The 144,179-nt window shown below is 39.6% G+C and overlaps 2 protein-coding genes across 7 annotated transcripts in view; one reads left to right on the top strand and one right to left on the bottom strand.

Moving 5' to 3' along the window:
- The window catches only part of KIF20B (kinesin family member 20B), a 99,175-nt gene extending 82,610 nt beyond the window's left edge, over nt 1-16,565 (bottom strand). For 2 of the 4 annotated variants that reach the window (XM_027839875.1, XM_027839877.1), the window contains exons 1-5: nt 16,439-16,564; nt 5,409-5,556; nt 2,583-2,669; nt 2,383-2,499; nt 365-503 (exon numbers count right to left, since the gene is read on the bottom strand). In XM_027839875.1, coding sequence (XP_027695676.1) covers nt 365-503; nt 2,383-2,499; nt 2,583-2,669; nt 5,409-5,555 — 490 coding nt within the window. In that variant the 5' untranslated portion in view covers nt 5,556; nt 16,439-16,564. Of the gene's footprint in view, nt 1-364; nt 504-2,382; nt 2,500-2,582; nt 2,670-5,408; nt 5,557-16,434 lie in introns of all 4 variants that reach the window. The other 2 variants (XM_027839876.1, XM_027839878.1) reach the window with 2 other exon arrangements.
- Nucleotides 16,566-60,509: 43,944 nt separating this feature from the next.
- On the top strand, nt 60,510-131,175 carry PANK1 (pantothenate kinase 1). Of its 3 annotated transcripts, none has more exons than XM_027839755.1 (7): nt 60,510-60,957; nt 97,416-97,768; nt 113,216-113,469; nt 117,648-117,824; nt 118,587-118,710; nt 124,656-124,781; nt 129,085-131,175. In XM_027839755.1, exons 1-7 carry the CDS (start codon nt 60,627-60,629, stop codon nt 129,142-129,144), a joined length of 1,425 nt encoding a protein of 474 aa, XP_027695556.1. In that variant the 5' UTR covers nt 60,510-60,626; the 3' UTR covers nt 129,145-131,175. The 3 variants fall into 3 exon arrangements, with proteins under 3 accessions (XP_027695556.1, XP_027695557.1, XP_027695558.1); XM_027839756.1 differs by lacking the exon at nt 60,510-60,957 and adding an exon at nt 61,563-61,744; XM_027839757.1 differs by lacking the exon at nt 60,510-60,957 and adding an exon at nt 69,485-69,534.
- Nucleotides 131,176-144,179: the final 13,004 nt, after the last annotated feature.

Raw genomic sequence — 144,179 nt, 5'->3', positions numbered from 1 at the left:
GATACTAAAAAATAATCTTGGACATAACCTCAGTAAGTTCCTATATTCAAAGTTAATCCTTAGTAGCTGAGACAATCGAAAGGCCACCTAACAACCCCTCTGAGCATCAATTTCCTCATCTGTAAAATGGGGTTAATATCTGTAATACCTAACCTCATAGTATTATCAAATTTAAGGGAAATAAATAGTAAGAAAAAGACTATGTGAATGTTATTTCTCAGTGTAAAATAATTTTTATGTGATAAAATGAGAAACATTTCTATTAGTTAATTGGGACATAGCTAATGAGTATGCTATGAAAACTTAAGGATTATATTGCTACTTTTACCACATGAGGAAAAAATTTTAAGAGTTTCATCTTTACCTTGAAATGTATATGTTTTGCCAGAGTTGGTTACACCGTAAGTAAAAATCAGACGATTTTCTCCCCTCAAGAAGTCTTTCACTAGTTGCATAATACTCCCTTCAAAGAACTCTTTCTGTGTAGTTTCAGGACCAAATACCTAAAGGATCATTTCCAAGATAACTTTATATAAGTCAGTTAGAAATCACAAAGTTGTATCACTAACTTGGCAGTCACAGAACATATCCTCAATTCTGTTATTTCACAAATGAAAGACTGTGTCCAAGTATTTTTCTAAAACCACTCTGCTTTCGCCTTGCTATACCTTTGCTCAAACATTTCTTTTTCTTGAAATGACTTTCTTTTCCTCTTGTCCTCTGCCCCTCTCCCAACTGCTGAAATCCTACCTATCTCAACTGAATGCCACATGCATGAAGCTGTCTGACACCTACCAGGTATCATTGTTCCATCCCTTGAACTCCTTTGACTCCGTTTGCCCCCCTTCTGAGGCATTTATAACACTCCGCTCTGCATAATTGTTTTATTATGGTATTACAAAAAGACTGCCTCCAACCAAAGTCCTGATCTCATGGCTCATCATGGCATGGGGGAACCCTAGATCAGATCCTTAGAACAAGTCCCCTTCATAAAAAGATTTGTTCTGTAAAACTTGGACTCAGTCAAAAGGCCACACCCAAGGACCTAGGCCACATGTAGCCTCGAGGCCGAAGGTTCCCCACCCCTGCCCTAGGTTCTCAAAGGCTATTCTAGCAGAGCATAAGCTCTACCAGGTCATATCAAGCCAGAAGGGGACCAAGTACAGACCCCAAGTTTGCTCTCCAATGATCACCAATGTTCATCCAATGTTCAGAGAGGCTCTTTACCATGGTGGCTGCAGAGTAATGAATTACTTGGCCATAAATTTTTCAAAGACCATCTGCTAACTTAGAGAGGTTGCACTTTGTATTAGAAGAGTACTCATACCAAATAAGTAACAGACCTTTCAAGTGTTGAAATATGTAGCAGAAAGAGACTTAAATCATAAAGCCTGGATTCCAGTTCTGGGAATAAACACATATGGGTAAAACTAAAAGCCATTATCAGGTATGTAAGTAGTCAAAGGATCTGAATAAACAATTCTCAAAAGACAAACTGCAAGTCATCAACGACCATACGACAAACTGCAAGTCATCAACGACCATACGAAAAACTGCTCCAAATCACTAATAATAAGAGGAATGAAAATCCCCTCACACCCAGTAAATTGACAATTCTTGTCTTTGCCAGTATTGGAGGGGTTGTGAAGAGTCAGGCAAACTAATGCCCTACAGGTGGAGCTCTGAATTGGTCCAACTATTCTGAAAAGCAATTTGGAATTATTCTAAGAAAGTGACTAAAATATCTATACCCTTTGTTAGACATAAACTACAAGGAAATCAAAGATAAAAAGAAAGGCTCCACGAATCCCCAAATGTTTATAGCAGCACTTTCAGTAGTAGCAAAGAAACAAAAACAAAATAGATGGCCATCGACTGGGAAATGGTTAAACAAATTGTAGTATATAAATGGAATGTAACACTAATGTGTCAAGAAATTATGAATGTGAATAAAATTAGATGAATTCAGGGTTGGTTAAATAGCTCTACTCAAAGAACTAGTAACCATTGGTAATGGTTCAGTATAAATTTGGAGGCAGGTCTAAAGTAGTGCCCCAGAGATTTGGGTACTTGGTCCAGTGCTATTTAACATTTTTAGCAATGACTTGGATAAAGGGATGGATAGCATGCTCATCACTTCTGCAGACACAAAAGTGGGAATGATAGCTAACAATGAATGAGAGTCAGGATCCAAAAAGGTTAGTAGGCTAGGGCATCGAGTTGAATCTAATAAAATGAAATTCAGCAGGGATAAATGTATTCAGTCTGTTTCTAATTAGTCATTACTTTCAGCAAAGCTCTGTCTATTGTTATTCAGACAAAGCTCATCATCTCAGTATATACCCTATGAGAATTATTGTTCTTTACTACAACTGTACTTACCTTGGAAAAACTGAATTTCTGTGCCATCTGCCCGCAGCACTTTTCACTCAACCGACCAGCTAGACTCTGGGGATCTTTTAGTAGAATAGTATTTGAATCTTGAACATATACGCAGCCCTAGCACAGCAAAAACAAAAAAAAGTTAGTGATATTTTCTGCCCTTCTATTGAAGTTTAAAAGTGTCAAAAACATTTACAAACCTGGGAGTCATTTTCTTTTTCTGATGGTGTGAAAGGCCTTATCCTAAGGCAAACTTGTACATGGTCCTTGGACTGTAATGCACTTTCCTTAAAAGGGAAACAAAGTAGATTAAATAAGGAATTTTTAAAAATAATTACATTACCCTCACCTTCAATATTTGAAGGTGTATGATTTTGTCAGGTGAATGCTCCTTCTACTGACATTGATTCCAATGCCTGCCTGTGTAACTTGGTAAAGTCTTCATGAATTGTGTAGCCAAAACATTCAGGACCCTATAGACAATGATTATCTCTAAAGTTGGCTAGGTTGTTCCTTAGGCAATATCGTCCATCATGGGCCCAGTCTCCAAATAATTAGAGACCTTGAGCTGAAACATTAGCGCTTAAATTTTTTTTTCAATAGATCCACTTAAATTAGTAAATTAATACAATTATAAGATTTTTTTTAATATATTAGGAAATGGTTCTTTTAACACATCTTGGTTTATAGTTCTATTGTTAGAAACCATCTATCTGTTACCACCTCACTAGTATAATAGGTGTCTGATAAATACTTGTTGATGTTAGACTAAAAAATACATTTAAGGCTTTGCAAGGAATTTCTTAGAGCATTTATTGTATCCTGAGGCCAGAAGAGAAACTTAGAGAGATACCAAAGAAAAAAGCATTTTGATGACTGGTGGTATAACAAAATAAATCTAAAACTGTGACAAGTGAATTTCTGGCTCAGACTTCTTGTTACTACTATGATAAAAGGACATTGCCCTAGTCTCTATTTTAAGTTTGCAGACATTGTTCCTGCAAGCTCAAAGGTCATACCTACAAAATCAAGGCTGGAAAAAAAAGCCACAGCTCCTGTTTTATCAACTGGCAGGTATTCTTATCTTCCCCATTCTGTCACTTGTTTCCAGACATATATGCCCTTATCTTTCCCTCCTGCTTTCTGTAAAATTCCATTTTTATGCTGCTTATGCATTCACATTTTATATAAGGCTGTGGAAGCTGATACTGTGGGCACTCTGACTTTTCATACAGAGGAGCCTGTGCTCTGAGCATAAAAAAAAAATCTGCAGATACTTATCTCCGCATCTTGATTCGATGATTGGCAATAGTATCTAATTAATGGACCCCTTGGATAATTTTTATCTCACCTCTTCCCTCCATGAAAGTCTTACACTTATGCCTCACTACAGCATGGACATGACCCTGGGACCCTAAAAGCTATGCCAGGGAAACGCAAGCTCTGGCAGATCCTACCAAAGAGAAAGGACTCAGAATTGCAACAGCAATGGACCAAATATCTGTCAGCAGTGGACCTGCCTAGCTAAGTTTAGAGAAGCGTATTATCACCCAGGTGGCCACAGTATGATGTATTTGGAGACACAGCAACTCTTTTTTTTTAATATATTTTCCCCCAATTACATGTTAAAACAATTTGTTAACATTTGTTTTTTTTTCCTAAAGTTCTGAGTTCCAAATTCTATCCTGCTTTCCCTCCCTACCCTCCCCCCTCCTTGGGATGGTAAGCAATCAGATATAGGTTATACACACATAGCAACTCTTTTAAAACACAGTCTATTAATCCACAGTAGATACTGTAATCTGCTTTGCTGGAGGGAGCATCCACACCGATAAAATCACAAATTCTATCACACAATATTGGTATAATTGCATATTTAAGCTTTCTTACAAACTAAATAAAATTTTATGTTGAGTTAGCAAGATATACAGAATAAGACTCTGTGCTATACAAGACAAGAAATGAAGTGTTAGATATGGTTTGCCCATTTGCCTAGCCTTTGCTGGTTTTGAATTGTTCTCATCCTTTACTCTTCATATGTTACTAACTTGGCAACAACATATTAATAAGTAGGCTAAAAACCTGAACAGAGAGACTAGAAGATATTTAGTACTGGGCTTCAAGAGATCCTTTGTGTCCCACCATAAATAACAAGGGGAACTTTCCCAAACAGGATCTGTGACGTTCAAATATTTACTGCGTCCAGGTAAGGAAAGGTGTATACATCCAGGTTTGGGGGTCAACCTAATAGGCAAAGAGTATGCAGTTTCATGTGTTTTGTCACCTTCATTTCTGAGAAGTTAAAGCGTGCTTTACCAACAAGCCTCAAGTTTTTTGATTCTTACAACTCCAAAGGCTCTTGTAGCCTACCTCTACCTACAGAGAGAAATCAGCCCTGCATCTGTACCTTAAAGAAGCATTATCACCAGCCACTGTTTAAAGATCCTGTTCCCCTTAAGATGATGAAAGATATAAAATGAGGAATCCAAAATCACCAGCTTAGGATCAACTACAAAAATCCTAACTGATCACAGGCCTCCTCTTCATTCAACTGGAATCTGAAACAGGAATGGAAAGCTAAGGAGGTATTAGTGTGACCACCCCAGCCAAGGGACTGTACTGTCAATAGTAAAATCTCCCCAGGGAAATAAAAGGTTTTCTAACAAAAAAACATTGGAAATCCTATCAAACATCATAGATAGCCCAGGAAGTAGAAATGAACCTGTTTATATGACCAAAAGAGCTTTTTCAAATACTATATAGTTTTAATCTTTAAATCTCTCTTCAAATTCCTCCAAAGAAGTTTAGAATAATATTTGAGTAACAAACTTAGAATGAATTTGAATGAGGGAATCTCCTTAATATCATCTAACTATGTATAAATACAAATAGAAATAGAATAGAACCAGCTCACTAGTTATAGAATAGCTATCTAGTATCAACAAGTGGCTTACGTATTAATAAATAAAAACTTTCCAGCTGAATCAGCATATTGATCAACATGCTGATGTTTCTACCAGACTTACCTCAGAGCTAGATGCAACCAAGGAAAATTCATGGGACAGGTCAAGCTTAATGTCATCAACATCTATTCCTGTAGGCCTTTCAACTGGTTCAGCACTAACAAGATAGGATGGTCTTTGAACCAATGCTCCATCTGAAATAGATTCCATTCTGCAAGAATAAACCCAACTACATTAGAACAAAGAGATTTTTTTGGTAACCTAACCCACACTTGAAAATCATATTCTCCCATACATTTCTCCCTACTCATTCCCCATCGAAAAAGAAAAGAAAAATCAATTCAGGATTTTGACAGCACCTACTATGTGCCAGGTACCATGATAGACACTGGGCATAAAAAAGATAACTGATTCTCTTTCCTTAAGGAATTTTCATTTTTCCAGAATGGCAAGATGTACACAAATCCAAAGATAAGATCCAGACAAAGTGCTCTAGGAAAATTTCAGAAAAGAGAGAATAGCTGGTGGGAGTAGAGACTATGCAAAGTGGATTTAAGGCAGGCTTCAGGCTTCACAGAGGATGTAATACCTAAGCTGAGCTTCACGGGAAGGTTTATGAAAAGAAATCCAAAGTAACATTCTAAAGGAGGGGACAGAAGGGACCGACAAAAGAACAAAAGCAAGATAGCAACATGTTAAGTTCACAAAACATTTAGTATTACTTCAATCTGGTTGGAATGGAGCCTTGATGAAGAGGAATAACGCAAAACCAGGTAATAAAAGGTCTTTAATGCCAGGCTGGGTTTGCATTTTTATCAGGTGAACAATAGGGCTAAGGGTTTTTGAGCATGTGAATGACATGACCAGACCTGTGATTGAAGAAAATGATTTTGCCATCTATGTGAAGACGGACTGAAAAAGGAAGGAAGTGAAGGCAGACAGATCACGAGTTGTATTACAGCAGCCCAAGTGTGAGGAGATAAGGGTCAAAACTAGTATAGGAGCAGTGTATATGTTAGCAGGATTTAGCAAGTGATAGGATGTGAAAGATGAGGGAAAAGAAGTCAATGACAGTTCCAAGAATTCAAACCAGGATGACCAGATGGTACCAATCAAATTCAAATAAGCATTTATTAATCACTGCTATGTGCAAAATATGATGCTGAATACAAGAGAGACAAAGAAAAATTAAACAGCTCCTGCCCTCAAGGAGCTTACATCAACTAGGTATGCATATAAGACAAATACCAAATAATTTCATGAGGGAGAAAGAAATAACAACTGAGGGTGGGAGTCGGGTGAAGGAGTAAAATATCAGAAAAAAGACTGGCCCAGGAGCTAGCACCAGAGCTGAGGTACATAATGAGATACCTGTCAAGACCTAATTTCTGCCAGGCTGCTTTCCAGTTTTCACAGCAAATTCTGCTCAATAGTGAGCATTTACTTCTGGGATTTGGGATCTCTAAATCTACTGAATACAATGCTAATGTTTGTTTGCTTCTCAATGCTGTATACCTATTCTATTCAACTTGTTTTCTAGTTTTTACCCAGTAACAAAAAGTTTAATAACTATTGCTCCACAGTATAATTTGAGACCAGGTACTGCCTTTCCCCCCCAACTTTTTCATTATTTCCCTTGAGATTCTTGACGTTTTGTTCCCCCAGATGAATTCTGTAATTTTTTCTAGCTCTATAATCTTTTGGTAGTTTGAATGGCATGGCACTGGAAGATGTAAATTAATTTAGGGAGTACAGTAATTTTTATTATATTGGTACAGGCCTAATCATAAGCAATTACTATTTCTCCAGTTATTTAGGTCTGCATTTCTGTAAATTTCTTTAGTGGTTGTATTCATGCAGCTCTTGTGTGTGTGACTTAGCAGGCAGACTCCCAGATATTTGACTATGTTCTATAATTATTTTGAATGGAACTTCTGTTTCTATCTCTTCCTGCTGGTTTGTTTTTTTTTTTTTTACAGTATACCAAAAAGCTGATGATTTATGTGGGTTTATTTTATTGAAGTTACTAAAATTGTTGCAATTAGTATTTTAGAAGACTGAGGTTCTCAAAATAAACCATCAAATCATTTACAAAGAGCAATAGTTTTGTTCCTCTTTGCCTGTGCATATTCCTTCCATTTCTTTTTCCTGACTTCTTCCTTTAGCATTATTAGCACTGCAAGAAATCAGAGTGGTGGTAAAAGACATCTTTGCTGTATCCTATATTCTTATAGGGAAGGCCTCTAGCATTTTGTCATATATGTTGGTGTCCCTTAATATGCTGTTTACATTAAGGAAAGGTTCACTTATTCTTATGCTTTTTTGTTTTGGTTTTTTTATAGAAAAGAGTGTTGTATTTTGTCAAGCTCTTTCAGTATGTATGGATATAATTATGTGATGTTTGTTATCTATTAATATGTTTCATTATGTTAGTTTTCCTTATAGTGGATCAACAATGTATTCTTCGTATCTATCTACCAGGACATATGTATAACTTTTTAATTTTATATATATCTTTGTGCTAATATTCAAATTTTTTGCATAAATATTCATTAGGGATATTTATCTTAGTTTTATTTCTCAGCTTTGTTTCTCTCTAGTCGAGGTACCAAAACCATATGTGAATCACAGATATTTGATAAGATCCCTTCTTTTGCTAAATTTATAAACAGCTTATATAATACTGGAATTAACTATTTTTGCAAAGTTTAATAGAATTCATTTATAAAACCATCTAAAGGTCCTATGACTTTTTTTTATTAGTTCACCTATGGCTTATTCAATTTATTTTTGTGAAACTATTTCTCATTCTGTTACTCTAGGTATTTTATATTTTTAAGTATTCATAAATTTCATCTAATTATTTATGGCAATAATTGGGCAAAATAATTTCTGATAATCAGACTAGCTAACTTTATCAGTTGTTGTGTTGGTGTGTATGTGTTCAACCTTTCTCTAAATTTTATAATATCTTTGTGTTTATTTGGGGTTTTTTGATGTGTTGCTTTTCTAGTTTTGTGGTTTTTTTTAGCTACGAACCCAATTCAACAACCTGTTCACTCTCTTTTGTTGATGAAGGTGTTGGGCAATACATATTTTAACATTAGGGATTGCTATGGCTCCATCCCAAGAGTTTTGGTATGTCATCACATCATTGTCATTTTTTTTGATGAAATCAGCTGTTTCTATGATTTGTCCTTGACTCCGTTCTTTGTTGTTTGTTAAGTCATGTCTGACTTTTCATGACACCATGGACCCTCTGTGCATGAGATTTTCTTGGGAAGGATACTGGAACAGTTTGCCATTTCTTGCTCCAGTTTTATGCAGGAAGGGGTTAAGTAGCTTATCCAAGGTCACATAGCTAATAATAAGCGTGTGAGATCAGATTTGAACTATTTTTCTGGTCTGAGTCCAGGCCCAGTGTTCTTATTCACTGCACCATCTAGATACCCTGTTCTTGAGCTGCGTCAATTCTTTGGGATTAAATAATTAAATTTCCAATTAAGCTTTAATCCTTTCTTCAAAGGCCTTTTATTGAACATGATATTTAGTGCATTCTTGTTAGTAAAGGATGTTATTTAATAGTTCTGCCTTTATGCTTCTGAGGTTTTTTATATTCAAATATATAATCAATTTTTGTAAAGATATCATGCACAACTGAGAAATATGTATACTCCTTTCTATTCCTAGTCAGCAGTAACCATAGATCTATTATATTTAACTTTTTGAAAATTTTATTATATTCTTTAACTTTCTTCTTGTTTACCTTTTTGTTAGATTTGTCTAAATCTGAAAGATGTTATTATTATATCATTATATATTACAATTTTACTGTCGACTTCTCCCCATGCATAAATTAACTTTTTCTTTAAGTATTTGGATGTTATGCCATTCAGTGTTTATACTAATTCATAGTATTTATCCTTGTATTGATATTATTAATCCTTTGTCCATAATGCATTTAAGTTTAAGATAATTTTCTTGTTTATCTCACTTAGAGACCTAGGTAGTACATTGAACTTGGAATCAGGAAAATCTCAGTTCCAATACTGCCTTAGTCACTTGAGAACTGCTGTGTGACAATGGCCGAGTCACTTAACCACTCTCAGCTTCATTTTCCTAATCTGTAAAATGGGGATAATAACTCCACTTACTTCACAAAGTTGTTGTAAAGATCAAGTAAGTTGGGGCTGCTAGGTAACACAGTGGATAGAGCACCAGCCCTGAAGTCAGGAGGACCCCAGTTCAAATCCATCCTCAAAACACTTGACACTTGCTAGCTGTTTGACCCTGGGCAAGTCACTTAACTCTGACTGCCTCAGCCAAAAAAAAAAAAATGAGCAACATGTAAAGCACTTTGGTTGTGAGGATCAAATGACATAAAAATTGTAAAGCACTTTAACAGAGTGACTGGCACATAGTAAGTACTATGTAAATATTAGCTATTATCATATATAAATGATAAATATTATTATTTTAATCATGTCTGGTTGTTGCTTTGTCTGAGACCATAACTGCTACCCTACTTTTTTGAGTTCACTAAAAGAATAATAGAAATTATTTCTGCCCCTTATAATTTATTGTTGGATCCTGCTTTCTAAGACATTCTGCTATTCTTTTCTATTTCATACATGAGTTCATCCCATTCATATTCAGTTATGATTAACAGTGTATTTCCCTCCATTTTCTTATACTTTACTTTTTCCTCCTTATCCCCTACTTCCCTCTTTACAAAGAAGGTAGTAGTGAGAAAGGGTGCTCAACACTAAGAAGACATCTGCTTCTGCTCTACTGCCCCTGTCCTCTCTATGTTGCCTGGACCCCTAAGCACAGATTTTTATTCTTTATCTCTTTCCCTTTAATTCTCCATTGATGATTCACCCTCCAAAACTGGAGTTTGATTTAAAACTAATCCCCACCCCCATCACCTCACCCTGTTTGCTCTGACTTCTCATCATGGCTTGAAAATAACCCTGGATTCTCTAAGGTTATAGGTCAATTATTACAAGTTTTGGTAAGTCAATCTCGGGAGGCCTTCAGTACAGGCCTACCAACAGACTGTTTCACTGACAAGCCAGCATATTCAAAAGATGAGTACATACATCAGAAGGTTGGTCATTAAGTAATTAATTTCTTGTCTAGGTAATTATGTAATGCTTTGAATTTGTTTTGCCTAGGCACGCGTTTGTAACAATTTTTTTTCTTGCTTTCTCAAAGAGGGGGGAGAGGTAGGAGGCAGAGAATTCAAAGCTGAAAATAAAATAAAATTTATTTTTAAAATAAAATTTAAATAAAATGCAATTAAGAGTACCCCTCCCAAAAAAACTTCTTGGACAGGGCAACTCATACGACAAATAAAACAGAGGGTACACTTATACTGCAGGATCCCCTTAAAAAGAAATTTAACCCCCCTTCCTGATAAGGAAATGTAATTATCCTAAAACTTTCAAAGATATCACATAAAAAAATTCCAATTAGTTTCTGTTTCAATGCAGTGAAATACTTCAAAGCCACCCTTTGACCCAGCAATAGCACTTCTAGGGCTATATCCCAAAGAGATCATACAAATGGGAAATGGACCCACATGTACAAAAATATTTATAGCAGCTCTTTTTGTGGTGGCAAAGAAATGGAAATTGAGAGGATGCCCTTCAATTGGGGAATGGCTGAACAAGTTGTGGTACATGAATGTAATGGAATACTATTGTGCTATAAGAAATGATGAGCAGGCAGACTTCAGAAAAACCTGGAAAGGCTTGTGTGGTCTGATGCTGAGTGAAGTGAGCAGAACCAAGAGAATGTTGTACACAGTAACAGCCATGTTGTGCAATGACTAATACTGATAGACTAACCCTTCTCAGCAATACAAGGATCTAAGACATCTCCAAAGGCCTCATGATGGAAAATGCTATCCACGTCCAAAGAAAGAACTATGGAGTTTGAATGCAGATTGAAGAACACTATTTGCTATCTTTTTTTTCTTCTGTTGTGTTTTGTTTCCTCTTTCTGGTGGTTCCTCCTATTAGTTCTAATTCTTACTTACAACATCACTAATGTGAAAATATGTTTAATAGGAATATATATGTATAGCCTATATCAGATTTCATGCCGTCTTGGGGAGAGAAGTGGGAAGAGAGGGGGAGAAAAATGTTAAACTCAAAAGCTTATGAAAGTGATTGTTGATAATTCAAAATAAATTAATTTAAAAAAAAAGAAATACTTCAAAACCAGAGGCTCATCCTCATATAGCAAATTTATAGCACTGCGAGAAAACTGCAGTAATCTTTGGGGATGGGAAGCAAGGTCAAAATTGGGCCACACTTTTAACATCTTCCTGCTTGCCAATATAACTTATAAAGCTCTTCCCAAAAAATATACCATCACAAATTCTTGAAAATGATGACATACTGCTTCTCATTCAACTAATAATCGTAGTGCAAGTGAGATATGAGTGGACTGAATATAACAATGATGCACCTATGACAAATTGACTGTGATCTATAACAATGTTTTAAATACTGACATTCAAAGAATACTGAAAAGGGGTGGTAAAGAAAGTAATTTTCCAGAGAGTTAAAAAAATTTTAGATTGCCTCAGCTCTTAATTACCAATGTAGAAAAAGAAAGCAAGAAGAAAAACACGTTACTCAACTCATAGGAACACAGTAGAAGAGATGGGATCCTGTGATCTGGAGGCAACACAGTGCAATGGAAAGGGCCTCTAGTGTCAAAAATCCTGCCTCTGGTGCTTAGCCCCTAGGTGGCCTCTGCAAGTCATTTCAGCTCTCAGAGCCTCAATTTCCTCATTTGTGATGTGAAGGTCTAGAAACCAGTTCTAGACCTCTGAGTCTTTCTTCCAAAGTCAGTCCTTCACCCACTACTCCATGCTGTCTCCTCCAATGGAACATAAGCTCTGAATGGGAAGAGATCCTTTTTGTCTCTGTCTTTGTATCCCCTGGCTTACACAGTGCTTGGCACAAAGTGATTGCACCCCACCTTCATAAGAGGGCAATAAGAATTCAAAGAGCAAACTAATACAAGTATTCTTTTTCAAGAAAAAGGTTCAGGGCAACTCCTGGCGTCAATTACACATTCAACCTTATCCACCATCCATTGTACATTTCACATAGAACATTAACCTATTTCCCATCAAAAATAGTACAAATAAATACTTAAGGTTAACAAGCTTCACTTACCTGAAAAATTTATGTTGGCCAGTGCATTCCACAATTTAAACTATGAAATGAGATACCTCTGTCCCCGAGGCCTGGAACCAGCCAAGCTGCTTTACTTTACCCTAAGACAGGCCTGCACAACCTGTGGCCCTCATGTTGCCATGCCAAAGGATTTCAGGCAGCCCTCTCTACATTTTTCATGGGCTGAAGGAAATCCTTTGGTGTGCCACAAGTGGTGGGGGCCGTAAGCGGCCTGTGGGCTGCAGGTTGTGCAGGCCTGCTCTAAGACCAGCTCCCCTCCAGCAATTCAATAGCCAGGGCCTATTAGAAAAGAGGTATTGGGGTATCTAGGTAGCGCAGTGGATAAAGCACCCGACCTGGAGTCTGGAACACCTGAGTTCAAATCCAGCCTCAGACACATAATATTTACTAGCTGTGTGACCCTGGGCAAGTCACTTAATCCCATTGCCTAACAAAAAAAAAAAAAAAAAGTGTGTCAACCTCCTTCCCTAGCACTTGGATCATCATCCTATAACTTTCCAAATCCAAATAGCCCTCCCTGGCCATGACTCCCCTATATATGTATTCTTGTCCAATTAAAACATAAGCACCTTGAATATACACACTATTTTCTGCTTTTGCATACAAAGAGCTTGACGCATAATAAGTTCATTTTAGGAGACTTGCTTGGAACTGGTTTGATTTAACACTTGCTGTTTGTGCTTCATTATCAAAGAGGGCCATGACATCAGGGAGGTGATACCACAACAAGCAAATGAATTGGATTTAAGTGAAGGAGGGCTGTGCAAAGTCACCAGCCTCACTTTCTCCTTCGGAGCCATCTGGGTCCAGTGGCCAGTTATGGATCAGGACAACTGAAGATGGCCCAGGAAGCAGTGGAGGACCTTGGCCTTTTCAAGCTAAGGTCTTTAACAAGTCTCAGTTTGACTGAAGCAGTGCCCATTTGGTAATTAAGGCTTAATTTTTAAAATGAGGCAAAGAATGGCCTCTTAAAAAAAAAAGATCTGGGAGGGGAAGACCCTCTGGGTTTCTGGACAAAACAGAAACAATCATTATTTACATTCATCCTGAGCCAATCAGGGTCCAATGACCAAGTAGTGCTTGGTCTGGGACCACAGTGATTTGGGGTTAAGGCTGGTCTTTAAGAGAAAAAAAAAAAGTTTTAGAGATTAAAATTTATATTCCCTTTGGGGAGAGCACTGGCAAGTAATAGAGTGATACCCTATGTGGAGAGAGAAGAAAGAAAAGAGAGAGATAAAAAGGAAGGAAGGAAGGAAGGGAGGAAGGGAGGGAGGGAGGGAGGAAGGGAAAAGAAAGAAAGCCATGTTGCCCACCTGGAAGTTTGGTCCCTAGTGGGCAGCTTCTTCTCTACTCACAGGGGATGCTGTTTGTCCTTCTTTCTCAAAGAGGACCACGACATCAGGGAAGTGATACCATGACAAGCAAGTGAAGATTTGACACTTTAATAAATTATGAGAAGGGAAGACATGAGGAAGTTTACAGAAAACCCAATTTATCTTGGTGCTTTGGTTAACAATTTAACATATCTTACCAAGTTAATAGGCAGAAAAACCCATAGGCTTGTTAAGTAAAATAACCAAAGAATTACATGTCCTCATGTAGTTAGAAAAATGAATCACTGCTTTTAAAAAGCTGTGTTTGTGCCTCCAGAAAATGAAACATATTATACATCTTGGTTACATAGATGATGCATCAGGGCTTACCATGAATGCACTTCTCTGTGTCTTTCACTTGGCAATTTATCAGAAGAACAGAAGCATTACAAGGTATTACTGGAACTTATTCTCTTATATCTTTACATTGTTCTTTTTTTTTCTTTCCCAAATGTAAACTCCCAGAGGGCAGGAACAATGTCTTTTTACTTCTGTGTATCCCCTACAACAACTTGAACAGGAACCTGCACTGTGTACAGATGTCCTGGCAGATTCTTTTCTCAAAGGGATGATTGAGGATGGAAGGAATCCAGATCTGAGTCCTAAATAGTGACCAATGATCAGCACTGTCTTTCTAGCTAATGACTTAACTTGTCACTTAAATTAAATACATCTCTGCTACCCAAAGGGCAAACTACTCATGTTCTGCCAGTTGAGGGCTGAAACTACTATTTTTCTCCTTGGAAATAGTTCTCATTTTAGGGAAAAACTCTATTTTCCTGTTCCTATATTTCCAAAGAATAAGTGGTTTCTGCATTTCACATATATTATGCATATATATTCTGTATATTCATATATATTATGAATATAACTTTCACAAATGCTTCTTAACCTCTCAGGGGTTTCTTATAACTTAGAATTTTTCTTGCAAATTTACAACTTAAAGATCTTCCAAAATGTGATGTTTCATAGTAAGTCTAGCTGTGTTTGATCAACTCTCATGCTTCCTCAAGGTGTGGTGGCGTAAAGGCAAGCTCTAGCTGGTATCAGGAAGCTGGAAAGGCTTCAAGAATAACATTAAGACTATTCAGGCTGTTTTCCAAGAAGCAACTTAGCTAAGTTTGGAGAGTTTTATTATTACTAGGTTGGTCTGCAAGGATAATGCTACCATAGCAACTCTTAAAAAAAAAGATTTAACTAGATAAACATCAACAAACATGACTATATTTCTCTGTACCTGCAATTCTTAACTTTGGAGCTATGAATTTGGTTTTTTAAAAAAATCTTTACAAGTGTGTTTCAACATAGTTGGTTTCCTTTATAATCCTATGTATTATATTTTTTGCATTTTAAAACATTATTCTGAGGAATCTATAAATTTTCACCAAACTGCCAGGTGTCCATCACACAAAAAAAGGTTAAGTAAGAATTCCTGCCATACACAAAGAATAGAAAAAGAGGATTATATATGAAACTGTGAATTTATAATATATATTTTTTTTCTTTTTAGGTACATGTTAAATTTAACATGGTAGCACCAACCCTATCCTCCTTGTGTTAACAGCTTTTGAAGACCCTCTATCAAGACACAGAGGGTTTGCTCAGTGGAAGTATTGCTCACAAAATGAAAATCATAGATCCTTGAAGTACAGAAGCCACTAAAGCATTAATTTGAGCCAACTATGATTATATCTAAACCTGGAAGAAAAATAAAATTCATAGAAGAATTATATACCGCCAACAGTTCCTGTTCACTGAACCAAGGAAAGAGAGAGGAGGAGGGAGGAAGGGAGGAGGCGGAAAAGGAAGGAAGTAGCATTTACATAGCACTTGACAGTTTGCAAAATGCTTAACAAATAATATCTCATTTTACCCTGACAGCAACCCTGGGAGGTAAATGCAATTATTATCCTCATTTTACAGATGAGGAAACTGAGAAGAAGGATGTTAAGTGACTTGCCCGGGGTCACACATGCATCTAATAAGCATCTGAGGCTGCTTTTGAACTCATCTGTCAGATGTAGGGGTTGGAGCTAAGGAAGGAAGGGGGAAGGAAGGAGGGAGGGAGAGAGAAAAGAAGGAAGGAAGGAAGGAAAGGGGAAACTGAGGTCTCGCAGGTGAAAGGGGTTGCCCAAGGTCCGCTCAGGAAGCAGGAGTCCCTTCCCCAGCAGCCAAAGGTAAACAGACCCTCCCTCCGATCCCCCGCCAGCCCCGCCCCGCCTCCCGCGGCGTCCTCCCCACCCCAAGCTCTCCGACCGGCCCCATCCTCCGGAAGCAAAGCAACGCCGCCCTCAGGCCGCTTATCACACAGTCCTGGGCACACAATAAGATCTTAATAAATGCTCCGTTCCTTTATCCAACCTTACTCACCGCCCTCCGGCCGCCGAGCACAGTGCTTGGCACATAGCGCTTAATAAATGCTTCATTCACTCATTCATGCAACCATCCAACCCAACACCTTCCTCGCCGTCCCCAGCGGCTCCCCGCGGAGTCACCCACCTACCTCGGCCTTCCTTCGCCGCGGAAGCCGAGGCCTCGCTCCTGCTACGCTCCCCGGGATCAGCAAGGTCCTGCCAGATGGGCGCTCCGTGTTTTCAAATTCAAATGATGGCGGCTGGTGAGCCGCGGGGAATCAAGGGATGCGAAGAGGCAACCCGGACGTGACGTAACGGAGCGGACCCCGCCCCCTGGCGAAGCTGAGAAACCTTGTCAGTGTGGGAGACCAATGAGAGGAGGTGTGACGTCAAGAAGCGGACACTTGCCCCTGGTGTAGCGGAGAAACCTTGTCAATGTGGGAGACCAATGAGAGGAGGCAGGGAAGAGGAGGCGGGGAGGGGGCGGGACCCGGGTCTCCTCGTGCGAGCGGCCGCGATGCCCCGCCCACGGAGGTCTGTCTCCAGGCCGCCGGCGGGCGAGGCGTTTCCGTTAGTGCGGCGGATCCTCCTCAGGCCCTAGGGCCGGCTCCCCTTGTTTATTCTCGGCTGCGGAGAGAGTAGGAAGCCGGCACTCCGGAACACGGCGCTTCCTGGTCTGTCAGGCCGAGTTCCCCTGGGGCTGCGGCTTCTCCGAAATGCCTGGCAGGACAGCTCCGTGGCCGTGGGCGCGTGTGCCCGGGCTTGTGTCGGTGTCTGCGAGCATCCGTGACTCTGGCCGTGGCCCTGACCTCGGCCTTGGCCCGCTGTGGTCCGGAGCCCTGAATGTAGCAGTCGGGGGGCCAAGTTCGAGGCATTTCTGACTTGCATGACCTTGGACGAGTCGCTTCCCTTCAATTACTTCATCTGTAAAATGGATGGAGTTGAGTTAGATATTCCGGTGGAGCATTTATTAAGCGCTTACGATGTGCTGGGGGGATATAAATACTAGCCCCTGCCCTCAAGAGTCTTACATTCTAATGGGACAAGACGTAGTCCATTAGGCCCTAAATCTTTGATCTAATTTCCTTTTCTCTGTGACAGTGCAGCTGTGTCCCAGTGTCTGTCATTCAGTGTGTGTTTCTGTGTTACCATTTATATTATATCAATGATACACAGTACAATACCATAAACATTTATTAAATACCTACTATGTGCCAGGCAGGGCAGCCAGGTGGCCCAGCTCATAGAGTGCCAGCCCTGGATTCAAGAAGACTCCTCTTGAGTTCAAAAATGGCCTCAGACACTTATTAGCTGTATGACCCTGGGCAAGTCATTTAACCCTGTCTGCCCCAATTTTCTCATCTGTAAAATGAGCTGGAAAAGGAAATGGCAAACTGCTCCAGTATTTCTGCCAAGAAAACCCATGTGGGGTCACAAAGAGTCAGACGTGACTGAACAGCAGCAATAGATGCTGTGCTGTATAAATTTAAGTTATGGCCATTATGGGTGGTTTCACAGTAGTACTAAAGCCATTTTATTCCTGAACCGTCACCAGACCCACACTTCACTAGATGTACTACCAGATCAATTTCAACATGTTCAAAACCAAGCTTTTTGTAATACCCTGCACAGAGAGCTTAAAAGTTCACAAAATGCCTCAAACCAGTACAGGTATTGTAGCCCCATTTCTATAAGGGAACTGAGACACCATAGGGTAAAAATTGCTTGTCCATTGTCATAACTGATGTAATTAATTTCCGGTGTTGATTCAGCCTCCTGGAGGGATACACTGTATACCAAGCCCCCCACACCCTTTTCTCCACTTTTCAACCTTGCCCATAGCAGGCTATCATTACCTCCCAATTTGAACTGTTGCAGCAGCTTCCTAATTTGTCTCTCCTGAAGTTTTGGTATGAAGATAAAAAGAAAGGACAGACAAATTATCTTTTTTTAAATTTATTTTCAATTAGCAAGAATTTATTTTCTATCCCTCGACCTCCCTCTCCCCTAACTGAACAACAAAAAGAAAAAGAAATCCCTCACATCGAATATACAGTAAAATAAATTCTTGCATTAGCCATGCCCCAAAAATGTGTCTTGATTCTGCATATTGAGTCCATTACCTCTCTCTCATCAGAGTATCAGGATAGCATGCTTCAACTTGGGTGATTAGTATATTACCAATCTTTATTGTTCTAAAGGATTGTACAGATCTAATTGATCACTGCTTCCCACTCATGATGAGGGACAGAGTGAAGGATAATATGGTAAGAACGTTTCAATTCATCGAATATTTCTTAAGCACAAACCATTTGCCTAGCGTTGTACTAATCACAGTGGAAGACACACACATACACAAACACACAGAATTAAAATAAAAGCAATCAATCCCCCAAACTGAAGTATCTCCAAAGTTACATAACTTGTGTTTTTTGAGTCCTAGAGTAGTATGTTGTTTTGACACAAGGTGGTGCTGTTTCTAGACTTCCTGAAAATATTTGTGCATGAAAATTAAATTTTAGTGAATAGGTTTTTATTTCTGATGGGTCATTTAAGGAAGGATTCATTGTCTTCATGAAGAAAAATAAAAAATACTATTGATACTTATATATCAAACACTTCGCAAATAGCACTTATTTGATCTCTCCCATATCCAATCATTTGCTAAATATTGATTTTATTTCCAAAATGTATTATGACTGTCCTTTCTCTCCACTCATACATCTACCACCTTAGCTCATCACCTCTTATCTGGGCAACCTGCAGTATCTGCCCTCCCTAATCCATCTTTCTCACAGCTATCAAAATGATATTAGTGTAAGTGGGAGTGGCCAATGAAGCCAGTCCTGAAAACACGTGCAAGGGACCCACATGGAGGTTGTTTCTGCTTATGTGTAATGCAGGGACCCAGGAGTCCACTTCAAAGCATGTACAAAGATTCCGTGACTATTTCTGGTCCTCTTACTGAAGGGTGAAGAGGGGGTCTTTAAGAGGGCTGCTGAAATGGAACTGAGAGTGCACACAAAAGATGCCACTGTAAAAACTGTTACCTTCATGCAGACAAGGTATTAAAAAATAAAAATAAAAACCTTCTGAACATTGGAGGATCAATGAGTAGATATCCTTTCTCCCACTTGGAAGGGCTAGTGAGAGTATGGCCTTCCTAGACAAGCCTGGACCCAGGATTGAGCATGTCTTGTTTGTATATTTTCTACTTCAGCATAGAGCCTGGTGAACTTCCAAAGGTCAAAGGAACCAAAGTTCAGTGACAGAATTCCATACCAGAGCTTGCCCACAGCTGAGCCCGGCATACCAGTGCAGCCCAGAGGAATGACTTACTTGACTTAGCCCAACAGGGGATCAACCCAATGGTCTAGACTCCTGGTCCTTCTCAAAGGGAGTGAATAATACAGAAACTATGCCATGTCCAGAAGTAAACTTTGTGAGAGAGATATTTTGTAGCAGCCACTTTATCTCTGAGCCATTCTTTTCAGAAACAAAGATAACGGAGGGGAGATTCAATTCTGGGGGAGGGGGAGGATGCTTTTGTACATTGGTTCTTCCTATATCTTTTTTAAAGTAAATATCCCTTTATAAAAGCTATTTTATGTAAATTGGGGGTCCTTATCACAGGTTTTATGATATGGGGAAGTTATAAATTGTAACTAGTGATTGATATAGTAGAAAATGGGTGCTCAAGCCAATAGCATTAGAAAGTTAACTTAATGCCTCAGGGATACCCTATAGAACTATGAAGGGGAGATGCTGGCTAGTTGGGTGGTACAGTAAAGAGTGTGGGGTCAAAAAGATGTGAATTCACATCTGACCTCACATACTGTGTGACCTTAGGCAAGTCACCTATCCTCTGTTTGCCTCAGTTTCTTCAACTGTAAAATGAGTATAATAATAACACCCACTTCTCAGGTTTGTTGTGTGGATCAAATGAGATATTAGTTGTAAAGCATATAACACAATGCCTGGCACAAAGTAGGCACTATCTAAATGCTTATTCCATTCAATTCCGTGTAGATAGTTGCTCTCTGGTAACATGACTTGCCAGTACAAGTGTGACTTGGGATAAAGAGGACCATAATGTATAAGGACTACATTAATAAAGCATAGATCTGACCTTTTCTGGCAGGTCACTGGCCTGTTTAGAAACTACAAGGGTCCCCTCTTGCCTCCAGGTTAAAATATAAGCTCTTATGTTTGCCTTTTAAAGTCCACAAGCCGGCTTCAGCCTACCTTTCCAGGCTTACTGCACGACTGTATTTTACTCGCTCTTCAATGCAGTCAAACTGGTCTGCTCTCTGTTTCACCATGCACAACAGTCTTTCTCACCACTGTGGTCCTGTACAGCTTGTCCCTCTTGCTTGACATGCACTCCCTCATCACTTCTGCTTGGTAGAACCCCTAGCTTCCTTCACAGTTTAGCTCAAATGCCACCTCCTACAGGAAGCCTACAATGATTCCCCCATTTGCTAGTGTTCTCCTCCAGAAATTACTTTGTTTATATAGTGCATGTAATTTTCTTTTTACATGTTGGCTTCCTACCCCCATACCCAACTGAATATAAGCTCCTTGATGTCAGATATTGTTCAATTTTGATCTTAGTAAAGGCTCTTGCATTGAATAAATGCTTATTGAATGAATGGATGAAGCAAGGGCTCCAGACTTTGTTCTTTCTTGGCTATACTACTGTCCTTTGACCAAATCCCTCTTCTAAGGCAAAATTTTGTCTCTGTGTTGTGCTCAGTCATTACCACCATAATGGAGAAGCCCTCAAGAGTTTTTCTTGTGTGGCCTTGGGTAGCTTACCATCCTGGCCCAGTATTCAAGGCTCTCTAGGGAACACATAAAGCACTGATGGAACGTAGAGACACGCAGAGAAAGACAGCCCGGAAAAGCTGGTTCTTTTGTCCACATTGCTTTGATGCAACAAAGTCCTACCTTTCATCATCTCTTCCTTGGCAAACACTGCATATACTTTATAAACAGCATTAAGAAGGCTGTTCTCAAATAGCAGCCAGGAAAGTTCTGCTGTAATTTGTTACTAGCATATACCTCCAATATGGGAGGGAGGTTGGTGCACTCCTTAGGGCTATTGCCTACAACTACTGCCTACATCCTAACAGCTCAGCAGAGCTGAGAAAGGAGCGGAGCTACCTTTCTTGTAGTGCTAACTGTATACATTGTCATGGTCCACTCAACAATCATATTCTTATAAGTAAACTTTTATAAGTCTGTCCTTTAAAACATCTGTTTTCTCTTTAAAAGTTTGCTTAACACTGTTATTTCTTGCTTTTGTTTTTCATATCACCTTCTCAAAGGAAACTGATTATATTTTAATGGTCATAAAACAATTTTTAGGAGTCATTTCTAAATTAGCTAGGTGTGTAGAAACATGAATTTAGTACAAAGCTAGAAGAGAGAAAAGAGAAAAATACATGGTGTATAATTAAAACAACTCCATTCTAACAGATTTAAATAATTGATTAATGACAAGAAATATAACATGGAAAAAAGAAAGGATGTAGACACCAATTACAAGAATTTCATGAAGACATTTCACTTGTATAGATCAACTGTCATAATGAAAATATCAAAGAGCCTAAAAGCATTATAGTCAACAAATATTTTATTTCTTTGACAAATAGAGAGCAATGGTAGCCAAAGGCAATACTGGTTTAGAATATAAATTCATTTTGTAAAACCTTATAAAATATAATGATGAATGATTATGAGCAGTCTTGCCTCAAAAACACAGAGAAACAATACAGGGTAAGACTAGCTTAAAGAAGGTTTCATAAAAGACCCAACTAAACAAAGTAATACTAAGGGTATTTAAAGGTGAGAATGGAAGGAGGGCAAAACACACACACACACACACACACACAAGAAAAATGGAAAAGATCTGCAAAGATTTTTACAACATTATTTTCATTATCAAGGAATTATGAGAATAATAAAGACACAAATCAAGGGCATTAGCTTGTGCCCCAGGTAAGGCCTTCCCTGTTTATGCCCCTGTCTATGCATGTTTCTATGTATGTCTCCTTTTCCCATTGTTGTGTTGTATTTGTGGCAGAGTGCCTTAGGTTTATAGAAAAATATTTCATTGCCACTTTTTTCTTCTTTTCTTTTTCAACAGATGCCTTTGAGTTTAAATAATTTTGTTGTCCAACTGACTAGTAAAGATAAAGTCATTGATGGGGGCTGATGAGCTATGGTTTTTTAGTGGATACAGATACATATAATACCTGAAACCTGGGGTAACCTTGTGTAGAAGACATATTGTATAAGTTGGGGTGTCCCCAGGTACCACATATGTTTTCTGAGTCAATAGCTACTAATAGAACAATGAGTATCATAAGGTGAGCCATGAAATATGGAAGTCATACTCATAAAAGTTGAAAAGCACTGGACAGGATGACCTGTAAAGTTCTTTCCAGTTCTAACATTCTAGAATAACACAATTATGGGTATCAAGTCTCTTTCTGTTCCCCATAATAGTGCTACACCAAGGAATATAGCTGTGTAGCAATAGAACAAATGGGTTAAGAGGAACCAAGATGAGCATCTGACTAGGCAAGAAGGATCTATTTGATCATTATCACCAACCAAACAGGCAGCAGATTGAAACCATTGAGTCAGTCAGGGTTGGAAAGATCAGGAAGACAACAAATAAGTGACTGGTTGAATTCAAGGAGTCAGCAAAACAAGGAAGGAAGGGCTAGAGTCTGGAGGGGAGGGGAGTGGGTAGTGAGGAATCCTGAGATGGTGACTTAACCCTTGCATCAGAGACTGTCTCATGACATAATAGACCTGGGTATACTGCAGGGGACTTAATCTTTTGGCCTGGCTTCTCTCTAGAAAACCTGAAAATATCTACGTCCCAGTCTATTGAGATCCACTCCCTCTGGGAAAGGATGTAGTTCACAACATTACAGAGAAAAGTTTTGTTTTAAAAAGACAAAAACAGGGGCAGTTAGGTGGTGCAGTAGATAGAACTCTGGCCTTGGAGTCAGGAGGACCTGATTTCAAATCCAACCTCAGATACATGACACTCACTAGCTGTGTGACACTGGATAAGTCACTTAACCTCCATTGCCTCACAAAAAAAAAAAGGCAAAACAAATTTTAAAGATACTTAACTCCATTAGTTAAGGACTTTAGGATCATTAGTCCTAAAGACATATGTATGCCTTAAAGTTGGAGGTGGCAGCATGATACAGTGGAAAGAACAGTGAGTGGAGTCAGAGGAATTGATGCCATATTCTACCTTTGATGCTTACGATGTGACTTCAGTCTTCTAAGCTTGTTTCTCCATCTGTAATATGGGGGAGTTGTCAGTTGAAGGATATGAACAGGAAATTTTCTCAGAAAAAAAAATCCAAGCCATTTGAAAAAGGCTCCAATTATTCCAACTAATAATTAGAGAAATAAAAAAGCAACCCCAAGATTCAACCTGATACCCATCAGATTGGCAAACTTAAAAAAAGCACACAAAGGAAAATGACACATGTCAAAGAAGCTGCAGGAAAATAGACACATTAATACACTGTTGGGGGACCTACAAATTGGTCTAACCATTCTGGGAAACAATTTGGAACTATTCCCCCAGTTACTAAACTGTCCATATCCTTTGGCCTAGCAATACCAATACAGGATTTTACCCAAAAAATATTCAAGAAAAAGGAAAAGAACCCATATAAACCTATAAAAATATTTATTGCCATTCTTTCTGTGGTAACAAAGAATTGGAAACTAAGATGTTGCCCATCAATTGGGAAATGGTTGAACAAATTATCGTATATAAATGTAATAAAATACTTTTGTGCTGTAAGAATTATTAGAATGATGGTTTCAGAGACATCTGGGAAGATTTGTGTGAATGGATTCAGAGTGAAGTTATCAGAACCAATAGAACAATTTATACAATACAAAAATAACAACATTATAAAGACAAACAACTTTAAAACGCTCAAGAACTCTGATTGACAAAATAACCATTTACATGATGAAACATACTTCCCATCTCCAGAGAGAGAGATGATGGACTCATGGATTGAGACATACTTTTTTTTTTTAATATGGCCAATGCAGAAATTTGTTTTACTTGGGTGTGAATATTTTTAAACTCTGAAAATGAGGTTAGAAAGTTGATTAGATAAGATTTAGAAGAGAGTAAGAAGAGAGGGAGTAGAGACACAAAGTGCTTTGCACATACTTTGTAATTAGTAAGTGTTTGTTGAATTTGATTCCTCCTGACCTGTTATACATAATTGTATTTACTGGCTACCTAATCCAGACTTTTCTGCTGTAACTTACTGCCATTTTGGGATTCTCTCTCTCTATTAGAAGACTAAAGCTGTATTGGGGCACACTGGGCAGTGGCCTAACTGATAGGCCCAGCTTCTTATCCTTCTCCATCCCCACCTCCACCCCTCACCATAAAAACCCTTCTTTGTAACCAATAAATACAGTCAAGCAAAACAAACCCACAGACTGGCCATGTCTGAACACGTAAGTCTAATTCTGCTATTACCTTTGTGGTAAGAAGAGAGACATGTGCTTCAACTATTGTGAACTCCATTCACACTTTACTTCAGCTACTCAACAAGGTCTCACCATCATCCTAAACTGCTCTCCTCTCAGGATTCTAAACTCTGAAATTCCTCCCTGGCCACAATCTCCTATCTTTCCACTTTTCCCACTCCCCTACTTCTCCTTTACTTGTTATTTACTCTCACCAAAATTTTCAGTCCCTTTATTTCTCTCTATTCTGGTAGTCTATTCATTCTGTTCTGTCCTCAATTCCCTCTTGATTCAATATTGATACTAATTGATTCTAATAATTCAGCCTCCTCCACCCTTTACTCACTTCCCATCTTTCTCACTCAACTAATTCTCAATCCTGGGTAACTCCTACCTTCTGCCTCCTCCCTTATTCCAAGATAACTTAATGGATTATGGAGGAAACCAAAAATTCTCACTGACTAGTAGAGGTGTGTCTAGTGCAGGTGAATAGGACTTTGTCCCAGGTTCCCAAAGGCATACATCTTTAGGTTTATACCTCTTCCTTAGTAGGATATACTTTATTCCCTTGGAGATTCTCAGCTACCACCCTCAGGATCTTCTTGCTATGGTGCCCCTTTCCTAATGCCCAGTTCCTCCTCCCCCCCTTTTACTTTCTGGGGAAACAACTGCTTCCTTCTAGCAGGATTATACCTCTGGGCAGATCCCCAGGGCACTCACACCTGTAAATTGACTCCCCCAGAGTGCTGCTGATACCCCTGGGTATATTGAAGTTCTCCACTCATAAAATTATAGTTCACAAGCTTCCACTGATGTTCTTACTCTTTAATTTTCAACCAGGAGACATAATTTCAAAGCAAAGGCATTTATTAAAATGCAATAAGAGCAGTAGCTACAAAATATTTTCCCCCATAAAACTGGGATGCACTCTCCCACAAATCCACAAAGGTCCATGACACTAGTGGACTTTACAATGATAATGAAGTCATGTAGGGTAATTCACAACTGATATTGTGGAGCTCAATGTCTTTTCTTACAGAGTCATCACACAACTGTTCTCTGGGCAGAGTTTGCTAGGTGGGTCACTCAGCTGGACTCACCAGGTTTGTTCTTATCTGCAGTTAAACTCAGTTGCCTGGGATGGTTCTTGGTTGAATGCACAGATGGCTTTATTCTTAATTGTAAGAAGTCCAATTCATCAAAGCTACCACAAAGCTGCCTCAATGTATCTGTGTCTCTCTGGAGAGTATGTGTGTCTGCTCCCTGATGGATATTGTATCTCTTACTGGTTAAATAGATCTACTTCAAAGTCCTGTGGTCAGGGGACGGAGGAGAGCTAAGAGAGGAGAAACAAATTTCCTCCTAACTTCCACAACGTTTCCCTCTAGAGGGCCAGATTCTCTCTCAACTTTTGGGTCCTACCTGAAATGACTCCAGAGCTTTACGGCAATCAGGAGGATGGACAATTTTTACCTAGCCAGTGATGCCACACCTTTCAGTTCTTACTTATGTGAACATCATCCATGATTACACCCTGGGGAGAGTGGGATCATTTGATCAGGGTTCATCTACCCCTCTTACATGGTGAAATTCCTCTCTGCATTTCCACATATCACTCCCTTCCCCACCTCAAATAAAATTTCCCAGACAGTTATAGTTAGCTACAACTCTGTTGACTGGACTAACTACAAAATTATTTGATCAAATTACATCTAGGAATCCATTTACTCATCTCATACTGACTTTGTTGTATTCCTAACAATGGCTGTTCCAAAATTTCTCCTCTCTCAATTTGATTCAAATCAATAAGCATTTAGTAAAATATCTAACATGTGCAAGCTTGGATACGTGGAGCACATAACTTTAGGGTGTGTACCCTTATTATTTAGTCATTTTTAAAGGTGATTCTTATTAAATAATTATAAAGGAATCATGTTTATTCATCAAACTAAAGAAAATAAGTACTTTTAGCAAACTACTTTTATTAAATTCTCAGTCATAAAGGATATTATTTTTTATTTGTCAAACTAGAGAAAATAAGAAAAACTACGTTGTAGCTCCTATAGATAGTTAGGAGGCACAGTGGATAGAACTCTAGACCTGTAATCAGAAAGACCCAATTTCAAATCTCAAATTTCAAATTTTTTTTTTAGTGAGGCAATCAGGGTTAAGTGACTTGCCCAAGGTCACTTAACCCTGATTGCCTCACTAAAAAAAAAAAATTTGAAATTTTGATCCCTTTAATCAAAAAGAACCCTTATCCTAAAATATAGAAGAACCTTTTTATTCTTATCTTTTTGGCTAAAAGGCATCATTCTTACTGGATGTTGGGGTCCATAGGCCCATATACTTCCAAGGAGGGCCAGTAGTAAAGTTTTAGGATTTTTGACAAGAGGATCATCCTTTTAAGATTTAAAAATTTTAACTTTTTATTGGTCTTTTTAATTCAAATCAACCAGGCTCCTGGGGTCATGTAATTGTAGTCTCAGTAAAGGAAAACAAAATAGCCAGAAGAGTCACAGTGGGAAAAAAATGTTTGCCTCCTGGATTGAAGAAGGAGCAAGGAGATCAATTAGGGAGTTATTAAAATAGTCCAGCTAAGAGATGCTACCCTAGGATAGTGGTCATATGAATGGAGCGGAAGTAACAGGTACAAAAAATTTTATAGAGATAGAATCCCTGAGATGTGTCAGCTCTTTGAATAGAAGAAGTAAAGAAAAGGTAAGAGTCAAAGATGAGTTCAAGATTACAAATGATGAATAGGACAATAGTAGCACCCTTGATAAATATAGGAAAGTTTAAAGGGAGGGCTGGGTTAGATGAAAAGATAATAAATTTTATTTTAGATATCATGTGTTTGACATGCTGATGGGATAGTCAATCAAGCAACAAGAATTTATTTAGTACTTATAATGTGCCTGGCACTGTTAAATGTTGGGAATACAATGTGGCATTTATAAAGGCTCAAGACATAATTTCTGGGTAATTTAATCATTTTATTAGTGATGGATAGAAGGATGGTCATTTAGCTGTCTCTCTCTTTGGCCAAAGACAGTCGTGGTGGCCAGGCTCATGACTTACATATTCTTTTGGAAGAGGCATGTTCCCCAGGGTGGCCATCAACTCTGATTGGTTAACAATTAATAAGAGAATGAATAGTACAGTGAGGGGCTGAGGGTGACATCATGTCACCCTTAGACAGAGAGACTATCTCCCTCAGCTTCTGTCTCCACCCAATTTAGACAAAAGAGTCTGTCTCTACCCTAGCCTGATTGAATGGAATTCATCTCAGACTAGAGATTCCTTCTAAGGTTGGGTGGGGTCGGATAGAGGAAGTTAGTGTAACCTTCAGAGCTGAGGTCTTGAAATGAGGATAGGAAAAGGGGGAATCTCCCCAAATTGTTAGTTATTAATAAGCATTTCTCTCACGAAGAAAGGCAAAAATGATTCCTGCCCTCAAGGAGCTTACATACTAATGGGGAAGACAACATGTAAATAAGTATGTATATAGTATACATAATATAATATTATTGTGTATTATGTATGTCATATATTATCATATTATATAGTATGTATATTATGTTATGTAATATAATTGTATTATATTATTCTAGTATATACATAGCTATTTACATACATTGTATTTGTATATATGTGTATATATACACATATATATGCATATGTATGTATCCATATACAGAATAGAAGTGAAGTAACTTTGGAGGGGAAGGTTCAAAGGCTACCTGCAGAAGGGAGATTTCAGCTGAGATGTGAAAGAAGCCAGGGATGTCAAGATGCAGTGATGAAAATGGAGAGCCTTCCAGACATGGGGGACATTCAGTACAAAAGCACAGAGATGGAGGATGGATGGTCATGTGCAAGGAACAGCAAGTTGACCAATGCAGCTGGACTGAAAAATGTGTAGAGGGGAGGTGTGAGGTGCAAGAAGGCTCTAAAGGTAGGAAAGGGCTAGGTTATAAAGAGCTTTAAATGTTAAACAGGACTTTTATATTTGATTCTGTAGGTAACAGGGACTTACTGGAGCTCTTTGAGCAAGGAGGTGGTATGGTCAGACCTACACTGTAGAAAAATCAGCTTGAAAGCCAAGTGGAGGATGGATTGGTGTGGGGAGAAAATGGAGGCAGAGATACTAGTTAGAAGACTCTTGCAGTGGTCGAAGGGAGAGGTGATGAGGGTCTGACTAGGATTATGGCTATATGAGTGTAAAGAAAAAGATATGTGCAAGAGATGTTTTGAAGGTAGAAAAAAAGAATAGCTATGTGGGTTGAGAGAGTGAGGAATTAAGGATGAGACTCAATGATGGGAAACTGGAAGGATAAGGTAAGGAATTCTGGTCAGGCATCTATCTGACTTGGTAAATACTGATGATCTCACACTGGTTCCCTAGGTTTGTATCAAGATGGTGGAAGATGAGGTACAACCAGAAGGTACCCCACTCCTGGAGCAAGTACTTAGAGGCTCATGGTCTCTGATGTATGTGATTCCTCTTTAGTATAGCCACACCTCAAACTCAATCCATCTAAAACTGAACTCATCTTCCCTCAAAATCCTTTCCTCCCCTACCTTTCCTCCTTCCTGATAACTCAGGCTCATTACCTTGAGTAATCACTTTTTGACTCCTCCCTCTCTCTCACCCACACATGGAATTATTTGTCAAGTCTTTTTGATTATACTTAGGCAATATCTTTGCAATCTATCTTCTCTTCACTCCCACTGACACCATCCTACTTCAGGCTTTCATTACCTCTCACCTGGATTATTTTAATAACTGATCTTTATCTGCTCTTTTAATTCATCTTTCACAAATGACTTTTCTAAATTGCATGTTTGATACTGTGATTCCTCCCTCTATTCAAAGCATCCCCATTACCCACCAAAAAAAAAAAAAGCATAAACTCCTGATTCTGGCATTCAAGATCTTCTATGATGTAGTTTCAACATCCTTTTCAACTTTAGTTCATAATTCTCTTATAAGTATAATCTATATTCTAGCCAAATAGATCTATTCTATGTGCTACTCAGTTCTCCCTTGTAACATCTATGTATTTATGTATTCAAATTTTTGTATATACAAGATTTGTGTATACGTGCTACCCTCTACTATCTCAAATCTTTTCCTCAAGCTGTCCACTATTGCTGAAATGGATTCACTACCCCCTTCAGTATCTATCTTGAAGTCCCTCTATTCCTTCAAAGCACAACCAAGTCATTACCGCTCTATGCAGACTTCTCTGACTAAGCCCCTCCCCCTCAACTGAAAATGATCTCTTCATCCTCTATCTCATAGCACTTTGCCCTCACCCTGAAAGTTCACTTCACCCCTGGACTTTTCACATTGAAAGAATCCTTTTGGTTTCTTATTATTAGCTAGTTTCTCTTAGAACCTGAATTTTAAGGCTGACGCCCAGGCGATGCATATCTTCGTACTTCTCCAGGCTGTATTCCTAATTCTATATACTTCCTTTTTCATCTTCCCCACCCCACCTCCAAAAACACCACCTCTCCCTTCTTCTCCCCTCCTTTTCAGCTTTCGTGGGTTGTGTTCCTCCATTAAAATGTAAATTCCTTAAGGGCAAGGATTATCTTTTTGTTGTTTGCAGTGCATTGCACAAATTTAGTGCAATGTTTATTGACTGTTTGCTTTCTTTACAATCCTGACGAGTACCTTGTGCTTGAGTACATCTTGTTTTCCTCCTAAGACAAATCTACTTAGCTCACAGCCCTACACTCAGACCCAGTCTTGCTCTAAGGCTCTGGGCTCTTGACTGCTGAAAGTTCACCCACCATCATTCCCAGACCAGAAACTGAGCCCTGGAGAACTTAAGCTCATTGATTACATTCGTTAGTGCCTAGGCTTGGAGTCAGAAAGATCCAAGTTCAGAACCTGTTTCAGACAGTTACTAGTTGTGTGACCGTGGGCAACTCACTTAACTGCTCTGACCTCAAGTTGTCTCATATGTAAAATGAGGAGGTCCTAGTTGAGAGATGATAAATTAATTCCCTACTAATTCCATATCTATGATTCTCTGAACCTTTTATGCCCAGAACTCCTGCCCTGGAGAGTGATGGCTGAATGGTGGTTGCCTCAGTCATGAGCAGGTCTGGCCACATTTTACTTCACACCCTGGCACATAGAACACATTCTTGCTCTGCCCTGCCCTGCCCTCCCCTTTTTTCCAATTCTAGAACCAAAATATCTCTCCAAGGGCACCCTTAACTCTTTGAGGGCAAGGATTGTCTTTGCTTTTATATTTCTTTCCCCAGTGCTCTGTAAATAGTAAACATTGGATAAATGCTTTTTCCTTCATTCATTGTCTCCCTCCCCAATCCCCACTATCTTTCTTCCTCTACTTCCAGGCATAACAGATCAGTACTACACCATCCCTGGAAAGTATTGACAATTTATATACTTCTACAACTGCTCAGAATCCCTATAACTTAGCAAACCTCTCCCCAGCCACCACCCCTATGTGTTGTCTTCCTCTATTAAAATGTAAGCTGGAACACAGGAACAATATTGCTTTTTGTATTTGTATCCCCAAATTAGTTGTCCTGGCCTCAAAACCAGGAAGCCCTGACTTCTAGCCCTTCTCTTGTTAACATACTGACTGTGTGATCCTGAGCAAGGCTCTAAATCTTCAATGTTCTAGGTGATACTCTAAGACTGTAAGGCGTAGAAAAGATGCCTACCTGCATTGGTAGAGTGAGTTTCCTCCTTCAGGAATTTCATTTACCAATGAAATCACCATTGCAGTCCCTATCTTTGTCCCCAAACCCCAACACTTAGGACAGTGTCAGAGAAATCATAAGGGCTTAATAAGTGTTCATGCATTCATTCACTATTATATTCTAAGTTTCTAAGAGTGAATCTATTTTTTTTTTTACCTCTTTTAGCATATCAGCAGTACTATCTAGTGGCTAGGGGTTTCCTTGGAGTCAAGAAGACATAGACTGACAGAATCATTGACTCATAGAATTTGAGATTTGGAGGGAACTTTAGAAGTCATCTAGAGTCTAAGTCATTCATGAAAGGAATTGACATTGTAACATATTCTGCTAATAGTTAATCTGGACCAGTCCTGCCTCTGAGGTATATTGGCTATACAACTCTAACCATCAGGCAACTCTCTAAGACTACGTGACAGAATCCTAAATTGCCAATCTGAGTCAGAGAAGTGAGTTTCCACACCAGGAGATAGATTAGATAGCTAGATAGATAGATATAGAGATATACATATATGTATGTTGTACATATATAATCCTATCTAGCCATGTATGTATGTATGTGTTTGTGTATATGTACATATATATATATATGCCTTTATGAAATCACAAGTCTTAATAGGGGGAAAAAAAATCCAGCATGTAACACAATACCCTGCACATAACTGCAGTACAATAAATGTTTTTTTAATTGAATTGAAGTTGAGTGAATAGGAATAAATACCAAAGTGTGACATAAGCTGGTCAGTTTTTTGGCAGGTGAAACCTGAAATTTAAGGAAATAAAGGTTTGAGCTTCCAAGCATATTGATTTATTAAGCAATGCATGTCACTTGCATAACAAATCAGGACCAGGCCTCTACAGCTTGGCACTGGATTTCAAATACAGGGCGAAACAGTTTTATACATTTAAAGAAAACAATGAACAAGACGTAAACCAGAATATAAAATTAGGTCATCTGATTTCTAATTGGAGGAAAAATTAGGGGCTTTCTGAGTTGTGAGGGAGCTGAGTGAATTTTGAGAGTTGGGAGAATGGAAAGCAAACAGGTACAATTCCCTGAAATCAGAAGAGATGTGCCACTCACCTGCCTCCCCCACCCATGTTTCTGTATTCAGTCAAAGGAACAAGGAAACAGTAACTGATTGACCAATACAGGGCCATTTCAATAAGATATATGGGTTGCTAGGACTATTATGGATATGTTTTGCATGACTGCATGTACATAATCTATATCGAATTCCTTGCCTTCTCAATGTGGGGAGGGAGAGGGGGAGGAAGGGAGAGAATTTAGAACTCAATGTTTTAAAAATGAAGGTTTTACATATAACTGGGGAAAAATAAAATACTAAATAAAAAAAATCCTCTGACAAAAAAAAAAGACTTATGGGTTGCTTGAGACATATAATTGTGAGAAAACTCCTTGCATCAATCCTCAGATCTGACTGAGTTTCTGGTCAGCAGAACCTAGGTCCATGGTTAAGGGTCTCTAAGAAGCAGATAGACATGGTCTGGCTTCCCAGCCACACAGAGCTAGGTTCAAACAATGAAAGAAAGTTTTCTCACAATTCCCACAGATGAGTAAAGTTTTCTCACAAGACAGAAATTGGACCAGACCCATAACTGAACAGAAAGGGAGCTGAGCTAGATCCAGAACTGAGTCACAAGAGGGAATCAGTGTGGTTCACTCAATTCCCACAATTTGACCAGTACCCCCCACTCACTTCAGAACCTCTGGAGACAGTCTGTTCACCTCAGTTTCTGGTTCCTTCTCCCTATTGTTCTCTCTTTTTCCCATTTCTCTGTCTCTCATACCCATCAATTTTTCCTTTCTCTTACCTCTTTCTGTATCTCTGCCTCTTTCATTAACTGGACGTAATACAGACTTTTTTCATTGTTTTACTTTCTTTAAAAAAAAAGCCTTCATGTTATCTGTAACTTTAACAGTGGGTGACTGAATTGTTACATTATATTCTCAAAAGAAATCCTCAGACCCTTCACTTGTTTTGAACTTGGTTATTACTCTCAACTGAAGGGAAATATGGGGAGATGGGAAAGGTTCATTCAATGAAAAGTGTTTCAGTTGAAATTCCTTTTTTTTATTCTAAATTTTATTAGAAAAAAAATTAAAGATGTGTACTTGAATTTGAGGAAGTCCTAAAGTATCTTTCAGAAGAAGATGTGAGTGCCAGAGAAGGTTTGTGGCTATGAGTTTCTATGATTATACTTGGCTAGGCAATTATTTTGAATCCTACAGGCAATTGGACTAGATAAATCACTCAGAACCAACAAGTCTAAGCTTCTGTGATTATGAATCTGGCTTTAACTTTTCCAATTTCTGATGATGATTCACAACCTAGGCTCACCCAGTCAGGGCCTCAGGAACTGACTGAGTCCCTCAGAACCAAAAACCTCATTGCTATACATGAAAAATATACTCCTTATTATCAGCTTCCTAGATCATTGAAAACATGTTGTAGATGCAGATTGACTACATTTCAGATGACCTAGCATAGGAGTAGGAGAGTGGAAGGGGACATGTCAAGCTATTCATCTCATTCTCACAATCATTCATTCATTCATTCAGTATTTTTAAATGTCTAGTGGTTCAAAGCACTATCAGTTTCTTTACCCACTGCCTCCCTCCTTTTTTTCCCCCTGACATGAGATTCCCAGAAAAACATGCAGAATCGTGTCCAAATTAGCCTTTCTCTACCTCTGTAGATGTGTCCTACTTTTGCCCCAGTTTTATCCCAGAAGTTACCACCCCACCAACCTCTGCCCACCCACATCATATCAAACTGTAGTTTCAGCTGCTCTTTCCTCAAACTGAACAATAAAAGCTCACTCAGGCCCTACTATATCAGGCTGGGAGTACCAAGGAAAGAAGGTTACTGTAAATGGGACCCATTCTGATAGGCTTATGCTTTACAAATACATACCATATCAGTGGGAAGAGTGGACTTTGTATAAAAATAGGACACGGGAGTCCCAGGCATAGAAGACATGTGTGTCCAGGGCCCATGTACATAGGGAATATGGTTGACTAAAGCACAGATATGGAAGGGTGATCCATGCCTTTGATGTTACAGAGTCACTGATACATTCTGGAAACATCATTGTGCACTGCTTTCTCTCGGCTTGCTCCCCAGTGGGCACTGCGGCCTACTACATCTATGCTGCTTCCTGTGTCTGTGGGTACCACATCTCTGCTGCTGCTCTCTGTGTCTGCCTCTGTGTCTTTGTGTCTCTGTCTCTGTCTCTATCTCTGTCTCTCTCTGTCTCTGTCTTTCTCTCTTCCTCTCCCTCTCCTACCGCTGCCCTCCAGCTGGCTCTCTCCTGGGCCATACGCAATGCAACTATCTACTAGGCCTCAGCAGGCAACTGTGGTGGTATTTCTTCCCCATAAGAGAAGATTGGTTAAGGAGATAATTGGGGCAAATGGTGTTTTTGCACCCCTTAAATCATAGCATGTAGGTGTCTGCCTTTATAATCTGTGAGTGACTAAACCTAGCCAATATATCCAGATAACTTTTCCTAAACATGAATTACCTACTCAAAATCAAGGACTCAGGTCAGAAGACCATCACATCCAATGCAAGTTACAAAAGAATGTCTTCTAGAATATACCCAACAAGTGGCCATTCAACCTTCACTTGAAGACCCCTAGTGAGGGTAAATCCACTAACCGCTGCAGCTAGGTGGAGCAGAGAACAGAGTATTGGACTTGGATTCAGGATGATCTGAATTTAAATCCTGCCTCGGACAATTACTAGTTAGGTGATCCTGGGCAAATCACTTAACCTCTATCTGCCTCAGTTTCCTCATCTGTAAAACAGAGATAATAGCACCAAACAAGATGGCACACATAAAGTGCTTTGCAAACCTTAGAGTGCTCTATAAGTTCTATTATCATTACTAATGTTGCTGCTGTTGTTATCCACTGAAAGCACTTTTATATATCTCTAATTGCTAGAACAGTTTCACTACATCAAAAGTTGAATTTGTCTCTTTGCAACTTCCATCATTGCTCCTGGTTCTGCCCTGAAACCCAACAGAACAAATCCAACTACCTGACAACTATGTGACAGCTGTCAATTCTCCTTAAGGTATCCATTTTCCAGGATAAACATTTCCTCCAACTGATTCTTATATAGCATAATCTTGAAATCTTTCAATATCTTGTTTGCCTTTTTCTACAAATGTTCACAGCTTGTCAAAGTCCTTCCTAAAATGGGGTGCCCAGAAGTGAAATAATAACAATAACTATGACAAATAATAATAAATAACAATAATACTGATAAATAATAATGATTATTATTATATAGCACTTTAAGATTTGTATTATCTACTACCCATGTTATCTCATTTGATCCTCACAACAACCCTGAAATGTAAGTACTATTATTATCCCTATTTTACAGATGAAGAAACTGAGACTGAGAAGTTACTTGACTTGTCCAGGATCACACAGTCATTAAGTGTCTGAGGAAGATTTGAACTTCCTGACTCCAAGTCTAATGTTCTATCCATTGAGCCACCTGGCTGTCTCCAAATGTGGTTAAGACAGGGCTCTCCTAAGTATTTTTGGTAATATCCAGCCTTCCCTGGCCTTAGGTCCTATTCACAGCTCCTGTGCTGGGTCCTGAAATTCCATGGTGCCCCAACAAGAAAATAAAGTCAGTACTGGACTTTGTTCCAGTTACTTGAGTTTGGGAGCCTATGGGTGGTGAGGGGTACCCATGAAGAGTGGCAGTAGCAGCGGCAGATTATGGATCCTATCCAGCAAATCTGACATGTGACTTCACGTGGAGATGTCTTCTCATGCTTCCCTGGGCTAGCACCTTTGACATCATCAGTCTACTCAGGAGCAGTAATCCAAACCTGACATAGTCCCCTGACAACAGGACACCTGACCATCTGACACCACACAGAGACACACAGTATATTCCATTAGTAAAGGACAGAATCCAAGCCATTCTTGTCCCTGAGGGACTGTAGAGCCTATTCCTAGGCAGGCCAGTACTCACTAGATACAGAACGATGAGAAGATTAAAGAGAATTGAAACGGGACTGATTCCAGCACCCTGGCAAGTGTAGCACACACATGACCTAACAGAGAGGACATTAATGCCATGAACTTTTGGTATGGTTGTTACTCACTGCTTTCCAAGAAATTCCTGAATCCTTTCCATGTGTTTGTGTTTCCATTTAGAGGACTCTAATTTAATACTGTTTTAATTAGTAAGAATGCATGAAGCAGCTAGATAGCATAGCAAGTAAAGCACAGGACTCAGGAAGAACTGAGTTCTGAATCTAGCTTCAGTTACCTCTAGCTGTGGGACGAGCCATTTAACTTCATTGTGTCTCAATTCCCTCACCTGTAAACTGAAGATAAACATGGCACCTGCCTCACAGGGTTACAGGATCAAATCTACGGAGCTTAATGCATGACATAAATACTAACTATTATTATTAATTTTATTTCATTCTTGAATAATCACTTTCCTTAGGGACAGCTAGGTGGTGCAGTGGACAGAGCACCAGCCCTGGAGTCAGGAGGACCTGAGTTCAAATCTGGCCTCAGACACTTGACACTCACTAGCTGTGTGACCCTGGGCAAGTCACTTAACCCCATTGCCTAGCAAAATAAAAAATAATAATAATAATCACTTTCCCCCCACATAACAAGTTCTCTTGGTTTCAATGGCAAATGTGTTATTATTTTGAAAAACCTATGGATCTGAAAAAAAAATGAGTTGCTTTACTGCCTTGATAATCCATACCTCCATATTTCAGTTTAAAAGGTTTAGGTTTAGCATTTTAGCAGTATATTCCAACCATATAAGAAGTACAAGGACCAGGTATATATATTTTCCTGGAGGAGAAGTTTCTTTTATTTTAATATGTGTTAATATAACTTAACATGTAATAAGTGTTAATATAACTTAAGTTATACTAACCTATAATGAGTCAATTAACTTATAAGTGTTATATGCCTTAATATAAATTGTTAGATTAAATTATGTTGATTAACTTATAAGTGTTAATTTAACTTAATGTCTAAGTGTTACTATAACTTAATATATGTTTTAATATAAGTGCTTTATTTTAATATGTGTTTAATAACAGTGCTCCTTGACTAAGTTTTTGGTTTGAAGACTGGCATAGCTACTTACCATTTATGTGATTGTAGGCAAGGCATTCGGTGTCTTTGACCTCTGTTTTCTCATCTGTGGACTGAAGGAGCTGGATTAAGAGTCCTTTAAGGCCTCTTCCAACCCTGTGATATGATTTAGTCTAGCTAAACTTCAGAAGTGAAATTTATTAAGGCTGCAAATTTAAGTAGCTGAGAGAAATCTGTCTTCTTTCTGTCTTCCCTTCCTCCCCTCCCCCCACTCTGCTTTACTATTATTTGTATAGCTCTGGATGTTGGGGCTCCTGGCTCAGAGGGTATTACTATGGAGAAGAGAAACCCTAGCAGACTGTACTCTAGAGTTCACTGGTGTGGTGACATCTTTTGGACTTGGCTTCCTGGGACTGTGTTCTGATGAATTCCAGGAAAGAGAAACCTGAAGAAGAGGGTTGGTTCTATATCATGTGCTACTCAGGCAGGTAAAGTTTAGTGACATGTCTAAAATCTGGACTCCTACTCCCCTTTTCTCTCCTAGCTCTAGTTATGCTACTAGCCAGGTTTGTCACCTTGGGTAAGTAACTTCCCTTCACTGGGCCTCAGTTTTTTATCTGTAAAATGGGGATGCTAACCTGGATGAATCACTAATGTTCATGATTTTATAATTTAAAGCTTTGTAATGAATTTTCTCAATTTGGGAGGGGAAGGTAAGAACTACTGGATAGAGGAAGGCACATTGATTAACTGGACTTGCCGAGGGACACACGCTGGAGTTAGGAAGATTCATCTTCTTGAGTTCAAATCTTTAGCTAGACTAAATCACATCACAGGGTTGGAAGAGACCTTAAAGGACTCTTAATCCAGCTCCTTCAGCCCACAGATGAGAAAACAGAGGTCAAAGACACCAAATGCCTTGCCTACAATCACATAGATGGTAAGTAGCTATGCCAGTCTTCAAACCAAAAACTTAGTCAAGGAACACTGTTATTAAACACATATTAAAATAAAGCACTTATATTAAAACATGTATTAAGTTATAGTAACACTTAGATATTAAGTTAAATTAACACTTTAAGTTAATCACTAGGGATTAACATCAAAGAGATAGATGACAGCAAGGTAGGAGACCAAAAATAAAAGTTAAAAAAACTTTTTAAAAGACTTTTAGAAAAAAAATCTCGAAAAAGCATGAGCACTCTAGAGCCATTTAATTGGGACAAATAGCTCAAACAGCAATAATAAATGTTAGAATGATTGCCATGAAAACTCAGAAAAAGCTAAATTATACTTTGTTTAAAAAGGCAAAGAAGAGGGGCAGCTAGGTGTTGAAGTGGATAGAGTATCAACCCTGTAGCCAGGAGGACCTGAGTTCAAATCCGACCTCAGACACATAGCATTTGCTAGCTGCATGAGTCTGGGCAAGTCACTTAACCCCAATTGCCTCACAAAAACAAACAAACAAACAAAAAAAAAACTCCAAGAAGGCAAGGAAGCATGTAATCAATTTTGCAAAGATTTACATCAAAATAGTTAAAAATAAAATAAATATTTTATTATACTTAAAATACACCTCATTTTCTAGTGGTGCTAAAATTATATCTCATTCTCCACTGGTGCTAGATAAATAGTGTCATTGCAGTGTCAAATGTTATTGTATTTAGTTTTATCTGAAATAAAATAGATTTATGTGCATTCTGTCTTTCAGTGAGAAAAAGATTACCAATGGAACAAAAGTCTTTCAAATAAAATGAAGCAAAATTCAATTAACAAATAAGTAGAGTTTCCTGTGCAACTAAATGAAATTGTATTATTATATCTCATTAAATAGTTAAAATACATTTACTTATAAAATACCTTTTGTTTTTGTTTTTTAAAAAACCATTTTAAATAGACCTCCATTAAAATCTTATTCAGATGCCTCTTCTTGATTTGAAATTGACTAGGGAGTTCAGTGGTTACTCCAGGAAAGAGCATGAGCACTGACAGGTTCTACAAAGCTAGAAAGTCAGCAACAGACTGTGCTTCCTTGTCCAAAAGATTTCAGAAAGCTTTGAATTATTTTAAGAAGTGGGTAAATGTGTTTCACCCTGGGGTACCTTATGACAAAGCTACAAAATGACCAAAAGTAAACCATAGAAAAGCAAGCTAATTTTGGCCTTATAACAAAGATTTACTTTATGTCCTTCTTTTCATTTGTATAAAAACTTTACATGTAAAATCTTAGTCCCTCTACCTTAATCCCTTACCCTTTATCAATGGATGACCTTGCTTCCTGCTTTATAAAGAAGATGGAGGTCATGTAATTCTGGACCTTCTTCATCTCCCATTTTCCCCACTTCAAAACTTCTCTATGATTTTACTTACTCTCCTCTCCTTCCTTCTGGACTAATGCCTTCCCTCTCTTTTCCAGTTTCTTACTCCATTCATAATTCCCTCTCTCTCACTGTCTCTTTTTTATTCAATGCCTCCCTTATTGCCAGCTCCTTTTTCTTGTCTATTACTTTGCTCAGGTAAACCCTAATCTTAAAAACAAAAACAAAAACAAAAACTGTCAGCCATCAAAATCCAGCACCCCCTTTCCTTCACCTTGGGGTCTCCTCAAGCTATCATAATATGTTTCTTTCCCCCTTTACTGCCAAATTCTAAAAAGAGTAGTCTTCTATTGTTGCTTTCAGGTCCTCACTCATTCTTCAGCCCCCATATCTTCTCTCTGCAACATTATCAAGGAGCTCTCATTTGCCTAATTCAATGGCCTTTAGTGATTTAATCTACTCTCTTAAGATTTTTTCAGTCATATCTGACCTTACATGACACTATTTAGAGTTTTCTTGGCAAAGATACTGGAGTGGTTTGCCATTTTGTTCTCCAGCTCATTTTAGAGATGAGGAAACTGAGGCAAACAGGATTGTGTTTTATCCAGGGTCACACAGTTAGTAAGTGCCTGAGGCAAGATTTGAACTCAAGAAGATGAATCTTCCTAATTCCAGGCCTAGTGTTTTATCCACTGAGCCATCTAGCTGCTCTCTCTTAAGATTGCCTCTGAGCAGATAACTCCCAAATCTACTCATTCAGTTTCTGTCTCACCTTGAGTTCCATTTCCACCTTTCCAACTGCCTGCTTGACATCTTCATTTTAAAGTTCTCCCGATGCATGAAATTCAACATGTCCAAAACTAAACTCTTCTCCCCAAAATCTTCCCCATCCCTAACTTTTTTTTTTTTTTGCTCTTTCCAAATTCCTTCTGACTGCTTTTTGGATCCTTGTCTGCCTCCACTGGAATAATCCTGCTAAGGTGTTATGATTTTAAACTGTTGATTGATACTTAAAAAGAAAGACTTGAAAGTCAGAACATTAGAGGGTAACAAATATGGCCTCCCATTCCAAGACGAACCTCTTGCTCAGTAGCCCTGATGCATTTTGCAGAAGATACAGCACCATTCACCAAAGAAATGTGTCTGTAACAGAAAGAGGTAGGGAATCAGAGATTTTTAGGCAAGTAGCCAGTAGTTCATCCAGTTTTGACTATCCATAAGATTCACTCCTAACTTTAATGGTCTTCTGACCTTCCTTCTCAACAAGTCCACCATTGATTTTGACTATCATATGAACTACAATTCTATCTGAAAGTACATAGGGTGGCTCCTGCTAGTCTTTGCTCACAGAAGTACGTGGAAGGTTAGAGCTGGAAAGAACCTTAGAATTCACCTAACTTAACCTCTTCATTTTGTAGATGAAGTAACTGAGGCCCGGAGAGAGGAAATTACTTCTTCAGGGTTACCTTGTGAGTTAGAGGCACACCTGGGGCTAGAGTTCAGGTCTCCTGATTTTCGGGCCCGGCATTCTTTCCAATGAACCACACTGCTTTTCTATATATTTTAATTTATCATGTTTCTATCTGACAATGCTACTGAATTAGTTATAAGAATCAGGAAGGTTCCACATGATCTTACAGAAAAAAGCAAACTGATGTTTCCAGGATGGGTTTTATCTGTAGTATGATTCAGTGCCATTATTGTTACCCAAGAATAAGGGCTTGGTCTATAGAACACAGAGAATTTTAGGAGGCCTCTCACCTCTGTGTTTATCTGGAAGTGTGGATCATTAAGAAGAACATTATTTAATGCAATGATGAATTTAAATTTAAGGTCCCTTTTTTTTCAGGCATGAATAGAAATGAAGATGTGTTTGTGTAGGTTTTTCTTACCAGGTTCCAGATGAGGAATCAGAAGCTTCAGGGGACAAACTGACCAAACACTGAAAAGGGTCATGAACTGAATGGAACTGACTGCTCCTCACACATGCTATGAGGTATGCATGTGTACATATGAGATCAAATGAAATAAATATAAATAAAGTACTTTGCCAGCCTTAAAGTGCTACAGAATTGTCAATCATCTCTATGACCACACCTAACTTTCTTCCTGAGGGATAATGGGGACAGGTCATGGGCTACTCTCCCCTTCACCTTTTAGTGAAGGTGAAATTTTATCCAAATTAACAATAGATAGAATCTTGAAGGGGAAAGGGATGTGTCACAGAAGGGACCATGTATTTGACCCCTTCATTTCAGGGACAGTGTGGGATTTTGTGGAGCAATTGCCCATGTGTGCTAGCTCAGGTCTTTTATACCTGCAGCCTCTCTGCATCACTCTTCAAACTGCCAAGTTCCAATTCCTAGGGCAGAAGCAAAATTATGAGATCGGAAGCCTCATTCACCACATCCTAGTAACAGTTCTGTCCATGTCAGCACAACTTCACTATTAGTGTTTATATCAGTAACCTAGGGGAGGGGAAAAAAACCCCCAAATCTGAATTATCTTGATAAAACAAGATAAAATGAGACTGGGCCATTGGTACTTTGGTTTCAGGGGGATTTTAAATATTAGGTTTTGCCCTTTAATTCCAGGTAGGCACATTACCAATTAGTTTGAGATTTTCAAGGAAGGCCAAAGTACCCCTCTGCCATAGTTACTGATGTGAAGAATACTCTTTTCCAGACTTAAATAAAACTCTAACAAGAAAAATCTTGTTTCTTTTTTTTCTTTTTTCTTTTTTTTTATTAAAAATCTTGTTTCTTAAACAGGCAAGATACCAGACTTAATAAACTATACCCCTCGTTATGTCATAATATGGTACTGGAGAGCACATTTTCCACCGTGTTTGGAGCAAAATTTCACTCATTGGGGGAAATTTTCTAGACCACATTTCCACAAAGGCTATGAGTGACATCACCCGAGAAGAGAACTTTGGCAGAGTTTCTTCTTCAAGGAGAGAGGTTTAAAAGGTAACTGTGAAAGTGGCAGAGGTGGGATAAATAGGATCAGTTGAACAGGCTCGTGGTAGTCAGGAAGACAACCACACACTTAGGGCCTATAACATCCTGAACTCTGCCTCTAGAACACGGGGATGACTACAGAGCCAAAGCAAGAATCTTTAATATTCTCCATTTAGCATTCTTTGGCATGCTCCATCAATGGATATACTAACAAGTATATATTAAACAACTACTATGTGCCAGGTATTGTAAGAAGTACTGGGCATACAAAACCAAAACTGAAATAATCCCAGCCCTCAAGGAACTCACATTAAGTAGAAGTTTATTTTTTTGTTTTTTTGGCTAGGCAATGGGGTTAAGTGACTTGCCCAGGGTCACATAGCTAGTAAGTGTTGAGTGTCTGAGGCTGGATTTGAATTTAGGTCCTCCTGACTCCAGAGCCAGTACTCTATTCACTACATCACCTAGCTGCCCCTAGAAGTTTATTTTTTGTTGGGGAATACACCAACCTCTGGGGGAATCATGACCAGCTTTATGTAGGAGGTGTTCCTAGAGCTGATCTTTGAAGGGTTTCTAACAGGCAGAGGTGCATCTAGGCTCAGAGGAAAGGCTTCTAAGCATAATAGAAAGCAAACCTCTAGACTTTTAAATGCAAAGTGACTGTAGCCTTCCATGGCCTTGGAAAATCAGAGGGATTAAAGTAAAAGTAGATTACAACTTCCCTGAAGGTATATGAGCTGTAAAATCTTTTGCATATGAGTGCAAAAAATTTTTTTTCTTATTGATTCACTTCTTTGTTGTTTATGTTTCCATTCAATACTTTTTTATATTGGATTTTTGTTAGTTCTCTGGTCAATACAGTTACGTACCAGTTGAGGGCTCTGGCTAAAATTGGGAATTTATTATCTATTATTTATTCAATTATCTATTATCTATTATTGAATTATCTATTCAAAACACCATACTGAACCCTGGCATAGCCAAGTGGAGTGCTATTGTTCAAAGTTAGCTACTGGGATAGAGTTAGTCTGAGTGATAACTCCTCCCTCCCTCCCATGTTTTAACCTTGCTCAACCTTTGGGTAAAGTGCTCAGCCAGGCTGCAGGAGAGGGGTTTGGTCCCCTTAGGACTACTCCCATCACGGGAGAACTAATCCCATCTCCCAATGATGCTGTAATGGGGAGGAACTGTTCAGTCATTTATCAGTCATATGGGGTTTTCTTGTTTTTGTTTTTGTTTTGTTTTTTTGTGAGGCAATCAGGGTTAAGTGACTTGCTCAAGGTCACACAGCTAGTACGTGTCAAGTGTTTGGTCTGAGGCCGAATTTGAACTCAGGTCCTCCTGACTTCAGGGCTGGTGCTCTATCCACTGCACCACCTAGCTGCCCCTCGTGTGGGGTTTTCTTGACAAAGATACTGGAGTAGTTTGCCATATCTTCCTCCAGCTCATTTTGCAGAAGAGGAAACTGAGGCAAACAGGGTTAAATGATTTGCCCAGGGTCACACAGCTAGTGTCTGAGGCCAGATTTTAACTCATATTGATGAGTCTTCTGACTCCAGGCCCAGGACTCCATCCATTGTGCAATCTAGCTGCAAGGAGACATTGATCGCACCTCCTCATTGAAAGGTCTACCAACTAGGATTGTCTTACCCTCATATGTAAATTGTCTTACTCCCATCTAATAAAAGCAGTTAGAATTCATACCCATTCCCACACCCTACTACAACTATCTGATCCCTTATAAGCCAGCACCACTCCTGCTGCTTGATGCCAGCGGGTGCTAGTAAACTCCTTTTGTCTTATTTCTTGAGTTTGCTTTCAGTTGATCTGGGCTAGACCCAAACCTAGATCATCTTTTAACACTACAATTCAAATTTGGAAGGGATATTGAATAGAGGAGATGTAAGAGGTGTTATAACATGCTTCAAGTGCTTTTAGAAATCTTTTTTTTTTTAGTCAATTTAGGTAAAGTGATGAATAAATGCATCCAAATGGCTTTGATTATCACGTCTTCAAATATTGTTCGTTAACTTCCTCTGTCTCCTACTTGCAGCTCTACTATTATTAGAGAAAATGGCAAGGTCACCCTCTTCTTTATCTGTCAGCTAAGAGGTTTCAGAAAGTGATCTGACTGTCACCCCATAAGTGTACCTACTGACCCAGCTTCCTCTGTAAGACACAAGAGCTTTGAGATTTAAAGAACCTTGAGAGAGAGATCCCCCAAATCATAGTACCCTCTTGTTGAAAAACAGTTATTAAGTATATCATGCTAACTTTCCACTTGGCTCATGTTTACCTGTAGAATGCTATCCAGAGCAAGTGAGAACCAAGGAGAGAAGGGGCACCAGCTACTTCTTCTCCACCTATATCCTCCTCCCCTTTTGGAAGTATTACCCCACATAATCTATATTTACAGTAGTCTTGGAGATTCCCTTGTTTTACAGTTAACAGAAGGTTAGAAGGTTCTTTCTAGAGGCTTCTTATAGATATTTAACTGTCTTTAAATCACCAATCTTTCCTATTCTCCACTCTGTCCCTATTTTTACTTTTCTCCCCAACAATTTCATTTGAAAAGGCTTATGGCTATGGCAACAGTTACTGGGTTTTTGTTGTTGTTATTGCTGTTGGGTTGTTTTAATCATGTCCAACTCTTTGGAGCCCCATTTGGGGTTTTCTTAGCAAAGATACTACTAGAGTGGTTTGCCATTTCCTTTTCCAATTCATTTTACAGATGAGGAAACTGAGGCAAACAAGATTAAGTGACTTGCCTAGGGTCACACAGCTAGTAAGAGTCTGAGGCCAGATTTAAACTCAGATCTTCTGACTCCAGGCATGGTGCTTTATCCACTGTGCCACCTAGCTGCTCTATTTACTGTATTTAGAGGTGCTCAATGTAATTGAAGTTTAGAAAGGAAAGATATTTCTCCTATTGCAGATTCTCATTTATAAAGAGCTTTTCTTTTTTGCAAGCCAAATAAACCAAAAGGCCATTCTGCTCTGAATGTGATCCCATGACCCATTGCCAGTGAGGCTAATCAAAATCTTTTTATGGGAAGTAGGGCCTTACTTCATTCTACTCCAATTGGTCCCCATCCATTATCTGCAACAATTCACTCCATGAGTATTTGGCATACAGCAGGCACTTAATGAAACCCTGTTGAGTTGAATGATTATTATTTTAATGAAGAAGACTAACTACAAACTTTCAGAACTCGTATTCATTCAATACAGGAAATACTAAAGAAAAATGTGTCATTCTCAGAGAGAAACTAGAAATGTGGAAAATTTAAACTTTCTGCTTCAAGCAACTCGAGGGTAATCTTGAAAGAGATAGCATTCAGTCAAAAGATGAAGCAGAAGAGTCTTATGTGTCAGAGATGTTCTAGACCTATTAAATGCATTATTTCAGCCATATGTATGTTGAAATCAATTTCAGGATGCCTGTGGAATGAGCCTAATAATAATAATAATAATAACTAGCATTTACACAGCACTTTAAGGTTTGCAAAGTGGTTTCTTGTTTTATCCTCACTACAATTCTCAGAGGTGCTATTATTGTCCCTATTTTGTAGATAAACTGAGACAGACAGAAGTTAAATGACTTGCCCAGGTTCTTGTTGTTCAGTTGTATTCAACTCTTTGTGACCCCATTTGAAGTTTTCTTGGCAAAGATAATGGAGTAGTTTGCCATTTCCTTCTCCAACTAATTTTACAGATGAGGAAACCGAGGCAAACAGGGTTGAGTGACTTGCCCAGGGTCACATAGCTAGTAAGAGACTAGATTTGAACTCAGGTCTTCCTAAATTCAAGTCTGGCACTCTATCCTAGTCTGGCACTGACACCTAGCTGCCCAAGATCACACAGTTAGTAAATATCAGGGCACATTTGAACTCAGGTCTTCCTGAGTCCAAGTCCAACACTATATCCACTGCACCACCTAGTTGCCTCCAATAGAGATCCTTTTTCAGTGGTTCAATGGATCTGCAATTTCACTGAAGTATGTATAAGCCCCTAATGGTGCATATTACACTCATCCATGCATTCTTATTCTATATAGCTCTTGTCCATAGCCTCCCATGAATCCTACACATCCAGTCTGCTGGTAGTCTGCCCATTAGATCTTTTGACATTACATGGATACCAATGAGGCACTTGAGCTGTCCATGAGTAAGTAGGTCTTTCTTCTGGATCCATAATAGCCTCACCTAATTTACATATTCAAACATTTCTTATATTATTTCCTATATTTCTCTATGTATCTACTTTGTAATTTTTATTAACTTGTATCCTATTTACACCCTTCTTGTGTCTCTCCACTGCTCTTTGGATGAACTATAGTTTTGATGACAAAGTAAAATGTCAAAAATCTTTCAAACTATTTTCAGGCATCACTAAGGTCTCAATCATCACAAATAAAATGGGACATTTTTGTAGAACTTGTTAAAAACTCACTGGATGCTTCCTTCTGTGGCAAATAAAGTCAAAGCTCTGATGTTAGGCTTAAAAGAATGTTAACATCAGAGATAATAGTCCATCAAAGCCCATTGGAGATCATAGCCCAGCATGTTTTATTTTTTTTTTTTAGTAAGCCTGTAATACTTATCTTGATTTGAGGGCAGAGTGTCTTCTCTTCACTCTAGATCCTTTAAGAGACTTATATGAGAGAAATTTTCTATTTTGAGAGTTAAATATGGTACCTATACACTGCCTTCTGAAGTAAACCTGACAATATTTGAAAATGAACATGTATAGCTGCCTTACCTGAAATATTTGTATTTCTTCAAATCTGTCTCCATACTGTCCTTCACCCTCTTAATTTTGTCCTTAAGAGTCAAATATTGCAGGAGAGAGAGAAGGAAAAGGAGATAGAAGTGGGGGAGGGAGGAAAAGAGTGAAGAGGAGAGAGAGAGAAGAGAAGAGAAGAGATAGAGGAGAGGAAGAGAGGAGAGAGAGGTGAGAGAAAGACAGAGAGAGACAGACAAACAGAGAGAGACAGATGGGGGAGGGAGAGACAAAGAGAGACACAGAGAGACAAAGACAGAATAAATATAGAATTTTTTTTTAAAGTTTCTAAAGACAGCATGGAAGCAGTAAGAGTATTGAGAAACACATTAAAATGAGCTGCCCAGATTTTGAATTGAAGAACCTGGGTTTGACTCCTTCCCTTTTCTACATATTCCTTCTGTGATCTTGAGAAAGGCATCTAACTTCTCTGGTCCTTTGTTTTTTCTTCTGTAAGATAAAAGAGTTGAACTAGAGTATCTTTAAAGTCTCTTACAGTTAAAAATGCTATGATACTACGACAATTTTTTAAAAGTTGGTTTTTATTGGTATCTTCTGCTTTTTACATTGCCCAAATTTCCCTCTATATCTTTCCCTTCTCCCTCCCAAGGAGCCATCCCTTATCACTAAGAAATGTTAAAAAGAAATAAAAAGAGGAAGGAAAGACCCTACTACTGCCACCCACCCACCTACTTAATAAATTCTAGGGGTTCCCTATCACCTCCAATATCAAATATGTTCAAAGTGCTTTATAACTGGTCCCCAACACACTTTGTTACACCTTATACCTTCCCAACTATACCCCTCCACCTCCATCTGGAAACACTGAATGGACTTGCTGTTCCTCCTTAAATAAGCTCCTCTATCTCTAGACTCCCAGGCATTTTCCCCGGCTATTCACCATATCTGGAATGCCCTCCTTCCTCATCTCCACCTCCTGGCTTCCTTGGTTTCCTTCCAGTCCCAGTCAAAATTCCACCTTCCAGAAGTCTTTCCTAATCTCCTTTAATATTAGTGCCTTCACTCTGTTGATTATTTCCAATTTATCCTGTATATAGCTTGTACGTAAATAGTTTTTTGTGTGTTATCTCTCATGAGTTCCTTGAGGGCAGGGATTGTCTTTTACCTACTTTTGACTCCCCAGCATTTTGGCATAATATCTGACACATAATAGGTGATTATTTGTTGACTACCAGTCCCCAGGACAGACAATAAACAATGTGTAACTGAAATAAAAGGAAATGAATAGAAGCTACCTTGAAATCAAGGAGAAAAGGTAGGCCATTATGTAACAGGAGGTTGGTGAGCATGTGCAGTGGACTGATGCAGTCTCCATGTGGACTTGGGAGCATGTGCAGACATTCTGTGACAGGTTCCGAATCCCTTGGGGATGAGGAGCATTTTGATTGACTGTGGAGCCAGAATTTGGATTCATTCCAAAGTTAAGAACTAGCCAAAGAGAATGTCTTACTTTGGCTCTTTCTGGCCAGGCTGGCATTGGAGTCAGGCAAGTTTCTGTGAGCTTCTAGGTGGAGGAGGGACCTGGCACCCTTTCTCAATCACAGCCAGATCGATTGGAGATGGCTAAAATCTTGTGAGCTTCCAAAGTTCAGAATGTCATTCCAGTCAATCAGTTAATATTTATCAAGCACCTACTATGTGCCAGGCACTATGCTAAGTGCTCTGGAGTCTATGCCAGGATTTGCTGGAAGCCAGATGAAAAGGAATGAAATTCCAAGGGACTTGTTTATTCAGCCTGTAGTAGTACAGATATAGACATCCATCCTCCATGATACATTTGGAAGTGAAGTAGGTGGAGTGAATACTATGTAGAAAATGTACTATGTCTGAACCCACTCTCCCTAGGCCCCCATGCTTTACCCTGCCTGCCTGGGACACTATGAATGATGAAGTAGAGTGAGAAGTAAGAAGATGAGCCAGAGTCTGCTGGATGCAGATGTTGGGTGAGGTTGAATATCTGGGACAGTTTGAGCTATTTGCTCTTCTGTTTGCTAGACTGATACAGGATCTTAGTTTAAAGTTCCCTAGCACAAATGTGGAGTGATTATTCTCTATTTCCTTTTTGTATAGTAAGGTAAAGAGGAGAAAGAGGGAGAAAAATAATTGGTTTGTTCTTTCTAGGCTACTAGGCAAAAAAAGGTGTCCAGTATCTACACTTTGGGGCAGCTAGGTGGAGCAGTGGATAGAGTGCCAAGCCTGGAGTCAGGAAGCCCTGCATTCAAATTTTGCCTCAGACACCTACTAACTGTGTGACCCTGTGCCAGTCACTTAACCATGTTTGCCCTAGTTTCCTCATCTGTAAAATGAGTTGGAGAAGGAAATGGCAAATCACTCCAGTATTTCTGCCAAGAAAATCCCAAATGGGGTCACAAAGAGTCCGAAGTGACTGAACAACAACATTTACATACATATATAAATAATAATAACTATACTTGTATGTGTAGATAAGTATAATATGCATATAGGTATACATACATACCTGTGTATATATATATATTTATATATATATACACACACACACATACATATATAAAATATATGCATACACATAATCTCATTTGTTCTTCACTATATTATAAATAATGTATGTATACATATATAAAGCATTCTGCAACCATGAAGCACTATAATTTATATATAAAAGCTGGCATTTGTCAACTTTTCTTAATATTATTGCAATGAGTGGGATTTACTTCTCAGGGATAAGCTAGCACTTATATAATGCCATAAGGTTTGCAAAGCATTATCCATACATTATCTCATCTGATCCTCACATCAATTCTGTGAAGTCAGTGCTATTTTTGTTCCCATTTTTCAGGTGAGGAAATTGCAGCTGAGCTAAACTCAGTAGCTCGCTCCAGTAACTCAGCTAGTCAGTGAATGAGATGAGATTTAAATTCGGGCCTTCTTAACTGCAAGTCCCATGCTCTTATCTACTGAGCCACCTCATTTCCACAAATATAAAGAAGTATACAGATTGGTGATCAATTTTTATTTCACTTATTTTTAAAAAAACAAAAACAATAAACATGTGCACTTTGTATTTGCATCTTGGTAATTCTTGAAAATCAGTAAATCCTTTCTAAAAAAAATTGTTACTACAGGTCAAGATACAATGCCCCACTCTCAGGTAAAAGTTGATTAGGGTCAGATGAAGTATCTCTGGTAAAGACCACATGTAAATATCCATTAAAAAAAAATCCAAAGGGGATCTATGTGTAAGAGGAAAAGGGGTAAACTTAGAGTTTACTTTTGGATTTAGTCTGTAATTGGACTTTCCGTTTTCCAATGTCTTCCCTTTACATGTCAGACCAATTTTATTGAAATATCTTTTGCTTATTTGGATGTTTATGTACTGAAATCTATGGTATAAATGTATTCATTTGTTTAAGATCTTCCACTAATTATTTAATCACTCTTTGCAACTATTATGAACAGTATGGATTTTGCATCTCTAAAATTCTAGTGCCTAGCATTTTGACTAGAGCACTCTGTGCTGACTGATAAATGGTCCTTTTTTTTCCCTCCTGTTTTTAAACAGACCTATTTAAATTGCTTTTCTTATTGTGAGATCCTTGTGGATAGAGGCCCATAGGTTAAGATTTGCTTGTAACCTTTGGTAAGCAATCCCAAGTGTTTAATTCATTTTGAGAGCTCCACATGTGTTCGGGGTTTACCTGACCCAGTTTTCTTTTTCTGTTTTGATCTGGGTCTGTTTGTCATAGTGAGGGATGAGTTCAGGCTTCCAGCTGAAACTCCTAATGTGTTGCAAAGATCCCTGGAGATATTCTGGAGGCCCTATGTTGTTTCAGGAACACAGAGGATTTGGGTGTTCACCATGTATGATTTGACAGCTAGAGATGTTGTGTCTGGATCTCCAGTTGAATTCTCTGTATCTTCCAGAGATCCCTAGAGAAATCTTGGTTGCCCCATAGTGTTGCAGGAACCAAGAGGCATTTTATGTGATTAAATCAGGTATGTGATTTTTGGGTCTAGACTTTAGAACATGAGGGGGCCTCTTATTAGAAAAGGGAGAGGAAAAGTACCCTAGCCCTTCCCCTGGACCCAGTGCCAATTTTTGTAGCACTTGGAACCCAACTAAGTCCAGGGACTCTCTCAGTGGGCAAGGGAGAAATAGAGTGCCCCAACTTCTCCTGGTGCCAATGGGTCATTAACATCCTCCTACGTAAGTACCAGACCAAATCGGTTTGGTTTCTCACCAGAAAGGTGAGAGGATTACTTGTAGCTGGTCCCAGGCCCTTAATCCCTGGAGGAGAGCCTCACATGTTCTGCAAGGACAGAGCATTTCTTCTGTGATAGGGAGCTTGATTTTCTTTTCCTTCTTTTCTTTTTTACCTTTGGGTCAGGTCTTTGCAAATGCCAAGACAGGGATTTCATAAGTACTGGGAAAGCAGTTTAACCTCTGATTTATAAAATGTTCGCTTTGGGTTAAATCTGCATAACTTTATGTTTGGGAGCAAATTGTGATTTTTGCCAGTATGAATAAGATTTGTGCCAATGAAAAGTCATTTAAAAAAAAAGGTAATGATTGTGCCTCCCTGGGATTGCAGAGAACTGTCCTTTATTAAGGAGATGCAAAACGTGTCTTGACAGATTTTGTGAAAACAGCAACATTTTAAAATGGGGATAAGGGTGGGGAGAGGTAGCATAATAGGAAGGCCTGGCCAGTTAAGACCCAGTCCTTAAAGCATGTGCAGATATACCTGACTGGTTTCAGACCTTAGCTCATGCACAGGCATCTTTGCCTGCTTGTAAGCCTATTTCTGGCCACTAGTGCTTAGGCTCCCTAATGACAAAAAATATCTTCTAATTGGCTGAATGAACTAATGACTCAGGAACTGTTCAGCCAGAACTGAGTATGCATACAAAAGGGGCGATCCGTCCATCTCTTATTCTCTTTCCTTGGTGACTTTGAGTGATGCGGGTTACTTTGAGCTGTCTGATGGGGGAGGGGTAGCTGGAGAAATTCCCTTACCTGACTACCTTATGTCCAGGAACGCATAGCACCTCTGGGTTTTCTGCATGCTTAATCCTTCCTGAAGGGAAGTTAGGTGGCAAAGTGGACAGAGCACTGGGCTTGGAATGAGGAAGATTCATCTTCCTGAGTTCAAATCTGGCCTCAGATACTTATTAGCTGGGTGACCCTGGGCAAGTCACTTAACACTGTTTGCCTTGTTTTGTCATCTGTAAAATGAGCTGGAAAAAGAAATAGCAAATCATTCCAGTATCTTTGCTAAGAAAGCCTCAACTGGGGTCATGAAACGGACAGCACTGAACAACAACAGTAACAATAAATTTCTTTCTGATCTTATGCAAACAAGTATTCTGAGTGTGAGTATCTAGGTAGCCTGATGAATTGGGGAGATGTAGAGGATCTACAAGAGATCCCATCAGTGACTGGGCAGGAGACCATAGTCCAGCGGCATCAAACTCAAAGAGGAGGGGGTCCCTGGGAGCTTTATATTGTCCAGAAAACCACAAATTAACATTATCTAAATTGTATCAAGAGAACCCCACATGAGGTCATGAAGAATCAGAAGGGACTGAAAACAAATGAACAACAACAACATTGTTTCATATGGTTATTTATTTTGTTAAACATTTCCCAATGACACTTTAATCTGGCTCTGGACACGGTTGGGAGTTTTACAGGCCATAGTCCTCCAGTGCTGGGAGCTGCAGCCACGAGAGTCTGGAGGTGATTGGACAGAAACTTCAACTTGGATGTGCCTAGATTGAACTTTGCCAGCTGAGACACCATGCCCTAAGCAGAGCAAACCCAACTGAGCTACCTGCTCATGGAGACAGCGCTCTCTTCTTTCCAGCTTCAAGCATGGATGTGGTTCTCCGAGCTGTTTAGAGGTTTAAGCAGGAGGTGACCTTCTCCCCACCTGGCCACAAGATGTGACCAATGTGTGCCCTAGGCAAGCAGATTCCTGAGGGAGCTGCCTCCCTTCCCTATCTCATTTCTTTGGTAGAGGTTCTTATGGTTTCTTAAACTGCCTGGAGACCTTCTCTAAGAATGACAACATCTCCCACCAGCAAGAAAGCAGCTGTGGTGTTCCCTGGAGCAACAGTGGCTGATGGGAGGGGTAAGTACCTGCTTCAGAAGGCTCCTTCATTGCTTGGAGAGAATGCCTTATTGTCCAGCCCCCTCTACCCTTGTATCTGCTATTTATAGTATTAAGATTTCAATGGGGCCCTGAATGTGACTTGTGCAGTCACATAATCACTATAAGTCAAAGGTAGACCTTAATGAATTGGAAGTCAATTCTCTCCTCCCACGAAATACCTTTCCTTCATAAAGTTTTCATGAAACCCTGCTCCACCCTCCCCTCACCCCCTACCTAGAAATGGGCTTTGTGTAACACTTTATTTACAAATCTCTCATATACTGTATTCTATATTGTAACCCTTATTTATAGATCTCATCCTCCTATTAGAACATAAGCTCTTTGAGGTTAAGGAGTATATTATGCCATCCTGCAGCAAAGTGTTTTTAAAATAGAAATCGCTTAAATGGTTATTTGAATTTGAATGTAAAGATATGGCTATGACCTTAGGATTGTTTCTCTTTGTGTCTTCAGGATTTCATTCTTGAAGGCATCTCTTTCCTCCTGGGTTTACATGCCTTATAGAAATTTAGGACATGGAATTTTATTGTAGAATCATGGAGTCAGGGCTAGAAAGGATCTCAGAGCCCATCTTGTTAACATTTTCATTTTACAGAGAAAATTGAGCCCCGGGAAGGTTAAGTGAGTTGCTCCAGGTCATACAACTTAGTGGATGGAGCAAATGGAGTCAGAAAGACCTGAGTTCAAATTCTGCTTCAGATACTTACTAGCAGTGTAAGCTTGAGCAAGTTATTTAAACTTACTCTCTTCAGTTTCCTCATCTGGAAAATCAGGAAAATAATAGCGCCTACCTTCCAAGGTTGTTGTAAGGATCACATAACATTTACAAAAATGCTTTACAAACCTTAAATGCTAGCAATTATCAAGGTGGTAACAGAGAGTCACACATCAGATATATTAGGTATGGAGAATATGATTCTATTGTTTTTGTTTTTATTTTTATTGATTTCCATGTAAGAAAAACAAAGTGATAAAGAATGCATATTTTTCAGATTATGACATTTCACTGGATGATACTAAATTATATATAGTGGCCTATTGAATGATATATTAATGTATATGAAAGTATTTGTTAATTTAAAGACTATTGAATGTACTGTGCTCCCTGTTTTGTGCCACAGTGTGTGTATGTATATATATATATGTACATATATATATATATGTTCATATTCATATATTTAGGTATATAAATTGTAGGTAGTGCAATGAATAGCACCAGGCCTGGAAACAGGAAGGCCTGAGTTAAAATCTCTGGGCAAGTCACTTCACTTTTGTTTGTCTCAGTTTCCTCATCTGTAAAACAAGAATAATAATAATACCTATCTCCCAGAATTTTTGTGAGGCTCAAATGAGACAATATTTGTAAAGTGCTTAACTCAGTGCCTGGAACACAATAGGCGCTATCAAATGTTAGCTGTGATATACATGCAGACATATGTATGTATGCATATATGGCCATATTGTATGTATACATACTCAGACATACAAATGGATAGTGAGGATGTGGGGTTATAGGAGAGTTGAATGTAGGGTTATAGGAGGAGGAGAGGAAATTGTTTAGTAGTTTCAGGGCAGCTAGGTGGAGCAGTGGATAGAGCACTGGCCCTGAAGTCTGGAGGACCTGAGTTCAAATCTGACCTCAGACCAAACACTTAACACTTACTAGCTGTGTGACCCTGGGCAAGTCACTTAACCCCAATTACCTAAATAAATAGAGTAGAAATTGTTTAGTAGTTTCAATGATCTGAATCTGCTTTTTGCTACAAAACTCTATTTATTTTCCTTGTTCACCATAGGACCATATATTTGGTGAAACCTCAATATGATGCCTTCATTTTACAGATGATTGACTTGAATCCCATAGAGGCTGTGACTTACCCAAGGCCACACTGGTGGCAGAACTGGGATTTGAACATCCTTTTTACTTCACCAGGCTGCTGATACTGTCTCATTCGTTATAGTTGTGTGTGTGTGTGTGTGTGTGTGTGTGGGCGCACACACACACATATATATACATACATACATACACATATATAGATAGATAGCCACACATTGTATTAAAGAATAATAGCTAATAATAACTAACATTTATATAGCCCTTACTATGTGCCAGGTACTGTGCTGAGAGCTTTCTAATTACTACTTCATTTGATTTTCATAACAACCCTGGGAAGTAGGTGCTATTATTATCCCTGTTTTACAGACGAAGAAATTGGGGCAAACAGAGGTGAAGTAACTTGCTCACAGTTACACAACTAGTGTCTGAGGTTGAATTTGAACTCAGACCTTCCTGACTCCAGAGTGAAACCTAGTTGCCTATAAGTACCATATAAAAGTGAAGACAGTCCTGCCCTCAAGAAGTTTATATTCTAATATGGAGAAACAGCAATTATAAGAGAGTAGTGATCAGGGAGGGAGTATTTTCTGTTCAGAAAGTCACAAGGACTGTGAGTGCAGCCCTAGGGACAGTGCCTTGCCACATCCTTTCCAACTGTAATCAAGGCAGTATTGATTTGGTTATGATTCCAGAACTAGGAAGGGTGGAAGGCAGGAGGTGGATGTGGATGTGGATGGGGAAGGGGAAGGGGGAGAAGGGTATAGAAGTCAGCAATGCAACTTTCAGGCAGACAGCTAGAGAGTAAAGTAAAACTTGATGGGACCTTGTTGCTATGATGAGCCACTGAAATCTGTGACACCCACTCCCTGCTCCAGCAGAAAGGGTTGCACCCTCAATGGCATGGTCTGAGAGGCAAGGTATGGGTGTTTCTCAGGATTTTTTTTCCTCTTCTATCCAAGGAGCTTACCCTTCTTTAGACTGGGAGCTCCCATAGGGTTTGTAAACTCTCTGTCCTTAGCACATCATGTTCCTATCATTTTCTGGTACTTCTGAGAAGGGTCCAGGTGTCCTCACTCCTCCAACTACATAGACTTACCCTTGAATGTTACTAATTCTTGGCAGACTGGGGCTGCTGTCAAGGGCATCCCCTTCCCCTCCCCCTTGGAGAAGGAGAGAAGATAGAGCCTAAGAAAATCCAGATGCCGTACATTTCAGTTTCACATCCTGTCCAGTCATCCACCTGGCTACCTGCCTGTAGGACCTCATTCCCCCCTGCTTATTTCACTTTTCACTTCCTCAGAACAAAACTGCTTTCCCTGGTCACCTCTGTCCCATAGGTGATCTCTTTCCTTATTAAATGTAAGCTCCTTAAGGGGCTAGGCCTCTCTTTTTTAAACATTGTATCCTCAGTGCTTATTACAATGCCGGACAGTCCTTAATATATGGTCATTCATTCATGGAAGATTTCATATTGTTAATGAGATAAAATCCTCAATTAATCAAAATATTCATCCATTTAAGGACCATTAAACAAATACCATGTGCCCTATCCAGTGCCAGGCTGTGTTAATAGTGTGACATAGAGACCTAGGTGGCTTCCTGAGAATGTGAGTAATGAAGATAGGCAGGCATATATTGTGGCTAATAGCTAAGAGTTAGGCAAGCTGGGGGTCAGGTAGAACTGGAAAGTCTGAGCTGGAATCGGAAACAAGAACAGGTCAAAGGTTCCTACAGGATGACAGAAGGAGCAGACATTGCACATGGCTGATGATCACAGTTAAAATGAGAGAAACTAAAGGGGTAGTGAAGTTGGGGTTGGGTTGAAGATAATAACTAGAACTTTTCCCAGGAGGGCAACTTATGGTAACAGAAGCTTTCAATTTATGGCTATTTTTAATAGTTTAGGAGTATTTAAACAGCTCTGCCTTAGGGGTTGGGGTTGAGAAGGGAGAAATAACAAGTAATCTCTTAAAAGGGCCTGGGCATTTGAAGTGACATTCTGTCTCTGCTAGGACTTTAGTTTTTTCTTTCTAGGCCTAAGAATTTTGAATCAGATTCTGGAGGCAGCACAAAAGGAAGAGGTGTGTGTGTGTGTGTGTGTGTGTGTGTGTGTGTGTGTGTATGTGTGTAGAGGGGGGATGGGCTAGGATGGATATAAACTTTGCTTTAGGCTTCAAGGTCATTGCTATAGTGCTGCTCTATTTGTCCTTGAGGGTGGTGACTAGCACCTGTATCAGAACATTTTCTTGGGACCCTGGCAGATATCACCAGAGTTGTTATGTGTTCTGGGACCCTATGAATAGGTTCTTTTGCCCCTAGTGAGGACTACTGGAGAGAGGAGGTAAAAGTCTCTCTTCTTGTTCATGCTCTAAAAGACTCCTTCCCCTTTCACACATTCCTTTGGTCAAGTTACACTCATAACACATCCTCTCTCACACCCCCTTGGTTAAGCGTGTGAGCTACAACCTGGCTCTTTTCCACTGGTCATTGGAAGCAGAGAGTGGCTGTAACAGAACTAGAAGACCCACATATCAAGAGGTATAAGAAATTAACAAGGTGGAGGACGTTCTGTCCCCAGGGCAGTCACTTTTGCCCTGGGTCCGGGCCATCTGGCTTGAAGTGAAGCACAAGGCTTGGGGGACGAATGAGGACGAGGAAAGAGATAATGTATCCTGGTAGATACTGTAATGCAAAAACTTCCTATTTGCATTCCAAATTTACCTTGCCCATTAAAGGCTGCACAGTTCACCCAGGCAGGAGTTTGAAAACTGTAGGTATTTGCAAGCATAGATTTCGTTTTTTCCTCCCAGAAAAAATTTAAGCAGGAAGAAGCTGTAGAAAGTGAGAGGGCTTCTGAGAAAAGTATCACTCAGTAGATGATACTTCACCAAATTAAACAGCTTCATTACCCTTATGGGTCTATTCACCACACAGGCTAAGCACAGAGTAGAGGCTCCATTTGTAGCATAACAACCTATTATTAAAATGATTAAATTGTAAAAGACAAATAGCAGCTTGTGTCAGTGTCACTCATCCACAAATAACACCAGGCTTTTAAAACAGAAACAAGGCTGTGTCTAGGTGTTCTGGAGCCACAGTTAAGGCTGTATTTTAAACCCAAGACTTTTTAGGGTTGTGCACAGCCTGGAGGGAATTAAAGGGATGTTTGCCTTTTACTTCCACTTCTGGTGACCAGTACTGCTGGTTCTTCCAGATCAAGGTCACCTTATATTAGTGGTGTCCTCTGGGGATTAGACCCCTGTTTCTATAGCCCTTGGCTGCCTTTGATGGGGTCCAAGGTCCCTCTCTGTTCCAGAGGGTGGAATTTCCCTAAATCCCCTGTATTTCTGCTTTTCCATTTTCAGGTAACCCTATCCCCCATCGTGTCCTTTAATTCCCCTTTCACTGTGTTCCTAAGTTTTCTCTCTGGAAAGAAAACTCATAGTGACCTCATGGTGTGTGACTGCCAGCCCAGAAACCTCCCTCCCTCTCTACCGCGTCTGCCTACCTTTCTATAAATAAATGTCCTTCTCCTTCACCACCCCCACTCCCACCCAGTCTGCCCCTTTACTGTCAGTCAGTCAACAAGCATTTATTAAGGCTTACTACAGTCACACACTGCACTAAGCGCTGGGGATACAAAAGAAAGGCAAAAAAGCCTTCAGCTCACACTCCGATGGGGGTGGGAGGTGAAGAGAGATTAGACTCAAACAATTATGTACTGAGTAAAGTAAAGTAAAAATTATGTATTGAGTGAGGCATCTAGGTGGAGCAGTGGATAGAGTGCTGGAGTTAGTGGAAGACCTGAGAGAAAATCCTGCCGCGGAGACCATCTATATGACCTTGGACAAGTCACTTAAACTATCTGCTTTGGTTTCCTCATATGTAAAATGGGGATAAGAAGAGCACCTACCTCCCGGGGTTGTCGAGGGGATTGAATGAGTTATATGTAAAATGCTTTGCAAATCTTAAAGCCACATATTAATGCTATTTATTGCTATTACGGAGGAAATCTCAGAGGAAATTCAGATCAGCCAGTTACCCCACAAATAAAAACTACTCTGAGAACCCAGGGGCCAGAGGGAATGGCTTTGCAAAGGATTTATCGTGTTTTCGGTGGGGTGAAACTTTGCTTATGTGGAGAAAAGCTCAGGATCCCGTATTCGATTTCTTACCAACCCGAGTTTGTGCGTGCCTATGTGATATTAGACAAGTCATTTCCCCACTCTCTGACTCAGTTGAACTAGATGAGTAAAAGAAGTGTCCTTTCCTGCTTTGAAATGAAAGGATTCTTTCCACCTTCCTTCTAGACCAGCTCCTTTCTCGCACCCACCCTCCACAGTTTCCTAGCTCGTGCCCCCAGGAATGCAGGGAGCACGAACCCCGACCACTTAAGCCGCCAGTGGGGCAAATCTGAGAAGACCCGGGCATGCTCAGTTTCGGGAACAGGTCTGGGTAGCCAGAGGAAGCTTTTGAACCTCGGCCACCCGGGGTGTGGGGATCCCAGGGCACTGGCCGCCCCCGGCCTGCCAGAGTCCGAGCGCCCAGCCCGGGGGTGGGCTGGCATGTACGAAGCAGGCGCAGTGGGGCCAAGGGGCTGGGGGGAGGAGGTGGAGGAGGAGAGGAGGAAGGAGGGAGAGAGGAGGAGAGGGAAGAGGGGGGAGGGGAGGGGAGGAGCGGAGGGCTCGGCGGCGTCCTCCGGGGCCGGCGCTGCGGCGGCTGGATCGGAAGCCGCAGGGAGGAGGATCCAGGGAAATAAAAACGACCGAGAATGACCTCCAGCAAGCGAACCTGAGCTGGGCTCCGTCCTCCCGCGCTACCCCGTCCAGCCCCCGCCCTCTCCAGCTCCGGCATGGGAGACCGAGGGCAGCAGCCCGAGCGCTCGGCCCAGCGCCCGCACCCTCACCCTCCGGGGGGCCCCGGCGGTGCCGCGGCCTTGGTGAACGGCGTCTTGCACAACGGCTTCCACCCCTCGGCGCCCCCGGCGCCTCCGCAGCTGCAGCCGCGACCCTGTGGCCGGGGTTCCGCAGGCGGCAGCAGCAGCAGCGCGGATCCCCGGCCCCAGTCGCAGCCGCATCCGCATCCGCAGCCGCAGCCCGACGGGCCGCCGCCGCTCCACGACTCCCCGGCCAAGAAATGCAGGCTCCGGAGGAGAATGGACTCGGGGAGGAAGAACAGGCCGCGTAAGTGGTGCCGGGGGAGGGGAAGCCGAGGGCGGAGGAGCCTGGGCGGGGGCTGGGGGTAGAGGGGGTTGTCACTCCGTCCGGGCGCCCCCAACTCACACCCCTGGATTGCACGGGGCGGCCTCCGGTGAGGGTACTACTCGTGACAGCCTTACGCTACTCCGGAGGGATGGGCAGTGGGGCATTTACCCTCGGTAAGGGCTCGCGCCGTCTTATTTGTGGTTGGGAAGAATGCACTGCGGGGGACCATGGCTGGGAGGAGGGGCCGCCTTCGGCCGGCTCCCCGAGGCTGCAGCCTCTTACTCCCTTCGCTCCTCTGACGATTTTCTTGCCCTTTGAATTGCAGAGTAGCCTCCAACCTCACTGGTCTATTGGTGAACGTCTAGTCAGGAGGTGTGTAGTTTGACAATCCCCAAATCACAGCCTATGAAATGGTGCATTCCTGTAACCAATCAGAGTGCCCAACCGGGGGGACACACCCGCTGATACCATGTGGGCTGGGACAATACAGACCAATGAAAAGGCTCATTTTTGGGGGGGAGGGGTCTGGTTGGGAGTTTGTGGCTTGATTGTAATTTAGTGTTTAGAAGGCGAAAATGAGTTATTTCACAATACACAGCCTGTGTTATATAATGTTAGGTTCTAAAGGGTGTCTCCAAACTAGACTTTCTGGGATGTAAATTTGCAGGTCGTGTTTACAACTTGTATCCGAACTAAACCTTATTTATTCTGCTGGTGACCTGCTCCGCTGTATCTTTAATGAAGCTGATAAATGGAAAGAAACAGTGTAAGTAAATTGTAGGTTTAATATCCAAATTAAGCACTCTGGGAGGTGGGCGAGTAATGCATTCACGAACCGCAAGACTTCTTAGTTTAAGTTTCTTCTCCCTTGGCACTTTGCTTTCCCTCTCTTAATTGAAATTTTCTGTTGTTTCCTAAGTCTTTCAGAATCACATTGACATTATTATCCTAGGCACTAAAGTACTCCACGACTTTAAATTTCTGTGGGGCTGAAATTTTGGCACGAAAGTCTTTTGTCTTACCTAGAATTGTGAAATCGTTTTTGTTGCTGAAATCTCTTCAATGCATAGTTTTAAAATTTTGCTTTTACACTGGCTGGAAAACTGTATTCATGCACTTGATGGTGACTAATTACAATGTTCATTGCTACCGTGGTTTACTAACCTGGTTGACCACTTTGGGAACTTTTAAAGATTCAGTAGGTGTCCAGTTTGTGTTTAGAAGTGTAATGCACTTACCATGAATTACTGTGTGTTACATTTACTTGTATTTTTTTAATTGTCTTCCCATTTAACTACAAGCGTCATGAATTCAGTAAACTCAACCTGAATCTTTCCTCTGAAGCTTAGCAATGTGTTTTACACATCATATTGAAAACAAATGTTTGTTCAACTATTAGTAGTACTATAGTCAAATACCTAGTCAATGCTGAAATGTAGTGAATAATTGAACACGCTAAAATATTTTTGTTCAGTGTTGGCAGTTTAAACGCCTGATGTTCAGTTAAGTGAAAGCTGTCTGGTGATACTTTTTTTTTTTTTGGAAGAAGAAAAGACACTTTGTAGCAATTTCTTTAACAACTTTGTGTATGCGGAAAGGAGTGAGGTAATAACCTCCAGAAATGTCTTTTTAAAAAGATAAATAAAAATAAAATAAAAAGATAAACTGATTTTTTTGTTTCTTTTAAACCTGTCCTCTTAATTTAAAAAAATGAATGTTTTGCCTTCTTAGGAAAAAAAAAATTATGGTTTATAAGGCATTAAATGTGGCATGGACAGTCATTTGAACAGAAAACTGCAAATATGAATTGGGTGTTTGTCATTCAGCCATATTTTCTTCTCTGAAGTTTGAATAGGCTACTTGGTACCCAGTTTGATGGGGGACCTGCAGTGGAATCCCAGGTCTAACACTGTGTGACCTTGTGACACTTCTCTCTGAGCCTCAGTGTCCTCATTTGTGAAATGAAAGAATTGGACTAGAGGACCCTTGCATGATCTTATTATTTTTGCATAAATGTTAATAAAGTAAGCCTTAAGTGAAGGAAGTGGAGATTGGAAGAATAATCTTGCTAAATAGAGGATGCACCAAAAGCCTTTGTGCAGTTATAAGCTTCAAAAGCTTACAACAAAAAACTTTTGGGATACTTTTTACTGTATCGTTATGATCCTTGCATAAATGTTAATAGAGTAAACTTTCAGTAAGGGAAGAAAAGAAGCTTCCTTATCAACAGATATTTAAAGAATAGAAGGGGAATCTTTTTGTTAAATACTATATTCCAGTCGTGTGTGTGTACACACAGAATTTTAACTTATTAAGAGAAGTATAAGTAACTGCTAAAATTGTGCACACTTCTTTCCTCGAAGGTAGTAGAGGTTTTAGAATCTTACAAATAATTACATCCTATTTACTGGTTTGTACTTCTTACATTCTGCTGTTCACTTACCTTCATTCTAAAAATGGTGGCAGGATACCACAGTACAGACAGAGCCTTTCTATCTGCCTCAGTTCTATTAGATAGGCACCTGCAGTGAGGATGTAGGCCAGTGTCTTTCTGCAGGTTTATCTTTATGTTCCTTGGTGGGTAGCATTTGTTTGCTTGTTTGTTTATTTCATCAGAGTGCAGGGTGCTGGAAGGCATTTAATGTTCAAACCTGCTAGAGGTAAGTCAAAGTATCCTTTGGCTTAAAAATGAAAGAAACGGAAGAACAGAATCTGCATTTAAGTGACAGGGACTGTTGGAGGTGGGGCTGATCTGATCTTTAGCAATCACAATAAATTGTTCTCTGTACCATCCTTTCACCTGAAATGTCTTTGCCTCTTTTCCTACACTTGGCTCAGCCCCAGTTCCAGCTTTTTAATGAAGCCTTCTCCACCTACCAGATTTGACCATATCACTAAAGAGCCATGGGATCTTGACCAAATTACTTTTTTTGAAACTCAGTTCTCTCCTGAGTTCAGTGGTGTGTTAGGTGTACAGATCCTCCTCAGGTTGGACTAGATCTTGCAAAGTCCTTCTAACTCTTGAATTCTAGGATTCTCTGATATTCCACATTCCATTCACTCTTCCTTCTCTAAACATCTGTAGTACATAACCAAATCACCTAATTGTATCCCATCTTATATTGGGAGTTAATTGTTTCATATGACCTCAATTAGACTATAAGGTCAGGAAAAGTGTCTATTGTCACAGTGGAATCATACAATCTTAGAATTGACACGAAGCCCAGAGGTTATCTAGTGTAACCTACACTTAAGCAGAAGTCCTGTGTACCAGCAGAGTACTGAACACATAAGTCTTTGTTGACTTATTGATACAGCCAACCAGCGGCAGGGAAAAAACAAAGAAACTCAAACAACTGGTATTATTTTTGTGAATTTTCCAATTACAGGCTTGAGCAAAAACTGAGACAATTCTATGAATCCGTGGTTGAATCCTGAAACTTTTTCAGGATATACCTTTAAACCCTAATATGATCATATGGGATCAGTTTAGAAATATGTAAACCTATTACTATTTGGATGCCATTCTTAGTTCACTGGTCCAGACAGTTAATTGGTAGGCATAGCCTTATAGACTTTAAGAAAAAAATAGTAACCTGTATTTATCCTGATATATCAATTTGTGTATATGTTGTCTGCCTATCAAGACATAAGCTTGAAGACAGGGACTGCTTTTGCTTTGCATTTAGAACAGGGCCTAGAACAGTGCCTGACACTTAGTAGGGGCTTAATAAATGATTAATTTATTTCATTGAACAGTATAGTTCATAAGAGCTGGAGAAGGGCCAATGTGCTTCATTTTACAAATGAGGAAATTGAGGTCACAGAATTAAAGTGACTTGCCCAAGGTCATACATATGCAGTGAGTAGCTGAGCCTGAGATTGGCAATGAAGACCTCAGATTCCAAATCTAATGCTCTTTCCACTACACTCTATATACCTTCCACTGAGACTTGGTCGTTGAAATACTTATCTGACTAGAAAGTGGTAAAACACCTAATAATGCTATGTACTCTTATACTGCCTCCCCCAAGTTATTTTTTTTTAATGAAAATGATGAATACATACTTTTTAAAAAAACAGAAAAAGGACACAATGTACTTTACAAGAGCTGCCTTGAAATTCTGAACTTTTAAACACTAAGGCTACTGTTACAGATGAATAGTAAAAGTAATTGGAAATACTGGAGAAATGCAAAATACAACAACTATATCAAGCTGCAGAACAGAACACATTGGGAAAAGGTTGAAGGGCTTCTGTCACCCTTTATTATCCTTTTTTTTCCCTGAAATGTACTTGATTATTAATGTCTGGGACCTACCCACCAGCTCTCAGAATTGTAGAACTCGTTCCCAAATCCATCTGGGTAGAAAGCACTTAAGAGAACTGGGGGAAAGTTCATGATGTCCAGACTTTCTTTACTTGAATGCTGGAATTGGAGATGCTGAAATCTGTAACCAATTTTGTAAACCACATTTTGAAAAATGAAAGGCTTTAACTTTTTCAAAAAGACACAGTTTAGACCTGGGCTAATTTTAGCATTCAGGATTTGGATTCTCCATTATTCCTGAATCAGGATAGTTGGAGAGAAAGGAGGATTTGCAGTTGCTTGGTAGCTAGGGAAGCTATATAATGCCAATTCCGGAATACCCCCAGAATTCCTGGCTGCCTTTGCATGGGATAGATAGATAGGCATTTTTTCCCAGCATAATTAATAATTCAGACAGGGAAAGCATCCTAGCTTTGTGGCCAGAGGATTTAGAATTAAAGACAAAGGAAATAAACATTTATTAAGCACCTACTATGTGCCAGGCTTTGTGCTAAGATATTTACAAATATTACCTCACTTTTATCAAAGAACTGCTGAGGTCTCCCTCCCTGGGTAGTACTGTATGCTATGAACTGATTTACATTTCAAACATCCTAGCCTTAGTTTTTCTGCTCATAACAGGGAACAAATCTTTTTTCCTCTCTCATTGGGATTGCAGATACCAAGTACTGTGAACTTTTTGGATGACATGGTGATAGAATCCAAGAAATTTCCTAACTATTAGGGTCCTTAGAGAGAGCAGGATAACAAAATCTAGAGTTGGGAGGCTCCTCAGAGGCCACCTACTTTGACCTCTTTATTTCATAAATGAGGGTATCAAGGCCTAGAGGGCTGTACTATCTTATCTAGAGTCAGTTAATAAATGGAGGCAAGATTCAAATTCAGGTCCCTTCACTCTAAAGCTAGCATTCTCTCTCCTGTGACACACTGTCTCTGGAATCATCTAGTGCAATCCCTCTTCTTTACCTCATGAATCCTAAAGAGGGAAAGTGACTTATTCAAGGCCATTCTTTTATTCCAGTCATTGATACCCTTAGTTTTTATAATATCATCCTTGACAAAATCTATCTCCCTACCAACTGAACTCTTCCTTGTAATAGAGAAAAAAAAAATAAAAGGGACTAACAGTACTTAATGTTTCACTACCCTACCCTTCTACTTTTTTTTACCAAGAGGAGGAAGCCATGTTTCATCATCTGTTCTCTGAGACTGAAGTTGGATATTATAATTAATGTTTGTCTGCCTTTCGGTGTTATTTTCATTTGCATAACTTTAGTCATTGTGTTTGTTGTCCTAGTTGTGCTTACATCATTATTCATCATTTAGGTCTTCCCATGTTTCTACGAGTTCATCATTTATTATTGTTTATTGGCACAATAGTATGCTATCATATCCATCTATCAAAATTTGTTTAGCACCTTCCCAGTCATTAGGTATCCACTTTGTTTTTAGTGTTTTACTACCACTAAATGTGCAGCTGGGTACTCATTAGGGTATGTGATGAATCTCCTGAAGTGATCATGTGTATTTGGACTTGTTATTCAATGATTACATAAAACATGGTAGTTGGTTCTAGCTCAGTGGAAATATGCAATACAAATCCAAATCATTCTACCTTTAGGTTGAGTGCTGGCACTAATTGGGCCCTGGTTGTACACCTGTAGTCATATTTGTGCACATGGTACATTTTTGTTTTGGAGTTCAGGTTATATTATACAGGGACTTAAGATACATTGCTTTGCATGTAGTAGGAACTCAAAATATATTCAATTAAATTTAATGAATGGGTTGATTTTTGTTAGCTTTTGCTGACAAGAATTAGGGTATAATAGAAAGAGTGTTAAATTTAGAATCTGGAGACCCATCCCAAGCTCTGATACTGGCTGTATTGCCTTGAACAGGTCACTCAAACTTTTTTTTTTTTAACAGAAATTGAACTTTTATCATACTAATCAGTTTCTTTAACTTTTTTTTTTAAATACAAAGTGATGTGTGTGTGCAGAAAATCCTGGTCAGAACAGTACCTGTCTGTTTTAATCATACCAATTGCTTAAATTTTTTGAGCCAGATTTCCCTTCCTATGAATTGAGCATAGGAATATTTCATTACTTACTTTTCAGGTTATTAAAAGGAATGTACTTTGCAAGCTTTAAGGTCATATATTTAAATGTGAACTGTTGCTGTTAATGAGAATTCCACTGAAACAACACATCACCCAACTGGATGGGGATTCATAATGTTTTGAATGTCTGTCATTTAAATGGTTAAGTTAGGGGCCTGCATCTCTGATAGACCTTATCCTAAATGCCCCATCTCTTCCAGTAATAATCCTATCTATAGGTATGATGAAATTCAGCAGCTAAAACAAAGTATGTTTTGTTTCCTGTGGCCACCAAATATATGGAAATGGTGTTTGTTAGCACTGAACTTGCTGGACATGTGATAGAAGAGAGTAAAGTACATAGAAGTATAAAATGAAACCTAGTTGTGTCTTGGGAACTAGATTACCATAGAGGGCTAGAGGGGTTCTGGTGGTGCTTTTTGTTTTGTTTTCAAGGCACACATCTTTTTGCAAATAGCCAGATCTCATAAGAATGTCATTTTAGTTTAGATTGTCAATGAATGTAGTTTCATAGCTTTAATGCCTAGGCCAGTTTTCACCTTGGAATGACATGCTCTAAAGTCATATGTCAAAGGCATATGCCCTGAATTGGGCACAAGTGCACTGAGCTGCTTGGTGAACCTTTCCCCCACATTACTGAGCTGTCAGGGGAGGTGTCCAGTTACTTGATTTATGAGATCTTTTAGATGCTTATGTTGGCTTATCACATGGTGTGTGTGTGTGTGTGTGTGTGTGTGTGTGTGTGTGTGTGTGTTTAAAAAAATCAGGTGATTTCAAGAGGAAAGGATTTTTATAGGGAGTCAGAGCAAAATAATAAAGAGTCATATAGTTTTAACAGAAAATGTGTATATATCGTTAGGGAAGAGTCTGGAATGCCTAATGATATCAGTAGACTGACAAATGTTAGAGCTGGGAGAGACCTTTGAGATCATCTTGTTCATCACCCTCATTTTACAGAAAAGTCTGAGATCCAGAATGGGGAGATGACTTTCCTAATGTCATACACTCAGCAAGTGGCAAAGCTGGGACTTCAGCCAGTCTTTTAGGAGGGTGGTAGGTGAGGTCTCTCTCCATAGAGAATAGATGGGGCTAATGCTAAGGGTCTTATTCTTTATTGGAAAAATAAAATACATCTGCAAAAACTTTAGAGGATATGTCTGCTATGTGGGCTAAGAGGCTGATTATGTATCAGGGCAAATCTCTGGAGCTGTAAATAAATGTGCACTCCAAAGGATGATATGATTCAACACTACTATAGTAAACCTCTGGGACCCTTTAGTCACTGGAGATATGCCAACCATGTGACTCCCAACCCTCATTCAAAGGAATGGGCCACTAAGACATTCTCTCCCTTCTCCTATGCCTAGAATACATCTGACCAGGTAACCTTTTGACCCGATCTTAGTGGGCTTCCCAAGTTTTATAGAAGATAAGCCACTGTCAAGTACTTGGTAGGATTACGGAGTAAGTACAAGACCTCCAGAAACTCCCTGAAGCCATAGTTTTCCAGATCTACCAGATCTTGCTGGAGAGCTTACCTACCCCATTCCGGCTGGAGTCAGGTCTCCATTTCCTAAAACTTCTGGAAGAGGGGACACATATACTCTGTCACCATGTCTTGAACCCACCAGGTCTCTATCACAGATTGTCCTCATTTTAATACCTACTGGGTAACAAGCCACTTGTGGCTAAAGGTATGATGTACTCTCAAGAATACTGGATCTGGGTTCAAATTCTGACTCTGTATGACCTTACGAGCAGTGTGGCTTTGAGCAAATAACTTCTTTTTGGGTGATGGTTTCCTCATCTATAAGTGAGGAGGTTGTAGTAGATATCTAAGAACTCTTCTAGCTCTAAAGACAGATACCCCAAATTTAGTCTGCTACTCTCTGAACCACAGGATAATATTGTACAAAATGGAAGACTACAATCTGTTTCACTTTCAATATAGTTATTTCTGAGTGAGGTAGTATCTTTATTCCATTTTTTCCTATGTTTGGACAGGTTATTGCAGTAACCTTCTGGTTGGTCTGCCTGCCTCAAGTCTCTCCCCATTCAAGTCTACCTTCTGCTCAGCTGCTCAAGGGGTTTTCCCAAAGTACAGGTGTGATTATGTTACCCTTCCACCTTTCTAGTCTTCTAACACTTTATTCCCCACCAAGAACTCTACCATCCAATGATACTGGCCTGTTGGCTATTTCTCACACAAGAATGGACAATTGACAATTGATTTTTCAACTCCTTGCCTTTTCCCTCGGCAAAGGGAATGCTCTCACTTCCCGCCTCCATCTCCTGACATTCCTGGCTTTCTTTAAAGCTCAGCTCAAAAATTCATCACCTGCGGGAGAACTTGCCTACTCCCCCTCCCCACCTCCACCTGCCACTGCTAGTGCCTTTCCTCTGAGATTACCTCCGATTATTTATATCTTGTCTATGCATAGTTTGCATGTTATTTACCCCACTGGACTTCAAGCCCCTTGAAAAGAGAGACTCTTTTTTTCTTTCTTCATATCTCTTGTACTTAGCACTGTGCCTGGCACCTTGTAAGCATTCAGTAAATGATTGACTGCTGGATAGTTCTGTTCTCAAGGGATGTAAATTGGCAAATTTTACATAAAGAATATATGAGGGATTGAAGAAGAAAGAAGATTTATTTACTTTTTTTAGGATTCTAGATACTTGTATCCCCAGGGTTTTTAGATCATGGTTCTTTGGTAGTTCACTCTCACGCCTTGCAAAAGCACTCCTGTGTTTTTTTTCCTGCTCAAGTTGAAATGAACATGTATGTGCCTTTTTGTTATGCCCTGGGATCTAGCATCCTGCCTTAAACCATCCACCTAGCATTGGTTTGGAGGCTAAGAAAGGAGTTCTGGATGTAAGTACAGACAGTCATGAAGAAAGCATGGGCCCAGTTAACCAAAGTACATTGAAATTGTGTTTGATGCCAATGACCGTGGTTAGATGATCTTGATCACTCACTGATCAAGAAACCAATCTAGAACATTTTACTTAGTTCTAGTTTAGTCTAAGGAGGTTACTTGGGCTAGTGGATGCTTTACTGTGTGTAGGTAAAGACCCTATAAAAGAGATCCTTTAGGCATCACAGAATCTATCAGGATGGAGACTTCAAGGGGAAAGGGAATACGAATTTTGTTAGTGCTTACTATGTGCCAGTCATTGTGCCAAGTGCCAAGTGCAATCATTATTCAGATGACTCTTTTGGTATGCAATGTAGAGAGCCACATAGTTCTTCAGATAAGGGATGTTCTGGTCACTGTCCGAGTGCTTGCTACAGCTAAAATCAAGAGAGACCCTTTGTTCACCCTGTCTTCTTATATAAAGACTTCCTTATATTCCTTGTCTTCTACGCCATCCTTCACATATTTGAAGATAGCTGTCATGATCCATCTGAGTCATGACATTCCCTAAGCTAATTCCCATTCCTTCCCTAGGCTAATATATATCCCTAGTTCTTTGAATTATTCATTCTATGGAATGGTCTTGATTGCTGCTCCCCTACCCCCTTTCCAACCATCAATGGCCTTCTAAAACCTGTATAGAACTGAACGTAGTAACCCCCCTCCCCCAATACTGAACAACACAATCCTTCATCTGTAAAATGAGGGGATTGGTCTAGGTGACTTGTGATATCTCTTCCAACTCAAAGCTTACAATGAAGCATATGAAGGATTTCTAGCAGGGCAAAGACCCAATTAGAGCTCTGGGATTTCTTGGAAAGCAGCTCATTCTCAAGATCACAGAAGACTTCCCATTCATCAATTCTCATCCATTTTCTCAAATGGATTCTAGAGCCTGTGGAAAGTCCCTTGACCTGGTCTGGTTCAGACACACTCTTGCAGCAGTTCCGCAATGAGCTTATCTCTCAGGGTCTGTGTCAAGACCTTTGTGACTAGGTCAGGAAAGCCTAGTAAAGGCTCTTTATCCACTTTCACTTCTGCCAATCTCACCAGAATGCTGGATCTCACCAATGATTGGCAGAAAGGACATGTACTGGGATATTCTGAGCCCTGTGGGGATAAAATGTCAACACGTTCTTGTGTCTTTCTGCATGGCATTGTGGATTCAAAATCAGCGGGGCTATACATTGTGTAGGAATTTTTGTGTCTGTGTGTTTTTAAAAAAGTTTCATTAATGCCTTTGTTTTTTACAACAGCTATTTCCCTGTTCATTAGATAAAATACAAATAGGATAAGATACAAATTCCTGTTTGGCATTTAAAGCCATTCCCAATTTGGCTTCAGCCTACTTTTCCTAGGCGTTAACTCTTCTTTTTGAGAACTTACTAACCTTACTAACCTTCACACACTTCACATTCCAGCAATATTAGCCTCTTTGATATTTTCCATACTTGACATGTCATCCTGATGCTTCTGCACAGGTGCCTCCAACCCTGACTTGTCCCAAATAAAATTGACCAAAAAGCGACTACTGCTGATTGCACCTACCACATTCCAAACTCAGGCTCTCACCTCTCTACTGAGAAGACACCCAGAACACCTTGAATTAATTCCTATTGCCAATGTGTTATGGGAACATTTGGGACTTTGGATGTTGAGAAGTGTATTCAACACCTTGCCCTTCTCCTCCTAACAGTCCTTTATGTTTCTCTTTGTTTCTGTTTCTCCCCATATATATAATGTATATAAATAATATGTAATGTGTATATATATGTGTGTGTACATTATATATGTGTAATATCTATGTATTCATACATAGATGTTTACTAGTATGTGTACACGTACTTATATAGATATTATTAAATATTTGGCACTCATGCATTTTGGAGGTGGGGGAGGAAGGTGGAGTGGGGCAGAAAACCACTCTTGTCCTCACTTAGAGTCTATTTATTCTTATTTTGTATGGCATGGCTAGACCAAGGCCATTAGAATCTGCATATTAGAAGTGCCATCAAGGTGCCTTCCACAGCACCCTTTCCTCCAGCTCCCTTAGCGAAAGGCCATGTCCCATACTTCCCCGAAAAAACTGAGACCATTCCCTGAAAGTATCCACTTATCATTTTGTATTTCTCAGGCATGTCACTCCACTATCTCCTTCACTCCAGTTTCAGATGAAGAGGTGCCAAGGCAGCCTCTTTACATATGCACTTGATCCTCCACTCTTACCCTCATTCTCTTTTTTTAATTTTGAAAAAATTTAACATTCACTTTAAAAATTTTGATTTCCAAATTCTCTCCCTCCCTCCAACCTCTTTCCCCATCCATTGAGAAGGCAGGCAATATGATTCCCCTTATACATGTGAAATCATGCAAAACATTTCTATATTAGTCATGTTGCACAAAAAAAGCAAGAAAAATAAAGACAACGAAAATATGCTTCAGTTTGCACTCCGAGGTGGATAATATTTTTTCATCATAAATCCTTTGGAATTGTTTCGAATCATTATATTGATAAAAGTAGCTAAGTCTTTCACAGTTGATCATTGTTTCTCCCATCCTCATTCTCACTTTTATCTTCTGTCTGTCTCTATCTACTGGCTCCTTCTCTGCTGCCTGCAAACATGGTCATGTGTTCCCCAGTAACAACTTGCTGGTGATTATATAATACTTTCTGGTTACACATCTCTTTGTTCATTATTTCACTTGATCCTCACAAGAGCTCTTAAGGTAAGTAGTGCAAGTTGTGTAGGTGAGGAAACTGGTGCCCAGAGTAGCTAAGTAGCTTGTCGCAGGGTCACACAGTAAACTGGTGAGTGAGTCCCCAAGTCTGTATCTCCTGATTTTAAGACTCATCCTACTATCTCTGTAGCTCAGTTGAATATTTGTTAGTTGAATTCATGAAAAAAAAGTTTGTGCAGGACTAATAATACAGTTGATTTCACCCTTTGCAATTTTCTTCCTCCTGCTAATTTATTTCAGACTTTTTTCAAGCCGTTCCACGTAGACCTGTAGTTAATGTGGAAAGGTATTATAAGGGTGTGTATATTGGACTGGCTTTTGTTTACATATTGTACTTATTGTACAAGACTTTTTTTGCCTCACCTCAGCTGACACCTGGCCTGCTTTAGAAGCTAGAACTTGATTGTCTAGGAGAAATGGAATGAGTAAAGCGTGGTTTGAAATGGAACAGGATGCTGGCAAGCTCATTCAGCCCAGCATGCATGGCTGTGTTGCTCCCTTGAGAGATGATTTAATGAGCCACTCCCAGGTAGTTAGATATCAGTGGCTTCCCTGGAGTATGAAGGTTCTGGTATCCAGTCAAGATGTAAAATTAAACCTCTCCATTGTTGCTTAAACTGGGATTTGCTTAAGCAGGTAATGAGATTATACCTTTATGAGTTTGTGCTGAGTAACACCTTAGGAGCTATTTAATGAAATGATTAAATCAGAACTTTCAGCTTTGCTTGTTAACTGAAGTCATACCTTCCAAATGAAAACTTCAGACATAACAAAGAAATCCAGCATCCAGTCTTTTTGACTTTAAGGGCCACAGTAGGAAATGCTTATAGGGTGTTACCCAGCTCATCATTCTCAATGCTGTAATTTCATTACCTGCTTAAACTACCTATGTTTAAAATAGTCAAGTTTAATAAAAACAAAAACAGAAAACAACCACATTCTTTTTTTTTTTTTTACTGCACTGAGTTGTGATAGAGAATTTTGGATTGACCACAAAATTGAGAATTCTGGGTCAGCTGTGGTAGAATAAAAACATGGAGGATTTAGGCTTAGAGCTACAAGACCAAGATCGCCAAGTCCTTTAATTTCTTAGCTTCGTTTTCCTCACTGGTAAAATAGGGCTAATAGTGCTTGCTCCGTCTACTTCACAGGAGACTGTGTGGTACAGTAGAAAGGGTAGTTGATTTGGAGTCAGGACCTGGGCTCAGATCTTGGCTCTGCCACTTACCTGATGACCTGGGGCAAGTCACTTAATGTCTCTGTGCCTCTGCGTTCTCCTTCATAAAAGGAAGGGGACTAGGTAACCTCGGAAGTCCTTTCTCCTCTGTCTCTTGAACAGGTGTGAATGGGCCAGGCCTCTGCTCAAAAAGCTTTGGGGGTTCCCACTTGCCTCTAGAATAAATTAGAGCCTTCTTTGTTTTGCATTTAAAGCTCATCACAAACTGACTCCCACTGATTTTCCTCAACTGATGTCACTCACTCCCTTTCAGGAACTATGTTTCAGCCCAACTGGCCTACTTACTGCCTATATAGGACATTCTGTCTCCCACTTGTAGACCTTTGCTGTCTCTGTCTCCTATGTCTTGAATACTCTTCCTCCTCATCTCTGCCCTTTGGAATCCCTAATTTCCTTCAGTTCTCAGCTTGGGTCATCTTCTCTGGGTTGCCTTTTATGAATGGCTCCCCTTTCCCCTTCACCTTTTGGTCTTTTCCTCTCTTCTCCCCTTCCTGTAGTTGTGTGTGTGTGTGTGTGTGTGTGTGTGTGTGTGTGTTTGTGTGCATTTGTGTGTGGTATTTACTAATGATGATTCACATCTCTGTAGATTTTAAGGTTTCCAAAATACTTGGTGCACATTTTCTTAGCATATCTCATTCAATCCTCACAACTCTGTGAGTTAAGTATAGTTATCATCACCATTTTATAGATGAGGAAAGTACCAAGAGGTTTAAAGTCACTTGCTCAGTTTTATGTCCTACAGTTGGTAAAAAAAAAAAAATTAGCAACTTTGATTTTGTTTTTGCCTTTTGCCTTTGGAGAGCTGAAGTGAACAGCAAAAAACTCCTCTCAAAGCCTCCAGTTAAAGAGGCCCTAGGCCATTTTTTCATTTCCCACCTGGCTGTACTCCTTTGGAATGGACTCCATCAGGCCCCCAAGAACCTCATCATCAGGAAACTGCATCATCCTTTGAGACTGCATCCTTTGAGACTTGGTACTCCCACGTCATCAATTTCTCTCTCCTTGGAGGGTTGAGCACAACTCCTCCCAGAGCCTCCATTTAAAGAGGGCTCCTGGGCCAGCTTTCTTTTTGTGTTTTGTCTTCTTCCATTAGATTGCAAACTTGTTGAGGGCAGGGACTTTCTTTTTTTATATTTGTATCTCCAGCACTTAGCACTGTGCCTGGTACATATGAGGCTCTTAATACATGTTTCTTGACTGTTTATCCCTAGTGTCTTTCACATTATAGGCACTTAAATGCTCACAATGAATTGAATTGAATTGAATTGTCAGGAATAAGTGAGAAGGTAGACGTCCAGTGCTCCAGACATGTGAATAAGATGATGAATTAATCACTGAAGGATTTTCTCAATTAATTTTCAGATTTTTTTTCCTTTAAAAATGCAATCTGAAGGTTGGGGTGGAGGAGGGTCGTTTTAACTTTCATAAATGCCATAAATGTGTTTCCTCTGCCTATCAGAACCTCTTTGGGAAGACATAGGAAAATGGAGTGGTTTTTTTTCCCCCCAAGTTCAAAGCAGTGGCCTCTGACAGCTCCAAACTTAGCAGCCATGTGTGTTTCTGATTTCAGCTGCCAGATGGAAGATCAGAAGGAGGCAGGGTAGGAAGGGGGTGGGGGCTGAAGGAACTGCCAGAAGGGTGAAGAGCCTCATCCATTGCCTACAGGACACAAAGCCTGGGAGCCAATGGGGGAAAGTATGGAGGGGGTGAGGGAGCTGTGTAGCCCTGGAAAGTAATGAATTCTGTAGGGTGACATATGTCTTAGGAAGTCAGGGTAATTAAGATGGCACATCCCTCTTCTGTTTGGGAAAGAAAATGCAGTCCAGCTAGGTAGCACTCTAGTTTTCTGAGACAGGATCCTTGCTTTAAGAATAAGCTGAGAGGGCACTATTTCAAAATGACAGCATGAGGAATGATTCTGGTACCCTGGCCTTATTGTGAAAGGGCCATGGGAGCTTGCCTCGTTGAGTCTGTGGGTTTCCCTTTCATTAGCTCTCTTATTTTCTTACTGTCTCTCACCATTCCTTTATTAAACACCTATTTGCCAGGAGTTTGGGAGATAAAGGCAAAAAAAAAATCTAAAAAATCCCTGTTCTCAAGGAGATTGCAATCTGGGGGTGAAGTTGGGAATATTAGAGGGAGACAACATTTACATATGTAGGTTTGTGCCAAATAGAAACAAGATAATTTTGAGGGAAAGCCACCAGCAGTTGGGGGGAACAGAAAAGGTTCATGTAGAAGGTGGTCCTTGAAGGAAACTAGTTATTCTAAGAGGCCGAGGTGAGGAGAGGGTATTCCAGGCATGGGGCACAGTTAGTGCAAAGGCACTGAGATGGGAGATAGCATTCTGTGTATGGAGAACAGTTAAGATCTCTCCCTGCTTCTCTTCCTATTTCTCACTGTCTCTGTTTCACATTCTTTGTCTCCTTAAAAAGGGGAGGGTGAGAGGTGACCCAGACCATTTAGTTCTGTGCTTGTCATCTTGGCCTTACGTGCAGTTGTGTCTGGCTACATACACAGTTTTACAGGGTGCCAACAGGACACAGAGTCATGGACATGGTTCCCAGAGGCTTTTTTTTTTCAAACGTAAGAATGCCTGCTTAATTTTAAAATAAAATAAATATTAAAAATCAATAAGGAGGAAAAAAATTCAGTTTGCTGAACAGACTGCTTTAAGAATGCATTTTTCCTCCCAAGCCACGAGACACCTGTAACTTAAAAACTGGGTTTTGATAAGGATTTTTAAATGGTTTGGGGTGCTTGCATAATACATTGTTTGCCCATACTTTTGCCAACATGTAATTGGATGCATTTCTGTGCTCTTGGGTGGGGTAGAGGGTAGTAATGTGTATCAGAGTAGAGCATCTAACTGAAACAATGTTGGACCAAATTCCCTCCGAGCACTCCTGAAACTTTCTCCATCCCTGAGCTGGGATTGGAAGCCAGGCTAAGTGATTCTAAATTGAGACTTTCCATGGGGACACCTGGGTTTTAGACCCTGCTCTGCCACTAACTTAGAGAATTATTTCAACTTCTCAGGACCTCAGTGTCTTCAGTTATAAAATGAGGGATTTGGACTGGATGAAGACCGAAGGGTGAATTGTGCAGTGGAAGAAGCCTCCTCCAAATCTGCATGACCTTGGGCGAGTTACTTAATCCCTCTGGGCCTCATTTTCCTGGGGCTCAGATTGGATGGCCTCTGGTCTTCTTTCTAGCTCCAGCACCATGACCTTATGACCTAGCTATAGTTTTTGTCATCTTTGGTAGGACAATCAGACATTAAACTGAGAATCCTTCATTCCACGTGCCAATGAGCAGACTAGGGATATCCAATGCATTGAGCTGGTTATCCCTGAAAGACAATGTCTTTCTGCTGGGGGTAGATAACCACACTTGTTGAGTTTTTTTCTTTTGTCACCTTTTTATCTTTTATGCATCTTGGATTGCATTCTATGCCAAGAGGATTCACTACGGACTGCACCTTTGCCCCAGTGGTAGTCCTGGTGTGCCCCAAGGTCTTCCAGGAATGGTACTATGTTTTGTAATTATCCAGTGATAATAAATCTGTTAAGTACTTTTGCCTGTGTTGAATTTGGAATATTGAGATATTTCACAATTCTGGCTTCTGACAAATGTAGTTTGAATAAATTAATACAGGACAACATTACTGATTTGCATTCAATTCTAAAACTTTGTGAGCAGAGCTCATAATATTTTTAGATTTGAAGGTGGGGTTATCTGCTATACATTGATGGGAGAATTCTCTGCATCTGCGTTTCAATCAAGCAGAAAAAGCCCTCAGAACACTCAAGAGTTGGAGGACATAGGGAGCCAAAGTAGTTTTATCTTCATGGTGTATTGAGTGGCCTCTCTTTACATTAGCCATTGCTTTACTTTGAGAACTGTGACCCACCCTCACAGTTTGAGGTGCTAAGGATATATGACTTTCTGCCATTAGAAGTGAGTTTAAGTGATGGATTAAGCCTGTTGTTATTGCTTTATTTATTTATTCATTTTTGATTTTTTTTTTTGGTGGGGCATTCAGGGTTAAGTGACTTGCCGAGGGTCACATAGCTAGTAAGTGTCAAGTGTTTGTCTGAGGTCAGATTTGAACTCAGGTCCTCCTGACTTCAAGACCAGAGCTCTATTCACTGTGCCACCTAGCTGCCCCTCATTTTTTTTTTGTATTTTTTTTTTTTAGGCAATTGAGGTTAAGTGACTTGCCGAGGGTCACACAGCTAGTAAGTGTCAAGTGTTTGTCTGAGGCCAGATTTGAACTCAGACCCTCCTGACTTCAAGGCCAGTGCTGTATCCACTGTGCCACCTAGCTGCCCCTGTTATTGTTATCATTACTTAATATCTACTGTGATTGTAAGAATCCTCATTTTGGGAATCTCCTTTAGTCTTTTTTTATTTTAAGGCAATTGGGGTTAAATGACTTGCCCAAGGTCACACAGCTAGTAAGTGTCAAGTGTTTGGTCTGAGGCCACATTTGAACTCAGGTCCTCCTGACTTCAAGGCCAGAGCTCTATTCACTGTGCCACCTAGCTGCCCTCCCCCTTTTTTTTCTCTCCTTTAGTCTTTAGGCTAAAAAGTAGAGCAGGGGATAGAGTGTTGGACCTGGTCAGGACCTGGGTGACTCTGGACAAATCATTTTTCCCTTTCTCAGCCTCTATTTCCTCATCTATAAATGGGTATAATATTAGCACCTACCTCACAGGATTAGTGGGAAGATCAAAGTGAAGTGAACATAATACGTATAAAGCATTTTGCAAACCTTAAGTACTATATAAATATTAGCTATTATTATCATTAAGTAGTAGAAACTATCACATTAATTATGGTTTATAGTAATCCTTTTTTCTTACTTGTTAAAGGGTTAATAGTTTTCTTGAAGCATAACCACTTCTAGCTTTGTAAATTTGTCAAATGTGCAGCAAGTTTTTTTTTCTTTTAACTTTCACAAAGCTTTTGTGCCCCATCCCTGTGAAGATAATAATAGTAGTTCTAGTCAAAGCTGTTTTTATCAGGATATTTATTAATAAACAAACTGAGCAGACTGCCTACCCTGACATAACCCAAGTTCCCAATGTCACTGACCTTATATCACCCTTAGGTTAATTATGCAAACCAGTCCGTTTTAGGTTTTCCCCCAGAAAAAGAAAAAGGCACCTATATCTGAGAGCCCTGAGGAGTCTTCAGAGATTAGTCCTGATTGTAGGAAGCACTATGCGCTCCAGAAAGACTGCCCTTAGCTTAGGCAGACACCTTCCCATCAGTGGAGGCTGGCAAATATTTGAGGTCACTTGCAAAGGATGGAGCCTCGTTTGACAAGAACTACTTTCCCAAGAGTACCCTTAGTAGTGTATAAGCAGAAGCAGTCCAAGTGTAAATGGAATTGTTGCCAGGGACATCATAGGCCCTGAAATGGCATAGATACTTGCATTGATATGGAGATGGCTGGCACAGGATCAAGGGAAACATTCTGACCTGGACCTGTGTACCTGAGGAAGCTGTGAATGACCTTCCCACGCTGTCTTAGATTTCCAACCATGATCTGTCTGGATATAAATCATCTCACATATCCTTCAAGAATCTCAGTGGAATATATGGAAGTTGTGCTTTGGCTTTTGCTTTCACCTATTAGGGGATCAGGAGTATTGTTTACCACAAAATTATTCTTTTAGAAGACACTGCTCCCCTTGTCTGTCTTTCTGACTCTTGGAACCTAGAGCACAGGGGTAGGAAGTGGGTTGTTGTTGTTGTTCGTCCTTTGTTTTCCAAAAGGACTGTGACATCAGGAAGGTGATGCCATGACTTGCAAGTGAACTGGATTTAAGTGAGAGAGGGCTGTGTAAAGTCACCAGCCTCACTCTCTCTTCTGGAGCCATCTGGGACCAGTGGCAAGATATAGATCAGGATGACTGGAGATGGCCCCTGATGCAGTGGGGGACCTTTGTCTTTTTAAGTTAAGGTCTTACCCAGGTCTCAGTTTGTCTGAGGCAAGGCCCATTCAGTGATTAAGGCTAGGTAAGAAATGAGGCAAAGAATGGCCTCTTTTACTTAGTTAAAAAAAAAAAAAGAAATCAATCTGATAGGTGAAGACTTCAGGGTTTCTGATCGTAACAGAAACAATTCCTACTTATACTCACTCTGATCGTCAGAATCCAAACAATGACCAAGTGAGGCTTGGACTAGGACCTATTGTTGGCCAATCAGTGAGAGCCAGAGTGATTTGGGTTTAAGGTATGGTCCATAAAAAAGAAATCTAGCTGGTAAACCCCAAGCTATCTTGCTAGGTTTCAACAATTGAAATTTATATTCCTTTGGGCAGAGCACTTGTAGGTAAGGGTATGATTCCCCATAGAAGAAGAAGAGGAAGTGGAGAGGGAGAAGAGGGAGAAGGAAGGAAGGAAAGAAGGAAGGAGGTAGGAAATAGCAGGGTGAGGAGAAATTCCTGATGGGAATTGAGTGGAGGGTCTGAATTTGACCTCTGTAAAAGGGAGATGTTAGAAATACAGACGGGATAGGCAACTAGACAGAGTTAGTGATTTCCTGGTGGGATTACTCTGGGAAAAGGGAGCCATCCCACCCCCCCTCTCACAGCTGAAATTTTATTTCTCCTTCAAAGCCTAGCTCAGATGTTGCTTCTTCCATGAAGCATTCCGGGATGCCTGTAATGGGACATCCCCCTCAGAGCTCTCTTAGTAAGTCAGGCCTTTTTTGTTTGTCTCGGCTATCTGTGTACTTATCATTTTGAGATATTTTTAGCTTCATGAAACTGCTTAATCCTATTAATGAAATCTCCCCCATCATTTAGTTTCCGGAATTATGAAGGTACTTTGAACAAGATGGTAACATCAACCTTATTCAAAAAAGCCATAATAGCTTTGTCGTTTCTCTTTCTAGCGTCCTGAGCACCTCAAATGTCCCTAAGACGTTCCGTAAATAGAATGGCAGCCATATTCACACTTCCTGTCCCAGGTGTGTGAATCACAACTCTGGCTTGTGAGGGAATATTACCACCAAAAATAATTCTTTCGATAGCAAAAATGCTCATAGTCACATGGATGTTTAAGGAAGAGAGATTTTGACAGCCTAATGTACACTGTATATAGTAAAGCAAAGTGTAGAGATGTCCTTGAGCTTGTAGTCTGATTAATGGACAAAAATGAAAACTATAAACAGTCAACCAAGCAGTTGTGTTTGTTGGGTGCCCATTGTATATATGAAACTAGGGAGATTCCAGGTTGGTCAGCTTCTTGGAAATAGGACCTATCCAATTGAGAGATAGGAGGATGCTTGTGATTTTGAGGGGTTTAAAGCCTGGTTCAGGGAGGTGAATTTGATCAGAGCTTTGAAGGGGACAGCTACAGTTGTGGAGAAGTAGAAGAATCTTGTTCTATACCTTTTTTTTTTTTTTTTGGTGAAACTGGGTCTTCCTATCTTGCCCAGGCTGGAAATGTAATGACCATTTACAGGTCCAACCCTGCTACTGATCATTGTGGGAGCTTTGACCTACATATTGCATTTCTGACCTGGGTTGGTTTGGTTTGCTCCTCCTTTGGAGCCTTGTGGGCCCCCATTTCAGGGGCTGACATTATTAGTGTTAGACACCCAAGCAGCTTAACTAATTGTAGCCCAGCACTACCAAACATTCTACCAGTCTGAGCTTCAGTATCTGTGTACCACCGTGCTGTTCTTCAGTCATTCAGTCATATCTGACTCTTCATGACCCCGTGGACCATAGCATGCCAATACTGTCCATGGGGTTTTCTTGGAGAGACACTTGAATGGTTTGCCATTACCTTCTCCAGTGGGTTAAGGCAAACCGAGTTTAAGTGGCTTGCCCAGGATCACACAGTAAGTAAATGTCTGAGGCATGATTTGAACTCAGGTCTTCCTGACTCCAGACCCAGCACTCTATCCACTAAGCCACCTCTGTGTGCCACCATACCTGGCTTATATCCTTTCTCATAAGAATGTTGTGAGAATGAAATGAGATAATAGGCGTTAAAACCTTCTGACCCAAAGCACGGTATCATAAAGTGTCAAAGAATATTTAAGAGTTGGAAGGGCTCCCTGAGGCCATCCAGTTCAACCCATACACAAACAAAAATCCTGTCCATTATATCCAATAAATGGTCATCCAGACTTTGCAGGAAGACCTCCGGCAAAGGAATCCAGTGTGTGCCAGTGCAGCCCATCCACATTTGGATATCTCTGCTACTTTTCAGTAAGCTTTTTCTTAGAGCTAGCCTGAAGATGCCTCTTTGCAACTTCCACCTTGTTTTGCCCTCCGGGGCCAGGCAGAACAAGTCTAACTTCTCTGCCATAGCTAGCCCTTCTGATGGTTAAAAGATAGCTATGATGTCTTCTTTAAGTCTTCTTTCCTTCACACCAAATGCCCCCATTTTCTTTAAACAGTCCTTGAATGGAATGATCTCAAGGACTTTCACTGTCCTGGTTATTCCTCCCCGGGTGATCTCCAGCTTGTAACTGTCCTTTCTCAAAGTTGTATCCAGAATCCACTGTTGCAGCGAACCAGATGTGGTTCAACTGTGGCAGAGTACAATGAGACTGTCGCTTCTTTAATGCTTCCTGCTATCTCTTTTTTTTAACTATTTAATTAATTTTTTGTTTTCAATATCCACTTCCACAAGATTTTGAGTTCCAGCTTTTCTCCTCATCTCTCCACCACCCCTACTCCAAGATGGCATGCATTCTGAATACCCCTTCTCCTAATCTGCCCTCTCTTCTATCACCAACACCCCCTTCTTTTATCCCTTTCCTCTTCTGTTTTCCTGTAGGTCAGGATAGATTTCTATACCTCATTGACTGTGTATCTTATTTCCAAGTTGTATGTAAATCGATTTTTAACATTCATTTTTAAAACTTAAAGTTCCAAATGCTCTCGCTTCCTCCCTCCCCACCCACCTTCATTGAGAAGGCTAGCAATTTGATATAGGTTATACATGTGGAGTCATGTAAAACACTTCCATAATAGTCATGTTGTGAAAGACTAACTGTATTTCCCTCCATCCTATCCTGCTCTATCATTTATTCTATTCTCTCCTTTGACCCTGTCCCTCCTTAAAAGTATTTGCTTCTGATTACCCTCTCCCCCCTCTTCCCTCCCTTCCATCATGCCCCTCTCTCTTATTCTCTTCCCTCTTATTTTCCTGTAGGGTAAGATAGATTTCCATACCCAATTGAGTATGTATGTTATTCCCTCCTTAAGGCAAATCCAATGAGAGTAAGATTCACTCATTCCCTTTCACCCCCCCTTCCCCTCCACTGTAAAAGCTTTTTCTTGCCTCTTTTATGTGAGATAATTTACCTCATTCTACCTCTCCCTTTCTCCTTCTCCCAATACAATCCTTTCTCACCCCCTAATTTTATTTTTTACATATTATCTCTTCATATTCAACTCACCCCGTGCCCTCTGTCTATATTTATATTCCCTCCACCTACCCTAATGCTGAGAAAAGTCTCATGAGTTACAAATATCATCTTTCCAGGTAGGAATGTAAACAGTTCAACTTTAATAAAATCCTTTATGATTTCTCTTTCCTGTTTACTTCTTCATGCTTCTCTTGAGTCTTGTATTTGAAAGTCAAATTTTCTATTCAGCTCTGATCTTTTCATCAATAATGCTTGGAATTCCTCTTTTTCATTGAATTTCCATTTTTTCACCTGAAGGATTATACTCAGTTTTGCTGGGTAAGTGATTCTTGGTTTTAATCCTAGCTCCTTTGACCTCCTGAATATCATAGTCCAAGCCCTCCAAGCCTTTAATGTAGAAGCTGATAAATCTTGTGTTATCCTGATTGTGTTTCCATAATATTTGAATTGTTTCTTTGTGGCTGCTTGCAATAGTTTCTTCTTGACCTGAGAACTCTGGAATTTGACTATAACATTCCTACAAGTTTTCCTTTGGGGATTTCTTTCAGGAGGTGATCGGTGCATTCTTTCAATTTCCATTTTACCCTCTGCTGCTAGAATATCAGGGCAATTTTCCTTGATAATTTCTTGAAAGATGATGTCTTGGTTCTTTTTTTGATCATAGCTTTCAGGTAGTCCAATAATTTCTAAGTGATCTCTCCTGGATCTGTTTTCCAGGTCAGTTGTTTTTCCAATGAGATATATCACAGTTTTCTATTTTTTCATTCTTTTGATTTTGTTTTATAATTTATTTATTTCTCAGAGTCATTAGCTTCCATTTGCTCCATTCTAATTTTTAAGGAATTATTTTCTTTAGTGAGCTTTTAGACCTCCTTTTCCATGTGTCCAGTTCTGCTTTGTAAGGCATTGTTCTCCTCATTGGCTTTTTGGACTTTTTTTGCCATTTGGGTTAGTCTATTTTTCAAGGTGTTATTTTCAGTATTTTTTTTTTAGGTCTCCTTTAGTAAACTGTTGACTTGTTTTTCATGATATTCTTGCATCACTTTGATTTCTCTTTCCAGTTTTTCCTCTACTTCTCTTACTTGCTTTTCAAAATCCTTTTTGAGCTCTTCCATGGCCTGAGACCAATTCATATTTTTATTAGAGTCTTTGGATGTAGGAACTTTGACTTTGTTGTCTTCTTCTGGTTGTATGTTTTGATCTTCTTTGTCACCAAAGTAAGATTCTATAGTCTTGAGTTTTTCCCCCTCACTGTTTGCTCATGTTTCTAGTCAGTTACATGACTTTTTAAACTCTTTGTTAAAGTAGGGCTCTACTTCCACTGTGGAGGGCATACTGCCCCAAGCTTCAGAGGTTTTGTGCACTTGTTTTCAGAGATACTTCTATGGACCTGTTAATTTTCAGTTCTTCCAAGGCGGTATGATCAAAGGTGAGGTGTTTACTCCTTTCCTGGCCTATGCTGTGGTCTATGAGTGACTGCAAGCACTCTTTTCTGCCTTGGAACTGTGAGGAGGATTCCCTTTCTGCTGCTGCCATAAGCTCTGCTATGCCAGTGCTCCTCTTCACCCCAGGACCTCTACTCAGAACTTCGACCCAGATCCAAGCAGGGGCAGAAAAAGGGAATCCTGCCTCAGCACCAGCAAAGAGATCCCTGCAATCCCCCTCTCATTAGCCACTCAATTCCCCATCGTCAATGGGCTGAGATAGCTGGCCAGACTGCGCTCCTCTCTCGCCCAGGTCTGACTGACCTTTCCTACTGACCTTCTAAGTTGTCTTTGGAGTTTGTGGATTGAGAAGTGTGAAAACTACCACAGCTATCAGTAATTCAGTCCCCTGAGGCCTGCTCTGTTCTGGTCTTTGCCTGCACATCCCTACACTGATCTGCACTCCTCTCCCAGCCCAGCGCAGCAGACCTTTCCCATCAACCATCCAGGTTGTCTTGGGCTGGAAATTTGTTTCACTCTGTATTTTTGTGGGTTCTGATGATCTAGAATTTGTTTAGAAGCATTTTTTACAGTTATTTGGAGAGGTTTGGGGGAGAGCTCAAGCAAGTTACTGCTTTTTCTTTGCCATCTTGGCTCCGCCCCCCTGCTTTCCCTCTTTTAATGCCTAAGGTTGCATTAGTATTTTTGGCTTCCATAGCACACTTGACTTACTGAGCTTGTAGTCTGCTAAAACTCTCAGGTTTGCAAATCCCTCAACTAGTTTATAGGAAGTTACCTTAGTCATTGAAAGTATTAGCTCCTTTTATATTTTCTCCATTTTTCTTGTTTTTCTTTATTTCTCATTGATGAAGTGCACTACCCTACCTCCTGCCAGAGAAGTGATGAACTTGAAATGCAAGATGAAACATACATTTTTTTTGGATGTGGCCAATTTGGGAATTTCTTTTGCTTGACTGTGTGTATTTGTTATAAGGCTTTTTTATTGTTGAATGGGGGAATGGGGAGAGTACAAAGGGAGAGAAAATGAATTCTTGTTAATTATAAAAAAATAATAAAATTTAAGTTAAAAACCTGAGCTGTTATTTAGCCCATTTAAAAAGTTTCATATATATATACATATATGTGTATGTGCACACACGTATATATGCTATATGTACAATTTAACAAGATAACAAAATTACTCTGCTTGTGTCCCCTTTTTACACTTTTTTTTTGCTTCCTATACATTTTTTTTAATTGATGCTTTTTTAGGCAGAAATTATTACTACCCCCTGGCCCTTCCTTGTAAGAAATATGAATTCTCTAGTAAAATAAATTAATGTATTGGCTATGTTTGAGAATGCATATCTTTTTCTATATCTCTGTCCATTACTTCTGTCAATAGATAATTAGGAAATATCTTTTGTTTTGTTTTTGGACCAAATATTCTTTTTTTACCTCCTCGGGGTTTCTAATTCTCAGAGTACTGGAAGCCTGATTTTTTTTTAAGTACTTATTTTTCATATGTAGAAATGTCTCTTTTTTAAGGCGTAGAAATTAGTAAACAGGGTCAGGACCTCTTAATAATTAAAGAGTATAGGGTGGATAAAACCTAACACTGTTTGGAATGTGATAAATGCATAAAAGAAATTCCAAAGAGATTTGACAAGGGGGAGGGACCATTTCTAGTTGAATAATTATGAAAAGCTTCATAGTGGAGACAACACCTGAGGCCATTCTTAAAGAAAGGGAAGAACTTTCTCCAAAAGCAGTAGTAAGAAAAGGGGGTATGCTCCAAGCAAGGCATCGGCAAGAGATGTTTGGACTTGAGATAATTGCCAGACATTAGAAGTTTCTGGGTTTAGCAAGAACATCAAAGTGGTGTTTGAGAGGTGCTTTTCAAGTAAACTTTCCCAGTTTCTTCATTATTTAAAATGTTTTCCTTCATTTTTTTGAGAGGAAAAAACTCCAACTGTTTTTGCTATTGGGTATATGTCCAGGTCTCTACAGAAGAGGTAAAAAATCTTCCACAGCCATGCAAACACTCAGACCTCCAATACACTGCTTACAACACAGGCTTTCTTTCACTTGACAAAAAATGTGGAGCACGAAGGACTTGTACCCTTTCCTTCTTAGTAAAGATGACTTTCCTGTCTTCCTCAGGGATGACCCCAGGATTTAGGTCACCTAGCCAGGGAAAAGCACTCAAGGTTGCTTAGAGATGTGACCTTTCCCCCTTCTTTGAATCCAATCTTCCCAACTAATGGCAGAGGGAAGAGATAGTTCTACAAAACTATACATCTCATGTATCTGTAGAACTCATTTTTTTTGGATCAGATGATTTAGATGGAATCCTTATTCAGATATAGGTTGGACTAGGTCTCAGAGGTCCCTTCCAACTCAAATATTATGTGATTCAAGCAAAATTAGGCAACTGCCTAGGGACTTAGGTTTAGAGTAGAGCAGCTTGTGTCTTGTGTTTTTTTCATTTGCATGCAATCCATTGTGGGTGGTAGTGGTTCTGAATGTGTAGGTGAGTTGACTCTTGTGTAATTGCTCCTGGTGTCTGACAGAAAACTGTTCCCTTCTTTAGAAATTCAGAAACTAGATGACGATTAAAGAAGGAGAATACCACTATGGAATAGCATTCTATTTATAGAACTATCCATTTGGACACCTTGAAAACACAGAATGGTGGTGCTTTCTTTGTGGTGACTAAACTGGATTTAGTTTTTATTTTCCTGAGGATAGAGAGTATTTTTTTAGGGATGACTATTGCATTTTCTTCTCCTTAGTTTGTCTGCAAGAAAAACTAGGTTTTGCTCCACACAGATGCTTAAAATTTGTAAAATCATAAATAGAAGATTGTTTTATTGATAAAAATATTTAACAACCGGCTCTCAGGTATACCTTTAAAGTTTAATCTCCATTATTAACCTCCACCCCCTCCCAATTGCTCTAAGTCCAGACAATCAACAGAACAATAAATCAAACCCTGGTTTTGTAGTGTTTGCTGATTTCCAAGATGTAAGGGCCCATAACGAAAATTTTACAATGGATTGGTGGTTTGAGCTGGCTCCCTGCCGGTCCCTTTGTTTCTCTGGGCCTCAGTTTCACTGTCCATAAAGTAAGAGAGTTAGACAAGGGGACTCTAAAATCTGAAATTTTTCATGTGATAACACAGATTGAATTAAATCTGTGGATATTATAGTAGCTTGACTATAATGAATAGAAGAGGTTTCTACTTTCATTCCTGTTAACTTCAGCAGTTTTGATTAAGGTAAACATTTTCGAGTCTCAGAAATTCAATTACTTTGCCTTACTCTGCTTCCTGATTTGCTAATTGGGAGTTGTGAAATCACCCCCAAATTGGGTAGCAATGGAAAGAAGCATCCAGGGACCCAAGTGGCCTGCAAATTGTGCAGACAATCTGTGTAAAGTTGCTGATTGCAACATGTATTGCGCTTCACAGGTGGGTGTTATATGATATTGAGATTGAGCTGCAAAGTAGAGCACAGTTCAGCCCATTTTATTAGAGGTGCTTAGCTTTTCTTTTGTTCCTTTCTAATCATTATAACAGCTAATATTTACATAGAGCTTTAAGGCTTTGCAAAGCTGTTTACCTATGTTATGTCATTTGATTCTCAAAACAATTTTATGAGGTAGGTCTATTATAATTGCCATTTTAAAGATGAGGAAACTGAAGCTTAGAGGCTGTAGCTTGCTTGGGAATCACATAACTAGTAAATATCTGAGATTGGATTTGATCTTTTTGCCTCCAAGTCTAGCACTCCATCCACTAGGCCACCTAGTAGACCCTGAACGAGAGTCCATCAAGAGATTTCAAGGGGTCCTTGAACTTGAATGGGGGAAAAATTACATCTTTATATCAATATAATTGTTTTCCTTGGTAATCCTTTGTATTTTATTTTATGCATTTAAAACAATATTCTGAGAAAGGGGTTCTTTATAGTTAAAGAACTTTATAAATGATAGCTATTATTATATCTTCTTAAGAAGCTACAAGAAAGATTATTAATGGGCAACAGTGAGAACAAATAATCCTTCAATGCTAGTATCTTCCCTTTGTGATTAAATCTTGTGTATACAGACTTCCTAAAGGGCCCATAACACAAAAAATGTTTAAGAACCGCTGGACTAGACCTTTATGGAATCATAGATCTGGAAAGAATATGAAAACACTGTAAAGTCCAACTTGTTTCATTCTACAGGTGAGGAAACTGAGGCCCCAATGAGGGGAAGTGACTGACTGGGGATAACAACAGTGAGTAATAGAGATAGGATTAGAACCCTGGTGTCTTGAATCCTAATGGTGTAATGTTACATGCCCAGCCACTGTAAGGACTGCTTTGGCTTTTGCATGATGGTGGGTTTTTATTTGTATATACAATGAAATGCAATGCAAAGGTACAATGATGTATTCTTGGGTTTTAGAGAAGTGAAATATGATTTTAGGAAGGATGAACGATCTTCAGTTTCCATTCCCCCTCCACCCCAGAACAGGGCTATAAAAGGCCAGAGATCTGGAAAAATTGTGATTAGACTATCATAAGAACATAAACAGAAAGAGCACTTATTAAAGGTAGGAGTTGGGGAGAAGGTTCTTTTGTAGCTATGTTTCTTTTATGTTGTGTAGGGCTTCCACCCTCCCTCCCCATTTCAGAGTTATTCCTTAGCTGATCTTGAGCAGCTGTTGAGGATCAGCATTAAATTACAGCAGGTTCTCTTGCAGCTTTTGGACAGGAGAGCATTATTTTAGTGGGACTTTTCCTATTTTCTTAGAAATTGCTTGAAACAGATGGATGTTCAGTGTTAGCCTACAGCTCTAGTGTGTGTGCATGTGCATGTGTGTGTGCTAGTAGAGTAGAATAGGGATGTAACAGTAGCTTCACATGCTTCTCCTTTCTTGTGGCCTCTCCATATATTACATTCATGACAAATGGAAAGCAGTCATGTGGAGACCATGGTGTTAAATGAAATAGAACTTTTCTTGAGGAGGCCAATCTAGCATCATGAATTTTCTTCATTAATATAAGAGTTTGTCCTTTTTTTTTTTCTTCCCTGAGTCACAAAGTGGTGTAGGGAAATAAAATACTGGCCATGGAGTCAGTTCTCTTATTTCCTAGTGGTGGGACCTAAGGCAAGTAACTTAAACTCCCTGATCCACACTTTCTTCTGTGCTGAAATGGGTGTTATAACACATATCCGTCCCAGAGCCCATTGGCTCTCTTGGTCGTTGAGCTATGGCCTCCTTGGAGGACTTGAACTCCATCCCTCAGCAGCCCTTTCTTCTTTTCCTTCTTAGAGCTAGGGAGTTTAGAATCTCAATGATTGCAATCCAAGAACTGAAGCAGACCTTAGGAGCAGGAGCTAAGGTTAATTCTGTCTTCAACTTTTGGTTTAACTGTGTAAATTAACTGTGTAAATCATCTCTTCTACTGTGAGGGAGAAAGCCAAGGCAGTCAGTGCCTTTCATTGTATCCATTCTCCATTTTGGGCATCTAGGCTCATGGCCTTAGGTCTAAGTGGCTTGTTCAAACTACCTCCTCCCAAACCCCACTCCCTCTTCTGATCACCCCTACACCTCCACGGTCCCACTCCAGCCCACTTTACCCGTTGCTTAATCTATTCCTTTGGACCTTTTGGAATCACAATGGTCCATAAACTCTCTTATACATTTTGTAACCTCTTCCATTGGCAGCTGCTTCTTCTCTTACTCCTAACTCATGGTAAATCAAGGTGGGGGGGGGCTCATTTCTTGCTCTTTACTGCTAATTTCAGGTAATTTCTCTACCATCATCCCATCACCTTTGCTCTTTTGAGCATATCATCTTTCATCCCATCTGCCCATACCAACCTGTCCCCATCCTTGTTACTTTCATTTGCCATTCTGACATGACTGATGGTCTTCTTTTCAATCTTTTTCCCTGCCATCATCCCTGCAGACTTAAGTAGTCTGTTGCTAACCCTTCAGCAGAAGATGTATGACCACAGAATTCCTTGAGGTTCTTCTTCACTCTAACATCCTTTCTCTGACCCCACTTCAGATGAACACCATGACCATACTTATACAATACCATCTCCAGGAATTGCACTACTTCTAAGAGCTGTAACTTTTAAATTCCATTCTTTGATTACAACATCTTATCCCACCTATGCCCCTCTGTCTATCTCATTGAATCTCCTCTTTGCCCTTTTTTGAGCTTCAGTCCCTGGACTCATTCCAGTTCTCTCACTTATACTCTGTTTTTACTTTCTTCTAGTAACCTAGGAGGCTTCTTAACCTGAAGTCCACAGATTTGAGGGGATCTGTGAACTTGGATGGGAAAAATTAAATTTTTATTTTCACTGACATCCAAAATTTAGCACTTCACCCCATTATTTAAAAAGATTCTGAGAAGGGTCCATAGGCTTCACCAGACTGTCGAAAGTCAGTCAGTCAATAAACATTTATTAAATTGTTACTATTTGCCAGGCACTGTGCTAAGTAGTGGGGATACCAGAAGAGGCAAAAGATAGTCCCTGCCCTTAAGGAGCTCACGGTCTAATGGAGGAGAGAACAAGTAAGCAAATATAGACAAATTATATATAGGATAAATAGAAAAAAATTAAATGAAAGAAGGCACTAGAATTAAGAGGCATTGGGAAAGCCTTCCTATAGAATGTGGGATTTTGGTTGGGGCTTAAAGGAATCAGTAGGTGAAGATGAGGAGGAAGATCATTGCAGGCATGGGGGCAGGGTGCACATGCTATGAGATGAGAGATGAAGTGTCTCGATCATGGAACAGCAAGGAGGCCAGTGTCACTTGATCAAAGAACATATGGTAGGGAATAAGGGGTAAAGAAGATTGGAAAGGTAGGAGGGGGCCAAGTTATGAAGGGTTTTGAATGGCAAAGAGAGGATTTTGTATTTTATCCTGGAGGCAATAGGGAGCCACTGGAGTTTATTGAGTGTGTGTATGTGTGTGTGTGTGTGTGTGTGTGTGTGTGTGTCTATGTATGTGCATGTGTATGAGGGTGATGTGGTCAGACCCGCACTTGAGGAAAATGACTCTGGAAGCTGAATGGAGGATGGGCTGGAGTGAGACTTGAGGACAGGCAGACCCACCAAGAGGCTATTAAAATAGTTCAGTTGTGAGGCAATGAAGGTCAGCACCAGGGTGGTGGCAGTATCAGAGGAAAGAAGAGGGAACATATGGGAGATGTTGCAAGAGCAAAGTTTACAGGCCTTGGGAGCTTGGACGTGGGAGGCGGAGAGATAGTGAGGAGACCAGGAAGATTAGATTGGGAGCCTGAGGGCCTGGGAAGATGGTTTTACCTTCCACAGTAATAGGAAAGGTAGGAGAGTCCATGGCACAAAAAAAGGTTAAGAATCAGCTTGGACACACACACCCCTTTAATGTTAAACTAGATGCTAATGTAAAGTCCCATGTCATGGGGCTCTTTGCAGGGGACTTGTGAATCCTCGTCCCTGTATAACCTCCATTCTTCAACTCATTACCCTGCTTCTTTTCCAGCAACTGACTGATTTTATCCACTATCAATTCATGGTACTTGGCTTCATTTGGGCCTCCTGACTGCTCTTAACTTCTTCATGTACTCCTCTTGTCTCTTCCAAACCTCTATGCCCCTACTGTTAACATTTACTTACAAAAGAGGCTGTATTATTTACTGGATAGAATTCTAGACCTGGAGTCAAGAGAAGCTGGTTTCACATTCTGCCTCATGGTCAAGCCATGTCATCCTCAAATACAAGCCTTAATCTCCTCATCTGTAAAATGATTGGGGCGGGGCTAGGATTGAATGACCTCTAAAGCCCCGTCCATATCTAAATCTGTAATCTTGTGATCTAGCTTTCTATTTCACAGAGTAAATTGAAACCATCTGCCATGAACCCCCTCAACTCTCCTCTAAGTCCATAAACCTTTTCAGAATTACTATCCTTTCACCTCTTTTCCCGTGGTGATAGAATAGAGATCTTTGCTACTCACCAAGGCCCATGCTTCTACTTGCACCCTTGACCTACACCTTCAAGCTTCTTCTAGAACATTATTCTATCAGTCATCTCTCTGTCATGCATTTTAATCTATCTTAAATCTTTTGCCATTGGCTTTTTCCTGTCTGCCTACAAACATGTCCTGGCAGCAGAGTGTAGTGGATAGGGCACTGGACTTTCTGTCAAGGTGACTGTCCGATGCTTACTAGCTAAGTGACCTGTGGGACCATTTAACCTTTCTGTGCCCCAGTTTTCCTAGAGGTAAAATGAGGGTGTTGGATTTGATGGTTTTCTGGCTCTAAATCTATCATCCTCAATCTTACAAAAACCTTCCCTTTTCCCTTATATTTTCTCCGACTATTGCCCAGTCTTTCTCCTCCCTTTCGGTGCTACATTTCTTGTAAAATTGTTTATAGCTTGCTTGCTATTTACTTTTTCTTTAACCTCTCGAAGCTGGATTCTACCCACCACTCTACAATCTCTCTCTCTAAAGCTTAGTAATGAGTCACTGATCCCAAATCTCATCTTTGGCACTCTTGTTTTTCATTAGGAGTCTATCCCTTTAACCTATATAGAACTTTTGACTCTGCCCACCTCTTTTCTATTGGGTGGTCAGAGTCTATTTCTTTCTGTTCTTTTCAAAGACAGAGAATTTCCTAGTCCTCTCTCCCTAACACTTAGAGAAGGGTTGGAAGTGCAGACACTGCTCCTTTGTTTCCTCCTCATCTTCTGCCTCACCTTGAAATGTGGGTGTTCTCAAGGGCCTGACTTTAACATTCTTATTTTCTCTGTTTACCTTGCCTCACTTGGCAATCTTATTCATTCCATTGGTTAGATAACTACCTCCAGCTGAAAGAATCTCTAAGTTGCATCCAACTCTCTGTGACCCCATTTTGGGGTTTTCTTGGCAGAAATTCTGGAGTGGTTCACCTTTTCCTCTTCCAACTCATTTTACAGATGAAGAACTGAGTTCTTAACTTAACAGAGTTAAATGACTTGCCCAGGGTCACACAGCTAGTAAGTATCTGAGGATGAATTTGAACTCATAAAGATGAGTCTTTCTGATCCTAAGCCCAGTGTACTATCTATTATGCTACCTAGCTGCTGATAAAGACCCTCATTACCAGCTGCTTCCAGGCCAGATCTACCTGGATATCCTGCTGGAACTCATTATCTCCACCCCAAACTGACTTCCTTTTTTTCTTTGTGGCACCACCATTCACCTGCTCTCCCATGTTCAGAATCTTGAGGTTTTCTTTCACTCTTCCCCTTCCCTTGCTTCATATCCAGTCAGTTACAAGAGACCATCCTTCACTTTCGTATCCATTTCCTCATTTTACCTTTTTTTGTAATTTTGTTTTCTTTCTTTTTTAAGGCAATTGGGGTTAAGTGACTTGCCCAGAGTCACACAGCTAGTAAGTGTCAAGTGTTTGGTCTGAGGCCGTATTCGAACTCAGGTCCTCCTGACTCCAAGGCCAGAGCTTTAGCTACCTCACCACGTAGCTGCCCCGTAATTTTGTTTTCTAGTCATAGACTTACCTCTTCAGTTTTGACAGACTTGTGGAGAGAAGAGGGAAATGAAATCTGAAGAGAACTGTAGCCATTGAAAGCCCAAGGTTTTACAGGGTATGAGAGCAGATTAGAAAATAGAGGTAGAGGGATAATCTACTCAGCTATAGATGAATGGTTTGGTGGTTAAGCCAAAACAAAACCAAAAAGCTGACGAAATTTGTCCACTGGTAGCAAGAGGGATTTGTTGGTTTTGCTGTCCTGGGATCTGGTGTGTGCATGGCTTCCATGATATTAGTGCCTTCTTTTCTTGGTAGCCAAGGGCCACAAGTTTGCCATTTAATCAATCAAATCTACAGTACAAATGAAAAACTGTGAGTCATTTGTGTTGGGTTCTGCATTTGCCATGGACAAGATGCCAGGACAAAGTTCTCTTCCAGAGATTTCTCCCTAGAGATAGCATTAGATTGATTGATGGTCAATGTCTTTGCTGAGGCTATTTATTTCCTAGGCATGAGTGTCCTTTTCTTCCCCTCCCCCTTAATCTATTGAATTCTTATTCATACTATAAAGCCTGACTCAAATGCCACCTTCTTAGGGAACACTTCCCTATTTTTCTCAGTCAGTGATATGTATTCCCCTCCCCAAACCTTTTATCATAGCACTTAATTTTATAGCACTTTTAAAAAATCTTTAATTTTAATTAATATCTTTGGTTTTTACATTCATTTTTGTTCTGAATGTATCTGTCCTCCTATTTAAAGTTGTATTACTTGCAACAAAGAATTTTTTAAAAAAGAAAAAATGAAGCATTTCATCAAAACTAACCAACATATCTGTTAAGTCTGACAGCAGAGGAAATGTTCCTCACCCTTAGTCCCCACTTTTGCAAAGGGAGATTCATCTAATGTGTTTTTAAAATAATTGCATATTATGGTGATCTATAGTGATGTCTTATCTTCCTACTAGACCAGAGATTCATAATTCAGGGTCTTTGATAATTATATTTCAGCATAATTGGTTTAATTTGTAATTCTATGTATTTTATTTTATGCATTAAAAAACATTATCCTGAGAAGGGTCCCTATACTTCCTCAGACTGGGCCATGCATGACATGTACTAGGCTGTAAACTCCATGAGGTCAGACAGTCAGTCTTATTTAAATTTGGGACATCTTTCCCTGCCCCCTCCCCCACCAGTGCCAGCTGCAGGAGTTTACCTAATAAATGTTTACTCTATTTATATTTTGTTTTGCTACCCCCTAAAAAGGCTATTGGGAAGATCAAATGAGAATTTATGCAAAATGATTTGTACTATAAAACACTGCAGAATTGTGAGTGGCTAATGCTGGTGATAACTAACTAAGGGTGAAGAACTGGGAGGATGTTGGTTTCAGATTTGTAATTATCCTGTACTGATAGTGGTTTATATAAGAGAGATAGTGTGATGAAGTGCTGTGTCTTTGTGTTGACTGTTATTGTTTGTTGTTTGTTTTATGTTTGCTGTTCCTTTTGCCCTGGGAAAAAAATCTCAGCTTCTAGATTATTCTAGTCAGTGGGAGAGCTTTACTTTTCTGATGAGGCTGAGAACAAGATGATGGTCATCTTCCTCATCAGTAGTCCTTTTCCAAGCCTGATTGGTTTACTTTAGGGGTTTGGGTTGGGGCAGTGTGTACTTTGGTAAATGTTTTAATGACCAGCTGCCTGGGGGTGAGGGGAATGTATGGAAAACACTCTTTTAAATTTAATTTGCATTATTAGCATTTTCTCTTTCACCTCCTTAAGTCTAGACAATCAACAAAACAACAAATAAAGCCCTGGTTTGTGGCATTTGAGGATTTCAGAGGTGTAAATACTGACAAATAAAACTTGAGAATCTATTCAAGTTGGTTCCAGCATTCCCCCGACTGGGGGCCACACCTGTGCCTAAATGTACTAGGCTGATTAAATCAGAAAGTCAGTTCAAATATAATCAATAAATCAATCAACATGCATTTTAAAGTTCCTACTATTGCTAGGCACTGGGAACAGAAATTCAGAAGCCAAACTGGCTTTTTCCTTGAGGATCTTATAGTCTAATGGAGAAGACAAGGAGGGTGACAAGTGAGACCTCATGCAAAGGTAGGTGGTGAGTGAGCTGAGTCTTGAAGAAAACCAGAGATTCCAAGAGGAGCAAATGTGGATGAAGTGTTTTCCAAGTGTGCATGCTACCTCATCATAGTGACATGTTCATTTTTAGTTTTCTTGTGATGTATGAACTTCCTCCTTTCTTCTGCCTCTTAGACACTCTGATTTCCAACAGAACTCAGCTCAAACACTTCTAACACGTCCATCCCCATCACCAGCCCCCATTTCCCCAGCTAGTATCTCTCCTACATTTTCCTTGGGTTTATTTTGTGTTTCTTTGGATGCTATGAAATGGCATGTTGTCCTCCCCAATAGAATATGAACTCCTTTAGGATAGGCTGCTTCATTTTTGTCCTTGTATTCCTAAGACCTAGCACAATACTTGGAATATATAGTAGGGGCTTAATATATGCTTGTTGATTGAATGTAGCATTCAGACTCAGGAATCTTAACCTCTGCCTTTTGAGACCTCCATGTGCCATTTTTGACCTTGGCTCTCCTGTATTTATACTTTGTGATAACATGTTTATTGGGGTGGTCAGAGTTCCATTTTGGGACATTTAGTACTTTATGAAATCTTTTTATCTATCCCCCCCTTGTCTCCTCTAGCCTTCCCATGGTTTGGCATGGACATTGGTGGAACACTGGTTAAATTGGTCTACTTTGAACCGAAAGACATTACAGCAGAAGAGGAGCAAGAGGAAGTGGAGAATTTGAAGAGCATAAGGAAGTACTTGACTTCTAACACAGCTTATGGGAAAACTGGAATTCGAGACGTGCACCTGGAGCTGAAGAACGTGACCATGTGTGGGCGGAAAGGCAACTTGCACTTCATCAGATTCCCCAGCTGTGCCATGCACAAGTTCATTCAGATGGGGAGTGAAAAGAACTTCTCCAGTCTTCACACGACCCTCTGTGCCACAGGAGGCGGGGCTTTCAAATTTGAAGAGGATTTTAGAATGGTATGTGGGGGTTGCTTTTTTTTTTTGACCCTGAACTGTGATTTCACTAGTATAGGTAACTCTTGGGGAGGAAAAAAACAAAAACAAAGACAAAACACTTTCTGCAAATGCAGATAGGCATTTTTACTACTATTTTTGTAACTACTTGGCAGTGTCAGGTCTTAGGGAATTGCCTGGAACATCCCAAAGAGGTGGGTGACTTGTTTTGCATCACACAGGCAGTCTATATCTGAGGTAGAATTAAACTCAGGTCTTTCTATCTCTGAAGCCAGCTTTAATTACTGCTCTTATTCACTCTTATTTAAAAAAAAAAAGGAAAAAGGATTAGTGATCTTGACATTTCATCTTTTAAAAATGTGAATGGTAGTTCAGTAAACTAGACTACTTATCAAATTAATGTTTTGTCAAAAAAAAGTTTGCTTTCAGAGCATATTTTAGTGATGCATCTCACACATCATTGCACTTTATTAAAGGTAGCTGCTGTGTGAACTTTATAGGTTGTACAGCTGAGGTTCAAAGGTCTTATGATGATCCTATTACAAACTGCTAGAAGAATGCCAAGTAGATTCCCGTAATTTCTCATAGGCCCATAGCATTCTAGAAACTAACAGCACTTTTTGAGACCATCTTATTCAGGGTTCTTAACTTGGGGATCAGGAACTTGGTTAAAAAATATTTTGGTAACTTTATTTCAATATGATTGGTTTCTTTTGTGCCCTTATATATCTTATTTTATACATTTAGAAATGGTATTCTGAGAAAGGGTCCTTAGACTTCCCTGGAATACTCCCAAAAGAGTCCATGACCCAAAACGAGTTAAGAATCCCTGGTCTAGTCCAACTGTCTTCGTTTTAAAGATGAGAAGACTGAGGCTCAGAAAAGAATAAGGTCACAGAGCTCATTATTAAAAAGAACCAAGACTAGAACCCAGGTCTTCTGACTTCCAGACTTGTTTTTATTCTTATTACATTAAATTTCATTCCTGCATTAATATGAAATGAGTTGTTTACAGGTCTACTTCTCTGTTGTTGGGATTCTTGAATAATACCTGATTCTCTGTAAATAGAAAATTGAATGTTCTGGTTAATAACCTAGACCAGGGGTAGACATCTTTTTTTTTTTTTTTTAACAGCCTGTGGTCTGCTACATTTTTAAATACAATAAAATTTTACCTAAAAAATTGTTTAAAAAAAATTCTTAGCTCTAGAGATTGTACAAAACCAGTAGCAGGCAGGATTTGGCTGTCAGGTCTAGTTTGCTGACTCCTTATCCTGGACCAACACTTCTTTGCCTATCTGGATGCAAAATGTTCTATCAAATGAGATGTTGTGAGGGAGGACAAAGATATCTGTAAATCTCCTTTGGTTTAGCAGTCAATTTGCTTTTGAGGAACCATTATGGTAACCTGAAAAGAATGATAGACTTGTAGATGGAGAATCTGGGTTTCCCACTTACTCCCTATGGGATTTTCAGCAAGCTAGTTCATCTTTTTTTTTTTTTTTTTTTTTTTAGTGAGGCAATTGGGTTTAAGTGACTTGCCCAGAGTCACGCAGCTAGTGACTGTTATGTGTCTGAGGCTGGATTTGAACTCAGGTCCTTCTGACATCTACTGCACCACTTAGTTGCCCTTAGTTCATCTTTTTAAAGGTTTCTCACATCTCTTGGTGGAAGCAGATGATAAAAGTTGGAATTGAAATCAGTTCCCTTATATGTATATAAAATGAAGTGTTTGTCCTAGATAACTTCTAAGGTGTCTTCTAGTACTAAATTTATGCTATGATGAGATAATTGTCCTTCTGGGAAGATATTTATATACTTCAACCTTGTAGGTTGAAACTAGTTTGTAATAGGTTGGGTTCCAAAACTTTGTAAATACGTGTTTGGAACTCAATGTTTCTAATGTTGGTTAAGCTTCTAAGCCTGTCCATGTCAGCATCTTTACTCCATAATATAGTTGATATGTAGCATTATTTCAATATGTTATTGGTTAAATGAACTTTAGTTGGGTCTAGTGGAAAGAATACTGGGCTAAGAATCAAGGGACTGGGGCTTTAATCAAGGTTGTCTTACTAAACCAGTTGTGTTGCCTCAGGCAAAGGGAAATTGAACCTGTGTGCTAATTTCATCATCTTCATCATTGTTGCTGTCACATTCTGTCTTGCCCTATGCTGCCTCATCTCCAATGACTTTCTCTAGGATAAGATGGAAATAAGAGCTAAGAAAGTGCTTTGAGGAGTAAAAGAACCATAGAAATGGACAAGATCAAGAGTTGGGAGAGGGGCTGGGAAAATTCTAGCTTATGTTGCATACCTTTTACTAGGAAACTTGAAGCAGTGATCTATGTCTAAAACTCAGTTTACAAGTTTAGTTTGAGACCACTGGAATAGATGATCTCTAGGGCCCCTGTCAGTTCTAACAATCTGAGTCTTCAATTGCAGTATTCTAGTATACATGCTTATAATATGGCCAGAGTTCTACTTTTATTTGTAGCATATCTTAATCTTTTTATGGTATTTAACACAGACCAGAAGTCCCTGCCTAGGCATCTTGTCAAAAGCAATAATCCTTCTTCCTATTAATTCTAGTGAGCCTTTATTTGGAGGAAGGAGTGAAGAATGGACAGGTTGGTGGCAGGAAGTAAAAACAAGTGAGGGAGGTTGTCCAAGGAAATGTTTGCTCGCTAAAAACAGTTCATGAACTTTATCAAGTCCGAGAACCACTTTGGAGGCAGGATGATGTAGAAGAAAGAGCATGGCATGGGATTTAGTCAGGTGACCTGGTTCTGCCATTGACTCTCTGTGAGACTTTGGATATGACACTTTACCTCCTCAGGCATCCATTCCATTTACTTGTGAGTAAAAGGAATGGGATGGACAGGAGGATTTTGTAGGTCTCTCCTATCTCTTGGTGGAAGCAATAGTGATAAAAGTTGGTATTGAAGTCAGGAAGACCTAGGTTCAAATCTTGCCTCTGACATATCAACTAGCTGCATGACTTTGGGAAAGACACTTAATGCCTCAGTGGTCCAGGCAACACTAAGGCTTTAAGTTGTAGAGGTTTCAACCTGGGTTGGTAGAGGAACTTCCTCATATGGGAGTCCTTATATCAATGCAATCATAGATGCTTATCCATTCTATTGTTAACATTCTGTGATTCCACTCAAGAAGTTAAAATAAGAATGAAGCCCTCCTACTATCTCCTGAAGAAGGCCATTGCTTTAAGAAAGTCCTAAATTTTGGGAAGTTTGCCCTCCCAGTGAGCTGACCTTTGCCTTTCCCATCTTGCATCTAGTTCTGCCTTCTGGGGGTAAGCAGAACCCATATCTGATCAGATACTTTTCCTGCCCAGAAACCTTCAGTAATTCCCCACAGAAAATACAAATGTCTGACAGTGAAGGCCTTTTCCAATATGGCTCCCAGGTGCCTTTCTAGTCTTATTATATTCCCTTTCACAACCTAGATATTCGAGGCCAGCTGGACTGCTAGCTGCTTGTCCTGCCCTCTCCTGCTTCTGGCTGTTTGCCCATACCATTCTTCATGCCTGGATCACTACCGCTTTGCATGTATCTGCCTGTTGAAATCTCTTGGTGACATTAATGTAGTTTCCTAAAATGCCCAAGACATAATGCTCTCGGGACAATTTATATACTAGAAATATCTTATTATGTGTTAAGTGTGAATAAATCTGTTCAATGTTTGAATGTTAAGGGGATTCACATACATAGTATACTTGGAAAAGAGAAATATAACTCATTTTTCCCTGTAAAGTATTGGAATGAACAGATTTGGGAGGGAATCAATCTAATACATTTGCAAAATAGTCTTTTGAAGGTTGCTTGTACATTGCCAATGATCACTAGACCCCTTTGGTTTCTGTGTGTTCAATCCTGGCCAATGTGAATGTCAACAGAGAGAGATTGGAGCCTCCTGTAGCTTCTTTCTCTGCTTATCAAGTACGGCTTGTATCTGTGAAGTTTTTCAGAGTGTTGACTGGGTAGGCAGAATCATTCTTCCTGCCCACATATTCAGCCACAACTACAGATAATTTCTATTTGATTCCTCTTCCTCTTCCCCCATTCCCTCCGAAAAGATCAACACCAAAGTCCAACAGTATCAGCATAGTATATTGCAACATTGATGATACTGGTTAGGAGGCCTTAAGAACTCCCCACTAAGCAAACAAAGGAGTAGCCAGAACATGGTGGGGGAGTGAGTCCTAAAGACTACTCTCACTTACAATAAATAGTTTTTTTTAAAAAAAAAGTTTTGATACTTTCACATAGCACCACAGTTATTTCCTGATATTCCCCTCTTTCTCTCTCTCCAGTGAATCTTCTTATGTAATAAAGAAAAACAATCAACTAAGCAAAATAAATCAACCCAAGGACCCTTCAGACAGTGTAAACAATGTTTCAGATTCATCATTCCCCCTTTCACCCCCCTTCTGCGCACACACACACACACACACACACACACACACACACACACATCTCCAGTGAAAAGAGGCTGGTGGAGCATCAGGAAATTCTTTCTTCTTTCTTTTTAAAATTTTTTTTAAAATTAATTTATTTTTAGTTTTCAACATTCACTTCCACAAGGTTTTGAGTTCAAAATTTTCTTTCCATCTCATCCCTCCCCCCTACCCCAAGACAGCATTCTAAATACCCCTTCCCCTAATCTTCCCTCCCTTCTATCTCCCCCCATCTTCTCTTATCCCCTTCCCCTTCTATTTTCCTGTAGGGCAGGATAGATTTCTATACCCCATTGCCTATATATCTTATTTCCCAGTTGCATGTGAAAACAATTTTTAAAATTTGTTGAAAACAATTTTTAACATTTGTGGAAATTATTTCTTAAGGGGATCCCAGTTACTGTCATTTCTGAACTCATACTTTCCTAACTAAAGAGTGAAAGCCAAAACTTCATAATAAGAAAAAAAATATTAGAAGGGGTAGGGAACTGTGGACCTGTAGCTGTTTAAAATCAGAAAACCATAATAGCTGGGCATCTACCTGGGCCTTTAAAATTTCCAGCAACATCGGCACACACATTTTCTTTGTTGACCTTTATATCAAGCCTGGGAGGTAGGTAGACTGTGGTTATCTGTATTTTCTAGGTGAGAAAGCTGAAAATGAATACAATTTAGTGACTTATCCAGTGTCACACAGCTATTACGTATCCAAAGCAGAATTTAGAAGAGCTAGACTCCAAGGCCCACCTTCTTTCTGCTGTGCCTTACTGCCTCCCAGAATGTGAATAAGCTTTAGTCTCTGATATTTTCAAGGAAATGTGATTGACCCTGGAGGTTGTGTTGGTCTGAGGGATGAATGACACCAATACTTCCTGTTGATTTCTAATGTCATATGCTTGAATTTATGCACTTCTCAAGCATGCTCTGCCTAAAGGGAAGGGATGTTCTTTTGAGGGTTGCTTTTATAATTATTCTCACTTTATGAGCAGTTTGGCAAATTTTTTTCATCCTTGGGGGAGAAAGAATTCTTTCCTTTTCTATCAGCAAGAAGGAAGGAACCATGGTTATGATTTTAAGTTGTTTAAAAAGAAAAACCCAACTTTTTATTGGTGTGTTTTTATTTTAATGTCCTATCAATTCCAACAATTTCTCTACCTCTTGTAACAAGTATAGCTAAGCAAAAACATGTTAGAAAATATATACCTTAATCCATACCTATAGTTCATTACTTCTCTGCCAAGAGACCTGAGGCATGCTTCACCACCAGTCTTTATTTTTTTTTTTTTTTGTGGCTAGGCAATGGAGTTAAGTGACTTGCCCAGGGTCACACAGCTAATAAGTGTTAAGTGTCTGAGGTCAGATTTGAACTCAGGTCCTCCTGAATCCTGGGCCAGTGCTCTATCCACTGTATCATCTAGCTGCCCCCCTGCACCACCTAGCTGCCCCCTACCACCAGTCTTCTGGAGTCATCACTGATCACTTCATTGGTCAGTGTCTGTGTACCATTTTACACATCACAGGATTTACTTTTTTAAACCTAGGCAGCTAGGTGGTACCATAGTGCACAGAGTGCTGGGCCAGAGTCAGGAAGATCTGAGTTCAACTCTAGCCTCAGACACTTAACTAGCTGTGTGACCCTGGGCAAGTCACTTAACCTCTACCTCAGTTTCCTCATCTGTAAAGTGGGGATAATAATAGCACCTACCTCCTAAGGTTGTTATGAAGATCAAGTGAAATAATATTTGTAAAGCATTTGCACAGAGCCTGGCACATAGTAAATACTTAATAAATACTTATTCCCTTCACCCTTTTCCTTTTGATTTAGCAAGACAGACTTTTCTGTTGCTTGCAATTTGACTTGAGATCAACTCCTTCCTGAGCAGTTAACTCATCTCTGAAGTATGGAGGACCCAAGGTTCCAGTCTCATTGTACTGAGTAGGTGACCTGGACAGGTTATTTAACCTCTTGGTGTCCCCAGGCAACCCACTGAGACTGTAAATTGTCCTACAGTTGCTGATCAGTATTGGTAGCATTTTCTCATTTCAGCTGAGGAGATTTCCTCCTTGGGAGCTCCCTATCCTGATGAAATAGCAGATCCAGATCAAAGGGGGATAAGAATGACAGCACATGATGGTAGCCTGGGCTGGTGGAGAGAGAGTCAAGGTGGGCCTAGGCATCAGGGGTCTGAGGCTGATGCTTCCATTCATTGACTGCATTGCCTTGGATAAGTCAGTTACCTTTCCTGGATCTCACTTTCCTAGGCAAAATAAAGGCTTGGACAAGGTCTTTAATCCCCTAAGGTTCTCTCAAGCTCTCTTGTGATCCAGCACTCCTGCTACTTGCTTGGCATCTGGCTATTTTTTCTTCTCTGATAGTAGATTTGAAAGCTTTTGGGGTTATTTTTGTTAGATTTCCTTTCTTTTTCAGTCTGCTTTTAATAGACAGCCTAGCCTGCTCAGACATTGTATGAGCGTATCTTATGTTCCAGGCTTTGATTTATTTTTAGTATTAATGTCATCATTAAATTAGAAATTAGAAATAGAAATGCCCAAATCTCCTGTTTAGAAATAATGATTCCAAAGAAAACCCGATTGAAGAAAGCTTTAAGTGACTAGAATTTTTTATCCTTCTTTCCCTTTCCCTCACATCATGTCAAACAGAGCAATTTTTCCCAAGTCATAGGTTAGAAATTTCCCCAATTCACTCACCTCCCTTCTACAGACTTATTAGCTGTGTGATCTTGTCACAGATAATAATAACCCCTCCTCCCTTCTCTTCCCTCACCCACTTAATTATCTTCCAAGAGAGAACATTGAGCCAGGACTTGAGGAGCCTGACACACCTTCCAAGGACATGTTATGGTGGCATGGATAGACTTACCTTACTTAGTATCACCTGAGTTTTTGTTGGATCTGGGATTTCAGATATGTCATGATTTGATGATTCCCATTGTTTAGATAAGTATCAAGATTATTTATAGGAATCTAAGCCCAGAGAAGGAAAGTAAAGAATAAATAAAGTAAAAAGAAAGATAAAATATTTTCCCATCTTTCAAGTGAGAACCAAATCATGGCATCTTAACTTATGGTCCATCTCATGCCTGAGAAACTATAATGGAGAGATAGACTAACCGATAAGTATGAAGACCCTCAAGGGAAAGACTTGGTAGATTATCTCTTCTTTCTTCTCATTACTTTTTCCTTGTTGATTATTTCAGAATGCAATATTCTTCCTCCACCCCCCCCCCCCAGTTAAAGAAACAAACAAACCATAGATAATACATACTTATCATCTGGTACATGTCTATTTCCAGGCCCAAGATAAGGTAGCAGTGGCCAAGGAAGGGAGGCAGCTAATTTGGATTGAAGTGTAGCAGGTCTCTAACTTAGGAGCCAAGAGAGGGCCAGGACACCTTCAACTGGGATTTAAGACTCAATTGAGGTTTAGAAAGTAGTGAAAGGGCAAAGGCAGTATTTCCTGGACTGATTCCAAGCAGAGGATTTGGTGCTCCAGCATACTGAGCACAAGTTGCTAAGGCCTAAGGCCCAAGGCTCAAGTCCTAGGACTGGACCATCATAAATCTGTAGTCAGAGCTGAAGAAATGGAAGCCCAGGTAATAGATGTCAAGAGATAGGGTTTGAACCTTGTTCCTCTGGCAAAACAGTAACAGTTTTTTTTCTGCTACTATACCAACAAATTATTTTTTTTGGTAGAGAGGAGGGGAGGTCAACCCATGAAATGGACAATAATATTAGTAATCATGGAAATAAATTAGATCATATTTGTTGTTCTGGTGAACAAAGCAATCCTACAGGATCATAGGATTCAGAACTGAATAGGACCTGAAAGGTAAACCAGTCCAGTGCCTTATTTTATAGATGAAGAAACTGAGGCATAGGCAGGTGAAATGACTTACCCTATGTAACCAGTCAGTTATTTTACCCGTGAGACTATTCATAATATTAATTATTATAATAGCTGGCATTTATGTAATGCTTTAAGATTTGCAAAGTGCTATACAAATATTAACTCATCTTCACAACAATCTTGGAAGGTAGATGCTATTTTTTTATCACCCCCATTTTACAGATGAGGAAACTGAGGCAGAGGTTAAGTGATTTGTCCAGGGTCACATAACTTGTAAGTAAATTATCTTGAGGTCACATTTGAACCTGATTCCAGGTCCAGCACTTTTTGCACCATGGGTTTTTTTTTTTTAAATTGCTTTGTGTGAGGAATTCACTTTCCTAATTTCCTTGAAGGCAGGGGCTGTTTTTGCTCTTTTTTTGTATCCCTAGTGCTTCTTCTTCTTCTTCTTCTTCTTTTTTTTTTTTTTGGTAGGCAATGGGGTTTAGTGACTTGCCCAGGGCCACACAGCTAGTAAGTGTTAAGTGTCTGAGGCCGGATTTGAACTTGGGTCCTCCTGAATGCAGGGCCGGTGCTCTATCCACTGTGCCACCTAGCTGCCCCCCTACTGCTTCTTTAGCACAATGCCTGGCATATACCAAGCACTAAAATGCTTGATGACTAACTGAGTGTTGATTTTGTTTTACTCAATGCCTATTTACTGATTTTTCTGATACACAATTAATGCTTCTGATACTTTTCTAATGTTTGATACAACAGTTTGTATCATATGAAAGACACCAAAGTCCTATCTCATTGATTTTCCTTTTTTTGCTAAGAAGTACAGAAGCCAACTTGATACACTTCTAAAGTAGTATGAGCAAAATGTTTCCGAACTTGTTTTCCTTTGAAACACATTAATTAGCCAGCAGTTCATGGTTGATTCTTAAGTGCATAATTCTGTAGTCCCAAATTTCCAAGTGTTCACTGAGGCAGAGATGGGCTGCCAATTGATTTTTCCTCTAAATAGTGGGGTGGAAATACATTCCCTTCCTCATCTTCCCGTTTCAGAATCTCCCTTTTACATGAAGACTCAGCTTGAGTGCCTGCTCTTCCATGGTGCCTTGATCTTTTTAGCTGAAAGTATTGTCTTCTGTCTGTAAAGCATTTTTTTCTGGATCTGTGATAGTCCATCATATCCTATCACATACAGATAGAGTGTACTGGTACTCTGTGTATTTAGCTTTGTACATAAGAACTCTATATACACCCACACACCCACACACACACATACTGTACACTATAAACTGCCTGAGAGCAAGGGTTATCATTTTTCATCTTGGTAGCTTCATTAACTAGCACAACTAAAGTCTGTCGAAGTGACTAAGGGAAAGGTATTAAAAGCCTAGGAGACATACACTCACATAAAAAGAAATAAAGACTTTAGTCACTTCTATAAAGCCTTCTTTAAAGAGCTAGACTACCCAAGAGGTACAGGGGCTTTTTCAAATTAAGGTAATTACTTAGCAAAATGGATAGAGCACCAAATGCCCCACTATTCAGAAAAGCATGCAAACAGCTATGTGCATATCCAATGTATCTTTTTACCCAGGGTAAATAGGAGGTCATCTCAGAGGGAAGACCCTAGCATTGAGGGAAAGGAAAGGCCATTTATAGAATGTAAATTTGGGCTGGGTCTTGAAGGAAGCCAGAAGATTGAAACTAGGAGGAAGAGAGAGTGGTACAGGCATTGGGGAGTGTTTATGAGGAACAGCAAGTAAACATGGAGATTTTAGAATATTTTAAAGCAGTCCAGGTGAAAAGTGAATTACTTTAAAAATTATTCAACATTCTCAATTCTATACTAAATTGACCAGGTTTCCGAGGTTTGTGAACAAAGATGGATTTATTCTGTCTCATTTATGCAAAACAAATAATTAGGTTGCTAATTGGAGCTGAGATGGAGAGATGTGGACTTGGCAAAGGTACCCTCAGAACTGGTTGAATGACTGGATACAGAGAATTTTCGTTAGATACTTGTCACTATAGAGAGAGATATCTAGCACTGTGTGGCAGAGATCTGTCCTTGGCTCTTTGCTGTTCAGCATTTTGATCAGTGACTTTGGATGAAGGCAGATATGGCATGTTTTATTTTTTTTATACAGTTTTTTAATTAATTTATTTTTAGTTTTCAACAATCACTTCCATAAGCTTTTGAGTTTTAAATCATCTTCCCCTCCCTCTCTGCCTCCCTCCCCAACATGGCCTGCAATCTGATATAGGCTCTACAAATACATTCGTATTAAACATATTTTCACATTAGTCATGTTGTAAAGAAGAATTAGAACCAATAGGAGGAACCACGAGAAAGAAGAAACAAAACAAAACAAGAAGAAAAAGAAGAGCAAATAGTATGCTTCAATCTGCTTCTTTCTCTGGATATGGATAGCATTTTCCATCATGAGGCTTTTGGAGATGTGTTAGATCCTTGCATTGCTGAGAAGAGCTAAGTCTGTCAAAGTTAGTCATCACACAGTGTGGCTATTACTGTGTACAATGTTCTCCTGGTTCTGCTCACTTTACTCAGCATCAGTCCATACAAGTCTTTCCTGGTTTTTCTGAAGTCTGCCTGATCACCATTTCTTACAGCAGAATAGTATTCCATTACATTTATATACCACAACTTGCTCAGCCATTCCCCAGTTGATGGGCATCCTCTCAATTTCCAATTCTTTGCCATCACAGAAAGAGCTGCTATAAATGTTTTTGTACATGTGGGTCCTTTTCCCATTTTTATGATCTCTTTGGGATACAGCCCTAGAAGTGCTATTGCTGGGTCAAAGGGGGCATGTTTTAGCTTTCACTGTAGTTGTATGTTGGATAAATGTTTGTTGAATGAATGAATGAATCCATCAGTCAACGATCCAAAGCTGGAAGGGGCAGCTCACACTTTGGGTGAGAATTGGGATTGAGAAAGATCTTGATAGGCTAAAACATGGGAACAAACAAGATGAAATTTAACTGAGATAAACAGAAATTTCTACATTTTGGGTAAAAAAAACCCATCTTCACAAGTATAAGGATATGGATAGAGATATGGAAAGAGAGCAGTTTGGGGGGAAAAGAAGCCATTGGGGCATTTATTGTTCTGAATCTCTTTGGGTCTGTAGTGTAATATAGCTACTAACAAAAGCTAATGTAGTCTTAGGCTAGTCCTGCCCTGCCCTGGCCACATCTGAATTACTGGATTTACCCAATGGGTATCAAATTTTAAGAAGGACATCGACAAGCTGGAAAGTGTACAGAGTAGGTCAACCAAGACAGTGAAGGTCCTCAAGACTGTGCCATCCAATGATTGGTGGAAGGAACTGGAGACATTTAACCAGGAAAGCAGAACACTTCAAGGTTGTCCCTTAAAAGAGGGAGGAGACTTGTCCTGCTTTGGCCCCAGAGGGCAGATCTGGAACAATAGGTAGCAGTTTCTGAGAAGCAGGTTTAGGTTTAATGTAAGAAAAAAGCTTTCCAGAATTTGAACTCTCCAAAAATGGAACAGGCTGCCTCTAGGAGGAAGAATCAAATGAGGTCTGGGTGATTTCTTGTTGGAGATCTTACTGCAGAGGGGATTTTTGTTTGCATATGAATTGAAATGCTTTTGAACTCAGATTCTGTGATTTATTTTTAGAATGGTTTGGAAGAAAGTGGTGAGATACCTATTCCTTTAGAATCACTGTGTGTGTGTGTGTGTGTGTGTGTGTGTGTGTGTGTGTGTGTGTGTGAGGGTGTGTATGTATGCATGTATACTCACATACACTGTGCCATGTTGTTTTAAATTTCTATGCTTTGGCTTTTATTTTCCAGTTTGTGTTCAGGACATCCACCTGTCAGTCTCATGGCCTGTCTTTTGTTGACAGTGCTTGTCTGGGCATAGCCTTGAGTATTATTTATTATCCCAGATTAATTTTTAAGCAGGTTAACCCATAATACCAGGAAAGGTTGATGAAACCACTGTCCATTCAGTTAGATCATGGACAAGATGAGTTTGTAAAAGTGCTAACTCTTTACCACTTGAGTCCTTTACATACTGGCCTTTGTACAATTTTGTTCATCATCTTCTTTGGCCTGGTTCCCCCACTCTCCATATATGTTCTCTATAAAGATGAGCTCTGTATATGTCTGTTACTCATTTGCATGTGTGAGTCCTGTATTAATTTCTCATAATCTCACTTGATTTTCACAAAAACCCTGAGAGGTGGTATTAGTATCAGGTATAATTATTCTGATGAAAAAAATTGAGGCTTGGTGAGCTTATGACTTATCTAAGGTCACACTTGCAACTAAGTATGTGTAAAGGGAAAGAACAGTGGATTTGGAGTTTGGGGATCTGGGGACCTGAGTTTGGGTCCTACCCCTGCTACCTACTAGCTTTATGATTGTGGGCCATTTTTCTCATCATTGTGAACTTTCCTTATATCTATCAGGTGACTCGAGTAGATGATCTCACTCTCTCTTTTTTTTTAAGGCAATTGGAGTTAAGTGACTTGCCCAGGGTCACACAGCTAGTAAGTGTCAAGTTTTTGGTCTGAGGCTGGATTTGAACTCAGGTCCTCCTTGACTTTAGGGCCAGTGCTCTATCCACTGCTCCACCTAGCTCCCCCAAGTAGATGATTTCTTAAGTGCCCTTCAAGGTCTAGCATTTCATGTATCTGAGGTAATAGTGGGTTTTTGGCTCGGTAAAACAAAACAAAACAACTTCCTTCAGGGGAGTATTTTCCCTATCTTCCTTGTCAAACACTTTACAAGGTCTCTGCAGGCCTTTCCTCTCCCCACAGGTAGGGAGCAACAGGTCAGGTGTTTTGTGTTGGCTCTTTGCATGATCTTACTGGAGGCCTTCTTGAAACAATAGGCTGTGTTCGCAAAGGAAGTATTTTCTTTTTCTTTTTTTTTTCTTTTTGGTAGGCAATGGGCTTAAGTGACTTGCCCAAGGTCACACAACTAGTAAGTGTCAAGTGTCTGAGGCCAGATTTGAACTCAGGTCCTCCTGACTGCAGGGCTGGTGCTCTATCCATTGTGCCACCTAGCTGCCCTCAAATGGAGTATTTTCACAGAATCGTAGGATTCATAAAACTTTTGCACTCATTCCATGGGTCCTTAGAGCTCATCTGATCCAACACTCACACTTTACTGAGCCCACAGGGGTAACAGAACTTGATTTGTGTGACACAGCTAGAAAGGAGTGAAACTGCATGACCCAGGTCATCTGTCTCCAATGGTTCCTGTGCTCTTTCCACTTATCTCCCTGCTTTTGTACCGAGCTGTATTTATGTCTTGTTGGGGGGATTTTTGGTGGAGCCAAGAGATGAGCAGTTTTTCCCCTTCAGCTTTTTGTCTGAAATGAGTATTGCTTGATGTTATGGAGGGTACTAAGTCTACATTTTGGAAAGTTAAAATATGATGGACTTAGGAGACAGGAAGACCTGCCTGGGTTCAAATCCTGCCCTAGATACTTAATAGCGGTATGACACCAGAAGTTACTTAACCTCTTTGTGACTAAATTTCCTTATTGGTGAAATGAGATGTTGGACACAAGGACCTCTGAAGTCCCTTCTAATAAATCTATGAGCTTGTGTTTATGGTAAGAGTAACATAATATAGATAAACTCCCTTATTGAATGTTACATGATAGTCTAAAAATATGAATTTAATCATATTTGATCTGACTTTGGAGGCTGCTATGAATATTTTCTTATCTTTCTCTCCCTCTTACTTCCTTTCTGAACCTCAGATAATCAGGGCTTCCTCCAAGGCAAGAGAGAAAGTTTTCTAGTTCAGCACCACTAAATTTAATAGTAGGGCTGTGCTTTCAGTATGTAGGCCTAATACCCAAACCTCCAACGCCATTACTTCCAGAATGCATCAGATTTCCCATGAAAGGCAGGATGGTCTACTGGAAGAACCTTGGATTTAGGATCAGGAGGCCTGTATTCAAATCCTTCCTCTAGCCTTGACTAGTCGTACAATTGTAAACAAACTCCTCAGTGTCTCCAAGCCTCAATTTCTTCATCTATAAAATGGGGATAATAACATATGTACTACCTATGTCTCAGGGTTATTATGACAGAAGTGGCAGTGTGGTAGAGTGGAAAGATTCCAGGTTGTGGGATCAAAGGATCTGTGTTTAAATCCTGACTCTACCACCTTGGGCAGTCACTTTAGATCTCTCCAGGACTCAATTACTTCATGTTTAAAAGGAGGAGGTTAGACAAAATAATTTCTAAGATTCCTTCTAACTCTGAATCCATATAGCTCTAAATGATTCTAAGCTCTATCCAAATGTGAGTAGGAGTTGTTAATAATAGAAATAGTAATTTTGTGTTTGTTTCTGAGGCGGCGCAATAAATGTAGAGTTTTGTGTTGCTGCCTGGTCACTCTGTTCTGACTTCCCCCCAGAAGAGCCCTCTTTTTGCCACATGCTAATGAATAGTTTCTTAGAAATAAGATGAACCTGTGTCTTATAGTGTGTGTGCGTGTGTGTGCTTGTCTGTGGATGAGAAGTGCAGACTCACAGTCAGAGGTCCCCCCTCTCACAAAATGCAAGCCTTCCACAGTCAGCAGCATTCCTAGCCCAGCATGATCTGGCCCTTGCTTAGGACCTACTGACTCAGCTCAGGGCCCAGGGCAAACCCCTGCTGGCCTGCCACTGCCCTCTTTAAGGGCTCATTGTGAAGAAAGTGTTGTGTAAGCTGCAAAGTGCTACATTTAAATGTGCCATTGTGATTATCATTATTATCTGCAATGATCATGAATATGAGAGAAGAAAAGGGAGTTGACCCCCACTCCCTGAGGGACTATTCTGCATCATTCAGCTGTATCTGTTATTACAGAACTAGAGTTAAGAGAATCTTTTCTTATATTGAACTAAAAAAAAATCTGCCTTCTTTCAACTTCTGCCTTTCTAGATCCTTTTCTTCCCTTCCTCTAAATGTCCTTGGAAGTCCCTGTTCAGAATGGTAGCTGGACTCCTTTAATCCTGGTGAGCTCTGCAGATAGATCTAAGGGCCACCCTTGAGCCTTTTGGGTCTCCTTTTATGGCCTAACCATCCCTTTCTCCTTGATTTCTTGTTTTCTTTCAGATCGCCGATCTGCAGCTCCACAAGCTGGATGAATTGGACTGTTTGATACAAGGGCTGCTCTATGTTGATTCCATCGGCTTCAATGGCAAACCCGAGTGTTACTATTTTGAAAAACCCACAGATCCTGAACAGTGTCAAAAAAAGCCTTACTGCCTTGATAATCCATATCCCATGTTGCTGGTTAACATGGGCTCAGGTGTTAGCATCCTAGCAGTGTATTCCAAGGACAACTATAAAAGAGTTACAGGGACCAGGTAAATAGATCTTCCTTAAGGAGAACCTTCTGCTGCAGTATAACAATCTTCCTTCCCTAGGTTTTTAAAGAAGTTGGAGGACCTCACACTGCTACTTATTACAGATATGATCTTGGGCAAGTCATTTCCTGTCTCTCTGGTCCTCAGCTTCCTCATCTGCAAAATGAGTGATCAGACTGTCTGATCTCTTTAAGATTTCTTCTAGCTCTAAATTCTGATTCTCTTTACAGTATGATAATATAGCAATCAGTAATATTCAGGCTGGATTCCTGATGCATTGATTTTTATATAACATTGTTCTATTTAATCCAAGCAACATTAATTACCTACCAACGATGTTCAGTGTACTGTTAGGAGCCAAGGAATATAGAAAATTTAGATAAATCTTGTCTTCATAGAGCTTATAGTCTACTGTAGAAACAAAACATCCCATACAGATTTCTTTAGTAAATAGGATTATAAAATAATTACATTAGCTAAAAGCTAAATTACTATGAGAACTCTGAGGGAGAGGGTCATTCATGATGATACTGGCGGTGGCTTCAGAGAGGTGACATTTGAGTTGGTGCAAATTAAGTATGTGTGTTTTGATTGGGGGTGGTTGGGGGGAGTAGGGTGATTAGAGAAACCATTCTAGGACTAGGGAGTATCAGTCTTTGCCAAGGTATTAGGACAAGAGGACTCAGGTCCTGTTCAGTGGGTAGAAGGGTCTGCCTAGAATGTACTCTGAGACTTGCTGCAATGTATGATGTCAATCTTCTTACCATAACTCTTTAGAACTGTTGGGAGGGGCTTTGCAGTTTAACTTTGAACTTTACAATTTAATGAAAAGTTGTGACCATATTGAATTGTTTCAGAACTTGGTTTTCTGTTAAAGGTGCAGTGACTGAGAAAAGAGAAATATTCTCTGAGGGATCACAGATAGAAATATTGGAGGTGGTCCCCAAGTTAAAAGTGAATTGCAGATTCAAGTTAAGGGAATTGAAAATTATTTCCTATTCTTTCCTCTATCCCTTTCCATCCCTACCCATCTTACCTCTAGCCATGCCTGTCTAAAAACCTAGCCAATCTCTGAACTCTTCAGGGCCTGTTGATTCCTTTAAAAGACAGTGAGAAAGATGCTTGTATTGCCACAATTTGTGCTGCTTTATACTATATTCTATTTTAATGGTGTGTTTTTTATTTTCTTTGAATAGACAAACAATGGTATAGGAACTTCTCTTTTCCCTTGAAAATTTTTTTTAAAGGTTTGCATTTGCTTAAATGGGATTTTAAAAAATTGGGACCAATAATTTTTCTGGCAAAATGTCTCTAAATTAATTATGTAAGTCAATTGAAAAACAGGATTCACTTAGATAAATTAACTTCACAAGTAAACTTTGTTGGAATGCATCTAGTCTTAAGTGAGGAGCTTACCTTTTTGAGGAAATCTTTTTAAGAGAGAGAAAACATTTTTTTTGAGGAAAATTTAGAATCCTGGATGGGGAAATACTGGTGGGTTTTTTTTGATGAATCAATTAATTTCCACCAGCATTTGTCAAGAGCCTATATGTGGTCAGATACTGTGGTACGTATGGGAGATTCAAAGAAACAAACATGAAATCAACTCCTACTCCTGAGGAGCTTGCTTTCTGCTAGGTGGAAATAATATACATATTGATGAGTAAATATAAAAGAGACACCAAGTAAATGCGAAGTAATTTGGGGATGGGAGTGTATCAGAGGAAGGGAGAGGAAGATAGTTTTATTGTGGAGATTAAGAGAGATCTGTGTCAAGACAGCACTTGAGTTGGGGCTTTGAATGGAGCTAGGAATTCTAAGAGGTGGAATGAGCATGAAAAATCAAGGCAAGAGATGGAGAATTCCTTCTCTTTCCGTTGTGAGCTTAAGTTTCTTAAGGGTCCCTCTTAAATAAAGACTTCCTTTTTAAAAAAATATCTAGCACCACAAAATTTTAGTAACAAATAGTGTAGGCCCTTGGGGATGGGCATGTGTCTAGCTTTCTGAAGAACAGCTTATCTAAGTTTCAGAGGAGTCTACTACCAGAAAGTTGACTACCAGGGGCTGAGTATTTTTAGGTTGAGAGCACCTCACAAAAGACCATCAGCTAAGGCCTAGAGGGTTTGCTATCTGCCATGAGAATTTTCAGTGAGATGTTTTGACTTTCACTGTTTACTGAGAAACTAATATACTTTTGGTCACATTCTAAATATGTGCCCAGTTAATCAGATCTTGAGAGAAAGTATTATTATTTGTATATAGTACCCTCCATTTACTTTTGTTTCTAGTGTGTTCATGCGTTATTTTTCTGTGTCCCCCATTTTCCAGCTTTGTGAATGCGTGGTTTCCTCCCTGTTCAATTTAAGATTTCTCTGTTTGAAATCACTTACCTCTTCAGCCATACATATTATCTAATAATGAATGGCCTTCATTCTAAGGCAGTCAATTTACCAAGACCATGTTATCTTATAAATGCCATTATTATATTTGTTGTCACTGTATAGCTTTAGGTTTACAAATAGATGTATATGATGGTGTTTCTCTACTGCTGTGCCCATAGTTTAGATTACTACCACTAGCTGATGGGTGATGGCCTGGCTTATGGCCTTGGAGTCCAAATTGCCAATCTTTCCATAGATGGTGGGTAACTGAAGAATACAGATTATGTGATTCCTGCCCAATAGGATTAAAAAAAACCTTTTTATTAAAATATAAACTGTTGCTACTTAAACATTAGCTAATATTTAAAGATAGATTTAAAGAAATGCAAATGGTATCATAGATATAATATAGTTCCCTTCTCATCAACTTTTTCCTACTAGGGATCACTATTTAATCTGTCTCTGTTTTTTCCTCCCAGTCCAACGTGGAAAACAACATCTTTTGTTAGTCTTTAAAGTTCATTGTGCCGTATACATTGCTCCTGTTTTCAGCACTTTGGGGCTTCTTGGTGTAAGAAGCCTTTATAAGTCTCTACTATTTGTATTGACCTTTGACTATGCACTTCAAATTCCTCCCCACAAAGAATTGTTTTTGCCCTTTCAAGATCCAACCTCACTGCTTCTGCATTCTGTTTTCTTTCTTTCAAGCAAAAGGAATCATGACACTGTGCAGACGTCTGCACCTTGTGATGACCTTGGCCCTGTCTGGGGCTTCTCTAGCTGTTATCTTTGTTCTTAACTTAACCTGACTCCTCTTCTCTCAGGTAATTTCCATGCAGCTGACTTCCTTAGTATCAGACTTCTAGCTTCTTTTCCTTTTGCTCCCAAAATGTTTTTTAAAGGAGCCATTACCTCTTTTCCAGGACATTTTAAATGTACTTAAACAGATGACAAGACAAATTTTAAATGGAGACATTCAAGTGGTTTCTGTCTCTCTGTATATCGAAGACATTTGTCTGAAGGGTCAGAGAATATGTCCAGCTCAGATAAGAAGTCAAACATCCTTGCCATTTTATGTCGTTGAGGGATTGTAGAATGTTAATCATCTTTTCTCAGATGCTATTGGCCAGGATCTCAGATGAGTTGCTTCCTTTCAGACATCTCAGTTAAGAAATACACATAGGTAAATGGGATTGTCTCCCTGAGAGGAGTGAGATCAGAGGAAAGAAGGAAGAATTCTCCAGGAAGGAGAAGCCAAAGTCAGTGTTTTTATTGGAGGGTTGAAGACTCCATTTATGATTTTCATATTTACTGCATGCAAAATCTATTTCTAGTTGCGTATCAACTACACATACTTTTTATGTTTATTATATGGCTTTATATTATATATATGGCTATATATTATATTTCCCACACAAACTATCCAGAGAGGAAAGTTATCTTCAACCTCCTATAACATATTCAGCAACTGAGGCTGCCTAGTTAATGGACTAGCCCAAGGTCTCACAACTGTAACTCATGGAAACATTCTGGTTGGTATGGCTTTCATCCGAAGGCCAAGGGCATGACATTTTCCTAAAGAGTTTGTTTTTAATCCCAGCCAACTCTGCTCCCACTTCCTGGTCCAGCCTTAACCCTGAGCTGCCCCGAGCCCTAGTCCATTTAATGTGAACTATCGATTGTTTTTCTCCTCCTGCCTCATTGCTGTGCTAATGTTCTGAATGTGCCTCTTTGGGTACCTCGGTGGGCACTTTTTAAAACAAGTCTTAAAAAAAATAAACCTTATTGTTCCTTTAGTCTTGGAGGTGGAACATTCCTAGGCCTGTGCTGTTTGCTGACTGGTTGTGAGACCTTTGAAGAAGCTCTGGAAATGGCAGCTAAAGGAGACAGCACCAATGTTGATAAGCTGGTGAAGGATATTTATGGAGGAGACTATGAACGATTTGGCCTTCAAGGATCTGCTGTAGCATCAAGGTAGAGACTAAGTAGAGAGTGGTATAGTGGAAAGAGTGCACTGGATTTGGAGTCAGAGGTCTTGGGTTTGAATCCCAACTCTGCTACTTTGTGACCTTGGGCAAGTCACCTAAGCTCTTTGGGCCTCAGTTTCCTCATCTGCAAAATGAGAGGGTTGGACTAGATGATCTCTAAGGCCCCTTCCAGCTCCAAAGCCTATGGTACTCTTGTCCTAGGCAGGTACAGTAACAATGGAAAACATGGCTGCCAGTGCCCTGAATGTTTTCTGATGTGGCCATGCCCCTGATGACATAGATTAGTGTAGTACATATTGTAGAAGAGCTCGGACCTGATTTTGACATCTTAGCAAGCACAGATGTTAATGTTATTGAAGCATGTCTTCTAAATAGGGCAACTTTGGAAGGTTTTGACAATTACCACCATTTCCCCTTGTTAAGTACTTGGGGGCATTTTTACCACCACCACCACCACCACCACTACCTCCACCACCATCACCACCACAACCACCACCACCACCACCACCACCACCCCCTTCCTCATCAGTGGTCCGTCTCAAAAAGAAAAGAGAAAAGAAAAAAGAAACCAACCATTGCTATCAAAATATTTTCTGAGTACAAACCACCATAGCAAAACAGGGCTTGTAAATCACAGGCAAAGTTGTCCAGACAAAAGTTATGGAAGAGTTTTGCCATAGTCATGTGGCTAAAATGTGGTCCTTCTTGCGGGATGATTTGAACCCCTTTGCTAATATTTCCAACATAGCTTTGGCAACATGATGAGTAAAGAAAAACGAGATGCCATCAGCAAAGAGGACCTAGCCAGAGCGACTTTGGTCACTATCACAAATAACATCGGTTCCATTGCTCGGATGTGTGCCCAGAATGAGGTAAGGTTATGAACTCACCATCTGTCTATACAATGCATGCTCATTTCTTCTTGCATTTTGGCCTTTTCTGTTCAGTAGCTTTTTTTGATCTTTGTTAATGTTTCAGTAAAATTCCTTCCTTTTTCAGTTTGCACACATCTCATAAAATGTGGTCTCCTAAAGGAGACCAGGTGCTATATATAATAGGAAAGGACCAGTATTCTTTAAGGAGGAAAAAGAAAAAAAAACATACTTTCATTTAATCTACTGAAATACAAATGTTTTTATATAGTACTACTTTTTGAGAAGGAAAAAGAAAATTATTTCCAATTAGAAAAAGCCTAGGACAGGAGGGTGAAGAGTCCTGCCTCTGCCCCTTCCTGGTTGTCTGACTTGGGAGAAGTCACATCATTTCGATGGGCCTCAGTCATCTCATTTTTAAGTGTGTTTGTACTACATGATCGTGGGAGGCAGTGTGGTATAGTGGAAAACAGCATCATTGGCTTTGGAGTCAGAGTTCCTGGGTTCAAAATCCACCTCTGACAACTGGCTAAGTGGCTTCTCCCTGGGTGACCTTGGGCAAATCATTTAGCCTACCTAGGCCTCAGGCTTCTGAGGTTCCTTCTAAATCCATGACCCTATGATCTAGGTCTGTCATCTTCTCAGGCCACTTCCAGTTTTAGCAGTTGGTGGTTACAGGGTCTTTTAGCAATAGTAGTAGTAGTAGTAGTAGTAATAATAATAATAATAATAATAATAATGATGATGATGATGATGATAGTGTCCATCTTTAGAGTACATTGTAGATTTCAAAGTACTGGATACACACAGCCTTACTTGATCCTCTAAAGGCCCTTGAGTTATGTAACTGGAAGTATCATCTTACCAATAAGAAATCCTAAGAAGGCTCAAAAAACTTCATTGACTTAATCAAGGTTTCATAGCCAAGAAGTGGCAGAGATAAGGCTTGAACCCAGTGTTCCCAAGTCCAAAGCCTGTTCTCTTTGCACTACACCACCGCCCTCTGTGGCCCTGTATGGTCCCCAATGGCAAGTCAGTTCATTTGGAAGTGGCAGCATTGTAAATTTCAAATCCAATCTGAACCCGTTATAAACCATCATCCTTCATCACATGCCTAATGAATGGGATATGTACTTCTTTGCACATTTTCTTTTGTTTTGTTTCCTCGTATCTGCATGCAAAGAGTTGGTAGAATGAGATGCTAAAGCAGTCCAGCCCAGTTTCATTGCCAGAAACTCAATGGGAATCCTTGCTTCCTCTTCACCCTTTCTTCTTTCTGCTTTCGGCTTCTCTACAGTGTTGCCTTGTGGCGTGGAGTTCAAGCAGCATTGTACAGGGCTATCAAAGCACAGAGAGCTACAGCGGAGGCCAGCAGGACCCCCTCCCCACCCCCTCTCACCCCCAGTTACAGGAAATTGGAAAGTTACTGTGATGCCTCATTTGAACTTTTGCAAAGATAACCTTTTGACAAATCATTGCTTTCTGAAATGCAAAGTGTCTGACTTAACTTGATGAGGGAGAAGAGGGCTTGGATAGGGGAGGAGGGGAGAAGGGAGAGTTGGAGTATATGATTTTCTAAGGTTCTGCCAAGCTCTGAGCTCCTGTGATCTCTGATCCTTGAGCAGGAGAGACAATAGAGGGAGTGAAGTTAGCTGTTCAGCAAAGCATACAATTGCTGTCAAAACTGATCGTAACTTGGCTTATTATTAGAAAGGCAAAAAAGAACAGGGGACAAACCATAACCTGGATTCAGGTCCTGGTTGGTTCACCTTCAAGCAAGTCACTTAACTGCTTTGTACTTCAGTTTCCTCATCTGTAAAACAAAGGGGTTAGACCAGATGATCTCTTGAAAGCCTTTGCAGAACTAACACCATGTTATGCAAGTCACATCACCCCAAAATGTGCCTGTGATACAGCTGAGGTCTAGTATGAGATCAACACATGAAGGTATTATTCCCATCTCCAAATTCTAGGATTCCAGTGGCCTTCCCCTGTATTTTATTTCACATAGGAAAGTGTATTTGTGAGCCTTGACAATATGTATGTAAATATGAATTTGAAAATCAGGTTGAAATCTAGTCTTTAACCTTGGAGCTGTTTTAATGGAAAATTAAATGAACACATTCCAGAGATGTGCCTTTTTAAAGTCCGTCCTCTCCTGCCTTCAGAACTTCCTGTGCTAGAAGGCTTTGGTGTTTTTTTTTGTTTTGTTTGGTTTTGTTTTCTTTTTAAACATTATCTTCCAAAGGCCCCTCACCCCCAACTGCCAAATATGTCCTTAGACTAATATGTATAGAGTGGACCATGTTCATAATCTCCCAAAGATCAATTGACAGAAAACACCTGCCCCCTCTCCCCAGAGCATTGATTGCCTTCCCTTTACGCTTATTTCTCTCTTGTTAAAGTGTTCCTTGCTATTTATGGCCTGAGTGTTTGGTTGGCATTTTGGTTGGGTTAGTATCCCAATGTGTTTTCTCTTTTGACTTCCGTTTCCTTGCTATGGCTGCACTGCAGTGGGATGCCCATCAGAGGCTTAACCATACTAAACGTGTCTTGAATGATACTATAGCCTTGGGAGGAATTGTAAGACTTATGTAATTGGTTTTACTGCCTCAGGGCTGAGGGTATCTCAGGCTGTAGTAGAAGAAAAAGACTCTACTAAAAGATTGCAGGTTGAATTCCATGACTTGTGTTTTTGTCAGCTTATGGGAGTGTTCTCTCCCCACCCTACCCCCAAGTGTTTCAGAGAGTGGGATTTTCCTATGAGCCCCATAGGATAAGTTCCCCAGACACTTTTCTAGAGAGGGAAAGTTGTTTGGAGGGAGTGTTGGTTGGGTTTTTTTTTGTTTTTTTTGTTTTTGTTTTTTTGTTTTTGCTTATCCTTTCAATCTTTGATTTTACATTGTTATTGAGAGGTTCTGTCCCTTTAGAAGTCTGGCTTCCATGACAGTCAGATTGTGTCATCTTTTGATGTCCTCTTGTCCTGGACTCTCTACCAGTTCTGTCTCAAGGCTGTTGAGATTGACACTTTTCCTCAGTGCAAGGAGAAGCTTCATTCTCTGGCAACATTGTGTTGGGAAAGAGGGAGAGGGAAAAGCCCTTCCTCTAAATTTAATTGGTTTCTTTCCAGGCTTCCTCTTCCTTTTTAATATTCACTGCCACCTTCTTCTCTGTTGAAGGCAGTTTGCCTATTCCCACATGGCCTTTCCCTTTCAAAATTCCGTGGATTGTGGTGGTTGCTGCTCTATTCTAAGAAGCAAGACTCTGAAATCCAGGGTCAGAATGGGTTTGCCCGAATAAATTAGATCTTCAGAGTTTTACATGGTTAAAAATTCAAGCCGTTGGAAATGGAGGTTCCCACTAGGTTCTACTTGCTCTTGATATATTGAACAGGGAAAGTAATGCTGGTTTCCAAGGCTAGTCTCCCCTTCTCTGAAATGTTTCCATAGCAACAGAGCCATTCTTTGGAGGACAAGCTCTGTCAGTAGGTCAGGTTGGTTGGTGATGGCTGAAGCTGGACTCCTAGCAACCTGGGAGGTCTGGGGAGTGGGAAAAGCAGTTAGCGTGTTTCTATTTCCAAGTGTGTGGGACTTGGAGTTAGTCTACATGTATAGCATAGTAATACAAATAGGGATAGTATAGTAATACAAATGTGAATAGGGAAGCTGTAGGGTAGAATAATAGCTGGAGGATGGACTTGAAGACAGGGAAACCTGGCTTTAAATCCTACCTCTGAAGCTTACTAGCTGTGCGACCTTGGACAATTCATTTAACCTCTGAGCCTCAATTTCCTCATCTGTAAATTGGGGATAAAAATACCTGTAGTATTTATTGTACAGATTGTGAGAAATATAGGCTCATCATTCAAAGGCCATCTTGGTCCAACCTATTCATTTGACAGACAAGGAACCTGAGACCCAGGGAGGAAAATGGACTTGACCAAGGTCCTATGGGTAGCAAGCATTAGAGGATAGGAATTTAGGTTATTAGACTAGAGAACACATGCCTTTCCCATTCTACCACATAGAGGTCATGCTTGTAAAATAATACCATCCAGGCTATTACAGAAGTCTTAGTGCAATTTAAACCTATTAAAGCCCAAACTGCATTGTCTTTGGGGATACTCTGCATACATTATAGTTATTATTTCCAGTGTAAGTTTATTCCCAAAGGATGACAGATCTTAAATTGCTGGTCTAGTCATAGGATCATAGTTTGAGAGTTGAAAGAGACCTCAAAGGCCAGTTAATCTGACCTTTATGTTAAAGAGAAGGTTCTGGTGTCTAGGATGTTTAATTCACTTGCCTGACATATAGATAGTTAAGTGGTAAAATTAGGATTTGAACCCAAGGCCTTTGATGCCACTTCTAGCACACCTTTCAACATGCCATGCTGCCTTCCCAGAATTTAAAACATTGGGTGGCAGAAGCATGAGTTTTCCCCTTTTGTTCCCAGTTATTTCTAGATAAAACTGCAAAGTACAATAACCTACTTCCTGGGTTACACAGACCCTGTGCTTGGATGGAATGCCACCTTAGACCTTCTGTAGCCTTGAACCATCTGAGTTGAACTGGTGTTTTTCTTAATTATCTCTTGGTTTAACAGCCATGCTCGGGACCCTTCATTGCATTTCTAGAGGCTCAGGATGAAATGAAACTAGAGCTTATTTTGGCAAGTGTCATTTTCAAGTTAAACCCTTAACTCCTTCCCTCACCCCAACCTTCCAATTCAGAGTGCTGCTATGCAGGTAAGGTTTACCTTGAGAACCTGATTTGCTTTTCTCCTTACCATCCCCTTGGAAGTCTTCTGTAAGCCACAGGTATGGCCAACATGCAGGACTTGAGTCCCCAGCAACATTTGGGTTGTGAAAGTCCTACCAATTATTGTTCATTTGCGCCCATTTTTAAATTACCCATAGATGTGTCTAGAAACCCTAAGCTGGCTTGCTTCTGCTACCCCTTTGTGCTTTGTGCTTTGGTTACTATGTGCTCAGGGAATGTGGAACAATTCAGATTCAACAAACAAACATTAATTACCAACTGTGTACAAGGCATTCTCACTGGGGATTCAAAGACAGAAAAATGGCACAGTCTCTGCTGTTAAGGAGCCTACGTCTGATAATGGAGATATAATAAGGCTACACATGAGTATATTACAAAGGTAAAATGTGATTGGGGGGCAAAGGTGAGTCAGGTAAATTGTTACCTGAAATTTGATGAGGGAGACATCGTTTTCATCTGGGGAACTTGGGGATAACCTTTATAGAAGGGTGGGGCTTCTGAGAGGCTATGTAAGGTAGTAGCTAGAATGCTGGTCTTAGAGTTAGGAAGAGACCTGCCTTTGACACTAACTGGGTGACTGGGCAAGCCCGTTCACCTCTCTGAGTCTCAGTTTTCTCATCTGTAAAATGGGAGCAAGAATACCTTCATGCCTACTTCACAAGATTGTTTTGAAAATTGAGTTAAGGTATATAAAGTGCTTTGTGAAGGTGAAAGGGCTGTAGAAATGCTACCTGTTATTGGTTATTGTTGATGTTGTCTCAGTGGGGAGGGAGAGGGGGGAAGGGGGGGAAGGGGACTCTCTCTGAAGCATGAAGATCTGTTTGAACAAAGGCACATGACCAAGAGTTGATTGCAGTCTTTTGATATGTGTACAGGAGCAAGCAGTGCTGGGAATTGCAGTTAAACTATCAGTGGGCACCTAGATTTCAAGCTGCCTCCATCTTCAGACTGCCACCAAAACGAGTCTCTTAGAGCTGGGGCAGATAATGACTTCTATTCTGCCCATGTGCCTTCCAATATCCCCATGCTACTGAGCAACTCTTAGCTTAAGCCAAAGAATGCTGAGAAACTGACATTTAAAAGAAAAATTGCAGAATAAATGTGTTCTACTTATTGTTTCTACAGCTCTAACATGAAAAAAAAATTTTTTTTTTCCCCTGGCAGAACATTGACAGAGTGGTGTTTGTTGGGAATTTCCTTAGAATCAATATGGTCTCTATGAAGCTGCTAGCATATGCCATGGATTTTTGGTCCAAAGGACAGCTAAAAGCTCTGTTCTTGGAACATGAGGTAGGTATGACATGTATGGAATCATTTGCCTAAAATAAATGCCCACATATATATATAGGGATGAAGAGATAGAGATTGGATTTGTAATTTAATTGATATAGGGAATTTCCGCATGAGGAATCTCCGTCTCCCAATCCAGATCATCACCCTTTCTGCAACCTGTAGTCTGCACTCTTAAGGAGTTATCTAGAGCAGTGGTGTCAAATTTGGATAGAAATGGAGGCCACTGGACCATACACAAGGATCCCTCCTGGCTGCATATTGACTTAGAATACCACATATTAAGATTATCTCTGTTCTATTGTATTTGTATCAGTTTTGTTAAATATTTCCCAATTATATTTTAATCTGTTTTAGACTCCAAGGGGGGTAAGTAACTTGGCCAGGATCATATAACTGGATCTTCTTGGCTCCCAGGCCAGATCTCCACTAGCCCACAGCTTTCTCTCACATGTGTGGGGCTTTGTAATTTAAAAAGTAATTTTGTTCCAACAACCTTACGGAGAGTCAGTGGCTTAAATGTGATCATGAGGAAACCAGGTGTCAGAGAAATTAAATGATTTACCTATGGTTACATACACTTGGGAAGCATGAGAGTTAGGTTAAAGATTTTCCTCTTGTCATCCCCCTCCATTTGTCTGTCTTTCTGTCTGTCTGTCTCTACCATACTGTACTCCCTCTCCAAATAAAGAATACTTCACAGAACTATTTGTTTTCTTTATCAATTGATGAATTTGTCTCCTTAGTCCGACAATCTGGAAGGTAGAGGAAGATGCTGGATTATACTTGGCATTCAGCTCAAGAGAAATTGAAGACTTTTTTTTCTCTTTGGAATTTATTTTGTATGAATGTGATAATGAATAGCTATTGTGGGGCTCCTTGCTCTATCTTTAAGGCAAACTCAGTCATGTGTGGAGGAAGTTAGGTGGCCAAGTGTATAGAATGCCAGCCCTGGAGTCAGGAGGACCTGAATTCAAATGCAGCCTTAGACACTTATTACCTGTGTGCCCTTGGGCAAGTTGCTTGACCCTGTTTGCCTCAATTCTTCATCTTGAAATGAACTGGAGAAGGAAATGGTAAACCACTCCAGTTTCTTTGCCAAGAAAACCCCAAATGGAGTCACAAAGTGAGTCAGACATGATTGGAAAAACAATTGAACAACAACAACAAATCATGTGTGGAATGATTTACTTGTATTTTTTTATATAGAATAAAGAGATAGGTAAATCACATTTGAGTTTCTTAAAGTACATAAAAGCTTGTGATCTAGTTCATTAGGACCTCTGTGGTTCTCATCTGTAGGGGCATTACCTCAGCTAGTAGTAACCACAACTCATCTGTGATACCCATTGATGAAAATGAATGCTGAAAATAAGACAGTACTTTTTTTCCTACTTGGAAGTGGTCCCTAGCTAAACATTCAGTGTAATGTATTGCTCTGTAGAATGCCAGGCTATTTTCTTAGAGTACCAGGCACTGTTTTCTTATGTTCAGTTGTACTCATTGGGTAGAAGAACTTTCATTCAGTTACCAGAAGAATTGAGGAGTTTCCCTTGATTTCCACGATTTCCAGGCCATTTCTGGGTGTAGAGAGGGCAGCAGGTCTTTTCTCATCAATGAATTTCCATGATCTTTGATGTTTCTTGTCTTTGGAGTCAGAGAATTTGGGCTCAGATGACTGCTCTGCTACCCTGCGGCTATGGAAAAGCTACTTCACCTCTGTCTTGGTTATCAAATGAGTCTCCCTTCTAGCTATAACTCCTATGACTGTGACTATAATCAACCAATAGATGAGACCCTTGGGACTTGTCACACCGAAACAGTCTCAGATTTGGAAGAAATTCCAGAGGCCACCTAGTCACATTGGCATTTAAATAAATTTCTCATATGTATAACTAACCCAAATGGTCATCAAACCTGAAGGTATGCAGGGTTGGGGAACCTGCTACCTTCCAAGGCAGCCCATTCCATTTTTAGATGGCTCTGGACTTTTAGAAAGTTTTTCATTACATCAAGCTTAAAATGGCTCTCTGCACCTTCCTTCCTTTACTACTTGTCCTGCATTCTGGGACCCTTCAGAACAAGTGTGATTGCTCTTCCGCATGACAGCCCTTCAAATATTTGAAGACCAATGGCATGTACTCTTTGGGGCCTCTTCTTTCCAGGCTAAACATCCCAACCACTTCTCATGTGGTATGAACTCAAGGTCCTTCACCTTCCTCATTGACCTTTTCTGGACACACTCCAGCTTATCTATATCCATTCTAAAGAGTCACCAAGAACTGAATGTATTATTCTGGATGTGATCTGGCCAGGAGCAAAATACTATCATTTCCCAAGTCCCACTGACTGCCTCTCTTGATGCAGCCTAAAATTAAGTTCATTATTTACTCATTGAGACCACTGAAACTCTTAGGTCTTCTTGAGCTTAATTTCTGTCAAAGCACATGCCTCCTACCTTGTATGCATGAAGCTGATTTTAAAAATTCATAGGATCGTAAATCTAACACTGGAAGGGATCTCAAAGTCCATGGTGTACAACTCCTTAATGTTACAGATAAGGAAATTGAGGCTCCAGAGGGATAAATGACTTGCCAAAGGTCAGTCATGTAGCAAGTGTCTGAGACAGGATTTATGTTCAGGTCTTCGCAGCTCCAAGCCCAACATTGTCTACAGTGCCACCTAGATGCCAATGAAGTAAAAAACTTTAAATTTCAAGTGTAAAGCTTTTTAAATTTTATGTTAAATTTCATTGCTATAGATTCATCTTAGCATCCTAGCCTATTAAGGTCTTTAGGAATCCTGATTCTGCCATTTAATATGCTGGTTATCCCCAGCAGCTGTGTCATCTGCAAATTTGATAAATATGCCATTTATGCTTTTACCGACATCATTGAAAGTGGGGAGGGAATAAGCATTAATTTTATTTTTTTTTATTGAAATGTTGTACCTATTTGGCCTTAAATTTATTTGGGGCAAAATGTAACACTCTTTTGCCTGGGAATGAGCATTTATTAAACACTTACTTACTATGTGCCAGGCACTGTGCTAAGTGCTTTACAAATATTATCTCATTTGATCCTCCCAACAACCCTGGGAGGTAGGTGCTATTATTATCCCAATTTTACAATTAAGGAAACTGAGGCAAGCAGAGGTTAAGTGATTTGCCCAGGGTCATACAACTAGTAAGTATTTGAGGCTGGATTTGAACTCAGGTCTTTATGCCATCAGCTGCCTGAACCAGGCCATGCTGGCTCCTTGATCACTGCTTCAGAGCTGAAGAAAGAGATGGACTATGAGGGAAGGAGGAGACAGATTGTCTGAATAACAAAGAGCAGAAAACAAAGGGCCACCAGAAGAGGTCAAGAGGTTATCCAGGAGAATGAAATATGCCTTTAAAAACAACAACAACAAAGAAAGAAGAAGAAAGGCCTGGGGGGGGGGGGGGATCAAGAGGGATCTAAAAAGGTGTGAGGAAATCCTGACCTGCCTGAAAAAGATTAGAAGAAAATCTTGTAGTGGATACTTGGAGTTAAGAAACAACTCTGAGACTTCTGTTGAAGAGAAGAGAGCTGCGTACTCTGAAGAGTCCCTTACTCAAAAATCCACAGTGGCTCCGTCTTGCCTTTGGGGTAAAATTCAGATCTGTTAGCTTGACTTTTAAAGACCAGAGCCATCTTGCAGACTTTCTCAGATTTATTCCTATGACTCTGCTTCACACATTTTACCTATTGACCAAATATGACATTTCTGTATTCCCATTTCCTCTCCCCTGATATATCCCTTCTCCCCAATCTCAACAACCTGGAATTCATTCCCCCCTAACTCTTATCTTCCTTCTAGACTCAGACTAAGTATCACCTTCTTCTTGAAGCCTTACTGGATCTTGCCTAGTTGACATGCTAAATTACCTTGTGTTTACTTGTAAGCGCTTTGAGTGCAGTGACTAGTCTATTTTTTTTTTGTCCCTATCTGCCTATTTCCAGGGCCTGTTTATTATGTGCTTATGTATGTGGTATCTCATATATATGCTGTCTCCCCTGAGTTCCCTGAAGGCAGGGATCATCTAATTTTTGTTTTCTCCCTAGCAGCTAGCTCAGTTCCCAGAACATATTAGGTGCTTAATAAGGGCTTGATTGATTAATTGCATGTAGTAAGCACTTAATGATGTTTGAATGGAATTAGAATTTAACTCTCACCACCCCAAACATTAGGGATTTAACATTCCAAGAATTTTTTGGGTCATTGGCTATTTTAACATTTTTCTAAATAGTTTCTTATCATGTTTTCTCTTGTTTTGAAGGGCTACTTTGGCGCTGTTGGGGCCCTACTGGAACTGTTTAAGATGACTGATGATCAGTAGTGATGTCACCTGGACAAAAGACGGGAAAAATGCCCCTGCTGAGGTTGCTGCTGGAGAAAGTGAAAGCCACGATCAGGATAGGAACGAAGCCATTTTGGCACTCGTACCTGCTGGATTTGTAAATAATCTGAAATCCTTCTAGCTGATCTTTTACTCTTGGGGTTTTGAGCATAGAATTCAAAATTCACATGGGGAATACAAGAGGTTTTTTTTTTTTCTTTCTGTATACTGTATTTTTTTTTTTAAAGGACAAAATGTGCAACGTGGCCAAATGTCCCAGTTTTTTGCATTCGTTTTAAAAAGCTGAGAAATGTTTCAGAAGGATCTGAAATGTAATAGCTGTGTTTTTCTTCTGGGGTTTACTGATCAGTGTGGTAATTTTAACTTCATTTAGTAATCACTCTAGGAGATTTTTATCTTGACTTATATTTTTCATGACGTTTCATGATTTGCTGTTGGTTTCAAATGAAACTACAAAGCTAGCATGTTTTACTGTGAATGCTTTTTTCCCTTTTGAGTTTGTTGGTTTTTTTTGTCTCATATTTCTGTCTGTGAGTGAATGTCCCATGGAAGGAGAGCCGTCTCCCAAGCTTAATTTCTGTCCTCTTCCTCCACAATGAGAGATATTTTCTGTAAACATACATTCACATTACCCAAGGAGCTGACCACTCCACTGGTTAAGCAGTGAGAGCTAAGGCTTTATGAAGTACCCATGCAGTGAAGACTCCAAACATCATAGAGTTACAGGCCCAGAAGGAACCTTAGACCATAGAATGTCAGAACTGGAAGGGACCTAAGTCTAGCCTCCCTCATTTTACAGGGAAGGAAACATAGACCCAGAGAGAAAAATGAATTATCTAGTTTTGCATTCTAGTGACAGAAGAAGGGATTATAATACAGTAGTATATACAACAATTATTAAATGCCTACTAGGTGCAGAGTACTTTTCTAGGCTCTGGGAAGGATAAATTTTTGATAAGATAGGATTGGTCTAGAATGCGGACAACCAAGTCATCCCATTCCCAGACTAAGGCTTCTTCTCTTCCATGTTATATTAAAAGACTGTGGCAGTAAGGAATAGATGGAACATTTTTGCTTTTCCCCCTGTCCCCCCCCCCGCCCCATAAATCTGCTGTATTAAGTGAGAATACACAAAAGGTCTTAGATTCTGTCCAGAGTGGGAATTCTCACTGCTGGTGCAGATGACTGCCAATCCATGACTTAGTTTAAGTAAGTCCTAGGGAATTGTCTCAGGCACACAGAAGTCACAGCTGGTAAGTGTCCAAGTTAGGATTGGAACCCAGGTCTTTCTGATTCCAAGCTCAACACTCTAGCCACTAGGTCATGCTGCCTCTTGGTTTATTTTATATCAGCAATTCAGTACTAAATGAAACCTGAAACCCTTTATGAAGATAATTTTCTAACCCCCACAAAGTAAATGATATTAAATCTTTATATAGTATGTTTGGTTTTGAAGGGAGTTCTTCAATAGAATTCTGACCTCATCAAAATTCTGGTGCAAATTGGAGCATCAGAGGAAGAAATAAAATTATGGCATGAGATACTGGATGATAATCAGTCAACAAACTATATGTCTTTTTTGTACATGTGCCCTGGCATACTGTAATGAGATCTTATGTGTAGAAATTTTAAAATGTTTTTACTTTCAACATTTGAGAAAGATGATATTTCTAAAAACAAACATTTTTATTTTATTGGTTTTTTTGGTCAAAAATAATTTTTATTTCAAAAAGATGTCCTGATGATTACTGACTTTGGTTTCGTTCCCTCCCTTTTTGCCTTTGTCTTGATGACCCTGGACAAAATACCAGAAAGAACTGATCTTTTTGCTTTGGCTTGTTAAAGAAAGGAAGTTAGGAAGGACAGTCTGGATCAAAAGAGAGATTGGTTGACTTCCCTCTTTGTCTTTTGAATGCAGTCATTCATTTTTACATCTTCAGGTTGTGAAGAAGTGGATACTAATTGAAGTGTTGACTTGTCTGGTTGAAATAAAACCCATTCCTGTTGTGATGTGTTTTGTGTATATGTGGCTTTCGTTTCTGAACTTCCTTGTCTTGATTAGATATTATTTGAATAATTTAAATTTTTATTGAATTTGAAAAAAAAACATTGTCATTATCATTAACATTTTTCCCACCAAGCATTATGTAATCTGAGCCTTTTGTATTGGTTTCTTGGAGACATGTGATATATACTCTTCTCAACAGAAACTGAATCATTTTATGGGATTTTTTTTCTTTTCTAGCTTCACCAGCTTTTGATAACTTCTGAAATTGAGGGCTTTTTTTTTTAACATTATAAATACTCAGAATAATTCTATCAGTATTTTCTCATTCTGAAAGAATGACATCACCATGTCTGTTATTATGAATGCCTCAGTTGTATTGAAACACTTTCAGTTGATGTTGTTATTGTTGTTGTTTCAGACCTGTGATTTGACTACAAACTGAGTTAAAAATACAGGGAACTTGGTCAGTTTTATATGCAAGGGTACAAACAAATCCACACCAGCTAACTGCCTTACCAGTTGTGGTTCCTATACTCATTGAACCAAGTTGGGTGAGGGTGGGAGGTCTCTCATTCTCAATTCCATATATGAAGAAATAGCAAGTTTCATGGGATGATAGTATTAGTCTTACATTGACTATTCATCTAGTTCAATGCCATCATTTTACAAATGAACAAAATGATGTTCATAGTCAAGCGGGCTGTAAGGAACAGAGCTGGGATCTGAATCTGGTTCTTCTCACTCTAAATTCGGTGTTCTTCCCACTACACTGTGCTGCCTTGAGTCTTTCCCTGAAACCAATCAGAAAGCTCAAAGTGAGGTCCAATGACCTGCCTCAGTTGTGCTATTTTTGTTGTAAGCCATGGGATGGTACATCTAGAGTTAGAAGGGACCTCTGAGGTCATGTAGTCTAACCCCCTTATTTTTTCCTTTTACAGATGAGTGAACTGAGGCCCAGAGAAGTTAAGTGACTTGTTCAAGGTCACACAGGTAGTATCAGTTAGGATCAGTTAGTATGTGTCTGAAATTACTTGATTACTCTTCTTGAGACCTTTTAAGTTGATTAGGTCTGACTAATGGGAGATATTATTAAATAATAAAAAATATTGCCCATGAGATTTTGACTGTATGAGATGAAAAGCAACATGGCAGTCTCTATATGCCACCTGACCTGAGGCAGAAGTCACGTCCACATCAGACAAACACTGGGTTTTGCATCTGTCTTAGAGTTAACAGGCAAAGTGTTTGCTTTCAGGTGACTTCTAGATTTCTACTGTCATCATATGTTTGAATGGTCAGATTATACCAACTCTTGGCCTTGGAAGGTGAAATCAGAATTGATTTTCCTTTTCAGTGCTGAAGATGATAGAACCTATGATTGTATCTCTTGGATAAGAAATATCCCATCATCATAGATCACACTTCTTTTGTGTCAAACCTTGTAGGGTATCTGTCTAATCCCAGTTCAAGGCTTCTTAGGTTTTCAGTCATTTCTGTTGTGTCTGACTCTTCATGACACCATTCTGGGGTTTTCTTGGCAAAAATACTAGAGTGGTTTGCCATTTCCTTCTCCAGCTCATTTTACAAATGAGGAAACTGAGGCAAACAGGGTTAAGTGACTTGCCCAGAGTCACACAGCAAGTAAGTATCTGACTCCAGGCTTGGCGCTCTATCCACTGTACCATTACTTGTCCCACTAAAAGCTATGCTGCCTTCTGCCTATCCTTCCCCAGTCCATAGCAAACCCAGCCAAGTGTTGCATTTGTACCCATGAAGTATGAAAAGATCTAAAGGAAGGCTTCTCATATGTTAGATCGATCCTCTATAGAGGATATATGGGAAAATATGGACCATAATGGTATTCATTGGGAAGTCATGGATGGGTTGAAGGAAATACCATGCACATGTTGATGAGATCGTGGATCTATTGAGGTAGATTATTATTGTCTGCCATATTCCTTAAAACTTGCAAGTTGATAGTTAGCCAATAAGGTAAACTCATTTGTGTTAATGTTCTCCCTCCATCCCTTTCTCTCTCTCTCTCTCACACACACACACATTCACACACACACACAGTCTTTGGTTCTTCAACCCTGCAAGATAGCTGCTTGTCCCATTTTACAGAGGTGGAAAATTGAGGCCGAAAGAATTTAGGTGACTTGCCTGCATTTGTTAGGCACTACAAATGAACAATGAGTAGATCCCAGAATTTAATAGGAGGAAGACTGCCAAGTGAATGACATTTTGTAAATTACAGAATGCTTTTAATGATCCCAAGATGTTCCTGTGTGTGTGTGTATATGTGCGCATGTGTGCATGCGTGTACACAAATATTCTCTCCATGATACTATATCTTGGAACACTCTCATTTTTCAGAGAATCAAAGTTGTGAGTTACCCATTGGATGGCAGTAGGCATAAGTAAGCTGCAGAATGTTTCCAAAGCTGACCTATGCATAAGAAGTGGTACAGGGGGTATAATGGAGAAAATGGATGAATGGGAAGGGAGGTGAGTCAGTGATATAGTAAGACCAAGGAGGGGTTATAGACAAACATCTTGGGTGAGTGCTGAACTGATTATGAAGTGTAAGAAAGCTCAAGCCCTCTAATAGGTCAGGCAGCATCTGGGGTATCTGTGGGAGAATATGGGCAATAATTGAGAAGTCAGTTGCCTTGTTATCAACACACCAATGGAGGGAATAACCAAATTGATGGAGTCACAAATCTATTGAGGCATTACAGAATACCTCTTTTTTAGGTGGGGAAACTGAGGTAGAGAACAGTTAACAACTTTTCCAAGATCACACAGCTAAGCTGCAAAGCTGGAACTCAAGTTTCAGATATTACATAAAGAAATTCTGCTTTTTCCCTTTTAAGTGTTTACCAAAACTTGAGCCAGTCAAGGAGTGTCATCTAGTAGATACTTCTTGATAGCGTTCTTAACTTGAGGTCCATGGAGAGGGATCTGGGTATAGATTTTGAGGGAATCTGAGAACTTGGATGGGGGAAAAATACGTTTATTTATTATTATTTCAATGCCCTCTGACTAAAATATAGCATTTCCTTCAAGTATTTAAAAACCTTATTCTGAGTAGTGGTGCATATAAGCAGTTAAACAGATTGATTGTCAGAAGAATCCGAGACACACAAAAAAGTTAAGAACCCCTGCCCTCTAGGGTCTGCTTTGACAAAGAGATAAGAATGTGTTGTAGCCATTATTATGTAAATTATTGCTTCTACAGTACTTGAAAAATTCTCTACTTGTTTAGTTTTCTTATTATAATGAATTCAGCTTTTACTCTAACAGATGGGGAGAATTTTTTAAAAAAAATTTGTCCAGTCTATAGATGCTTGTGAAAAATTGGGCTTCTTATTGGCTTAAGAAATTTATAGACATAATTCTCAGCCCTCCCAGCTCCCCTTTATGGATTGTCTCCCCCCCCCCCCCAGTTACAGAATGTAAACTCCTTAAGAACAGGGACTATTTTGCTGGTCTACACTCTCTTTCTGTCTCTCAGGGAGATCTTTGTGTCTGTCTCTCTCTGTCTCTCTCATCTCTAATCTCTCTCTAGTCATCTCTCTCTAATTTCTATTATCTCTAAGCTCTTTGAGGGTGGGAATTGTCTTTTGCCTCTTTTTGTATCCCCAGGTTTAGCATGGTACCTGTCACATAATAGAGGTTTAATAATGTTTATTGAGCTGGGCACTTAGGTGTTTCAGTGGATAGAGTGCCAGGCCTGGAGTCAGGAAGACCTGAATTCCAATCTGGTTTCAGACACTTACTAGCTGTGTGATTCTGGACAAGTCACTTAACCCTATTTGCCTTAGTTTCCTCATCTGTAAAATGAGCTGGAGAAGGAAATGACAGAATACTCCAGTGTCTTTGCCAAGAAAACTCCAAATGGTGTCACAAAGAGTCAGACACAATTCAATAACAACAAATTTTTATTGAATTGAATTATTAAATCTGTCTAATCCGTAACCATTTTAGCACACAGAGCTCTTGTACACAGAATTTTAGGGCTGGAAATAGTGCATAGGGCAGGGGCATTTTTTAAATTAATTAATTTATTTTTAGTTTTCAACATTCACTTCCACAAGATTTTGAGTTCCAAATTTTCTCCCCATCTTTCCCCTCCCCCACCCCAAGACAGCTTGGATTCTGAATACCCCTTCTCCCAATCTGCCCTCCTTTCTATCACCACCCCCACCCTTCTCTTATCCCTTTCCTCTTCTATTTTCCCGTAGGGCAGGATAGATTTCTATACCCTATTGCCTGTGTATCTTATTTCCCAGTTGCATGTAAAAATAATTTTTTTTTTTGCTTTTTGGTGAAGCAATTAGAGTTAAGTGACTTGCCTAGGGTCACACAGCTAGTAAGTGTCAAGTGTCTGAGGCTGGATTTGAACTCAGGTCCTCCTGACTCCAGGGCCAGAGCTCTATCCACTGTGCCACCTAGCTGCCCCTAAAAACAATTTTTAACATTAGTTTTTAAAATTGAGTTCCAAATTCTCTCCCTTCCTCCCTCCCCACCCACTCATTGAGAAGGCAAGGCTTTTGATATAGGTTATACATGTGTAGTCATGCAAAACACTTTCATAATAGTCATGTTGTGAAAGACTAACTATAATTCCTTCCATCCTATCCTGCTCTACCATTTATTCTATTCTCTCCTTTGACCCTGTCCCTCCTCAAAAGTTTGCTTCTGATTACCCCCTCCCCCAATCTTCCCTTCTATCATCACTCCTCTCTTATCCCTTTCCCCCCTATTTTCCTGTAGGGTAAGATAGATTTCCATACCCAATTGAGTATGTATGTTATTCCCTCCTTAAGCCAAATCCAATGAGAGTAAGATTCATTCATTCCCTCTCACCTCCCCCCCTTCTCTCCACTGTAAAAGTTTTTTGTTGCCTCTTTTATGTGAGATAATTTACCCCATTCTACTTCTCCCTTTCTTTTCCTCCCAGTATAATTCTCTCTCACCCCTTAATTTTGTTTTTTAGATACCATCCCTTCATATTCAACTCATCCTGTGCCCTTAGTCTGTATATGTATATTCCCTTCAACTACCCTAATACTAACAAAGGTCTTAGGAGTTATAAATATCATCTTTCCATATAGGAATATAAATAGTAATGTCTTTATTATTTCTCTTTCCTGTTTACCTTTTCATGCTTCTCTTGAGTCTTATATTTGAAAGTCAAATTTTCTCTTCAGCTCTGGTCTTTTTATCAAGAATGCTTGAAAGTCCTCTATTTCATTGAATGTCTATTTTTTTCCCCTGAAATATTATACTCAGTTTTGCTGGGTAGGTGATTCTTGATTTTAATACTACCTTTGACCTCCTGAACATCATTATTCCAAGCCCTTCAATCCCTTACTATAGAAGCTGCTAAATCTTATGTTATCCTGATTGTGTTTCCACTATACTTGAACCGTTTCTTTCTGGCTGCTTGCAATATTTTCTCCTTGACCTGGGAACTCTGGAATTTGGCTACAATATTCCTAGGAGTTTTCTTTTGGGGATCTCTTTCAGGAGGTGATCAGTGGATTCTTTCCATTTCTATTTTGCCCTCTGGTTCTAGAAAATCAGGGCAATTTTCCTTGACAATTTCTTGAAAGATGATGTCTAGGCTCTTTTTTTGATCATAGCTTTCAGATAGTCTAATAATTTTTAAATTATCTCTCCTGGATCTATTTTCTTTTCTTTTCTTTTTTTTTTGGTTAGGCAATGGGGTTAAGTGACTTGCCCAGGGTCACACACCTACTGAGTGTTATGTGTCTGAAGCCAGATTTGAACTCAGGACCTCCTGAATCCAGGGCCAGAGCTCTATCCACTGTGCCACCTAGCTGCCCCCTCCTGGATCTATTTTCCAGGTTAGTTGTTTTTACAATGAGATATTTCACTAGATCTTAATTTTTGCCAAGCTCCTAATGTAGTACAATTTAAATGATCCTACCTATAACTTGATTTGTTTTTTATCATTTCAACTTTATTATTACTTAACAAATCATAAACTTATTTAGTCACCACCTAGTTTTGTAGGTGATTGGAATACACAGTTACCTAATTATACAGTAGTGGGCCCTGTGACCTAATGACTACTACTTCTTTTAGAGCCAGCTGCTCGTAAACTTTTTGCCTGGAAAGAATCTTAGAAATCTTGTATCTCAACCCCACCTGCCCTCCCCTACCTTTTTAAAAACTGATTGTAGAAGAGATTTTGGTTTTGATTTGCATAGTTTAGGAACTCAGAAGAGACTTAATTTATTTTGAAGTTGTGACAAATTGATCAAAACTAACCTGGCACTTTGTTCCCCTCTCTCCACTGTCCTCATTTCATCTAATTTGCTATTTCTACTTCAAATTGACTCAGCATCTTAGGAATCTATGCCATGCGGGGACAATGATATGTCTATAGATATCTGGCTATTTCCGTATGTTATAAAGAATGTTCTAAAAAAAAATCCCACCTACGGATGTGTTCCATAACACCTTTTAATTCAGTGCTTTCTCTTTCTTATTTCCTACTTATTGTGTGTGTATATGTGTGTGTGTGTGTGTGTGTGTGTGTGTGTATCTTTGTATATATTTATTTGCATGTTATCTACTCCATTAGATTGTGAGCTCCTTGAGGGCAGGGTCTGTCTTTTGTTTCTTTTTGTGTCCTCAGCTCTTAGCACAGTGCCTAGTAGTAGCAGTAGGTACTTATTAAATGTTTGTTGAATTGAATTGGATTGAAAGAGAGTCAAGTGATCTGTCTGTGATCTAAACAATTTAATTCAACATTCTGAAACCATGATTTTCCACCAATTTCCTATTTACTAAAGCTTGAAGGGAAGCTTCAGTTAACTTACTACAACAGGTCAGACATCCCACTGGTAATTTCTTTACTGGTGTTTTATGTTTTATATATACGACCGAGTTATTACTAAAAACAGATCATTAGTGGAAATAATGGAACTATATCTTCTATGTACCTAACATAAAATAAATTCAATGAAAATTGATTCGCTACTTTAAGATTTGACTATCCAAACAGCATATGCTTTGTAATATTTGTCTTGAGTGTTTGTCTATTAATAATTACTTACTGTTACAACCATAGATATATTGGTTTAAATTATTAAGTTGGTCCAAACAGGCCACCCTAATTATAGGTGACACTCCTAGAGTGACTCATATTTTTTAAATGGATATCTTTTTGTCTTTATGGCACCTGAATATCCCAATATATCTCTTCCTTCTCTACCCAAAGATTTATACTTTTTAATAGAAAAAGAAAGAAAAGAATGAGGCAGTTCAGAAAAACTCATCAACATATCAAATGTTGTATTATGCTAGGATCTTGGAAATAGCTCAGGTTGGGACCTAAAAACTTTCAGTGTTCCCACAGTGGTATAATCCAGGGCAAAGTCTGATCACTGCTCTTCTGGCCTACAAGCTCTACAAGTTCCTTATCTGGGTTTGGATCTGTGCAACACTTCAGTTGGTTTGCCCCTGGTAGGAAATTCCAATAAACTTCCCCTAGCCTCAGCTGTTATCAGCAGACTAGAAAGCTTTGCAGATTTAGAAAGAAAATTGCAAAGGTCCCCTTTGGTCTGGAATTCCTACCCTGGTTTATTCTGTTATAGGTTTCAGATTGGACTGGAGGCTGGAACTAAGACCTTGGGGTCAGAGCCAGATAGCAACTGTTTACTTCTGAATCTGTTCCTAGCTAATTGAATGACTACTCTTCAACCTTGAATCCCACCCCTAGGCATAGCTCCCCTTTAAGTTCACTCTCAATGTGTTCCAGAATTGGATAGTGTATGACAGAGCTACCAATTCACCTGTTTCCACATCCTGAACAAGGTTGAGATCCTCCCATATGAGTCTGGGACCTCTTTCTCTGGTGCACAGCCTTGCTCCTCTTTCAATTCCTATGTGCTTGAATACTCCTTGTGAAGTACACCCCTGACCAGACCTTTTCCCCAGTGTGCACTGGCCAACTTCTACTGACCTCAGCTAGAAACATGATTCACTGTTTTTTTTTCCTTCTTCTTCTTGGATTTCCTTATCAGGATTCACTCTGGTGCATTTTTTTAGATCATTGCGGAGAAATTGTGTTGGGGGCGGAACTTCTTCTAAGTATCTAAGTAATACTTCTTCCTGCTAGTCTGTCACTAACCAACATGTCAGACAAATTCAACAGTGTATGAGATGTTTCTTACACATTGACCCTAGTTTTGCAAAGAAGGCAGAGAGGTCTCTCACATCTCTTCTTCCAGACCAAGCTTGGTCATCATAATTATACAGTTTTCACTTCTAATTTGTTCTATTCTTTCCATTTACATTGTTGTACTTGTTTTTATGTATTTTGTATTCCTACTTTCTGCCTCACTTCGCATTAATGCATGTAACACTTCCCATGCTTCTCTGTATCGTTTTCTTGCTACTCTGTACTACTTGATAATATTCCATGATATTCATGTACTATAATTTGTACAAATGCTTCCCAGTAGATGGACATCTGCTTTGTTTCCTCATTGATCTTTGGATGCCTCTTTCCATTTTTACAAATCAACAAAAAGCTTATTTTTAATGTCTATGATTATACCCTGAAAAATAACATTGATTACATTAACCTTTTCATGTGATGGATGCATTTGGGAGTCTGATGAAGCCTATGGACCTGTTTTCATAGTAATGCTTTTAAATGCATAAAATAAAATAGGTGGGATCACAAAGGAAACCAGTTACACTGAAATACAGCTATCACAATGTTTAAAAAACAAGTTTATGAGTCTCAGGCTAAGAACCTCTGGGTCTCAGGCTATATTTAAGATGTTAAATAACCTGAATCTAGAGACAAATCACAACTTTTATTCAGACCAATTTAGTCAATGAGTTAGTCAAATGACCACAAAATTTTTTTTTATACAGGATTTTTGACTTAGAAAAGCACTGGATAGTTGTCCTTTTTTCCATTGGATTGGTATTTATAATCTTTGATTTTCAAATTAAATTTTAAATTAAGTTGAGTTACTTTTATGACTCAGATTTTATTTTTAATGGGAAAAGCCAGTTTTCTATCAGACTGCTCATGTAGTAATTCGGTTCTACAAACATCTTTCTTAAGTACTTGTTTGTAGAACACTTCCTTAGGCTCTGTGGGAAATTAAGAAATGTCATTGTTTATTATCCAAGACATTATCCAAGCCTTTTATAGTTTGCCTCATTACTTTCTGGGTATCTCAGATGCTATTCTTCCTTCTTTGTGGCTATTATCTACAGTTTCCAACTTGAGGGATATATAGGTAGTCTTTCCCCTCTGTCATTGTTTTTAGTTTAAAGCCTTTTTGATTAGATTTTCTAGACACCTGGCAAATGCATTCTTCTCCTCCTCCTCCTTCTTCTTGTAAATATTATTTTATTTTTTCTAATTACACATAAAGATACTTTTCAACATTCATTTTTTATAAGATTTTCAGTTCCAAATTTTTCTCCCTCCCTCTCTCCTCTTCCCCTTCCCCAAGATGGCAAGCCATCTAATATACATGTACAATCATGTAAAACATATTTCCACATTAGTCATGTTGTGAAAGAAGAAATAGAACAAAAAGGAAAAACCACAAAAAACCCCCCCAAAAGTGAAAATAGTATGCTTCAATCTGTATTCCGACTCCATAGTTCTTTCTCTGGATGTGGATAACATTTTCCATCACGAGTCTTTTGGAATTGTCTTGGATCACTGTATTGCTGAGAAGAGCTAAGTCTATCATAGCTGATCATCACACAATGTTGCTGTTTCTGTGCATAATGTTCTCCTGGTTCTGCTCACTTCACTCAACATCAGTCCATGTAAGCCTTTTTCTGAAGTCTGCCTGTCCATCATTTCTTATAGCACAATAGTGTTTTGTTCCATTCATGTACCATGACTTGTTCAGTCACTCCCCAGTTGATAAACATTCCCTCAATTTCCAATTCTTTGGCAAATACATTCTTACCAGCTTTTGTTAAGTGTACTCCATCTTTGTCCATGTGTCTGTCAATGTTGCGCTATATCCAGAAATCTAAATCCCATTTAGCTAGGTATTTACTTTACAAGTTAGTTTTTCTCTCTGCCTCCTTGACCTTCAATGGGAAACTGAGGAAAAACATAACTTGTGCCCTTATGGTCTTCAGTTTCTTGCTTAAGACTTCATAATCATTGGCAATACTTTTTAGGGTTCCTACTAGGTCATTTGTGCCCATGTAAATCAGTAGAAGAAGATAGAAGAGGGTAGTTGTCTTCCATTTTGATAAGTCTCAGAAGATTCTCTCTTATGTATTAGTTTCGTGCCCCGGAAAGACAACAAATATCTTTCATATTATCAAGCCAATAAACAGCTGACTCAGTATGTTTTTACATGGAATCACCAACTAAAGTACTCTTCTTTTTCTACCCATTATTAACTGATCTCTAATATGATAGCTTCTATGACTTACTTGGGATCATTCTTGAAAGAACTAGATATTTCTTTTCCTTTAGAGCATCCAACATTCTTCTCTTTGGGAAGATGATCAAATCTGTTTTTAGTTTCTGATTGTACTTATATCCTTTTTCTTCCCTCTGTCTATATAACACTTTTCTGTTCTGCATTATCCTGAAGAGAGTCAATCATCCCCTCCTTCTCTTCAGATCCCTTTTCATAAGGAATTTATAGAGTTGTGAAAGTAGGCATATAGATTCTGATGTCCTTTTAGTCACTTCCTGTTTTCAATTGCTTGTGATTTTATTTGTCTGTTCTTGCCTCTTTCAGATATTGTGGAATTCAGTCTCTAAATAATTTCAGAATTCTGTCACCTGTAGCATGGGTTTCTTCATTGTATAGTTGTTCTAGTTCAACTTTACTCAGCTTTATCTTCTTTTAGTGTGATTTTGACTTTCTCATATGACACATTGGTCACTGAAATATTGGAGTCTGAATATTATGGTTTTACTCTCATCAATGATGTAAATGATTCATTTTATAAATTCTGACAGAGCTGCTCTATTATTTTGTCCTTTTGTGATCTTCCTTCCAGTTTTTTCTGTTACTGTTCTTGGGAAAACAGATTAATTTGGTTCTAGCCATGCTTTCTGCAGACACTTTTTCCTATTCTGTTTATCAGCTGTTTTAGAAGGCAATATTTTTCATCATCTTCCACTATCTTCCATAATGTTTTGCTTATATTCTAAAGGGATATGCTTTAAGCTGCCATATTTCTCTTGATTCAAGAATATGCTGCTGAGGTGTCTCTTGGCCTCCTTGTTATGGTGACTGCATTATATCAGTTATACTTCCATTTGAAACAGTGATAATCCATATCAATGCCCTTTCTTTTTGTCTACTTCTCGTTTTCCAGATTCAACAGCTTATTTAAATAGGTTGGCTTGGAATTGTGTTCTCATGTGGTATCTTTTTATCTTATGTGTTCCTCTATTTCAGTACTGATTTTGATGTACTAGTTCCTGATCTGACTGCAGACAGATCACCATTTTAGAAATGCATTCCATATCAGTATCCATTTCCCCCCATCTATTAAAATAGTCAATTTCATTTTTTTTGGGTAATGATGTTGTTGTCTTTTTAACATCAGTAAGCATGTTACTGTATGATTGAATCATAGAACACCACAATCTCTGGAGAACCAAAACTGTGACTGGCCCAAAGAAGAGATATATAGCAGTTTAAGTAAGCTGTCGCATTTTTGCTGCAACAAAAGACTACTTTCATGTAAGGAGTGGTGTAGTAGATATCATCCAGGAAATTTTAATCTGAAAAGGAAGAAAACCAGTAATATAGTAAGAGCAAGGGATAACTGATGGATATTCCAATATCCTTCATTGGTATCCATGGTATGTTGAAAGACTTAGACAAAGCCCTTGAGATAGATCCTCTGTGGGAACATAGATACGAATTGCACAGGATAAGAAGGTGTGGATGCATCTGACATCTGTATCACTGAAGGAAGTGCCCATGTGGAAGAAATCACAGTTCCATTAAAGTGTAGAAGAAATCCTTCAGTCCGTTCTAACTTCCTCTTAGAAGGTAATATACAAGGAAGATGACCTGAGAATTTTAAGGCTAAACACCTTAGGCTTCTTTCATGTTTTAATGCTGAGCCATGTTTATTATGTATTTTTTGTCATCTTTCCCAGGTCATTATATTGAAGTCTCTCATTTTCAAATTATTGTTGACTTAGTTCAGAAACTCTTTTCAAGTTCATCATAAAATTTCTCTACATCTTCATCCTCTACTGCAGAATCTGAGTTTGAAAGGGTCTCATAGGTCATATGATACAACCATATCTGTCCTTTCTACATCTCTAAAAAGTTGTCATCCAGTCTGTTTGAAAATCTCCAGAGACAGAAAACTTATGATCTCTTGCAATAGTCAACTACAATCTTGAACGGCTCTAATTTTTAGGAAGTTTTTTCTTATATAGTTATGGGGTGTTTCTCTCTTTTTTCTGAGTCTGGGACACCAGCATAGGGAGCAGCTACTAGCAACTGGTGGTTTTATCCTTTTGTTCATCCTTCTTGTGCTCATGAAGAAGCAGTCCAGGGCAATTTGCATAACCTAGGTCTGCTTTCTCAGAAAAAGGACAAGAGACTGAATGAAAAACAAGAGTGTTGGTGCCTGTTCAAACCCTCAAAAAACTCAGTGATTCTGTTGTTAGTAGGAGGCCTACAATCTTGGCACTGGTAGCAGAAAAGAGATAAACAGCTATGGATTCACTGTAAGACAACCTGGAGTGGGAAACAGGGACCCATTTGAGTAATCCAAGAAAGAGGCATTCTCACAATCATCTGAACCTTTTGTATGGAAGATAAGGATTGTCGAATCCGGATGTAAAATAAGAAGAAGGTTTAAATAGTCCAGAGACACTCACCTTAGAGTGGTGAAAGACCTGTTTAAGTGTCAACTATCAGGACAGTGTAGTCATTGTGAAACACTCCAGCTGCTTAGCACCATCTGCTGGAAGAAAGCTGATAGA

Source organism: Vombatus ursinus, unplaced genomic scaffold (assembly GCF_900497805.2).
Source record: "Vombatus ursinus unplaced genomic scaffold, bare-nosed wombat genome assembly UNPS02014833.1, whole genome shotgun sequence".
NCBI lineage: Eukaryota > Metazoa > Chordata > Mammalia > Diprotodontia > Vombatidae > Vombatus > Vombatus ursinus.
This window is presented reverse-complemented; position numbering and strand designations above follow the sequence as displayed.

Bases quoted from the DNA above. Each gene is read 5' to 3' on its own strand.
- PANK1 (XM_027839755.1), top strand. From the start codon at position 60,627: ATGGGAGACCGAGGGCAGCAGCCCGAGCGCTCGGCCCAGCGCCCGCAC. The intron at 60,958-97,415 runs GTAAGTGGTGCC...TGTCTCCTCTAG, and splicing joins GGGGAGGAAGAACAGGCCGC to CCTTCCCATGGTTTGGCATG. The intron at 117,825-118,586 runs GTAGAGACTAAG...TTTCCAACATAG, and splicing joins GGATCTGCTGTAGCATCAAG to CTTTGGCAACATGATGAGTA.